General features: G+C 41.1%; 4 protein-coding genes and 1 pseudogene across 12 annotated transcripts; 1 reads left to right on the forward strand and 4 right to left on the reverse strand.

Moving 5' to 3' along the window:
* Nucleotides 1–555: 555 nt before the first annotated feature.
* card9 (caspase recruitment domain family, member 9) lies at nucleotides 556–8,531 on the reverse strand. The gene is made up of 13 exons (XM_085474668.1): nucleotides 8,301–8,531; nucleotides 8,116–8,185; nucleotides 7,107–7,244; nucleotides 6,901–7,019; nucleotides 6,594–6,800; nucleotides 6,434–6,514; nucleotides 5,531–5,758; nucleotides 4,526–4,651; nucleotides 4,260–4,448; nucleotides 4,118–4,175; nucleotides 3,921–4,042; nucleotides 3,781–3,836; nucleotides 556–3,695 (listed from the first exon to the last, which is right to left on the reverse strand). The coding sequence occupies exons 1-13, from the start codon at nucleotides 8,412–8,414 to the stop codon at nucleotides 3,608–3,610; spliced, it is 1,596 nt and encodes a 531-aa protein (XP_085330794.1). The 5' UTR covers nucleotides 8,415–8,531; the 3' UTR covers nucleotides 556–3,607.
* Nucleotides 8,532–10,635: 2,104 nt separating this feature from the next.
* Nucleotides 10,636–25,946, reverse strand: snapc4 (small nuclear RNA activating complex, polypeptide 4). Of its 3 annotated transcripts, none has more exons than XR_014923265.1 (23): nucleotides 25,673–25,945; nucleotides 25,085–25,198; nucleotides 24,960–25,003; nucleotides 24,775–24,871; nucleotides 24,524–24,549; nucleotides 24,322–24,444; nucleotides 23,956–24,096; nucleotides 23,784–23,868; nucleotides 22,813–22,894; nucleotides 22,593–22,694; nucleotides 22,108–22,180; nucleotides 21,853–22,017; nucleotides 21,618–21,768; nucleotides 21,406–21,512; nucleotides 21,091–21,185; nucleotides 20,915–21,009; nucleotides 19,108–19,199; nucleotides 15,589–17,106; nucleotides 14,226–14,825; nucleotides 13,057–13,942; nucleotides 12,588–12,913; nucleotides 11,078–11,265; nucleotides 10,636–10,972 (listed from the first exon to the last, which is right to left on the reverse strand). XR_014923265.1 is itself a non-coding variant. In XM_085474671.1 (23 exons), the coding sequence occupies exons 2-22, from the start codon at nucleotides 25,194–25,196 to the stop codon at nucleotides 12,626–12,628; spliced, it is 4,770 nt and encodes a 1,589-aa protein (XP_085330797.1). In that variant the 5' UTR covers nucleotides 25,197–25,198; nucleotides 25,673–25,946; the 3' UTR covers nucleotides 11,202–11,265; nucleotides 12,588–12,625. The 3 variants fall into 3 exon arrangements, 2 of the variants coding, with proteins under 2 accessions (XP_085330796.1, XP_085330797.1); XM_085474671.1 differs by lacking the exon at nucleotides 10,636–10,972 and having other exon boundaries at nucleotides 11,202–11,265; nucleotides 12,588–12,712; nucleotides 12,825–12,913; nucleotides 25,673–25,946; XM_085474670.1 differs by having other exon boundaries at nucleotides 10,636–11,265.
* A 118-nt stretch (nucleotides 25,947–26,064) lies between these two features.
* Nucleotides 26,065–44,710, reverse strand: pomt1 (protein-O-mannosyltransferase 1). 4 transcript variants are annotated; one of them, XM_085474673.1, is made up of 22 exons: nucleotides 44,389–44,705; nucleotides 43,519–43,613; nucleotides 43,213–43,429; nucleotides 42,001–42,132; nucleotides 41,784–41,890; nucleotides 41,641–41,691; nucleotides 41,309–41,455; nucleotides 41,043–41,151; nucleotides 38,788–38,847; nucleotides 38,607–38,700; nucleotides 37,883–38,038; nucleotides 37,222–37,352; nucleotides 37,028–37,123; nucleotides 36,860–36,952; nucleotides 36,483–36,579; nucleotides 30,684–30,776; nucleotides 30,472–30,592; nucleotides 30,255–30,352; nucleotides 30,037–30,150; nucleotides 29,830–29,956; nucleotides 29,431–29,608; nucleotides 26,065–26,718 (listed from the first exon to the last, which is right to left on the reverse strand). In XM_085474673.1, the coding sequence occupies exons 4-22, from the start codon at nucleotides 42,111–42,113 to the stop codon at nucleotides 26,544–26,546; spliced, it is 2,160 nt and encodes a 719-aa protein (XP_085330799.1). In that variant the 5' UTR covers nucleotides 42,114–42,132; nucleotides 43,213–43,429; nucleotides 43,519–43,613; nucleotides 44,389–44,705; the 3' UTR covers nucleotides 26,065–26,543. The 4 variants fall into 4 exon arrangements, with proteins under 4 accessions (XP_085330799.1, XP_085330801.1, XP_085330798.1 ...); XM_085474675.1 differs by lacking the exon at nucleotides 43,519–43,613; XM_085474672.1 differs by lacking the exons at nucleotides 43,213–43,429; nucleotides 43,519–43,613.
* Nucleotides 31,292–32,975, forward strand: LOC146696545 (uncharacterized; annotated as a pseudogene).
* Nucleotides 44,711–45,179: 469 nt separating the features above from the next.
* tncb (tenascin Cb) lies at nucleotides 45,180–110,311 on the reverse strand. 4 transcript variants are annotated; one of them, XM_085474678.1, is made up of 23 exons: nucleotides 110,240–110,311; nucleotides 105,082–105,267; nucleotides 90,122–90,670; nucleotides 86,926–88,332; nucleotides 80,363–80,626; nucleotides 80,165–80,280; nucleotides 79,525–79,678; nucleotides 77,079–77,348; nucleotides 74,950–75,135; nucleotides 71,057–71,146; nucleotides 69,792–70,055; nucleotides 64,170–64,445; nucleotides 58,733–58,855; nucleotides 57,301–57,444; nucleotides 56,047–56,166; nucleotides 55,401–55,544; nucleotides 55,013–55,143; nucleotides 54,781–54,913; nucleotides 52,878–53,029; nucleotides 48,815–48,911; nucleotides 47,598–47,759; nucleotides 47,005–47,168; nucleotides 45,180–46,644 (listed from the first exon to the last, which is right to left on the reverse strand). In XM_085474678.1, the coding sequence occupies exons 3-23, from the start codon at nucleotides 90,606–90,608 to the stop codon at nucleotides 46,534–46,536; spliced, it is 4,995 nt and encodes a 1,664-aa protein (XP_085330804.1). In that variant the 5' UTR covers nucleotides 90,609–90,670; nucleotides 105,082–105,267; nucleotides 110,240–110,311; the 3' UTR covers nucleotides 45,180–46,533. The 4 variants fall into 4 exon arrangements, with proteins under 4 accessions (XP_085330804.1, XP_085330806.1, XP_085330803.1 ...); XM_085474680.1 differs by lacking the exon at nucleotides 110,240–110,311 and adding an exon at nucleotides 60,264–60,536 and having other exon boundaries at nucleotides 105,082–105,418; XM_085474677.1 differs by lacking the exon at nucleotides 110,240–110,311 and having other exon boundaries at nucleotides 105,082–105,417.
* Between the last annotated feature and the right edge of the window lie 33,868 nt (nucleotides 110,312–144,179).

Genomic DNA, 144,179 nt, shown 5'->3' on the forward strand with positions numbered 1-144,179 from the left:
CTGGAGAGTAAACTTTGCTGGTCTCCAAAACCAGAGAGTGAAAAACAAAAGATCCTCTGACCCTCCACACCACCTCTCCATGGAATTGTGAAGAAAACACCTCCGATGACCTCTTGAGGCTGGCTCCAGAAGCGAGTCATACAGACTCCTGTTAAAATTAGGAGCTGTAAAGCGGAGCAGGAGCCTTACTGTCAGATATCCTGAGGTGGAGGAGATTCACTCTATCAGGAGAGATCAGGAGCTCTGAAGAAAATATTGGATCACCTGTCAAAATCTGAAAATTCATCAGCAATAGAAGAAAACTGAAAAATCAGTGCAAGAGCTGATCATATCCTCTCCCTCAGTGATTAACTGTGCTTTATTGAACATTTGCTGCTAATTAAATAGAAAAATTAATCTTCTTGATTGATTAAATACTGAAAAAAGACAAAAATACAATATGTTCTTCTGGGCAAAACAAAACAAAAGTTATATCCTGATTCTAATAATTTAACATCCACAACACTTCATACAAAAATCAAACTTTTAAGAAATTAAATAGGAATAACAAGAAACTGAGAGTTTTGAAAAATGTTTTATGACATCAAGCTCAATTTATAAATTCTTTAAATCCCACAGTAAAATGAATTTTAACAAAGTTCTTAAATCAAACTTCACAAAAATGAAATCAGATTATTTTGGTTGCCTGTTCTGCTCATGCTTGGCTCTATGTTTTTATTCTGGGTTTCCACTACAAGATCACCTTTTTTTTTTGTTTAATTTTATTTAAGTTCTTCCTTCTCAAAAAGACTGAGCCTCCCTGTTTCAACGGCTTCTGGAGGCCTTCTGAAGAGCAGCGCCTGTGCTGATGATCTGTACTGTCTGTAGTTTGTAGGCATTCTGTACCTGCTGCAGGTTACTATATAAATAAATTTGTGACAAGCTGACATCAGTTTGTGATGGAAGCCAAAAAAAGAAAAAGAAAAAAGGAAGCTGAAAACATAATCCAGAACTTTGGCTCGCAGGCATTACTTCTACACATCACTGTCATTATTTGAAACTTTTATCATGTTCATAATAAAGACAAGCCACACTGTAAATTACATATAGACAGAAGTAAAGAAGAAAAATCAGATTATGTACACTGCAACAAAAGTCATCAATAAAAAAATATGGGTTATTGGGGTGTTTGAATGCCATGGAAAGTGACATTCAGACAAAAAAAAAGAAAAATAAACATTGTTAATAAATAATACCTATTTAATTTACCTTCAGTACCTAATTATTCAAAGTTAATTGTAATTTTTAATTAAGAATTTTTAAAAGCCATTAGTAAAGTTTTAATTGGTTTTATAATGTCAATAATTTGTGTTTAAAATAATGGTAATGATATCAATTATAATTTTATAGCATTTATGTTGCATTATGTATTCAATCATAGCAGATAAGACACGCTAACTGCATTCTGCAGACATAATGATTTTGGTGTCCAGCAACATTCATCAAAATAGTAAAGTGAGACCAGTTTCAATTTCAAATCATATTTTAAACCAGGATCTCTCCCTAAAGCTAGTGAAAGAAACAAGAACAAAAACAACAACCTCCAGGTTCACAGCCGCTGATGTCAAGCCTACTTATACAAAGTAAATACTGTATACTAAGCATCGCTTCATTATTTATAATAACAATTCAATTAATATGTAGCAAAGTCTAAATGAAGTATCAGAGTCTGGAATCTGAGATTTTCTCCGGCTTCCAGGTAGCACTTTTTGTATTGAACAAAACAAATCATTTCGACAAACACTGCAAGTTTCCTGATTTCAGAGCATGAAATGTTACAGTGAAAAAATTAACTTCTAGGTGAAGAAAAAGCCAACTTCAGATTCAATTGGAAACTGAAAGCTCTGTCAATTTTTAGAAATCTGAGCAGATTTGGATCCACTGTTTGGTCATGGTCTGGTCTTTCTGTGCTTTTCCTGAGTTGAAATCTTATTTAGCAGGCGGAGAGTTCTTTTTGTCTTTGGGATCGTATCTCAGAGAGCAATGGCATGTAAAGTTAAAGCTTTCATGCTTTAACTTGGAAAGATTATTTAAAATAACTAGAAACCATAGGATGTACAACTTTACATCTCTGCATCAACCCAACATACCGCATCTTCTCATCGCTCTTCTCACTGATCACATAACTACATACATCATAGACACTAGTTTAACTAGTGTGCTACCAGAAACAGTGCCAGTGCAGAGCCAATTCTGACTTGGTGAAAATCATGGCAGACCGAATCTGTAAGCTGCATTTGCCCTTCCCATAGTCACCAGTAGCAGTGGTTTCAACTTTGGACACAACAATTTTGTTAGGAACAAAGTTTTTAGCATCAGTAAGAGTCATTTCTTGTGGAATTGTCAACTATGGGAAAAGCAATAAATGTGTCCATTCCATAGACTGTATGTTAAAGTTGGACAAATCTTCATGAAAGTGCCTGAATTATTTCTAATGGCCAGGAGGGGGCGACTTCTCTGGTTGCAAAAAGACTTCCAGTTGTGTAAAAATCAATAAGAAAATCACAAGTTGTCAGCCAATGAGCACGTGGCATTTGTTTTTGTGGGGTTTTTTTCATCAAAATGCTCAGTTGAAGGCTTCACCAACCTAGAAGTGATGTCTCATTGGGTGCATCCATCTTCTACACCAGGTGAAAGCACCTTCTGTTTTGATACGCCTTAACTGTGGAATATCCCACCTCGTTATATCATAATTATGATCTCTGTCAATGATTTTAAAGGAAAATTTCCCGCGTTTAATGTGAAATATTAATACATATATTATAGTTATAAGGGGAATCCAGAAAAGTGTCTAGAAGTGACATGACCACCAGGGATAATAGAAAGTCAATGAAATTAAGTTATGTCAAGATGAAATAACCTTTGGCGATGCGCAGTGGGCGGGTCTGAGTTAAACTTTTCTCAACTTCAAGCTGAGCGTTTTAAATGACTGCCGGTGAATCCAAAGATGCTGCTAATTCACAAATGAAAGGGTGGTAAATACCTCAGCGACGTACCTAAGCAGCTTGAAGCTGGAACGTCTACTCGTGACCAATCGTCTGCTACAAAATTTCTACATACTGCTTCCTCTGTCAACTCCCCTTAGGGCCAGATTTTCTAACGGTCTGCAGCAGCACAAAACCCTCATCAGGTTCATCAGTTCGGCTCCTTTTGACTCAATAGGTTGTGCTGCTCTTGGTTCATTTCTCATTACTGAAATAAACTGGCTGGATCTAGTTTTTAAATGAGCGACGTTAACAAGTGAGATGCAGAATTTCCTCTCCCATCTCTGCACTTTTTCAAATGCAGCATCACACAATCTTGCATCCTTCAGTAAATCTGGCCTTCAGTTTTTAGGTTGACAGTTGTGATGTATTGTTGCTATTAAGTTTACATTTCTTTTCTTTAAGTCCTATTAGGAATTCTTGTGTTAAAAATAAACAGCTATATGTTGTCTTAATTTGTCTGAAGTAAAACTTAAATGCTGCTTCTTAGAGTTGTTTTGGTGTTGCCATATGGAGCACTTTGAGCTGCAGGTTGGTAAAAAATATGCCATGCATTTAACGTTAAATACATTCATGGCGTCACATCAGTCAGAGTCGGTGATGTCGCTGCTGTCGTCGAGGTTACAGGCTATATAGTCTGTACTGTTGAGCTTTGACCTGAGGGCTCGCTTCCTGTTGGAAATAAGAACACAGTCATACTCACACTGTATGCATGTACAGATGTATAGAAATAAAGTTTTAAAAAGCCAGTACTAACCTGCGGTAAACAAAGTTTGAACGACCTCTAAAACAGACTTCTGCTTGCTCCTCCTCCTGTAGACGAACAGACAGGCTTTGAAGTCTCTTCCAAACACCATGAGTTAAATTAGCAGTGTGAATAAGGCACGTAGAAATTACCCATGATACAGTATTACTGGATTTGAAGCCAGGCTCGACGATTTCTCCTGAAGAGTCATTCTGCTGCCGCTGAGCCTCGTCGTTCTCCCCCGAAGTCCCGCTGCGAACCTCCTCACTGCTGCCTGTTCACACAAAACCACTGCACATGACATCACCTCACATTACCCCGTGTCATCTCATCACATGACATGACTGACCTTTAGCAGTGCTCTTTGGAGGCTCCTCCTCTTCCTCGCTGCTCACACTCCTTTCACACTGAGGACAGAAGCCGGTGTTATTACCTCAATACTTCACCTTCATAAAATCCCTCCTCCTCCAGCTCCTCCAGCTGCTCCTCACCTGATGAGAGTTGGAAGTGATTCTGCGGAGGCGTGTCCTCAGCTGTAGCTCCTCCCCCTGTGACCTCAGCAGCAGAAGCTCCAGCCTGTCTATTTGCTCAGTCAGCTTTCTGACCTGCTCCCTGTACTGGTCTTTCTCCTGCAGGAGTACCCGTGCCTCCTCATGCTTCTCTGACTGCGATGACAGCGCCTGAAGAACCGACCAGAGTTAACACCCACCAACATTCTGCCCCACCTCCCGTTCTTATCCCTTCTCAGGCTCCTCACCTTTTCTCTCTCCCTGATCACCTCTTCCAGCTGTCTCAGGGTTTGCTTGTTTTGTTGACGGTAGATCTTGGCATCTCCTTTCAGCTGAGCACAGCGCAGTTCCAGTTCCTCTTTCTCCTCCAAAGTCTGAAAACAAACGCATTCAGGCTTGCAAAACCAAGAATGAGATTCATACACACACACATACAGCCTCCAGCAGTTGCACTTGATAGCTGACACATGACACACTCGAGGGATTGACATCAAATAGAAGCATGCATGTGGATTTCCTGCTACTCTTTGCTCCAATAAAACATCCTTTTACTGTGGCATGAGCAATGCTGCTGCTCAGAAACACCATGGTGCACATTCACTACTAACTAAACTCAACCTAAAACCACATATCGCTGAAAATATGACAAAAGTAATGATTCATCACAAGGAACATCTCAGAGATTACACTTATCTTGAAACTTATCCTCCAGTTTATCCGGGGGAACACCAAGGCATTCCCAGGCCAGCTGAGAGATATAATCTCGACAGCATGTCCTGGGTCTGCCCTGGGGCCTCCTCCCAGTGGGACATGCTCGGAAAACCTCGCACAGGAGGCGCCCAGGGGGCATCCTTGTCAAATGCCCGAACCACCTCAACTGGCTCATTTTGATGTGGAGGAGCAGCAAGTCTACTCTGAGCCCATCCCGAATGGCCGAACTTCTCATCCTCTCTAAGGGAGAGGCCAGCCACCCTTCAGAGGAAGCCCATTTCCGCCACTTGTATTCGCGATCTCGTTCTTTCGGTCACTACCCACAGCTCATGACCACACTCCACCCTCTAATCCAAATATGGTCACTTAAGGGTCCCAAAAAACTAAATGGAATCAGCCAAAATGCTAATATTACATGTGATACATTCTACAATTTAAATTTCCCTGAATGCATTATATTTATTTGCTTAAAGGGAGCGGCTTTGCATTCTGTTAGCCATGTGCTTTTTTGTGTCTTGTTTGAAACTACCGGTGCTCCTCACCTTGGCTCTCTGCTCCTCTGTTTTGTGGAGTTCTCTCCTCAGTCTGAACACAGTGGAGAGGAGGTTCATCATAGGAGCTTTGCTCTCCTGCTTCTCCTGCTGCTGCTGCTGCTGCTTTGGTGCCTCCTCCTTCTTCTCCTGCTTTTTCTCCTCCTGTTTCTCCTCTTTCAGCTCCTCCACTTTATCCGGGTGGAAAAAGGTCTCAGTGGGCAAAGCTAGACTCTTGCTCTGAAATACACAAGTTAACACGTTAATCTAAGTGGTGTTTTTTAACCTTTAAACAGTTTTTAAGCTCTGCAAAAAGAACCGAAGTGTAGTCTGGGATAAGAGGTGTGCGAAATACTTTTCACTACTAATCAGTTCATGTGGGATAACACATGAAAGGTGTTTGAATTGTTTGTTAAAGTGTAGCTGTGAAAACTGCCTTTAAAACCAAGTCCAGTGCAACAAAATTGTAGTGAAAAGCAGATTCTAGGCAAAGCAGCAGAAACAGTCATGTGAAAGTTTTGGTCTTCACCAAACATTGCTCAGTGTGCTACGGCCGAACATCTCCACTTTGGTTGTTTCTATCCACAGGATGTGGTTGTGGTTTCTTCACATGCAACCTTGGAAACCTAAGCTGTGCTGCCATGCTTTCTCGTGGCAACCCTTCCAAACAAGCATTCATATTCAGTCTTTTTTTCTCATTGTATAGTCATGAATTTTGATATTTTCTTAGCTTTTCACAGGACTGCAAAGCCATGTGAAATCTTCCTCTTTCATGTGGCTGTAGTTATGTAATGTAACCTGCAGGTATGAGCTCAAACTAAAAACACTCAACAGTCGAAGCTGAATAATTCATACATAGCTGTAGTGAGGGTCAGATAAAAGGTAAAAGGGTGTGTGTTAGATATCCAGTACCACCTGGAGTGGTCTCAGTGTTCGTCGCCTCAGCAGTCGAGTCTGGTTTTCTGCTCGCATCACTGTGTGTTTCAGGCGCTCTACCTACACACATAGAGGTCAGAGGTCAGGCTCTATCTCTGTACGGGTCAGCAGCATGTCAGATGGACACACGTTAGCTGACCTCTATCTGCAGATCTCTGTTGGCCAGCAGGGCGTTGCTCTTCTCCTGGTTCAGACTGTTGATGTCAGCCATCAGACTGTAGTTGTGATCTCTGAGCTGCTTGACCTCCTCACTCAGCCGCTCCCGTTCATCTCGCACCTTCTGCACGCGCTCAGTCAGCTTTTTCAGCTCACGGTCTTTCAGCTGCTGCTGGCGAGACCACACCTCCTGAAGACAAGCGCAAGAGAGAACACAGCGATTGAACATTACGTTTTTTGTGTAATTTCCATCTCGCTCTGTTCCTCAGTAACCGTGTGGCTGAACCAACCTGATCCTTGGCAGCAGAGCAGGCCTGCTGGCGGCGCCTCCGCTCATCCTGCAGTGCCCTCTGCAGGCGGCTGAGCTCCGACATCAAGAACTGAGTGAGACCCGATTCTCCTGCAGTGTCTGAACACGCAATACACAGCTGATCAGAATCAATTTATAATCAGTACATGAAAATATCTGAACAGGCAAACAGTCAGGAAGACAGACCAATCAGGATGCTGAAGGTCTTGTTGGGTTCCTTCCCAGTGATCCGGCTATACAGTTGAGGATAATCCAGTTCCAGACTCTCCAGGAAAGCTGTGTAACCTTTGACTCCCGTTCGCTGCAAAATGTCCAGTAGGGCCCCTACAGATTAAAGGTTACAACAAAGGTCAGCGGATGCAAGACTCATTACGCTGATATATAATGGTGCTATCTATATAGGGACACCAAGGGTCAGTGCGACCGTTTTGGCCACGTTGACATGTATAAGAACAACAACGGCAACCAAACACTTCTTTAAACATGAACAGGGCATAATCTAAGTGAGTATGGTCTGACTTCTGTGACTCAGATGTCACCATGAATATCTATATTTGGTGAGGTTATGCGCACTCTGTTGTTTTCTTTTTGGTTGTTTTTTTCTAATTCATTTTTGTTCATGATGACCTAACCGATTAAGTAAATGCTTACAGTTTCTTTTAACAGAAAAACTCTGGAAGTGGGTTTGCCAACTAACGTCAACAACACCCTGCCAAGGTGTAGAGGAACCACACTGTTACAACTTCCTAGTATTTTAGACCATTCTGACCACACGCAGCAGCCACTGAGTGAGAACTCTCTTTGTCTTGTTTCTAAGACATTTCTGATCTTGTCTCATACAGCTTTACTGATAGAAGTAAGCTAGGCTGATGGGAAGTCACTGAATTAGACCTCTCCGCCAGGAGACGTTTGTAATTTATGAATGTGTTTTAAAGACTCATCTTACTCATAGACAGTATAAAGGATGAACAGTGAAGATGTGTGCTTTCAGCTAAATTTTTCAAGTATTTACTTCTCCCCAGCAGTTACATGAACCCAGATTTCAGATGAATTAATTAAACATTGCTGTGTTTTTTTGTGTTTTTTTCCTCCTTGTGGATCAGGAGGTTCACGTGGAGGCCTTTCTGGACTAACTGAAAGGTTTGTACTGGCTTCAATCTGGTATGTTTAAAAAAAACAAAAAAACCCAACGTACCAACTTTACGCCTCCTGATGACGAGCGCCGGGTCATTGAAGAGCTGCTCTTCATCCTCAGCACTGATTACCTGATAAGGTAGACCACACATGAACCTATCACCACCTGAAAGGAAGGAAGAGGAGCAACAACCACAGGAGCAGAGAGGAGAGTAGCAAGAACAAGAGGCAGGAGCAAGAGCATACCTGACACTGGCGGAGGTAGGGGGTGATTCTTGAAGGATCAATAGTTTTGATGAGCAGCATCCTGAAGTCATCCAGCTGGAGCCAACAGAGGTCATCCTCACTCACTCCATCCATCGTGCCGTTACACACTACACAACACACCACTGTGCACACTGAGGACTACACTGAGTACGCTGGTTACACTGGTCCCACACACCCGCTTCTCTCTATCTGCCTCTGATTTTCTGAACACATCGTTGAGGTCACTTCTTGTTTTACTGTCAGTCTCCGCCTCATTTAACTGACTCTGAGCTGACTGATTCCAGCTCATCTGAATACACCAATCAGGTCACAGCTGTTTAGCACTGAGCTTTCTGATCAAGCTGACTGTCCACATTCTGCTTGGGTAATACTTTATAACATCAGTAATGCTCACAATGCTTTCCAACTTTAACATCATCTCATGGTCACTGTGTCTACTTTTATTCTATAATTTAAGACACTTTTTTATTATATTATTCTATTTAAGTTTATAAAACCATTTCATTAGATTAAAAAAACAATACTTTTACTTAGTAAGCTCCATTAAATTTACTTTTTAAAAAACAAAAACAAAAACTGAGCTCTTTTCTTTTGAGTGACTTTTCTCTTATGGAGTTACACTCTATCAACCTTTTAAAATTTATTGACTTACTTTACCTGTCATGAGTGGTTAAAGTAGGATTTGGCTGATAAGGTTACCACAAGAGTGGATGTGTAAGTGCAATGTGGAGAAGTAAAGTAAAGCTTCCTGCATGCGTGCAAATGACCTGTTTTGCCTCACTTCGACATGAATGGATTTGATTAGACAATTATTCAGCACTTTACCACTGTTTGACTAAATGGATCCAAATTCTTATAATGTGGGAGGAAGCTGAGAGAGGAAGCAATGTGCACGCAGGTACACGGAGAAAGGGCCAAGATCTTCAGAGCTTCTTGTTGTGAAGTGACAGTGCACACTATCTGACCACCATGCAAGATAATGAGCATTGATCTTTTTTAATTAATCCCAAATTTCCCAACTTTTTAAATATAGTAATGTATCTTATCAAAATATCTTAATTGCTATTTGTTTAAAAAATAAAATAAAAAATGCTGTTTAAAATCATTACTTTTGTTATATACACACCACCGGTCAAAAGTTTTAGAAAATCCCAATTTTTCCAGTTTGTTATTAAAAATTATGCTGTTTAATGTCTCATTGCACTCTGAAATGAAAGCATAATACAAATATGCAATTAGAGTGAAAAAAGAAATCATGGAATTAATTTATAGGCCAAAATGTATTCTAAACTTTTGACTCAAATTGGCCACCTGTGGCATACACTTTCTTTGCAAGTTTTCTGTAGGACAGACCTACATTTTTAGACGTGTTATGATGGTCTGTCTCGGTCTCTCTTCCATTGTTAATTCTTAAAAGTACATTTTTTTGGGGTAACCTTACTTTTTTTTTTAACCTCTGGCAGTTCACCTCTTACATTTGTACATAGCGGACTTGTTTCTGCACTCTTTTAAACAAATAGTCTATAAGTAGGTTAGCAGTTCATTTTCTGGCAGCTCCAATCTGTATGCCAAAGTATCCTTGGGCTGAACCCCGAGTTAGCCCTGATGTGTTGATCAGAGTGTGAATGTTAGATAGCAACAAGTGCTTTTTTCAATAAAGTCAGTGAACATTAATAATCATTTTTTAATTTGCCTTTTCCCCCCTCCTTGTAATAATTTAGTTTTCTGTTGTGAAAACCCGAGTCTTGACATCTACCACCCACCCAAACATTGCTGCAGACCAATCACTATTCTCTATGATAATGTGGCCCCCCTCAACATCTGCGGTCTCCCAAAGCCCCCCCCCCCCCCCAAACTGAGCAGAGGCTGGAGGAACACACTATTGAGCCCTTCTCTGGGCATGGGTCAAAGCTCTTTTGGAGACATGGGGGGGACCTATATGATATTAAATGGGTGGTTTTAATGTTAGCTTACGAGTGTGCATATAAAATTGTGTGTCCAAATCCTAAACCACATGACAAAAAAAGATTACAGATGGACAGAAGCTTTAGTTCTCTATAGTGTTAAATATGCAAAAGAGGAAGAAGTGAAGGATTAGAGAAGTCTGAAGGGGAATCACTCCCAGCCAACAGGAAGCATCATCTGACTGAAACAGGAAGTTGTGCCACAGCAGCAGTCTCAGTCTTGAAATTTTACCAACACAAGGACATGTAAAAGAAGTAATGAAAGTCTAAGAGTCACAGCAGATTTCACAAACAGGAGGCAAAAAGACATGTCCTCACTGTCTCCAATAACAGGCACGCACACACACAGATGCTTTTTCATTCCAAACAAACCTTTTTATTCGAAAATAAAACAACATTTGTGTACAGAAGCTGAAAAATTTCAGCAGCAGCAGCAGCAGCAAAAAAACAAAACCAAAAAAAACATTTTTTAGTGCAATTTAGTGAGTTTTGAACTCATTCTTAAGTTGCTACACATATTCAACACTAACACTCAGTTCCTTTTACTCCCTGCCGACCACAGTCCTTTATAAAGACATCAGTCTCACTTCAGTCTGTAAGAACTAAGCTTCCCATTCTTAGAAAACCAACTCCTCCAAACATCATCACTGCACTCAAAAGTTGCATTTTGAGGGTCCCTGAATGCACCTAATAAAACAGAACATTGTATCTGTTTGTGAAGTCGCCCAGGAAAGTGTTTTCATAGATATAAAAACAGATGTATAAACGATTACATACTAAAGTCATTTTCACCTGAGGAACTGAACATGTGACCTGAATGTATAGATGAACACATTTTCCCCAGAAAGTGCCTTTTCTGTTTTCTTTAGTTTCTGCTCGTCTGGTCAGGTCTGGTCCGACGTGGGTCTGGTGACATCTGTGATCCCTGAAAAGTGACTGGCTGAAGCTCCAGAGCTGTCACACAGCAGCTGCAGTGATTTCTGTGGACAAAAACAAAAATTTCTCAGTATGTTTGTGCCTCTGTTCTGATTACTGAACCACAGGATTTTGATGTGATCAGACTTCACGACTGCGTGAGTCACTGCAGGGTTACCCACATTGAATTATTTTTGCTCAGCTGTTGTATTTTCAGTGTTTTCTACAGAAATCCAGAGTTAATGAACAGCAGAATTACAACTATGTGACTCCTAAAATAACCATTACTGCTATTAATTACATTTTTTGGTTCATTTTGTTAGTACTATATAGTCACAGATTTGTTTTTATCATGGTCCTATTTTAAATACACTTGAGCTATCGCAGCCTGGATTACGTGGCCAGCATGACATTCACTTTCTTATTTCACCTCTCTGTCTCAGACACGCAAGGAAAAATATACTCAAATGTGAGTCACACTAACTTCCCTCTATTCTGTGAGGCACAGAGGGCACTTTCTCACTCAGTGATCATTTTACATGCAAATACAGCCAAAATGACAGCATCACTGCTGCTTTAGCTTGTGTCCTTTCATCAACTTCCACACTGAAACTAATGAGGTTCTTTTTCCATCCTTTTCTTTGTTTTTCCCCTTTAGATCAGGGATGTTGGGAGGAGTTTTACAGCTTTTCCTATTGATAAAGCGGGGGGCGCTGGAGCCTATCCCAGCTGTCATAGGGCGAGAGGCGGGGTACTCCCTGGACAGGTCGCCAGTCTGTCGCAGGGCTAACACACAGGGACAGACAACCATTCACACTCACATTCACTCGCACATTCACACCTAGTGGCAATTTGGATTATCCAATTAACCTATCCCCACAAGCTGCATGTCTTTGGACGGTGGGAGGAAGCCGGAGTACCCGGAGAGAACCCACGCAAACACGGGGAGAACATGCAAACTCCACACAGAAAGACCCCGGCCTGATGGTGGAATTGAACTCAGGACCTTCTTGCTGTGAGGCAACAGTGCTAACCACTGTGCCACCGTGCTGCCCAATTATTATCCACACAATACCAAATTAGTTTCACTGGTCCGGCCCACCTAAAAGCAAAGTGGGCTATATATGGCCCACTATGTAAAATTTGTTTGAAATCCCTGCTTTAGATTTAGACAGATTTCTACATAAAGAAACTGGCTATTTCTGCTATCATGTGATAAAAGTATAGAAACCTTACAGAGAAGAACTTGAATTTGTGGCATTTGGGGCTAACAATTTGTTTCCCAAATGACCGTATATGTGCCCACAGTAAGTTGAATGCTGCCAGAGTCAGTGTTACTGTGATATAAACAGAAGTTGAAACTACCTGAATAACCTACGCAACTCACCTCAGCTCTCCTCAGTTTTGCCATTTCTTTGAGTTTCCTTAGCTCCACTTCTTCTTCTCCTTCCTCCTCCACCTCCTCTTCCTTCTCCTCTTCCTGATTGGTCTGGCAGGCTTCAACCTTTGGGACTGGTGGCATGGTAGCCAGGAGTGCGGGGAGAGTAAAACAAGACAGAAAGCGTGCCTTCAGCAACTGGTAGGCAGGATTATTTGAGAAACGCTCAGCTACCAGCTGACGCACTGCTGCCACCAGCTCCTCCTCCTCTTCCTCCTCATTCTTCTCCTGCTGCTCCAGGTGGTCAGAGCTGACAGGGGTGGCTGCGGGGGAAGCTGCAGGGAGACACAAACAAACAGAACAACCTGAAGTCTCTGGAGGAAACTGCCAATTATTAAACATCCAGCACTTAATATTTTATCAACAGAATTTAGAGCGTAGGAGACACCACCTGCTGTCGGGTCATATGGTGTGTTACCTGGGTGTTTCTCGGCGGGTGTGATGTCTGAGGTGGAGTCCGGCAGGTCTGGTGGAGGTTGAGGCGGAGGGTCATTGGAGCCGTTCTTTGTGCTGCTGTCAGGCTTGGAATTGGTCTGGGGCCATCTGGATTTGTTGCCCTCACGCACCAGCTGCAGGGACGACCTGGTTAGGGACTTCTTGGCACAAAGCAATCTACTGAGCATGCTCAGATTGCTGACAAAGGGTGGAAGGTAGGGCAGGGACAAGCTCAATCCTGGTACTACCACCCCTCCTGACCCACTTAACCAGTCATTTATGGCTGCTGGGGATTCCACGAATATAAGAGAGGGGTCGATCTCCAGCACCTCCTTCCTCAGTGGCCTGGACTGTGGGGCATCCACTCTGACTGTGCCCAACGGTGAGAAGTTAGTGGAAGACCGCGGGGGACAAAAAGGGAGGGAGTAGAGACCATGGTCTAGGTCAGATGGCTGCACTGAGGGTGGGGCGAGAGGCCTTGGGTTACAAACGGGTGGCTCAGGAAGTGGGTGAGGTTGATTTGGAAGGGTTATCGGTACAGGCCCAGAGGACAGTTTAGGTGCAATTGGCCGCAGGCCTCTGGTGGCGAGCTGGACAGGTGATGTGGCTGTGTGTTGGTTTAAACTACTCCCTGGGGAAGGAGGGACAGTGTTTATTGCCGCCATCTCCAGGCCCTGGGACGGGGCTTGCGAAAGCTGGACCAGGCCTGTAGGAGTCATGAACCACATCGACTGACCCGGACATAAATGCAACCTGGGCACCGGAGCAGCAACTGGAGTCTGTGTGCTCGCTTTCTCTTTAGAGCAAGCACCGCGAGAACGCTTCTGCCGAGGAGATGAGGTAGAAGATTTTTTCTTCTTGGCTTCAGCCTGCAAACACAGACCACAGAGGAGACAGGCTGAAGAGGTGACAGATACCAGCTAATAAAAACTACCAGCTAATGACCTGCAGCATCGGTCTCCTGCTTTCGTCAACTTCAAATCTTTTGCAGCTGTTTGGATGGCAGCTGTTTGGTATTTTGATTTTTAAGGAGACCTAAGAAACTCTCGTTTAAAGTCAACTAGGTGATTACACTACCTGTACATGCTTTGCTATTGTTGTTGTAATTATGTGACTAAATGAGGAATGAAGAACAGAATCTAGTAATCTTACCTTGGCCTGAGCATCTTCCTGCAGAGCTTTGGCTTTATGAGTCGGCTTTCGAATTCGCTTTCCGTCCACACCTGTACTTGTCCTGCCTACACACTGGTCGTCCTCGTTTCTCATCACTTCCTGCTTTTCTGCTGCTTGCCTCTGTCTTTTCTTTCCTCTGGCCTGGCCATCTGGAACATTGTTGTCTGGCTGCTTTGGGACAGGACAAGGCTGACTCAAGTCAGACCCATGCTCAGTGGGGCTAGGTGTTAAAAATGTGTAGTTGTGGTCGCTGGAGTTTGGGCATGAAGTGGAGGAAACAGCATGTTGGCTGGTCACACTGGAGGGGAGTGGGACTAAACTAAAGTTTAGAGTTGAAGACATGGCTCCGTCAGAGTGGGAAGGCGTGGCAGACTGGCGTGATGGGAAGGACAGGTTATCAGAAGTTGAAGAGTCATTCGGTGTGAGACGAAGGGATGTGACTAATGAAGAAGGGATAACATCAACTGGATGAGCTGTAGGAGGTGTGGTTTGGGAGGAGTGAACAGTCTGAGGTAGCAGCTCGATGGGAGGACTGGCCATCTTTAATGGAGCAGACTTTGCCGTCTTTTTTACTTTAGCCTAAACAAAACAAAACAAAACAAAGACAGAGATGAGCCAGCAAGATCTATATGGCATTCTGATGAGAATGGAAATCGTGAGACCATGACGTGTCCCGAGTGGGTATGCTGTGTGCTAAACTTCTGGCAACAAAGAAGAAAATGGTGAAGAATTTCAGCAGAAACTCAAGAATTATGCCAGGGGAAAATAAGCTGTATGTAGAAGTTGCTGAAGAGCTGACTTGAATTTCGCTGCCTTGTACCTGTGACATGTGCAATGACAATAAAGTTGAATTCCATTCTATTCTATACAAATAACATTGAACTGAACGAGTCGTTTCATATTTTGGAAACATATGCATGACAATGACTGAAATTATATTAAACGATAATTTCTAGGTAATTCTGGGATTTTTTTCAGAATACTGAAAAGTTCAAACAATAGCAGGCAGTGCAATGGTATACTTAATAGTGTGGGAAAGTTTGCATGGTTATGGTGGACTCGTAAAGGCTAGATGATTAGATTACATAAGTTTAAAAAAAATCCACTGGGCTCAATAAAGGCCTTTTCCCCCCTGCAGCACACTTTTCTCACTCGATAATGGTTTCTAAGTCTCTTTGCAAGTAGAACAAATCGAGCATGAGTGAAAGCAGCATTTTAATTGTTATACTCCCAGTCTAAAAGATAAATAATACAATATTTTTTGTAATAAAAGCAACTAGAAAACAAGCAAAAATAGTGACTTCTGTATAATCATTTATTGCGAGAAATCTGAAAATGTTACCTTTGCTTTAGTGACTTGGCGTGGAGCTCTGGCCTTCTGACTGAGATTCGTCTTCTTTCTGTCCTTGCTCATACTAACTTCTCCCTCCACACCTGCATGTACAACCCCATTCTGACTCTCGTGATTCTCTGTTTGCTTTTTTCTGGGTAGATTTAGGGTGGAGGGGGAAAGGCAAAGTTGGCGGGAACAGGCAGGAGGGGAGAGGACAGCAGTTTGTGAGGGGCTAATAGGCTGATTAAGGAATGGGGGCAATGAGGCTGTGAGGCTTTGGGTCAAAGGTACAGCCTGTTGGTTACAGCTAGAGGAGACATTCTGGAGCGTTGAGACCACAAAAACTGGAGTGGTAGTCTGCCTCTGACAAGCAGCAGGAAGAGCAAATGGAGAAATAGTGACCTCTGCATGCCGAGATGTGTGTTGAGCTCGAGAGAAAGCAGCATTCAGCTGTGAGTCAGAATGAGGAATTGAGGCAGGCTGGGGAAATGACAAAGGAGCAACTTGAGTCCGGATGTTAGGAGGCACCTGAGTAACAATTGATGGGTGCAGCTGAGGAGGAGGAGTTTGTCTGCACCACCTGTCTGCCGGAGATGGCTCCTGCATGCCCAAATGCATTCGCTGAAGTATTCCTGCCACAGTATTTGGATTTTTAAATTTGCCAGGAGGAGGATTGGAAGGTGGAGTTATTAACGTCACCCCGCTTTGCCTCCGCTCTATCATCTCCTTACAACCCATGACATCCACATTCATGACTTTGAGGAACAACGTGAAGACAGATGTTGAAGAAAGCTCTTTCTTCTCTGCTCGCTCCCTCAGGACATCTTCTGCCATTCTTTTGGTGCTGGCTGGGATCAGCAGGTTGCCAATCCATGGTGTCACTGCAGCCTGAAGCATGAGGTCTACCCCCTGGCCAGTCATTCCTTTCATAAAGAGTGGCCTGCTGGTTTGGGAAGTTTTTGTCTTACATTTACTACTGTAAAACCTCCGTGCTTGATTGTGCAAGTGGGCTCGGAGCTGGTCAGGTGACACCATCATCATGGCGCCGCTGTCGTGGCGTTCTTCCCATCGCAGCTCCCTGGGAGGTGGGCCGATGATTACAGAGCGTCCAGACTTCCCCAAAATGGTTGATCGCACTAACTTGTCATTGTGAGACTCGTTGGAGGAAGCCAACACCACTGGACGAAAGTTCAAGGAAGTAAATGGTTGGGCTCTTTCAACTGGAATCCATTCCTGCATGGGTGGGAACGTATATTCTTCCTCCAATTCCTCCTCCTTCTGCTCCTCTTGCACTTCCACTAGTTTCTCCACTTCTGGTACCTCTGTCTTTTTCATCTTTTTCTTCTCATCATCACTGTCCATATATTCTATCGCCATCTCTTCCTCCTCCTCCTCCTCCTCACTAATCACTTCTTCTTTTATTGCCTTGAGGCGTCTCCTGATGTTGTTGTTGGTTTTAGCAGCCTTCTTCTTCTTCTCCTCATCTCCCCCACGTTTCCTCTGTGGTTTTCTAGCACACCCTAATTTCTGTTTTCAGAGAGTTAAAAAGAGTCATTGTTTCAGTTTCCATGGTTCCTAAGTAGTTAAGCAGTTGTCACATTTTTTGTGAATATTGCTCATTTATGTAGCTGATATTGTAATTCTATCTTCTGCCAGTGATTAAGCTGGCATTAAATAAAGTAAATGAATAAATGAACATAAGGAGTGTAATGAAAGTACCATTTGGTATGTTTCCTAATATTATAACTATTCTTTGATTATTTTGGTTTCATCTCGTTTACAGACCAGATCCCAGAAGTCCGAATTTTTCCGAACCACCAGCTGAATTACAGACACAGGTACAGGGGTGCAAAAAAGTATTTAGTCAGCCACCGATTGTGCAAGTTCCCCCACTTAAAATGATGACAGAGGTCAGTAATTTGCACCAGAGGTACACTTTAACTGTGAGAGACAGAATGTGAAAAAAAAAAAATCCATGCATCCACATGGTAGGATTTGTAAAGAATTTATTCGTAAATTAGGGTGGAAAATAAGTATTTGGTCACCTCAAACAAGGAAAATCTCTGGCTCTCACAGACCTGTAACGTCTTCTGTAAGAAGCTTTTCTGTCCCCCACTCGTTACCTGTATGAATGGCACCTGTTTGAACTCATCATCTGTATAAAAGACACCTGTCCACAGCCTCAAACAGTCAAACTCCAAACTCCGCCATGGCCAAGACCAAAGAGCTTTCGAAGGACACCAGGAAAAGTATTGTAGACCTGCACCAGACTGGGAAGAGTGAATCTACAATAGGCAAGCAGCTTGGTGTGAAAAAATCAACTGTGGGAGCAATCATCAGAAAATGGAAGACATACAAGACCACTGATAATCTCCCTCGATCTGGGGCTCCACGCAAGATCTCATCCCGTGGGGTCAAAATGATCATGAGAACGGTGAGCAAAGATCCCAGAACCACACGGGGGGACCTGGTGAATGACCTGCAGAGAGCTGGGACCAAAGTAACAAAGGTCACCATCAGTAACACACTACAACGGCAGGGAATCAAATCCCGCAGTGCCAGACGTGTTCCGCTGCTGAAGCCAGTGCATGTCCAGGCCCGTCTGAAGTTTGCCAGAGAGCACATGGATGATACAGCAGAGGATTGGGAGAATGTCATGTGGTCAGATGAAACCAAAGTAGAACTTTTTGGTATAAACTCAACTCGTCGTGTTTGGAGGAAGAAGAATACTGAGTTGCATCCCAAGAACACCATACCTACTGTGAAGCATGGGGGTGGAAACATCATGCTATGGGGCTGTTTTTCTGCCAAGGGGACAGGACGACTGATCCGTGTTAAGGACAGAATGAATGGGGCCATGTATCGTGAGATTTTGAGCCAAAACCTCCTTCCATCAGTGAGAACTTTGAAGATGAAACGAGGCTGGGTCTTCCAACATGACAATGATCCAAAACACACCGCCCGGGCAACAAAGGAGTGGCTCCGTAAGAAGCATTTGAAAGTCCTGGAGTGGCCTAGCCAGTCTCCAGACCTCAACCCCATAGAAAATCTGTGGCGGGAGTTGAAAGTCCGTGTTGCTCGGCGACAGCCCCAAAACATCACTGCTCTCGAGAAGATCTGCATGGAGGAATGGGCCAAAATACCAGCTACTGTGTGTGCAAACCTGGTAAAGACCTATAGTAAACGTTTGACCTCTGTTATTGCCAACAAAGGTTATGTTACAAAGTATTGAGTTGTATTTTTGTTATTGACCAAATACTTATTTTCCACCCTAATTTACGTATAAATTCTTTACAAATCCTACCATGTGGATTCATGGATTTTTTTTTTTTTTTTCACATTCTGTCTCTCACAGTTGAAGTGTACCTCTGGTGCAAATTACTGACCTCTGTCATCATTTTAGGTGGGGGAACTTGCACAATCGGTGGCTGACTAAATACTTTTTTGCCCCACTGTAATCAGGTAATGCTATGTTAATCCTCTCACAACACCAACATTTCCCTCCCTCCAAGACAACAGGTCATGTACCTCATCTGCAGCTTTGGCCATTTGCCTCCATGTCCTCATACACTGAGCATCGATACGGTTGGGAATCTCAGCTGCGATCTTTGCCCAGTGACCTGAAAGAAAAAAAACAACAAAAAAAACACACACACACACACACACACACACACACACACACACACACACACACACACACACACACACACACACACACACACGAGTTCAAACACACAAACACTTGACAGCAGAGTGTGTCACTGCAGCTGCTTAAATGTTTAGTGCAGAGTTTTATTTTTCATTGGATATTAATAAAAAAAAAAAATGGCTGTGCAGATGAAGATTTAGCTAAAGATTCATGGTATCAGATCACACTAAAGTATATTAAATGTGGAGCTGCCAGGCAGGAGGAAAAGAGAAAGACCACAAAACATCCATGGATGTAGTGAAGAAGGATACGGAGTGGGTTGTTGTGACGGAGGAGGCTGCTGTATGCTGCAGCTAAAGAAAGAAGAACGCTGCTATGAAAGGGCCGTTCTTAAATAAGGGAAATGGGGAGAAAAGGCTGAGGTATGCCAAATTACACAAGAAGGGCACTGAAGAAAAAAAAGAAAAAAAAAAGAAAAACAAAGAGTGGAAACATATTTATTTATCACTGTGTGGAAGGTCAAGTGAGCGGTACAACAGTGAGTGTTTACAGTCATCTATGGGGGGGAAAACTCCCACTAGGTTTAAATCTGGGACTCCCCACCAATTGATCCTTAGAACTGAAGAAGCTTCTCGGATGAGAGGTGAAACGTCTTCAAGCAACTCAAAGAAGTCCAGACACTTTTCTTTCCAAGCTCCTTAGTCTACGATGACCTGGATGACTGAACCTTCACAGACATGTCATCTATAAACCACACTGGAGACTCCACCATGGTATTTCAGTCAGTGGTGTGGAACAGGGGCAGTCATGGATTAGCCTCCCTAGATTAACATTATTGAAGCAGTGTGGGATCATCTTCACAGAGAACCGAGCAAAGGGTAGAAATATAGAACAGCTCTGGATGTTCTTCAAAGAGCCTGGAGAACTACAGCTGAAGAACACTGAAAAAAGAGACTTTAGGCTGTGTTGAAGAATAAAGATGGTCAAAGGCCAATTACAAAGTGTACAAACTCTGTTTTGGCCTTGTATACTATATTTCCATTTATTGCTGTACTGACTTTCCATTTTCCTATTAAAATATAAGGGGTTGCTAACGACTTTTGCACAGTACTGTATAAGTTTATAGGGTGAGGAGTTCAGCCACCCAGGATGGGCTCAGAGTAGAGCTGCTGCTCCTCCACATCAAAAGGAGCTAGTTGAGGTGGTTCGGGCATCTGATAAGGATGCCTCCTGGGTGAGGTGTTCCACGCATGTCCCATTGAGGAGGCCCTGGGGCAGAACCAGGGCATGCTGGAAAGGTTATAACTCTTGGCTGGCCTTGGAACGCCTTGATGTTCCCCCAGACAAGCTGGAGGAGGTGGCCGGGGAGAGGGAGGCCTGGCCTTCTCTGCTTAGGCTGCTGCCGTGACCCGGCTCAGGATAAGCGGAAGAAGACGGACCGATGGATGGATGTATACGTTTATAAAATCTTTATAAAAATCTACTGTCAGTAATGTTTATATTCTGATGAAAATGATTTATGTTCTCATTCTGTTGTCAAAACTGTTCCTTGGTTAATAAGTCAAAACAGAAAAGATGCTGCAGGAAAGATTTTGGGCTTGTGATTTCAGATTTTTTGTGTTTTTGTGAAAGCTGCTGCAGCAACATGCTTTTAATATGCTGCTCTGTGGCATGTTTGTGACCCACCGACTCCATGTTTCTCCACCAGCTCCACTAGCAGCTCTCTCTCCTTCCTGTCGAATGGGCCTCTTTTTGTCCCCGCCTTCAGACAGTCATAATACCTGCAAGCAACCCCACACACATCTTAACTAGGACCCAGATTATCAGACAAACTCAGTTCTGTTCTTCCAGTCAAGTGTTACCTGTCTCTGCAGCCTCCATCAGTGCGTCCGGGAACCTCCAACCTGATCTTCCACCAGTTCTTCTCTCCGTGACGAGCCACAGCTTGTAGCAGAAGCTGACAGACAAAGACCGGTCAGTAACTAGATGTTATCATATGTATCAAATATATATATGCAAATATAAAAAACACTCATAGTAGGTTCCAAACTGGGACCTTATGCAGCAGAATCTCATCACAGGAACACAAACAAGTACTTCCTCTCTGAACTATTTACACTACTGATTGTACACTGATGTGGCTCTGCTATGGTGTATCCACTTAGTCCTCTGTGTACCTTATCCTCCTGCTTGGTCCATGGCCCTCTCTTCAGGCTCGGGTCTAAAACTTGGTTCCACCTGTAGATCAACTGTGCAGGGTCACGACCCTCCATGAAGTAACTCACTGGGAACAGAAGAGGTTTCAGAGTGTTGGCATGTAAAACAAGCACATGCACCTCATTAATGACAGAGAGACAGGCGGACTGATGTAACAGTGTGATGTGATTACTCTGTGTGTATGGGATGAAGTTCCCGATCCTCATCTTGTCCACCAGCTCTCTCAGCAAATCATCTTCAGCTGGAGTCCAGCTGCCACGTTTTAATGATCCCGAGACAAAACGCTGGAACATCTGAAGACACATGAAAGCTGTTCTTCCAGTCTGGGAGGGAGGGGAGGGGAGAGAGAGAGAGATCAAAAATAGACACACATTTCAGACAAAAAGACAGTGCTCCCTCCTGCTCACCCCCAGCTCTTGAGCGATGATCTCCCAGTGTCTCTCTTCGTGTTTCCTGCTGATCTCCTTCAGTTGCTGCACCTCCTCCTGGCTCCACCGAGTCTTATTAATGGACGGGTGGAGGAAGTTCTGCCAGAAACAGCGGATGTCCCCTGCATCCCTCGTCTCTTCAAACTGGGGACGATGGTAAAAGAAGTGATCACCTCAACACTCCGTCACTTTTGCATTCGTCATCGGATTCACTAATTACTTTTCAAAACTTACATCAATGTTGGATATTTTCTGCCAGTCATATTCTTCAAATCGATCACCAATCAGCTCCTCTTCCTTCTTCTGTCTGACCATTCAGAACAGAGAATGAGATACACGTTAGATTTTAAACTGCTGAACATACTAGACTGTTACAATAAAAAGCTATTGATAGCAATATTTGTAGCAGTGGCTAATAGAAAAGTTAACTGCCTAGCATTATTCTAAATACTTGTTTCTTACCATACTAAACTAAACCTGAACCAAGCTAAAACATTCTGGTAAATCACTGGCTTCAGCTCAGAGCTGAAGAAGCTTCTCAGATGATCTTTAAGTTAAGGGTATTTGTCAGCTGTGCCAACATAGACCGTAAACTGTTTGTTGGACTTCTAGAGCTCTCCGATGTTACCTGATAATGTGACAATTCCCATTTCTGGTATAAATATGGACACATCTGGCCCTGCAAGAACACTGAAGTCCAAAATTGATATCCAGCTAACCTGAGCAAGTTGATTTCTCTCTCCAAACTGTCTATCTGCTCTCTGATTAGCTGCCTGTCTGCCTCCTCTACGGAGAGCAACTTCTGACTCAGGTAGTCCACCCTGAAAGAGAAACACACAAACACAGACACAAAAACAAGGCAGACAAAATGTAAAGTAAAAAAAATATATATATATATCAATAATAATTAAAAACAAAGATGAGAGCACGTGATGTTACTTTGAGAGTTTGGGCTGGATGAGTCTCCTCAGACTCTCCCTAGACACTGCATGGATCAAGAGAGTCTTCTGCCAGCTCTCCCCTAAGACACAGATATCAGAGATGTTGAAGGGACAAACACCACTTGGTGATAAAATGGTAAATGGTCTGAACTTATACAGGACCTATTATGCTCATATCCCTTCAATGTTGTTTTTGGGCTCTAATTTTCTTGACTGACAGTTGAAAATAATCCTTATTTATTTATTTATTTATTATCAGTGCAGCAACTTCAGTGGGACTTCAGTTCATTAGAATAAAACAAGCAGTTTTAACTCTAGTCCCATTAAGATACCTTTCTTTTGACTGCCTCTAGGATAGAAAAGTTTCTATGTTCACAGGTTACAGCTCTCTCTTTTAAAAAAAAAAAAAAAAAGCTACCTTGAAGTGGAGCAGTCTGCCTGCGCTTTCTGGCTCATAAGGATTACAGACCTTGTTGAAACTTTGGCCATGTTTAATATGAGTATCCACTACTGTAACCACCAATTTTAACAAAACAAATAGTCCAAAATACAGCATATTAACAAAGCATATTACATTTGCATGCCCATGTCCCAACTTTTAATAATTTGTTTAAAATGTTTTTGCGTGTTTGAGCACTTGAGATGCTCTTTGTATTCATTTCAAATTTAATGTATGGTTTAAATCACTCGCAAATCATTATGGATTCTGTTTAATTTATATTTGTGCTGCAAAAACATCACTGAAATCAGGTTGATTACATAAATTATGCACCTGCTAAACATCAGCATTTTAGTCTTAGTTACATGAGCATGAGTAGATGCTAGTGCTAGTATTTAGGCCTAAACAGTGTCACAATGCACCTATCATGTTCATTTATTTATATACATTTATTTGGTTTGTTTCACTTTGGGTAAAAAAAAAAAAAAAAAAAAAAAAGGGGGGGGGGGGGGGAGTTTGTACTGTCTTACATCGTTTTATTTTCAGCTTCTTGTCATCGAGATATCCTGCAATCCTGCTCGCCTTTTCCTTCGCCTCCTGATTGGCTGGAGGACCCTGAAGACATACAGACAAACACAGCCCCTAATTGGTCAGCTGCAGTAACAGTAACCCTGTGTCAGTTGTTGGGCATGTTTGTCTTACCAGTCCCGTCAGTTTATCCTTGAAGTATGGTTTTAGGAAGCGACCTAGATACATCTTCATTGGCTGCTGGTAGGAGGAGTTGGTGGGCTGCTGTTTGGAAGGCTCTTTGATCTGTCCAGACAGCTGAGTTTCCAGCTCCTTCTGCATTAGAAAAACAACAAGCAAACAAACAAACAAACAAAAACATTTAATATGAGCACTGACCTACTGTCTGTAGTCATGTGTTAGTACTGACATGCTGTCTGAGATTGTCTGTTAACACTCCTAATGTCTCTGGTTGTGTGTTAATACTCTTCTAATGTCTGTATTTTGACCTGTTGTGTGCATTAATACTGACTGAGTATTTGTGTGTGTGTTAGTAGTGACCTGCTCCTTCTGGTTTTGTGTTAGTAGTTTCTCCAGCTGGTCCAGAGTCTCTTGGACCACCTGCTGGTACACGAGGTTCATCTGAAGACATGAGTCCACTGACGGTGACAGGCCAAGGTCACTCTGTAATCAGTGTAATTATACAAAGTTATTTCACAGTTACTGACAGAGGTACTGACAGCTTAAGGACATGGACGCTTACCTCCTCACTGATGCTGCAATCATCATCTGCCAGACAGAAAGCAGGAGACATTTATTTGCCTTTTTAAATTCTCTAACAAGTACCAGAGTTCCCAGTGTGGTTCCTTTAAGGTTCCTTCCTCATTTTTGATGTAAATTATATTTTAGCAGATAAAATGCATGGTGACTTTTTCATTAGTTTCTGATTATGTGAAAATAAATAAATAAATTCAGGCTCCACAGACATGCTGCAGGACAGCCAGAGAGAGGTACCTGAAACAATGATGGGACTGTGTGGTCCCAGCACTTCCTCCAGGTTCTGGATCTCTTTCTGGATTTTCTCTCTCTCAGCCAACAGACCTGCTGCAGACTGAATGCAAGAAAACACACACACAGAGATTTTGTGTCTTTGTCGGAACTCTCATTCAATTCATGCACAGTTTTACTGTGAGATCTACCTGTCCCGCTGGGGTATCCACATCTTCACGATCACAGTCATCATCTAGTCAGAGATATAGCAGGTTATTTAGAGACAAGCAAACAGAGAGCGCGATAAAGACAGACAGAGAGAGAAGATGGGTACCTGTCCCGCTGCTTAGGAGCTCCAGTTCAGCATTGGTTACAGACAGACTCCGTTCCAGTTCCTCCACCTCTCTCTGGATCTTGTCCCTCTTTGCTGCCAGAGAGGCGGACATGTCTGTGGACAGACACAGAGAAGGTTGCATTATTATGTCACGACAAACATCATGATGAGCCTTTAACCTGGTGATTTGGTTCAAACCGAAATATTTATTAATAAGCGTCTTTCTTTTGACCGACTTGTGGTCAGGGCAACCACTTCGATAGAAAACAACGCGCGCGGACGCACACACACAAACAAATATAAATATTTTTATTAACTTCCTGGTTGGGAACATTTATAAATATATGTATTAAAGACAAAACAATGTAAACGAGTCTTGTTCATTTTCTTTGTATAAAGCTTAAACTGAGTTTAACCTGAAGCAAACACTTTCAGATTCAGCAGTTGTAGCACTACTTGTAACAGCACTACAATACACACTGAGTAGTATTACTAACACACTGCACGAGCGTCTAAGACCTCAGCATCTCGTGCAACATCGTTTACCTATGTGTCTTTACCGAGTCTTATTACGTTTCTACTTTTTACCTCCACACGCGGGGACCTCCAATCAACGCGTTTCCGACGTTAACATATTACCCAGCAGGCTCTGCGGCGGGGAAAACTGTGCTTGGACGTTCCGTTGTTCACACTTAAGTTCCGGTTCAGAAAGTCCACAAAAACCATGCATGGCAATTTATTATTCCGTTTGTCACTGCGATGCTTCAAGCTACACGCAAGAAAGGACAAAAAACCAAAAACCCGCAGCCCAAAACCTGCAATGCCACCGATCCGTTGTTTGGTTCCTTCCCCCGATGTCACTTCCGGTTGTTGCGTATTTTCATTCAGCATAGAAGTCAGTTTTCTTCAGATATTTTTGTTTTTAGGCCAAATGCCCACAGTCCATGATGAGCCCTAAAATTATTTAAGTAACGCTTTTATTTTTTTTCCATTAAAAAAAACCCCCTAGTTTATAAACACACAACTTGACTTCATATTTTACCACATTTTCTTTATTTTTTTTCTTTACTCTGATGTAAACTAAGCTTCAACTTGTTTACATGAAAAATCCTATTGTGCAACACTTTCTTTAGTCTCATTGTTAATCTATTTTTTTTCTAAATTATTTTTTAAGTCCTAAAAAATATAGTTTCTTTGAAGAAAAAGTAAAATCCAGTTCATAGCCACCGATTCCACTTTTCCAGTGTAAACACAAAAAGAATGAGGGCACATCATTGTTTTGTTCATCTTTCATTTTGTGCTCAGCCTTCGGTCAACGTCAGTCATCACTAGTTTATCATCAGGGGTTGGTGCGTCAGAGGTCTGAGAACTGAAGCTCCTCCTCTGATGACCTCAAGCCGAATATATGTTCATCTTCTGTTCAACTCATAAACTCCTCTCCATGTGGGTCATAATCCTTCTACCGACGTCGGTACAGGATGTCCCAGGTGTCCCTCCACTTCAGTCCTTGCAGCTGGTGGGCTGACAGTTCAGGGCTTCCATAGGTTAGGGGACAGAAGGTGCGGTAGGTCAGGAAGATTGACAGCAACACAGCCAATGCACCCACACACAATGCACGCTGATGTGTCACGCTGCTGCAGATGCAAACAGAAACAAATATGAACAAAAGTTTTTAGATAAAAACATAAAACATGTCACATTTTCATGAAAATTCAACAGTGAGATCTAAAGCCTGACAAAGTGTGCTTCTATGTCTAACTGGCCCTTTCACACAACATAAAGCAGGTACAAGTTCAGACTGTTTGCAGTTCCATCCATATATTTCTGAACACACCTCTGACGCGGTGTATAGAAAATAGTGCAAAGAGTGTGTTGAATGCCCTAGTGCTGTGCTAGCCCAAAATCAAATCCAGTTTGGGATATTGTTTAAATGATGGTGCTTGGATGTGCACATTTTAGCTGTTGTTTGTTTCGAAGGCCACGTAAACACAGTGCAAAGTTACTATTCAACTACACCGCTTAAAAAGAAAAAAAAAAAAAATACAGAAAACGAATCAGCTCTCAATGGAGGGAAAAAAAAATAAATTAAAAAAAAAAAAAAAAAAAAAAAAAAAATCACACTGGATAATTACAGTGGTCCCTCGATTATTGCAGGTGTTACGTTCCAAAAATTACCACGATCGGTGAAATCTGCAAATTAGCCAACTTTATTTTTTACAATTATTATAGCTGTAAAACCCCTCACTACACTTTTCTTAGACAGGCATGAACATTTTTACACGTTTCTCTCTTGTTCAAACCGTCGTAGAAAAATAAGTCCAGCATTATAGAATGAAACCAAAGGCACCCGTGGATGCCTTTGACAGTGTAAAACGTTTCGTCGACATTGTTATGTTTGTTGGGGAGAAAACTTACAAACATACAATAGAGCACTTCAGAGTCACACTGCTAGTGATCAAAGATTTATGTAAATTTGACACGCTGAACACATTCTGTACTGGACAGGAGACATGGCACGAGATTGATTGACAGTGGTCTAGAGCCAATCAGGACGCAGAAGACAATGTGCTGTAAACAAACAAACAACATGGAAAATCACACCAAAAAAAAATCTGCGAAACAGCAAGGCCGCGAAAGGTGAACCAGGTTATAGCGAGGGACCACTGCATACTGATACTAGACCAGGTTTGTGTTGGATGCCACATCAATTGATAGATATGAAAATTATCAATCTACAAAGGGCTAAATTCAAAGACATCTTGAAAATCAAAGTGAAAAAAATAATGCTGTTGGATAAGTCATTTTGCTGAAATTTCACTGCAGTAACATAAAATGGTACTAGGCAGTTTGTATGGCTCCACATGCATGATGATGTAAAACCCCTCACTACACACTTTATACACTTTTCTCAGACAGGCATGAACATTTTCACACTTTTCTCTCTTGTTTAAATACTCTCAAAGTTCAAACCTTTGTAGAAAAATAAGCCCAGTATTATAGAATGAAACCAAAGGCACCCGCTTTTTTGACGGTGCAAAACGTTTCGTCGACATTGTTGTATTTGTTGGGGAGAAAACTTACAAACATACAGATTTATGGTAGTATCAGTCTTAACCCTTGTGTGGTGTTCGTATTTTTGTTACTCAGCCAGTGTTCATGGGTCTGGTGGACCCGCTAGAGTTTTGGCTTTCCAAATTAACACTATCAAACAATTTTATGTTAAATTACTCAACAGATGTTTACTTCATCCCAATTACAAGACATATGAACAGCAAACATGGTTAATTTTTTCCCTTTACCTTTGTTAGATCACATTTATGAATTAATGTGCTTCTCGTTTTTCTTTTATATAAAATGTTATAAATAAATCAGTTATAATCAAGTGGAGTGAGTGGAAAGACACAACACATTTACACATGAAAAAATAATTAATTGTTTAATTTTTCTTTTGAAAAAAACTGAACACGGATCTCACAGGCCCGAACACCATACAAGGGTTAAAAGGCCTGTCTCTGTTTCTGTCTAGTCAGAGACATTCACACCAGGGGCATGCTGGAAGTCATTTTGTAGCTCTACCACTGCTCATCTTATTTCTCCCTGCACAAAGCAGCAGATACCAGTGCTAATGATGGCTGTCCCGTTCTTCTTATCCTCTATTCCAGTAGTACTTACTTGGATTTGGTTTTTAGGGTTTTCCATTACCAGGTACTTAGCTTGGGTTCCAAGCAATTTCAGTCAAGATGAAAATGTGATGTCAGCAAGCTGCAGGCCACTGATTGGCCAGGGAGTGATGTCATTGAATGAGTTATGATAGTGACTTCTTCACAAGAATCGAAACCACCTTTTTTGAAAGCTGGCAAAAAGGGATATGGTTGCACATAAAATTTTGAGGTTTTCACAAGAATCTCATACAAATATTTCACACTAGAGCCTTGTTAGGAAATTTAAAATAGTGGAAGTGGATCGTCCTACTAAAATACAACCAACTTCTACTCAAGACAAAGCCACTAACTTTCAGCAGCTGTGGTAGAAAATGTCAGTCATCATAAGATAAAACAGGCAGTGGTTCTGTAGATGAATGAATGAATGAATGAATGAGAAAATGGCAATATTAATCCCAGTTTAGTTAAAACCCCATTTACAAAGTCCTAAAAACCACTCGCCGACTCTACTGGCAACTTCTAAGCAACCACTAAATAACAAAAATTTTAATATCCATTTTCTGGGTTGCATTAGGTCACCTTACCCAATGACTGGTAGTTGCCAGTGACTGACACGATTAAGGTGAAAATTTTAATTTAAATCAGGAAAAAGAAGAGTAGCTCACAAGAGGCTGATGAGCGTACCTGAGCAGGTGAGTGTGTGCATGCTCCAACAGAGCTGGACTTAGTAGGTACAAGTAGCAGAGTGCTGGCAGGTAGTGATACAGGAAAAGAGTTTTGTCCATAAGCAGGAAGGGAACAAAGTTCACCAACCAGCCGCCAACGCACACACATCCCAGACACACAAACTGGTCCCACACACCTGAAAAAAACCCAAAAAACCCCAAAAACCACACATTTAGTTAGAAATGGTACCATAACCCGAACAGACAGCTGAGGTTAGACTTAGTCTCTGATGCAAATATGTCAGTGCGGACCATCTTTCTGCAGACCCATCTGGCCTTCCAGATGGGTCTGCAGAAACTGTATTTGTGCTCTGATTCTTCCTGTTTTACTGTCAGAACTCAGTGTGTCCCTACGTACCATCAGGTACATCTTTCAAGCCTCGCCTCCTCCTCAACAAGTAGACAACTGCCAGCAGCTGATAGGCCAGCAGGCTGAGATTGGCCACACCCCATGACACCGGGTTACCAATTAGATGGATCTGAGCCTGAAACAGAAAAAGTGGATTACAGGGCTAAACAGGACAAAGCGTGTGTGTTACTCTGCGTGTGTGTGTCGTGTTTTTACATTGGTGGAGGAGTGCAGCCAGTATGCAATGTTGGTCTCCATGGTGATCCACTCTAATGGGGAGGAACTGTATTTGTGCTCCGACTCTTCCTGTTTTACTGTCAGCATCTTCCACTGCCAAGATATCAGATTTGTTTTATTTTACTCCTTTCTGTTTCTTTGCTAGTGTCACAGGAATAAATCTGATTGGACAGTGAGTTTTGAATTCAGGTTCATACTTGCAGTTCAACAAATTTTGCCCAGAAAGAAATTTTTCTATCAACGTCGATATGAGTTGGAGAGTGAAGCTCTGCCTCCCGTTCCTTCTGCTCCTGACCTGGACAAGATTGACAGTGTGCGTTGTGACCTCACTAAAGTAACATTGCAAAGCTACTGAGTGATAATAGTGAAGAAAGAAGAAGGTCAAGAGGAGGAGGAGGAGTTTAGTGGCCATACTGGTTCCATAGCGGTGCTCCTCCACTGTCCATTCCAAACTGCTGCTGTGAGCTTTGAACAGTTTGTCTGCTACAACCTCCAACTGACGGAAACCCCAGTCTGGAAGGGACACACCACTCAGCTGCATTCGCAAACACACACAGACACACACAAACAGGCTGTAATAACTTCATATTGTACAGGCATTCAGCTGAGACATATTCTGTCTGCACCTTGAGGACAGCTGAAGTGTTGACATGAATGAGTCGGACTTCAGATAGGATGGTCTTCCACACCTCTGACTCTGCCTCCCTGTTTGAAATGTCCTGACCACACAAACACACCAACAAACAGCAGGCTCAGTAAAAAGCATTTCAGCCACTGATTAGTATAAAGGTAAGAGGGGTTTCCATATTTGAGCAGCTCCTGTAGGTGTAATGTAAACATGGCCCTGTACTCTTGTGCATATCCTATCTACAAAACACTCTCATGAGTAGATAATTTCGGCTAATTAATCCATCCTTTAGTTGACAATCTTCCAATCTCACCATTTTCAAATTGTTTTACCAGCTAAAGTTACTAATTAAGAATTAATGTAACATAGCTAAGTTACAGCAAGCTACCTAATCTAAACTGTAATATTTTACTAACTTATAGTAATGTTTTGGCTTATGCTAGCTGGCTCACAGAGTCTGAGCTTGTGCATGTACTGCATACAAATACGAGCAAAAGAATGCTAAATGCAGTTCAATTAATGGCCGTGGGAGTCACTGACAACAATCTTTTTCTGGAAGTTCTTTTTCTAACTTCGCTCAGTGCTTCACTATAGACTCGCCTCGGCATGACCAACTACGGAAGCTCCAATGACACCACGTCTGTCTATGACAGACCTGTCGAGCCGTGCTTAGGGCTCCGCCCCCTCATTCTAACACGGCCGACCAGCCCCTCCTAACTCATTCTCGCTTTCTTCCCGTGAGAAACTACTTTGAGCTCCCTCAGCGTATCCAGTTCTCAGGCGTCCCGTGTAGGAGTACGTTGCCGAAGTTTTTCCAGTTCCAGTTTGGATCGTGCTGAGTAAGTCCTTCGAAAGAAGTGTACTTAGAGTTACACTGTGGAACAGCAATCACGTCAGGTGAGCTGTCCCAGCGGTTCCTGGTCTTAGTTAGCGAGGTAGCCGACATTGTGTAACTCGGGCTAACGCGTTACGGTGAGCTGTTCGTTCAGTGTCCGGCTAGCATTAACTTGTTAGCAGGCCACGAACCACATTAGCGTCTTACTAGCATTAGCTTGTTAGTCGACCTAGGGTTCAGTAAGCATTAAGTTGCTAACAATATTGGCTAGCGGAGTGCAGCTAACATGTCACAATGAGCTGACTCCAGCGGCGACTAGCTCGGATTTAACTCCCGCTGCTAGTCCTAGCTACGTACGAAGGCCAAAGAGGATGCACCCCGCCCGTGCCCCGCATCATGCGGTGCCACCATCTCGGGCAGGGACCCTCATCCAATGTGCATCATCTGTATGGGTGCCAAGCATGCTCAGGCTTCACTGGCGGACCCTCAGGGATGCCCACACTGTGTGTTGATGCCAGAGAAAGTCCTGGAAAGGAGGCTGAATGTAGCAGTAACGAACAGTCAGGTCCCCTGCCTGTCCACCGCTACTGCTACGAGTGATATCAGTCATTCGCGAGACTCCACAAGCTGGGCTGACATGATGGAAGAAGATTCACCGCTCCAGCCCCCATCGTTCAAGGTCCTCCTCAATCAAAACGTGAGCGAGCCAGGTGGCGAGGACACAGAGGGCGATGCCAAATCCGACCTCCTTGACCTAGAGGACAGGATGAGGAAGAGGAGGATGACTCTACCTTTCCTCCCCAGCAGTCCAGACACCGGTGGACAGCAATTTGTACAAGGTCTGCAAACGGGCTGCCAAGCTACGCATCCCATGGCCAGCCGCCCAGGATGCCGAAGGGGCAGAATGTCACCTGTATGACGGAAAGAGGCTCCCACCAGCCTTGCCACCATCGAAGCAGCTTTTGCCAGCAGTCCCGGCTTGCATGAAAGAAATTAGTTGCTATTGGTCAAGCTCTTTAAAAAGCAAGCTTCCGACCAAGGGCTGCTCTAAGCTTGAGATCCACAGGATGGGTGAACTGTGGCTGACCGAACCCCCAGCAGTGGAGCCTTCAGTGGCGTATCATCTTCACCGTAACTGCAGGGCAATCTCAGTCTCTTCTAGCATTTCTTTGCCTAACAATATGGATTGCCTCACGGCATCTATTTATCAAAGGATGTACAAATATGCTGCACAGTCAGTATGCTCGCTTAATGCAGTCACACTGCTATAAGCATATCAGGCAGAAATTCTGGAAGACATGGGCCGTCAGCTTGACTCGGGTTCCCCAAACCCAGCCCTCTGGGATGAAATCTACATGGTTAATGATCTCATTCTTCGCTCCTCCAGGGGAGCAGTCCAGGGGTGTGGCTATGTTATGGGCCTTGCAGTCTCGGGTGAAAGAGCCTTGTGGCTAAACCCGTCGGGCCTAGGGGATGCTCAGAAGGCTGAGGTCATGGATGCAGCCTATGACCCAACCAAGGGTCTCTTTGGCCCAGCCCTGGAGAGAATGAGAGAGACAAGCACCCACAGAAAGCAGGAGGGAGAAGCATTAAACCTCTGCTTACCCAGAAAACCTAACTCTCAGCCCCAGCAGGTGCCAAGGGCTGGTTTTGCTGCAGCAGCAGCTGTGAGAGGGAGACAGAGTGGGGTCAAAATGCAGAGAGGAGCAGGAGGCCTGCAGTCACCCACCAGGCAAAAGTAGAGAACCAAAGACCTTGGGGCAAGCATTCCTTTGCAGCAGCTGCTGCAAAGAACAAGCCGTCACACCCCGGAGAGGGGGAAAAGAAGCGGTCAGCCTAGCACACATGCAACGTTCTGTGTCACCCCTCTCTTCTCCCCCAAAGAGAAGGAAGATGTTAGAAGGGGTAACCAAATCACTCCAAGGTTCAGAATCTCCGCAAGTTTCCAGTTCACCAGGAGCACCCTCTCAGTCTTCTCCTCCAGTTCAGGGAGGACAGACTTGTGGACAAATGGCGCAGTGTCACCAAGCACTCCTAAGCACTCTGTCTGTGTCACCAAGCACTGCCCAGAGTCACCAGGCACTTCACTGTGTTTTGGGGGAAACAAAAGAAATAAAACGTAAATTCCTGCAGCCAGGCAGTTCGCCAAGGGCAGAATGTCCCCCCCAGTTTCAAAATAAAAACAAAAGAAAATCACTGCCATTTGTCTTTGTCACCAGCGGGGGGAGCTCACGCTCTACCCGAGGGGGACAGCTCCAAATCCTTCCGGGAGACAGGGGTGACGTCACACTACCGCGTCTTCAGGGGCCCGCTCTGAAGCGGTGGAGCGGTGGCGCGCATGTGCAGTTCATCCCTGAGCATCCCGGGCAGGCGATCAAAGACCACTGTGAGGTGGTAGTCAATCACCTCACGGAGCTCGGTTTCACAATCAACCTGGAAAAGAGCCACTTGGAACCTGTACAGTATACAAAGTATCTGGGGCTCAGAATAGACTCCATCTCTTATCGCATCGCACTTTCAGAGCGGAGGATCGCATCCTTCACTCACCGTCTTTCCTGCTTTCAGCTGGGGAAAGTCGTGCTGCGGGGGTACCTCTCGGGGCAGTATCATCCAGGGTGACACTGACCACAGATGCATCCCTGTCAGGTTGGGGTGTAACTATGATGGGCAGAGCAGTGAATGGCGTTTGGTCACAGAGACTTTCGCTGAATCACGTAAATGTGCTGCAGCTCCGCGCGGTGCTCCTAGCCTTACGGCATTTCCTGCCGTATCTCCGGGGACAACATGTTTTAGTGAAAACAGACAACTCCACTGTGTCTTTGTACAGGTATGGCAAATGGACACACTGTGGACTGGAGGACCTATTGTTAGAATTATTATTATTATTATTATTATATTGGCTGCCCTGGTGCTTATATCAACCACCAGGGCAGCACCCGTTCCCGGCAGCTACACAGGTTAGCCAGGGAAATAATTGCGTAGAGCAGCACATGGCTCCTCTCCCTTCGAGCAACTCACGTGCCAGGAATTATGAACAGGGGGGCGGACCTCCTGTCCAGAGGGAATCCACTGTTCGGAGAATGGAGGCTTCATCTACAGGTGGTGGAGCAGATTTGGCAGAGATACGGTTGGACTGCCGTAGATCCCTTCGCCTTACGAGAAAACACACATTGCCCTTTGTTTTTCTCCCTCTCTGTCAGACGCAGATGCGCTACTGGGCGTGGATGCGTGGGCCCATCCATGGCCAAAAACACTGCTGTATGCGTTCTCTCCCCTCAGCCTGATCTCCCCAACACTGAGCAGAGTGAGAGATCAGGGGCTGTCACTGATTTTAATAGCTCCACAGTGGCCATCCAAACACTGGATAGCAGGAATCATCCAGCTTCTGGTGGACGAGCCATGGCCACTCCCCATCCGCAGGGACCTTCTGTCTCAGGCGCGTGGGGAGATATAACATCCCCATCCAGACCAGGTTGCTCTATGGACCTGGCCCGTGAAAGGTGGAATTTGAAGGCGGCAGGCATGCCTCCGAAGGTTATTGAAACCATTCAAAATGCTAGAGCCTCCTCCACTCATTCCATTTACAGCAGTAAATGGCGTGTTTTTGAATAGTGGTGCTATGAAAAGCAGATAATCCCTTTTCAGTGTTCAATGGTGGAGCTGTTGTGTTTTCTTCAGGACTTGCTGGACAAAAGGAGAGCTTTTTCTATCATAAAGGCCTATTTGGCAGCTATTTCAGCCTGTCACATGGGGTTTGGTGATAAACCTGCCGGTCAGCACCCCCTTTGTATGTCGCTTCATGAGGGGGGTGTGTCGAACGCTCCCAGTCTCTAGACCACTGGTCCTTTATGGGATCTGTCAGTCGTTTAAGACGCACTCTCCCACCACCCCTTTGAGCCTATCGGGGCAGTAGGGTTGAAGTTTCTCTCTCTTAAAACCGCTCTGCTGTTGGCTCTAACCACAGCCAAGCGAGTTAGTGAATTACAGGCTTTGTCTATTCATCCTTAACACAGCATTTGTCTCTAAAGTGTTGGAAACATCATACAGGTGCTCTACAGTAGAGCTCCTGGCTTTTCACCCTCCTCCATTCTCCTCAGAGACAGAGCAGAGGCTGAACACTTTGTGCCCTGTGCAGGCCTTGGGGACTTATGTTGGCAGAACAGCCGGATTCAGGAAGTCGGATCAGCTGTTTGTTTCCTGGGCCTCCCCTCACAAGGGCAGGCCCTTATCACGCCAGAGGCTAGCTCATTGGATTGTAGAGGCCATAGCTCTGGCTTACACCTGTAAGGGCTTGCAGTCCCCCCCCGGGACTCCGAGCTTACTCCACTAGGGAATGTGGCCACATCCTGGGCTTTGTTCAGAGGTGTATCAGTCCAGGATATTTGTGCGGCAGCAAGCTGGGATGTTGCACAGTCATCCCTGGCTCAGGCAGTGCTGGATTCTGGTGCCTCAGGTTCGACCAGAGATCCTGGAGTAGTACTGGAGCGTAGCTTCGGGAGCTGACCCAATCCGGAAGTGGACCATATCTCCCATAGTGAAACAACGAGCAAAGTTAGAAAAAGAACGTTGGGTTACTTAACGTAATCCCTGGTTCTCTGATGACAGAGTGAGGCGTTTCACCAACACTTCCCTCCTTGCTTAGGCACGGACAGAGTGCTTAGGAGAAAGAAATCTGCTTGGAATAAGTTAGGAGGGGCTGGTTGGCCGTATTAGAATGAGGGGGCAGAGCCCTAAGCACGGCTCGACAGGTCTGTCATCGACAGACGTGGTGTCATTGGAGCTTCCGTAGTTGGTCACACCGAGGCGATTTCCATAGTGAAACACCTCACTGTGTTATCAAAGAACCAGGGATTACATTAAGTAAGCCAACATTATCCCATACTCTTTTAATTAAATGTGTGGGTGCACTCCTGTTAATTTAGACAGAGATCAGAAATCACATGCAGCACAAACTGTACTCACCACCCTCCACAGGTTCTGTGCCGGCATAGACACATTGAAGTCTATGTATCCAGAGACTTCCTGAGTGTGAGGGCTCATTGGAGCTGCTACGTCATGACTGAAACACAACCATTGTAACACTGAAATAAACCAGCTGATGGTAAACAGGCAGGGACACACAGAGCTGATGGAGAGGGGTCGACTACAACCCACAGAGGGCTATTTATTCAGTACAGAACTTCAAAGTACTTTTTTGACCTAACCATTTATTTCCAAAGAAACTTGAGATTAGTAACTTTTCTATTTACTCATTGCCTCTAAATGTTTCAAGTTTTGAGCTCCAGAGTTACTGAGACAACAGAGCCCTCAAAAATCAGGACATATCCTGAGTTGTTTACCTGTTAAGAAAACGTGACGTCATCCCATGAACCAGCTGGATGACATCACCGTGACGGACAGGTCGAGGAGGAGTGTCGACCACCAGCTGCTGCCTGACAGAGATATAGACAGTAGTTACACATGGGCCACGTCTCCATGTATAGCACTTGAAGAGAAATGTGATCTACCTGCCCGGATCTTTGATGATCCACCAGTTGTTGACATCTTTGAAGGGATAACAGGTGACCTGCTGCTGGTGAGAGCTGCCCCGCCCATTGTCATACCTGAATAAAAACAGGAAACATCATTAAATAAATCATGAAGTTGAACTGTAACTGGGATGCTTTTTGAAGCAGGTGCTTAGCTGCTGTGTTGGAAGCACCTGATTGGATAGTTGACTTTGTGAGAATGGAGCCAGCAGGGGATTGGCTGGGAGACAGAGCTTCTCAAAGTCACCTGACTCCCATAAGCCACTTCTAGAGGCTGACCCCGAGTGATCCTGGAGAGACCGCCCTACAACACAAAAATCAATCTATCAATCCGCTCCAGAATGTGATATTCCACTCTTTATACACCCCTTTGCATTTAATCATTAGTTATTATTAATCTCTGGCTCTCTTCTGCAGTGTTCCTTTCGTTTTGTTTCCCTTTCCCCACCCCCAACCCATCACAGGAGATATGAGCCTCTCCCTCAGCTTAATTCTGCTGGAGATTTCTTCCTGCTAAAAGGGACTTTAAACAGTTTTTATAAACTCTGAATCACAAACCATTTGAATTAAAATGTCAAAGGCAGCAGTGAGATCAGGAAGGACAAAGACTGAAACTTTATGTTAATTAATGCTGATCTTCAGGTTACTGATAACCTTAGTAAGACCTGCTTCTGTGCTGTGATTGGTTCTGAAAACTGCGGGGTATTTATCATAAATACAGTGAGATCAAAGATTTAGATTCACTTGTCGGTAAACAAACATTTCAAAACTTTCTAATCTGTTTTCTCTCAGGAAACAGGTCTATAATTACTAAGTGTAGCTGACAGTATTTACCTGCAGGCTGGCCTGGAAAGCAGAACTCATCAGCTGGTCATGTGGTCCGCTGCGGTTCAGGAAACTCAGGTGAACGTAGAACCAGAACACATAGAGCAGGACTGGAACCACCACCAGACACAGAACTCTATGTACACTTTGCACACACACATTCATCTGCACAAAGACATGCATGCAGGATCATTATGTTCTTAGAATCACATTTTTTCATATCATAAATATAAACTGTATGGAAACACTATAACACCCAAAAAAATACATAAATAAATGAAACACTCAGGCAATGCTTTTATTTTTTTTACATAGTGCTAAACTGCTATTATTAAAACATTGCAGACAAATACTTTTATGCACGTAATGTACTTAAATCCTGCCTCACTAGAAATACTATCTAATTCCTAAGGAAAACACTGCACCAGTTTGGAAAGTGTCCTTTTTGAAGCCTTTACATTTACAGAGAAGACCCTGCTCTATGTTAACTGTATTGGGAACACCGTTTTACAAAACCATGACTTTTTGGTACTAAAGATGACATGAAACTGGCAAATTAGTCCATAAAACACAACAAAAACAGTTCCTGAGAATGGATTTTGTGGAGCTGGGAACCATTTTTCAAAAGACACATGACATGGAGTATTCTTGAAAGTAGCAGCAGTCATAGCTGCAAAAGTAGCGTTTGCCAGCTAAATGCTGGATATGATACAATCAGGAAGTCTAGACTCACATGACTGATAGTTTTGTCTCCAATAAGCTTCCAGGTGTGCAGAGAAGCCACGACCAGCAGCAGCAGATATGAGAACAGACCCATGTACTTCACCCTACACCAATCACATTTTCACATTAACATTTGCATTTTAAACAACAGCACACGCTAGAGAGCAACAGGCCTTAAATCACTTTCTCACCCTACAGCCGCACCGCAGGAGACACCAGAGAGAATCAGCCAACTGTATCTGGACCAGGAGCTGAGGAGGAGAGAGTAACCATATGACGTCAGAGCAGAGAAAGGGTCTGTTTAAAACGGAAACAAACTGTTCAACTCAGTTTAGTTGTATTAACGTCGCACTAATTTAAAATAACATTTGCTTCAAGTTACATTAGACTGCAAGGTACAAACCCCACAGTATTAATGAGAGAATCCCGAGTAATCACATGATCCCCTATTAGCTAGCACTTGGCGAGAGTAGGGATTAAGAACTTCCTTTTAAGATAAAGAAACCTCCAGCAGCTACTTGTCTATGTTTGAGAGTGGGCCATAGAGTGAACACACTATACCACACAGCTCTCCTTAATAACAGCAACAGCTGAACATGTGAAAATACAAGTTTCAAAAAGATATTTTAAAAAATGGAAATTTTAACCACCAATTGCTAGTCTTGGTAGCCAGGGATCAGCCCGCCAGAGCCTCTGCAATTCCTGTGGGTTGTGGGCCTACAGGAGGATGGGCCCATGTCCTTTTTTCAGCTATGCCCAGCCAGGCCCCATGAACTAAAGCGTTGCCACCAGATGTTTGGCCTTAGGCACCCCCCGGGCCTGGCTCCAGGGTGGGGCCCCAGTAACCCTATCCCAGGCAGAGATAGTGCAAACTGTTCTCTTGATTGTATACTTATAGGGTTCTTTTGAGTCGGTCTTTGTCTGGTCCTCACCCAGGACCAATTTGCCATGGGCAACCCTGGGCAACCCTGCCAGGGGGCAAAAGCCCCCTGATAACATTGCCCTGATTTTGGGAAGGCTCTTAATGTTGTAGGGCTGTCTTGGTTGAAGTGCCTCTACAATGTTGCGTGGAGATCAGGGGCAGTACCTCCGGATTAGCAGACCAGGGTGGTGGTTTCCATTTTTAAGAAAGAGGACCGGAGGGTGTGTTCCAACTCTAGGGGAAAATCACACTCCTCAGCCTCCCTAGGAAAGTCTACGCCAGGGTGTTGGAAAGGAGAGTCCATCCGTTAGTTGAACCTCGGATACAGGAGGAACAATGCGGTTTTTGTCCTGGTCGTGGAACACTGGACCAGCTCTTTTACCCTCTCAAAGATACTTGAGGGTGGTTGGGAGTTTGCCCAACCAGTCTACATGTGTTTTATGCACTTGGAGAAGGCATTCGACCATGTCCCTTGGAGGGTTCTGTGGGGGGTACTCTGGGAGTATGGGGTGTCTGGCCCATTGCTACGAGCATTTGATTCCTTGCAAGAAGCTCGGTCCGCACAGCCGTCAATAAGTCAGATTAGTTTCCAGTGGGTGATGGACTCTGCCTGGGCTGCCCTTTGTCAACAATTCTTTTCGTTAATTTCATTAACAGAATTGTCCCACTGGGAGGAGGCAGACCCAGGGCACGCTGGAGAGATTATATCTCTCGGCTGGCCTGGGAACGCCTTGTGTTCCCCCAGACAAGCTGGTGGTGGCTAGGGAGAGGGAGGTCTGGGTTTCTCTGCTTAGGCTGCTGCCCCTGAGTCTAAGCCGCAGATAAGTGGAAGAAGAAGGATGGATGGAAATTTTAAGTAGGATTAGTCAAGACTAAAGCTGGTTTATGTGTATGTCCTACAGAAATGTAGGAGTAATTCAATATAACATGGCTAACTGTTGGATTTATTCTGCTAACAGCTTATCTGTGAAGTTTGTATTCCCGTTTTGATGAGTGAAATTGTAGTATTTTATTTGCACTAATTAGCAGACATGTGTATGTGTGTGATACATTCATTTCTACTGCATCTAAAACTACACAAAGTATAATTAATCCTTTGGTTTGAGAAAATCTGTTTTTAAGTTTCATTTTGGCTTTTGTGCCATTTTTGAAGCCAGAAATGACAACCTTTGACAACTAGAGAAGAGAGTTATCACCTACAAATGTTTTTTCTACAAGGCTGTTGATGTAATTTTTAATGCAGTTAAGTCAAACACTATAAAAACGAAGTCTGATTTTTGAACCACATGAGGAACTGCAGTTTTTGGCGCTTCCACATGGTTTAAAGTCCCTGAGTTAACCAAACTTGCTAGCATTAGCTGATAATTTAGCGCTCCACTTATTAATAAAAATAAGAAGGTGGCCACCATAAAACTATAACTGAGGGCTTCAAAACAAACCAGTGGGCAATATCACAGTGGCTACAGCCATCTTTAATTTACAGTCTACACTTTCTACACATGAGAAGAGAAATCTGAGACTAACCTGCTGGGTGCATTGTGGAAGCGCAGGTATGAGAAGAAAGCCAGGAGCACGAAGAAGATGAGGACAGACTCAAGTAACATGAAACGTGATTGGACAATCAGAGAGTTCTCTGGAACAGCAAAGATCCAAAGTCAGACTTGACTGAAAAGAGCAACCCGTCTGCATATTCACCGGGAAAGTATCACTTCACTGGTTTATAAAAAGCAGCAGCTAAAAGGCTTTTCAGCAGGAAGACGTTAACTCTTACTCAGCATGGACGCACTCACCCAGCAGCAACAGCACTGCAGCTCCCAGAGCAGACAGGTGGGAGAACTTCAACTCTAAAGTCAACAAGTAGACCAGAGGAACACAGAGAGCTCCACAAAGGGCCGGCAGAAGCCTCAGACTCCACACATTCACCGTGCTAGGATACTCTGCAAAACAAAACAAACACACACTAATTTTAAACAGACCAAAACCAAGTTAGACGGGAGGAAATATAGAAACTGGTTTCCAAAAAAAAAAAAAAAAAAAAAGAAGGCACACGCTGGTTTATATAGATTAACAAATTTTCTGGTTTAACCTCTAACTGGATGAAATCATTTTTGGGGATTTGTACCTGCTCCAATTCTGTTCCACACAAAGTTCCCATCAAAACCTCCCAGGTACGCTAAAACAGCAAAAGCAGAAGCACATGTTGGAGCAAAGTATAAATAAAGCTGTACACTCACAAAGGGCTGTGTTGGTATTTTAATAACCCACCTCCAAAGGCCAGGATCATATGACCGAGAGGTGGTCCGCTGTCATCAATGAAGAAAACCCTCTTCATGTAGAGAGACACAAACTGACCATAATACACCTCATCAAACCTGCACAACGGTCAAGGTATAAAAATCAGTTAATAACAGAATGAAGCTTGGTACGTAAGTTTGTATGTGGGTGTACATGATGTTCAGGTGTGTGAAACAGATCCACTCACACCACAGCATTGGGATAATTAAGATGGCTCAGCCTGGTCCAGAAGGCCAGCAAGGAGACCAGCACCAGAAGCAGGTCTACCTGGGCTGTCACCACCAGGGGGAGCTGTAGCATCTCTGACACACAGCTGTGACTGTAAAATAGGAACATATAACCTCTGATTAATAGTAATTAATTTATAACTAAAACAAAAAAAACCCCACCTCTTTACATCATTGAAATTGACTTCTCTATCATTCTTGCGCTATCTGCCCTTTCTGGAGGAAGATACAACACCCTGTCTGAGGTAAGAACAGGAAGTTTTAGTAAGTGACATTACAGGACTATTAATCCGTTACTTAAAACAGATGCGTCTGCTGTATCCGTACAGTTTATGGAGGGAGCCCTTGCTATCTAGAGCTACTACAGAGAGACAGACAACCAGTTTCACTCACACTTACGGCCAACTGCCAACACAGCAAACTCCACAACCTACTAGTGGAGCAGCACGTCTGAGGCAATAGTACTACCCACCACACCCTGGAGCCAGGCCCGGGAAAGGTGCCTAAGGGCAAACTTATTTTGCCATGATTCTCAAAACTGAGCTCAGCTGCATCCTGCTTCCACGGATCATCTGTTAGTTACTAAAACTGGATTGGGATCAACCTGTGGTAAATTCAGATGATTGGACTTGATTGGAAAGACACATGCCAGAGCACAATCCAAGCCATAAAGTCCAAGGAATTGTCTGTAGATCTCTGAAACAGGATTGCATCGCGGTACAGATCTGTAAAAAAAACTCTGCAGCATTGAAGGTCCCAACGAGCACAGTGACCTCCATTAACCTTAAACGAAGAACTTTAGAACCACCAGGACTCTTCCTAGAGCTTGCTGCCCAGTCATTCTGAACATTTAGAGTAGAAGGGCCTTAGTAAAGGAAGTGACCAAGACTGTGATAGTCACTCTCATAGAGCTCCAACATTGCCCTGTGGAGAGAGGAACCTTCTAAAAGAGAAATCATTTTTGCAGTATGAAAACAAAGTTCTCTGGTCTGATGAAACAAAGATTGAATTCTTTGGCCTAAATGCCAAGCATCACCTGGCCAATACCATCCTACAGTGAAGCATAGTGGTGGCAGCATCATGCTGTAGGGATGTTTGTCAACAGTAGGAACAGGGAGATGGGTCAGGGTTGGGGAAATGCATCAATATGCAGAGACATCCTTGATGATTACCTGCTCCAGAGTGCTCTGGACCTCTGACCTCTGGACCTTCTAACAGGATGACGACTCTAAGCACAGCCAAGATAACAAAGGAGTGGCTTTGGGACCACTTTGTCTTTGAGTGGCACAGCCAGTGCCCAGACTTGATCCCGAATGAACATCTCTGGAGAGATCTGAAAATGGATGTGCACCGACATTCCCCATCTAACCCGATGGAGCTTGAGAGGTTCTGCATAGAAAAGAGTTTCTATTATGGAGTACTGTTGTGTATAATTTTGAGGGGGGAAATGAATTTACCCCATTTTGGAACAAGACTACCTTTAAAAAATGTGGAAAAATGTGGAGACTTCCTGGATGCATTGTAGCCTTGTGATTGACAGGTGATATGTTCGGGGTGTATGCTCCCTCTTTCCCTATAGCACATGGGACAGGCTTAAATTCCTGGTCACAGGTCCAACTACTAGACTACCTAGTGTCAGTGGATAACTTAACACTCCACCCTCTTGTCCTAATTACGTTTTTTTTTTTTTTTTTTTTTTTTTTTTTTGTGAATGGCTACAAAAACCCAAACATGGCAGCAAGCAAATCACAATTGGCAAGTGAACAACAAATGGGTGACACCACAGTGGCTAAATCCATATTTTATATCAAGTTCGTAGCTTTAACACACACATTAGTGTGAGGTCAGTGTGGCAGTGTTCTAGTTTTTGCCCCTGTACACCCCCAGCACGAAGGTCTTTCAAGGAGTACAGCAATTGCAATTTTGTTAAAAACAATTAAAGGTTATATATAATCTGCACTTCAATCACAGCTTCTTTGCTTCAATCGTCCTGAAGCCTCAGTTCATAACACATTTCCTGGATGTCCCCTTCTCTAAAAAAAAAAAAAAAAAATCGCACACAGTATCCCTCAGCGTCCTGCCCCTGCTGCTGTTGCTCTGATCCGAAACAGCCTGACCTCACAGTGATGTGTTCACGTGTCTCTGAGTACGGGTCGGGATGTTGCAGCCCTCAGCTGCCTCTTTGTCACATTCTTTAATAAATATGTGCAGCTTCGCTTTAACGCCACGTTAGACGTTCTTCTACACATAAGAGCAATTAGCATTAGCATACTAGTCTCTAGCTAAGAGGCGCTAAAGCAGCAGCTGCCTTCCTCACTCCTCGTTTTCCTCCACACCGTGTATGTTACCTGTGGCCCAACAGGTTAAGCTCATCTGTTGCCGTCCGCTTCTTGCCGTTTCTCCCGGTGTATGCTTTGAACTCAAGAGGCGTATAAACGAAGTTTTATAGCAGCGGCCGTTCGAAGCTTCCGGTGATTGATTATACTGCACTACCATCGGTTCGCTCGGAGCTCCACTACATGGCCTGTGGCTGGCCGCTGAAGGAGCATTACAACGGCGTGTTTAGAAAACTAAAAGTTTTAGGAACGGGTCTTACATTTAATACTACTTTTAATATTAATAATTAATTAATACTAATAATTTCATCTGAAAATTAGCCCAGTCGAAAAATGTATAAACCACATGAAAGGGAGCAGTTTCAAATGTTCATCGCAGTCCACCTTGGACTGACTGTCACTCCCAGGGTGAAGGTTGGCACATAATTGCGATCTCATTTATAGACACAGACAGACGATTTTTAATGACTCGTCGCAATTAATTACCATATTATCACAACCCCATCTTCTTACTTTATTGCCATCATGATGTACCAAAGTCACTTTGAAGACACCAACTGACCGTGAGCGGCTGCAGACCTAGTCCTGTCTTTCAAAGGCAATGAGATTTCAAGTTCATTGCAAATAACTGAAATAACTTTGGTCATGCTCTGGTCTCCAGCTACTGTTTTCCCCAGTGTGATTGTAACTAATCTAAATGACCTCGATTTGCGCAGCATTGTAAAATCGTAATCACCAAAGATCCATTTTGACAAAGCTAGTAGACCCCAGGATAGTCAAAATAAAACTTGTGAAACTTGTCGTTTTAAACAAACTGTTTTATTGTAATACAGTTTACAGAGAAACACCTGCTGTTCACCCAGTTTTAAACAAACAAAACAATCAAAACAACCTTAATTTACACAGGCATTCTTTAGAAGGTCAGTGGTTTAGTATCCTGCAATAGCAGGAAAGGGTGGGGGGCGGGGTTTGGGGGAGGTGAAAGGGGTAAAAACAGTAACTAGTTCTCTAGTTTTGGCCTGTCCAAACACTATTTTCATTAACACAATCATAGAGACCTTACTATGACAACTGGAATTCAATTGAAAATTGGCCTTTTTTAAAGTTTCGAGCATCACATAAACATTCTCATGTTCCACATATATGTACCGTATTCACATTTTTCAAAAACAAAGAACAAACAAAATGTTATCACCAAAGTCATTTTATACTGAATAACAGGTCCCGCCTCAGATTCATCAGAGAAACAAAACACGTTTTCTTTTCTTCTCTGTTCTTTTTTTGCTAACACAATACTGTGGCCACAGCATGATGCCTTCAAAGACTCAACGGAAACACCGCCGTCCACAACGACATGGGATGTAGAGAGTAAAATGTGTTTCCGTAGGTTTTTCTTTTCCTTTTTTACATTTTTTTATTGGGGGGATGGGAGTGAAGGGAGGCTGGGGATTATAAAGTGACACTGAGATGTGTTTAGTTGCACATGGACAAACAAATGACAAGTTAGATGGAGATATGTGACATCTGAAGAATCCGTTTTCAGACGTTCATATCAGATGGAGACATGTACAGAGCTGTACAAGGAGTAGACTTTCTCTGATAATCCTGCTGCATTAACACTTTTCGCAAAGAGGCCCTGATCCTAAACAAGATTGCATCGTACTAAACAGTCAGAATTTTTTGTCAAATGCCAGACATGGCATGGATATGAAATAGGAAATTGTATTAATGACTATTCACAACATAATGTCCAAGCTGCGCTCACGCTTTCCCACAAATGCTGCAACACAAGAGATCGGGGTCAGAATTGAGTGAGAGGGAGAGACTCTCTTTGGTGAACCTCGTGGGGTTTGATGCAAGTCCAGTTTGTAACGTCAGTTTCTGCACTGGCAGCATTTTTGCGTAGCCGTATCAGAGGGGGGAAAGGCTGGGATGGGTCATATGGCAGATTTAGGCAGATTTGTGAGGGAACAGAAAACATCGAGGAGCATTTGTTTCATGTGAGAACAGCAGGGCTCTTGGCAGTGGCTTTGGTTGCTGCAGGGTGGGAGGGTTTGGGAGTCCAGGTGGTTCATGCGGAGTCCAGAGTAGTAGTTGTTGTTTTGTTGTTGGTGGTGGTGAAGGTGGTATTGGTGGCGGCGGAGCTTTTCATATCATTTATGATCGTTTCCTCCTTCCCTCCAGGTTTCTGAAGTTGGATGGCCGGATCTTCATCTCAGCAAACTCAATTGAGTGCTCATGGCCTTTCCAGTGGAACCAGTTCACGCCCTGGAGAGGCGGCAGGCAAGATGTGCAAGTCAAAAACAGAGTGAAACAGAAGGGCAGTTTCTACCAGACTCATATTATGCACACTACCAATGAAAAGTTAGTCATTGACAACTGTTCCTTCTAAATTTAGATTTAGAAGTACATTTATTTTTATCAAAATAACACGAAAATAATCAAGATAATGAAAAACGATTAGTGGAGTCATTAATCATAAATCAGATTCATGATTTCTAATGTCTACTGTAAAATGCCTGGAGCACATATTCAGGCAGTTATTTTTGACCCAGTCAGAACCTTTGGTGACCCATTAAATGTGCAACAACTGTACTGTAGGTTGTGCTGCAATGAACTATTCATTACCTTGCTGTGACTGTTGTCTCCATATCGTCCCATCAGATTAACCCGGTGGCAGTTTTTATACCAGAAGGCTCCCTTATAGGACAGAGCGCAGTTGGTGACGGCAATGTCGTTGTCATGGTCATAGGTGGAGAACGGCCGGCCGTGGTGGTAGGTCATGGAGTCGCCTACAGAGGCCAAACAAGAGAGTCATTACATTTTTGCTGTGATTAAGTTTCCTGATTCAGAGAGACACAGCATTGTCTACACTCACTACAGATGAACACAGCCAGAGTTGTTTCTCCTAAGTCGCCACCATAACTAGGATTATGCATTTGAATTAAGAAGGGTAAGAAAACTGCAATCTGCAATCTACTGACATCCAGTGGTGAGATTTTACACATTGTACCGACGAGTCCCGACCTGACTCGTGTATCGCAAAACAGAGTGACACAAAAGCACACCAAGGCAGCATATAAACAAGGCAAATGAAGCCCATCTACCACACACAGGCTCCTGCATTGCCGCTGCAAGGCCAGTACTGGTGTCAAAGACAAAGTATCAAGAGACATTTAAATCACTATGCATAAACTGTAGAGCACAGATACTAGCTTTACCTGCTGTACCGCTGTATCCTCCTACGTGGACTTTGTAGCGGGTCCGGGGTTCACCGACTGAGAACTTGTCATACTGAGCATAGGCTGTATCTCCCTTATCTCTCAGGTCTACTCGCAGTTCGTACTGACCGCTGGCTGTGATCTTATGCAGGTTGGACAGACCTGAGTGAAAAAGGAGACAGCTGAACAATGGCTTACAAAAGATCCTATTATCAAACTAAAAGTATCATTCTACACATTACAAATGTTTAGCATTTAAATGACTACTATCTATGGAGCTCTTAGATGAAATTTATGCCTATGTCCATCCCTTATGCAGTAGCCTACTCTGTAATCCAAGCTCATTTTATGTTAAGGGCTGGACAACTCAAACTCCCCTTTCTGTAACTGTAAAGATGTTTAACTACACATAAATGTTTATTATAAAGTAAAAAAACAGCAACTTTTCTGTCATGTAACTTGTTCATTTATTATCGAATTACTTTGGTTTACTATGTGGCAGAGATCTTTACCAGAAGAAAAAAGATGTAAAACCTATGAACGTACAATCAAAAATTACATAATTTCTGCCAGAGCGGGCCAGATTAGAGTCTTTGCCAGGCCAGTTCTGATCATTGGGCCTTATGTTTGACAACTAACTAACCAAGTAGTGTTTTGGCCCACCACATACAAGTATGCCATCAACAAGGTTGGCGACATGCAGAAATTTCATTGTAGGCTCTACATAGTTTTAACAAAAATTAGTTTTAAAACTATTTAGTTAAAACTATAACTTGTTAATTAACGTTTGCTCATTTCCTATTTTACTTTGAATGCTAGTTTTCCCTTTTTTACTTTCTGCCCTTTCCAGCCTTTGTGATTGCCTCCTCCTCCCTGATTATTTTTACTTTCTTTTAATTGCTTCCTCATGTGTTCCATCCTCACCTGTTTCCTTTTTGCCAGCTTTCCTTCTGTGTATTTAGAACCGTTTATCTACCTTTGTCAGATCTTGCTGTTGGGACCTGAGTTACTTTCTTAGTGTGGTCCTATTACTCTGTGCTGTGGAAATTTCTGGAAATGGAAGACTTTCTGGAAGTTTAACTTTTTGGATTTTTGTATGTTTGAACCGCATTTTTGTAAATTATGTTTAACTTATGTGTGTAGCTATTTTGGACCCTGATATATGACCACGTCCTGTGTATTATGGAAAACTCTGTGGTTCTTTGTTAAAAAATTACCCAGCCAAAATTCATCATTCATGTCTCCAAAGCCGCCTGTGTAATTCTTCCAGTTGCGGAAGAACTCTAGTTTGCCACTTTGACGTCGGAGGAAAACCTGCAAAGAGAGAGAAAAACAAAGAATAGATTTAATAAAAATCTTGTTAAGGAAAGCAAATGGACAGTATAAAACTTGAAAGCAGTTCTCGAGCTGGAGTGCAGTGTTGGACCTGCTTTCTATTTGAAGGCAACCAGATGACCATAGCTGTGGTTGCAAAAAGATGTCTTAATATATGAAAGTCTAGAGGTAAACGGTTTTCCCTCATGACTGCTATAACACGTCACATTGAACTAAAAAAAGTCTGTTTTGTAAGGTGAGCTGCCATTTGTTTTTGTACCCATTTTCTCCTGGTTTTATTAGTCCATTGAGATAAGCACTTTTTGTATTTCAAATTCAAATCAAATTCAAATTTTATTTGTCACGTACACAGTCATACACAGTACGATATGTAGTGAAATGCTTGGACAACTGCTCGTGACCTAAAGAAAACAAAAAAGGAAAAGGCTATGAATAAGATAGGAAATAAATATGAAAAATTAAAAAGGGTAAATTTAACTAAGAAGGAATAAAATATAAATTAAGGTTAAAAATGAAATAACTGTACAACACAAATTAGAATGAAGGGTAAATTTAACTGGGAAGGAATAAGATAAAATATATAAATTAAAGTTGAAAATAAAATAACTGTACAACAAAATACACAATATAGAACTATATAAGAATGTATGAAGAAATCTAAATATAAATAAATATATACACAATAACAGCAGCTGTACAAGTATTAACCGGAAATGAAGAATATAGTGACCAGTGTTGTGCAAAAAAACAATGTGTGCAAAAACAATGTCCAGAAAGTCCAGTGTGTGTGTAAGAACCATATGTGTGGGTCAGTACTGTGTGGTGGTGTGATTGAGAGACCGTATCGCCTGCGGGAAGAAGCTCCTCCTCAGTCTCTCTGTGTTGGTCTTCAGGGAGCGGAATCGCTTTCCTGACCTCAGCAGAGAGAACAGTCTGTTGTTGGGATGGCTGAGGTCCTTCACGATCTTCCTGGCCTTGGTCCGGCACCGCCTGCTGTAGATTGAGTGCAGGTCAGGGAGCTCGGAGCGGATGGTGCGCTCAGCTGACCGCACAACCCTCTGTAGAGCTCGTCTGTCCTGCATGGTGCTGTTCCCGAACCAGGTTAAGATGTTTCCCGCCAGGATGCTCTCTATGGTGCACGAGTAAAAGTTCCTGAGCACCTTGGAGGGCAGTTGGAAGTCTCTCAAGCGTCTGAGGTGGTAGAGACGCTGTCGGGCCTTTTTCACCACGGTGTTGATGTGACAGGACCATGACAGGTCCTGCGTGATGTGAACTCCGAGGTATTTGAAGCTGTCCACTCTCTCCACTGGGCACTCGTTGATGACGGGGGTCTGGTAGTTCCTCTCCTGCTTAGTGCTGAAGTCCACTATCAGCTCCTTTGTCTTACTGACGTTTAGAAGGAGGTTGTTCCTCTGGCACCAGTTCTCCAGATTCCTAATCTCCTTCAGGTAGGCCGTCTCGTTGTTATCAGAGATCAGGCCCACCACGACGGTGTCGTCAGCAAACTTGATGATGGTGGTGGAGCTGGTAGTGGCCACACAGTCATATGTGTACAAAGAGTACAGCAGGGGGCTCAGAACACACCCCTGGGGGGCTCCAGTGCTGAGAGTGGTGGAGGCTGAGACATGTCCGCCCATCCTTACTGCCTGTGGTCTGCCAGTTAGGAAGTTGGAGATCCACTGACACATAGATGAGCTGAGTCCCAGATGCTCCAGCTTGGTGGTGAGTGTGGAGGGAATTATGGTGTTAAATGCAGAGCTGTAGTCTATGAAGAGCATTTTAACATAATTCCCCCTTCTAGTGTCCAAGTGAGTGAGTGATGTGTGGAGGAGATGAGAGATGGCATCGTCTGTGGAACGATTTGGACGGTAAGCGAACTGTAGTGGGTCCAGTGTGTCTGGTAGTGAAGAAATGATGAAGTCTCTGACCAGGCGTTCAAAGCACTTCATCACTACTGAGGTGAGGGCTACAGGGCGATAGTCATTGAGAGAAGCAGGGTGGGGTTTCTTCGGGACAGGAACAATGATGGACTCTTTGAAGCATGTGGGGATCACCGACTGAGATAAAGAGATGTTGAATATCTCAGTGAACACAGGAGCTAGCTGGTATGCGCAGTCTCTTAGGATACGACCTGGGATGCCGTCTGGTCCTGCTGCTTTCCTGGTGTTCACTCTTTTGAAGGCTCTCCTTACTTCATGCTCGGAGATGACGAGCACGTTTCCGGTGCTGGCAGTATCTTCCTGTCTGCAGCCGTTAGCGCCGCCAACACTAGCATTGTTGGAGACCTTAGCTGCAGCCTCGAAGCGAGCATAGAAAGTGTTCAGCTCGTCTGCCAGAGTCACGGCCGCGTTCGTCATACCGGTTGTTGGTGCTTTATAGTCCGTTATTGTCCTTAGTCCCCGCCACAGGCTCCTAGAGTCACTCTGTTGGAGTTGTGACTCTAGTTTCCTCCCGTAGCGCTGCTTCGCCTCTTTCACCGCCCTCCGCACGTTATATGACGCGGCTTTGTACGGGTCCATGTCCCCCGTTGTGAGTCCCATGTTGTAGGCAGCGGTGCGGGATCTCAGAGCGTTGCGGATGGTTTTATCCACCCACGGCTTCTGGTTGGGAAACGTTGTGATAGTCTTTGTCTCCACGGTATCATCCGCTAGTTTCCTGATGAATCCCACAACCGCTTCCGTAAACACGTTGATGTCATCGTCGGAGCTGTTTCTGAACATGCCCCAGTCTGCGTCATCGAGTGCGTCCTGTAACGCGGCCACCGATTGATCCGTCCAGCGCGCGACCTTCCTCTGAACCGGAACTTCCTGTTTCAGCCTTTGTTTATATTTTGGCATGAGGAAGATGGCGGCGTGATCAGATTTGCCAAACGGAGGGCGGGATTGTGCCTTGTAGCCGTCCTTGACCGTAGTGTAGCAGTGGTCCAGTGTCCTTTCACCCCTGGTGGGGCAGGTGATGTGTTGATAAAAGTTCGGCGCTGCGCGTTTGAGGTTGGCGCTATTAAAGTCCCCCGTCACAATAAGTGCAGCGTCCCGGTGTTGTGTCTGGTGCTGTGTGAGTGCCTCATGCAGCTCGCATAAGGCGGTGACCGTGTCCGCTTGTGGTGGAATATAAACGGCACTTACAATGACCGATGTAAATTCCCGAGGTAGATAAAAAGGTAGATAATTTTGGTGTGCTTCTCTTGGGCAGGTCATCTGAGCTTGTTTTGTGGATAGTTCTGTTTGTTTATGTGCTTGGTCTTAGCTCACCTTCATGATATTTTTATACTCAGACATAACAGTTTTTTGTCAGCCAAAGAAAGAGGTCTGCACTTAGTTGTTTTCTGTGGTCTTTCGGGTCTTTTAGTGCTGCTGAGCTGGCCGGTGCAGTACTTCTTTTAAAAATGTAACACATTTTTGATTTGGCCATTCCTACATTCTGCTGTCTCTCAGATAGGTTTATTTTGTTTTTTCAGCATAGCGCTGGCCTTGTTCACTTGCACTGACACTTGTCAGTCTTTGAGCATTCCAGTGAACAGCTACCAAATGCAAGTTCAGCACTTGGAATAAACTCCGGGTCTATTATCTGCTAATCTGTCATGGAATATTGAGGGAGCAGGTCTCAGTTGGCCATGAAACTGTTTTTCCAACCTCTATGGAGGTTTTCTCCTGTTAAAACCAAGTTTTTCCTTCCCACTTTTGCCAAATGCTTGCTCATAGGGAGTCATCTGACTGTTGGGATTTTCTCTGTAACATTGTAGGGACTTTACCTTATAATATAAAACACATCAAGATGACTGTTGTTGTGATTTGGCACAATACCAATAAAATGGAATTGATTTGAACTGAAAATTTCTGAATACAAAGTATGGAATGATGATTAATGATGATCAAATATGTGCCAGATCTTGAAAACGAAAGAGTGGTTGCACATTATCAACAAGTATGTCAGCCCGTGACTTACGATCCATCCGCCTCCATCAGTGCTCATGTCACAGTAGACTTGCAGGGGTTGGTTCTCATCTCCACCCAGGTAGATGGTGTGCATGCCTGATGAGGTGTCTCCATTCAGTAGGGCCTGGGAGCAATCCCTGGGGTGTCGGTACAACACGCCAGCTACACAGACACACACACAAAATAATGATTAAGGGGAAAAGATGCTATATAAATAAATAGGATTTTTCCATTCCAGAATTTCCTGTTTGCAAAGCCAGGATGCTGCAGAGAGGTTCTTTATACTCTTGTGTTTTCTTGAATTTAACATTTTCAGCCAGCAGCCTCAGTTCAGCAAGTAGTCTTGCTTCACAGTTCATCTAGTTTCAACCTCATTTAAAAACTACACTGTAAAAAAAAAGTAATATAAAAGTATTTTACTGTGTATTTTACAGTTTTGTACTGTTTTTCTGGAATATCATTAAATTTACATAAATAGACTGTGATTTTTAATTTAAAATGTAAATTAACATAAAATCTGTCAGTCTGCCCCAGGGCAGCTGTGGCTACAACTGTAGCTTGCCTCCACCAGTGCGTGAATGTGAGAGTGACTGAATAGTAGAATTGTAAAGCGCTTTGAGGGTCTCAAAAAGCGCTATATAAATGCAATCCATTATTATTATTTAAACCAACTGTTAACTGTATATTTCTGTACATCCATCCATCCATCCATTCGCTTCCGCTTATCCTTTTCAGGGTCGCGGGGGGCGCTGGAGCCTATCCCAGCTGTCATAGGGCGAGAGGCGGGGTACACCCTGGACAGGTCGCCAGTCTGTCGCAGGGCTAACACACAGGGACAGACAACCATTCACACTCACATTCACTCGCACATTCACACCTAGTGACAATTTAGATTAATCAATTAACCTATCCCCACAAGCTGCATGTCTTTGGACGGTGGGAGGAAGCCGGAGTACCCGGAGAGAACCCACGCAAACACGGGGAGAACATGCAAACTCCACACAGAAAGACCCCGGCCTGATGGAGGAATTGAACTCAGGACCTTCTTGCTGTGCGGCAACAGTGCTAACCACCGTGCCACCGTGCTGCCCTTATTTCTGTACATATAAGTATTATTATTCATATTACCGCATTCATTGATCTTGTTTATAGGTAATTTCATTGTTTAATCACTTTAAAATGTTCCTAATTTAATGTTTAAAAGCACTTGAAAAAGGCAAAATCCCATGTAAAATTAGGGTAACAAACTGTATTGTCATTAATGAAAATAACCGTATTTTTATGAGAAAGTTATTTTCTGTTATTTTCTGGTATTATTTTGGCGCCCCAGCTGCCAGAATATTACTGGGGTTTTTTTGGAATTTTTTTTTACAGTGTAACACTAACCATCTTATTTTTTTATTGTTTCCTGAATAATGTGTGGAAATCATACAAATTGTGAAAACATTCACATTTAATCAACCATCAGATTACAGAACTGAAAAATTGCGTTTGGGTTTTCACACTGAGCCAGTCGATGTCATTACAAACACTGCTGCTGTAACTTCAGACAGGTTAGCATTGCTCAATGGCTTATATTTAAACCATGTGACCACACGGTTTAAATAATCTGTCAGTAGGAAATCCGTAAAACTGATGAAGATGATGACCTCTGGCTGTGTGAAATGAAGAGTTCAGAAACAGATTGTAATTCCTTTAAGTCATCCTTTGGACCATGTTTGACCCTTTCCTGGAATTTATTTTTAAACACAGGCCATATAATTGACAGCCCTGATTTAGCAGCTTAATTCAGTATCTCTAAAACTGAATGTAAAAAGGCTATATATTCTATTTGTCCTTGCATTACTGATAACACTATAAATAGACATCACAGTGACTTGAAACCTTTCTAGTGTGTGCAGGAGTCTACTCACTGGTGGTGAAGATAGTAGTGATCACTCTGCTTCTCTTTGGTCCAGCGAGGGCCTGCAGGCTGACTGTATATTCGGTGGATGCTTTGAGCTGAGCCATGTTGTATGACACCGCAGTCGGACTCAGCACCACCTCCTGAAGGATGAAACAAACATTCCTGAACATGTTCCACATACTCAACATACAGTTGGATCGGCATTGGCCTTCGGAGAGCAGTATAAGTTGTGTACTGACCCGGATGGTGCGGTCTGCAGATTCAAAGCTGAGCATGTAGCCGGTGATGTCAGCACGAGGAGGCTTCCACGTCAGCATGGCGTTCTCTGTCTGGATGTTACTGGCTGCCAAGTCCTGGGGGGCATCCACATCTGAAGGAATCCAAACTTTGTTTACATTTGTTTACAGATTTCTACATAACTTCACAACAGTCATGAAGCCTTATTTGTAGTGCCTGCAAGCTAGAGCACAGCAGCACTAGTCGGTTCTTATGATGTTGCTCTCTCAGATTTTGACATACATACAGTTACAGTTATAATGAAGAAATCTGACAGACTGCTTGATTTCTACTAGCTTTTCCCATTTGTATTAGTTTAACTAATCATTTAAAACACCAGGGAAACAACACCTGTGATAAACTCTGTTGTAGTGGCTGCACTCTTGGCCAAGTCCCGCACAGCATAGACCTTCACAGTGTAGTGTGTGGCTGGTGCCAGAGAGTTCATCTCAAACTCCACCACGTTTCCTGACACACGTTCCATGACTGGAGCCACTGAGAAACACAAAGTACAGAAACCAAATCAAACTTGAAGGACAAACACCAGCAGAGGAAGTATTCAGCCTTTATCTGTCAACTTGAACATTAACATCATGATGAATAAATACTCCACTGAATTCACTTTAGTTCACTTAAAGTTGTTATGTACACTCTTTAAATGTACTTTAATGATATCTGTCTGAACCAAGACACAAGAACCAAACCTTCACAGTAAATCTCAAAATATTCATGCTTATAATTATGAGCGTTACAGAAATAGAATACTTGCATACAACATCTTTAAACTGGTTTCTTTTTATAAAGTCATTACTACTAGAAATAATAATAAGGCAGCAAACTTTCTTATGACTTATGTGTCACATGTTACTTTTTTAATATGCCAACTCAGTATTGGTACATTGATCATGTTGCTTTAGTATGAAAATTTGAACTGTCTTTTGTTTGAACATTTCTTTTGTTCTTGTCTGTGCTAAGTTGTACACACATAAGTACTTACCTAAATCTGCACTATAGGTGATGACATAGCCGTCCACTGTAGCGATGGCGGGCTGCCAGAGCAGCAGAGCCTCACTGTCCGTGATGTTGACTGCGTTCAGACCACGTGGTTTATCCAGAGCTGTAACACACAGTCACACACATACCATCTAAATTAAGAGTGTGAGCTGACTAAATTGGCAAACAAAACCAGTTAGAGAAAACTACACTAACATATATTATTAGTTATTTATTCACCTTTCAGTCACTTTAATTTTAAAACTGTGTAATTTTAAAACTGTATATACTGTATATTCTGTGTATTTATTATTTCACTCTTATTGCCTGTTCTTATTGTCCTTATCTTCAATGTTATGCTGCTCTGTTGTTTGTTTGTTAATTGCCCCTTGGGGATAAATAAAGTCTTCTGATTCTGATATATCTACAATCTATATAGATATATGTTAGATATATACATTAGTGTAATAGTAGCCAAAAGCAACTCATTTGTTAACTAAGTTTGTTAGTATTCTAGTTCATCATGATACAAAGTCCTAATTAGAGGACTTTGTATCCTGTTAATTACATTCTCTCTCCATTATATTTTAAGTGTTTTATGAAACAGAAAAAATATATATATTTTGGATGAGTCTGACCAACTGAACAGATTAATTATAGGAAACTTGTACTCGCTCTTAGCAAAATGAGAGTAAAACTCCAGGAGACAGCTTTTGTCACTGCATGTGTTGAGATGTTTCTGGATGTGTGCTCCTATTTAATAGCTTTTAATAGCACTATAGGTAATGACATACATGTATCTGATCACATAATGTGCTCTTAATAGCTTGCCAGTTGTTGTGGTACTACACTAGCATTAGTGGTATTACACAAAGGTACAGTTACACCTAAGTTATTTTTTACTTGCTATCGCTTCAACACAATACATGGTTTAGACATAGGATCATCACAATTGTTTCTTCACATTCCATTTAATGCTTTGGATAATTTCAGAAGGCTTGAACCTTTTACACACAAGAATCTACATATAGTTTCTTTAAAGCAAACAGTGGCTTAATTAGCGTAGCTTTGGCTTAGGCTAAAATTAACCTTAACTAGCCAGAGTTTTTAACTGTCTCTCTTTGTCTTAACACTGCAAATTTGTAAGGTACAAAGCCACACTACAACATCATATCATAGTTATAATATAGTGTCTAATACTGTTGTGGCCAACAAATCTGTTCTTCGCATTACGAATGTGTGTGTGTGTGTATTTTACCTGTGGTGACGCTGTCAGATCCAGGTTCACTCTCCCTCTGCCCCTTGATAGCAATCACAGTGACCTTGTAAGTGACTCCGGGTGTCAGGTTAGGCAGCACAATCTGAGATGAAGAACCATCCACTGACAGTGTCTTGGCGTTACCTGGGAATTTTGATAACTTACATCATTTTCAATGAATGAACAAACACTTAGCTGAAGTAGTGAAGTACTTGTTTTTCATCGGAGAAGAATCTTCATTCATCCCTTCTTGTTCTTAGTCATGCGGATTTCCCCACTGATGAATGATTTAACCACTTCTGTCATACCCATAATCCATACACATGCAGTTGGCCATCAGTTAACGTGTTACTTTTCCAAGTCATTTAGCAGCTCTGTCTCTATATTGCATTTCACCATCACTTCAAGTCTAACAAGTAAACATTTGCCAGATAACACTCTTATTAGTTTGCAGATAATTTTCTTTCTTTTCATTGCTGGACTTTCCACCTGTCTGGGCTGTACACTTCCTCTTCCACAGCATGTCTGTTATCCTGTCTCCCTTCTCTCTCCAACCAGTCGCAGCAGATGGCCTCGCCCCTCCCTGAGCCTGGTTCTGCTGGAGGTTTCTTCCTTTTAAAAGGGAGTTTTTCCTTCCCACTGTCGCCAAAGTGCTTGCTCATGGGGGGTGGGGGTGGGGGGGGGGAGGGGGGGTCATGTGATTATTGGGTTTTTCTCTGTATGTAATATTGTAGGGTCTATCTTACAATATAAAGTGCCTTGTGATTTGGTGCTGTATAAATAAAACTGAATTGAACTGACATTAAGTTAAGCAGATAAAATACTAGTAGGTGGATGGATTTTATATTTGATTTTATTTTTATTAAACCTTGCCTATATGTCTATATGTCTTTGTATTTTCCTACTATTTATTCTACCTTGTTAAAGTTAGTGATGAACAAAAGCCCTTTTTTACAGATACAGTTTTTTGTGGGAATTTTTCTAGGTGCTGAAAATATTTGAGTCTTGATCACTTATTCAGTTTTGAATTGTACATGCATCGTGATGTAACTAATTTGTTAATAATTTATTCTTTGTCACAAAATATACAGGACTCTATTGTGATAGGATGGTCAATTTTCTTGATTTTCAGTAGACACACTTATCAGTAGCCAACAGAGGGCAGCATCTGTCTATGTCTGGACAAAAGAGTTACAACATAAACTGATGAATGGACGAGCAATTTAAAAGCAGTGAGAATGTCCATGCTGGTTATAGTCATCCAAATCTAGGCTTGTTTCATACTGCTGTGCCAGATATTAAAATCTGTTTTTCCTAATGCAATCATGGATGCAGTTGATGGTTAGAGATCTCCTGTGTGCGACTTTTGGAGGATCTTAAGAACAGCATGTCTAAATGTTCCCTGTCCCACCGCACTCATAAAAATACTGACCTCCATAGACAGGTACGTAAGTGACCCGGTAGCTGTCCACTCGAGCTCTTGGGGTCACCCAGTGAACAGTTGCAGACGTGTCAGTGACATCGGAGAAGCGAATGCCCTTGGGTGAACCCAGGTCTGGCAAAGGGAAGACAGAAACAGCAGATGGGGACAAAGACAAAAACAGAAGCATCAGTCAGTATGTGTACTGCCTTTTTTAGAATTCTAAGAAAGCACTGTATAGAAGCAAATATCAATCAGTGAACAGTTTTGACATGTTCTAGTGAGGATTTCCTCCAACAGAGTGAAGAAACAGACACGAAAAAACACACAGACACTGTAGCAGGGCAGATCCACCACTGAAAGGCACTCATTTTAGAGCAGAGCGAAAGCAGGAAAGCATAAAAGAGAGTGAAGTCCAGAGACAAAGGGGGCCTGCGGAGGCCCGGGCTCACACAGACAGAACTGTTCCCAGTTAAAAGTGAGCTGCGGTATCTTGCGTGACAGACCTGAAGAGATTAACTTGCTCGCATTTCATGGTAACACAAAAGTGAAGCATGCGCCACGCAACCCAAGACTAAATCCTTTACCTCAGGGGGGATGATGGAGGACACAGGCAGCAGTTTTATATGACATGGACAACCACCACCTTCTTTACATAGAGACAACGGCACATGAGGTCAAGATATCAAAGACAACCTTTGGCAGGGGCATTCAGACAAGAATTAATAAAAGACCACATCAACACAACGAAAAAAGAGTAAAGCGCTAAGTACGTGTCCTGAGTGCGGCTCGACTGAAAATATGCAGTTTGAATGGCCTTCTCTGATACTTCAGATTGATGTACTTATGTGCACACATGCACACTTCTTTATACCGGATCATTTACTAACAGGCCTTAATACCACTTTGGGAATAGTGAAATCTCCTTTACCCTCTTAACATTCAGAGTAGGGTTAGGATTAGGTTCAAATCTACACCTCTACACGAATGTCTCATCTATATGGCATATACAAGTGATTTTGGATTTTTGACTTGCTTTTTAAGCTTGTGACTCAAATGTGAAGCAAATCTAACCCTATCCTTAGTGGTTAACTGGTGTACTGGTGGATGCCATGAGGTTAAAACTACAATAATACTATAATTTAATGCATCCTAAGTGTTACTGCTTCATCTCAACCATACCAAGTACTTTTAATATTGGGCTGATCTCAGTAAAACCCACGTGAAAGTCAGATTCTTATCCAGCATCAGCCTTGAAAACAGCACTGCCTAATCTACCTGGTTGTTCATCTGCATCTCAGGAGTACTGTCAGACATAAAAGAACCCAAATGTCTGTTGGAAAAATACTGTAATGCTTTGGTACCAGGTTAGTAGACAAAAAGATGTACTTTATAAAGGACGAAAGTTAGAACACAGCTACTACTCATGCTGTTACCACCAAAGACAGGATATGACACCATTCCACATTGACTACGCGGACAAGACGTATCCAGAGTTCCAGTTCACAGCTTGGGCCTCTCGTTCCATCTTTTCACTGTGTACCTGTTTTTAACACCTCCAAGAGAGACTTGGAGCGTCTTCCCAAAATGAGGCCAAAGATTTCAGCTTTGTACTCGGTATCCTCATTGAGATCTGTCATCACCGCACTTCTCTCCTCACCACCTAGCACCAGCTCTCTTGGTTGGTCTAAGCCTTTGGCCTGGCTGACCATTATGACAAAGGTGTCAAAGGAGTCCTCTTCGGCCATCCAGGACAGCTGAAAGCTGTCTGTGGTGACGTCGGAGACTAGGAGAGACTGCACCTCCGGTTCGTACTCTGAGTGACAGGGGTGATAGTCAGTTTGGCTCTCTGTGGAGTACTTTAAGATTTGAAGAAGATGGCAAACAAAAAAGGCGTATAACATGTTGACTTTGCAGAGTGGAAAGAGAAGAGTTTTAGTACAACAACATGAAAGAAACAAAATTCAAAGTGGAGTCTTTAGGGCTTATGTGACTGATCTGTTACATTTAATGGCAGTATTAATAAAATCAAGAAAAAACTGAGTCAAAACTGTGATCAGGAATAATTTATCAAGTCTGAGAAAAGTATAGATTACATATAGCTTTTATGGCCTTTAAAATACTGCATTTCCTCAGATGCGGAATTGAGGCTAACTCCAAAATGAAGTAAATCTTAATCAGTGTAATTTTCATCATAGAGAGATGAGATCCAATCAGAACAAAATAAATTGTGTAGAAAGCCACGAATGATATAATCTGAAGTAATCTCCTTGTACAGTAATGTTCGATGTACCTCTATAATCCTTCTCTGCACACTGGTACAACTCTTCAATTTTTCTGGAAAGGGTACAAGTTCCTGTTCCTCATGAAAATGTGACAAAATATCAACACTTGGGAGGAACAGAAAATTAAACATAAGGGCACATTTTACATTTGATGTAAGGAAATCCTATGATATTTAGCTGACTAAAACTAAAAGAATTCAGATGGCGAAAACCAAATCAAAATTTGCCGTCAAAATTAAAAACGATCTCAATAAATGTTGAAAAGTCCAACTTTACAGCAAAAATAAAAATCTCTATAGCCTAGTAAAAGCAACAATTTTGGTCCCATTTCAGATTTATGTTTCCAATACTATGAATTTCGAAGCAAAGGAAATAACTCAAAATAGCAGTGAAATCCTGAAAGTAGATTGAGTTGCAGATGTGCATACAGATGGGGTTGTGTGAATGTGAACTTGTAAAAGCCAAGTCAAGCAGTCATTAGCAGCTTCTAATAATGACAGTGATAGGAAGAAAGGCTGAGACACAGCAGGAGTCTACAGCTGTGGGAGAAAAAGCTCTGTTTCTCCTGAGGATGTGTTCGCTGCTGCTAATTAGTCAGAGAAACTTCCGGTAGCCATGCAGATGGATACACGGACTGGACAGAGCTTTTAAAGCAGCCTGGATAGAAGTAGATATAAGTGGGCTCAAGAAAGGCTCAGTGAAGCCCAGCGCCACTGCTCATTAAAACACAACACCAAATGTGAGGGTCTCAGGGGTCATTGAACTAGCCTGAAACCCCCTTTTTTTAATGTGAGGGAAAAACCATGAGACATTTGTTGTGAGAAAAAGCGGTGGAAATGAGAAGCAGAGCACACAAATCCCAGGGAGCTGTCACTCTTCATTAGCCGCCAGCCGGCTTCAGCTGGTCAGCGGAAGAGAGAAGAGAGCTACATCCATCAGCTAACATGTGTTAGCTTGCTACTGATTTCCCCCTCTCACAACCGCCTCCACCTTCTCTACACTTCCACCCCCTCTCAAGACCTGAGGGAACAAAAAGGAGCCTGTTAGTGGATGAGGTACACACCGGCGCCAGCTAACCTGCTAAGGGGGTCTGCAAGCTGAACCCCAGGGCTGGTCCCAGTCTCGCCTGATAATAGCTTGTACGGATACGATTCTGAACTGAGCTTTCTCTGGGTGCTCTCAGTGGTTCCAGTCATTCATTGTATAAAACACCCTCTCTGTTAATCAAAGTTTCCTCACTCCATCCTCAGCGACAACTTTATTTTTCCTGCAGTGTCCTTCTTCAGCAGACCGACGACGGCCACCGTGCATAACATAATTAGTCAGCGCTTGTATTCACAAGTCGGAATGTTTTATGGATTAAGTGATGCTAATGAAAAATGTTAAGATGGTTTTGCCACACCATTAGCATGCAGACAATGGGCCGTGTTGAGCGCATGCCATATTCTGCGTGGCCCCAGAAGCCCCTGGCACCCCAGCACCAGAGCCCAGGGGCAACGGCAGCATGAGAATGAAGTGCAGTCCAGGCTTGAGGGAACTGGGGATGCATACAGAAGAGAGGCCTCACACAAAGTGACAAAAGAGCCTGAGGGTTTTTTCCTCTCTCCATCAGTCCTACCATCTTTCTTCCACATGAATGATCCTCATCAGTCAAATGCTGAATGATACTGTTGGATACTCAGCTACTTATTTTTTGACTTTTAAGCCTGCACAATATTTCATGTGTTTCACAAAATCTTTATAATGATCTGTGTTTCTGTTACCTGTTTACCTCAGTGTTTTTGAATATTGACAGTGCTGTCATTGTGCACTTACACTTGATCTTTCTTTCATTCCATCCCGTTTTATATTAGAGCACGGTTTTTACTTCCCGGCTTCCCCACCCTCATTAGTGTGTGAGTTCACCTGCTTGTGATTACTGCTCTCTCTCTCTCTCTCTCTCTCTCTCTCTCTCTCTCTCTCTAGCCTTTTTCCACAAATTTTCTTTTTAACTAGACTGGTCTTAATTTTTTTAATCTGAGAAAAATGAATACCAAAAGCACTGCTTTTTATAATCGTGAATTAGTATACTCTCAGAAAATAAAACATTTTTTTGACTGACTCTATCTACCGTTTATGCCCCAGAACAGAAGCGACTCCACACCATATCTCATTAGTACCACTGTTTTCAGTATCCTAGTCCTAATTCTACCATAGACCTGCTTAAGATAGTCACAGTCTAAAGGGTCTTTCAGATTCCAGTTGTTATGGTCCTGTAAAGAATTGTGTCATATTTTTTGTATCCCTTATTTAATGTAAAACTACATTCTCCAACATTCTTGGTAGTATATGCTTTCGATGTTTAAAGACCTCTTATTAGACATACTGGGATTTACAGCATGCTAATCACTGATAATGACTGGTGTTGGGGAAGGGGAAACCAGTGCACCTTGACCTTCTCATTTGACGTGTTTCTCCCTGTTCACATACCAGACCAGGTGCTGGTATCAGGTATCAGGCTGGACTCATACCAACAGGCAGACTGACAAGTGGATCAAACGCAGCTCCGCGGCTGGACTAATATAGATTGAATGAGTTTTGTGTGGGCGCTGTAGTGTTAGCCCATTTCACGATCCCTGCATCAAAGGCAGGGATACGCGTGTGATGGATGGCTGATGAAGGAGTGTTGCTTGGGGATTTGGATTGTTCACAGTGTCTGGAAGGCGCAGAGATTTTGTTTACCCTGCAAAGAGTAATCTCCACTGCAAGGGCTGATAAATTGCCTTTATGTATACTTTAAAAAAAAAAAAGTATTTCCAAACCTGAAGCTAACCAAGAAAATAAGACCCGACTTGTTGCTTTGCAGAAATCCCATGGGCATGAACAAAACAAGCTGTTTTCATACCTAAGTTAAAAGTTTCATTCTCAAAGATTTATAAAAATAAATTCTTTGCAATCTGATACATTTTTGAGCATATCAAGAAAGAGGTCCAAAGGTATAAAAAAAAATGCACAAGAACAAGTGTTTGTATAACACCTATTAGTGATTGCCACACTTCAAGGCAGTGCTGAACAGAGTAATTTAGAAAATTCACAGAGAGAAGGACAGATTACAGGACTGTGTCAATTAGAAAAAGAAGAAATCAGAGGAAAATGCTAGGCCCCAGAATTGACTGCATTGATACCTGTGATGGTTTCTGCAATGACAGGGTCTAATGGGGCTCCCCTGTACACCCCGTATACAATAGCTCTGTACCAGGTGGTGGGGTAGAGGCCGGTGATGGCGAGGCTGCGAGCATCAGCGGGCACAGTGTGATTTTGCCACTCAGCGTCCGTCTCTGCATCAGTTACCGTGATCAGAAAAGACTCAAAAGCCCCATCGTCGGCAAACCAGGACAAGAGGAAGCTGTCCCACGTTACATCGCTGATTGTAACGTTGGTCACCACGGGCTTCTCCTCCTCTGGGTGATGACAAACACATCAACAAAAGGTTAGACCAATTCATATGGCAAAGCCGATGGTCAACTCATTTGCACACTTCTAACTGCTTAATATCCACGAGGTCACCGGTGAACTCTTTAGGGGTAGGGTTAAGCTTGCTTTTCAAGGGCTAGATAATCCCATAAAGAATGATCACTGCCAACCTGGTGGATGTTAAGATGATAGAAAATACATCTGGCTTCATATATTGGTCAAACCTTAAAACACAAACATACAAGTGCTGATCAAAACATTCGAGGAATAGTGCTATGAAAATAAAGAACAGCTGTTTTTTTTAATCTCTCACTGGAAGTCACACAGTTTCTCTGTACTTACTGTATGACCATGCGATCTAACCTGGATTTCCTTCAGTCAGTGATATGCTACTAGGATGTACCAATATGCTGCTTGTAATTTCATTTATTAATGTTTCAAATACTTGTATTTAAAAAATATGTATGCAATTGAGAGCTAGTGCAAACTGGCCCCCAAAAATAATAATAATCAGAGCTGAGGTCATTTGAATTAATTAGACTATATTTTTTAATGAAGATTATTGAAGTGAAGATTATTTTTAGGAATGTATCTCCTTTCATGAATGTATCTGATTATGTGTATTATTTGTAATTCGTTGTCATTATGTATCTATATTGTATTTTAGTTTTATGTGGTTGAATATTAGAATATTTTATTTGTGTATGGTGGATGTGAAAAACCCAACAAGGGACACGAGTTGGAAATCAACCTCTTTGTGCAAATTACCAGTGTCACGCTTTGTACTCCTTAAGATGAATTATTCCTATCAAATAAATAGAGATCTGTAAATTTTTTTGTGGGTATGCCAATTTCTGGAAGTTTTTGATCACACGATGGACACACATTTTGAAATTTTTTTAGGTTCTTTTGGAACATTTTCTGTTGACAAAAACTCACAACAATGTAGATGTGAAACATATAACAACCAACAAAGAACTATATAATCACATGTAGGGGGAAAGACAATTCTCCAGCACTCAGTAATTTCATTTCACCGTCAGGAGAAAGGAGAAAAGGTCCAGAATGGAAATATTCTCATATTTCCACTACAAAAGACCAGAGAGAACAAATAGCCCCATTATCATTGTCTACCTATAGCCATCTACTCTATATTACCATATCAGTGGAAGACATAAAGATAGAGAGCAGTTGGCAGATATGCTGATGCAGCTTGTGCGCATTAATGGCTGTGAATGAGCCATTAACATTTGAAGGTGCAGCGGAGCCCGGCCAGTGCGGCAGAAGTACGCTGTCCACTTCAAACCTACGGGGAGGCCATGCAGAGCCATGAACAGCCTGTAATTGTAGTCCATTGTGTGTGCAAGCATTCACAGAGTAGATTAGAAAGAGATGGAGATAGATGGCTCAGGTAAACATCAAGGCTCCCATTATCCTCTTTCACTGTGCGGCACAACAGAGAGTAAATGGGATGGTAGACAATAGGAATGTAAGGTGGGGGGTTGGTTGGAATCAGCTGATCATTGATTACCGAAAGCTCAGACTGACAAGGAAAATGCATGACCATTTTCTGTGCCTACAGTATAAAGAGAGATTGAGTCTTTTGTTTTTTGGAAATACCCTAATCTTTTCTTTAATTTTCCTTATATAGCAATCATATGAATTACATCAAAGCATGTAATCGACATGCTGGTCCACCATGTCCATTTCACGCTTTGCCTCTCTAAAGCATGAAATGGACATATAAATATGTACATATTTTGTTGTGATACTGGATTGAGCAATGAAAAGCAGAGAGTGATTTAAGTGATTTCTAACATACATCTATAATTGTCAATCAATTTTCCTGTAGACTCCTGGTGAAGCATAGGGCCGCACATCTATAATTGTAAGTAGATATAATTTTGGAATTTGTCGACTCTGTTAAATAATAGATGATAAATATATAGAAAAACAAAACCATACACTGTAAATCAGTAAAACCCTTGGAAATATCCCTATGACCACATAAGCTTCGGTTGCATTGCGGTGCTATATAAACCATTACAGAAATGCTTGTGTATTGCTTTTGAATGTGAAAGCAGAGGAGTTAATGTAGGAAAACCAAGAAGTGAACATTAGCTTTTCACTTAGTCACAATTCATCTGAGGTTAAAAAGAAAGAAAAAAGCTTAACTGGCCCTCACCATGGACTTTATGTAAAAGATGGACATACCTTCAAGGTCTAATAATAAAATGCAAGGTACTAAAATCCAGCCCCCTACCTAACAATTATTAAATACAACATGATGCCTATTTTGTCAATTATGGTACAAACCAGAAGAAACTTGAAGGCAGGGTTTTCTTTAGGCCTCACCTGCCATGTAATTTTCTAGGTGTGCTGCATGCACTGTCCATGGAAAGTCCCAGTCAGATCTGTGCCTTGCTTGTGATGTCAGGTTTAAAAAAAAAGCTATGATGTCAAAGGCCAAAACTGTCAGGCCAAATCTTCAAAAACAAGACCTTACAAACCAACAGGTAACATCACTGTGGCTGCATCCATCTTTTATAAATTTCATGGCTGTCTTAATGTTAGTTAATGTGTTAAAATGTCATAGCAGTTAGTCGATTAGTTTAGCTGTGTCTGGCACATGGATTCCTTGGTGTTGATAAAAGGACCAAAAGTCTGTATTTAGATGGAGACACCATGGTTTCACAAAAGCTAACACCAGATACTCACCAAACACACGTTTAACTCTTCATAGGGCCCAAACCTTTAAATGCCAGGCAAGTAGCATATAAAGGTCCTGTTCAGTGATTCAGCCCAGGCTCACCGATATTTCTCTTCGCCCAGGCTCTAAAGTTGATCTCTAATCTTATTAGTTAGCCTAACTAACTATATATTTACTATAGTTAGCTAAAAATAAATTTCTTTTTAGCTAGCTTCTAAACTTAAACGTACGCTTTGTCTTTAACAGGGCAAAAAAATACTATTTAACTTAAAACAAACAGAAGGGGAAAAAAACTTTCCCATTAACTCAGTGAGATCTAGCCGCGATTTCAATATTTGGTTTAGCAAAGCGTGACTCTAAGATTTTAGTGTTTGTGCTGCTTTAAATTGAGATGAATGAAATTTCAATTTTCAACATATAAAACAAGCCTTTACAAAAATCTCTTTTAAGCTTGTTTGTCTTGTTTTGCATTTTATGTTTCTTCCCTACATAAGAATGTAGCAATGGCCACAGCAAGTCCTACAGAGATGCTGTTATAGCACTTCTACTCTATATGTATTAAATCTTAAAGGTCTAGTTAAAGTCTACTATAGAGGTGATGGGAATGTCTTTTTTTTCTCTTGAATTTGAGAGAACCCTTAAAATCTGCTCATGCGGTTGAAGATGTGTGCAATGACATTATCAAATGGTCCCCTAAGATATCACCTTCTTATATGGATATCTTCCATTTGATACTCATTCATCCTCAGTGTGTTAATTTAAAGAATGATAGTTGAACTTCTCCACCAGGCAGTGTCCAGACCTTACAGATCATGTCAATGCATGCAGGACATTGATCTTGCTTTATTCACAATGTTTTGCTTTCTCTTTCTGTTCTATTATGTTAGGTTGTTAATGCACCATGAATCAAATTTGATGGAAACAGTCACATATAAACTGACTTCTTGGCAGAATTTGCAGCAACTGCCAAAATCCAAATATGTCAACACTTTGTAAAAGGCTTTCAGGACAGCTGATTATAGGGTAACTCTGTGGGTTTAGTTTTCCTTTGTGCAAATATGCGCATATTCACGGAAGTCAGATATTGTGATCCAAACTCAGTCAGCTGATTAGTTTAAATTATGATAATCCTTGCCTGTGGCACCTGATTTCCCTATTTTTGTTTTTTTTTATTGCATAGTATCTAAATTTTATATCCTGCTTCTAAAATTATTTGGATTTTGAAAGGTGCATTTTGGTTTGCCACTATTTCCCTGCACACTTATCTGAAAGACTTGACATCAAATTCTTGATACTTTTTGATGACTGTAAGGTTCCCAGACTCCTCACTCCACCCCTCCTCTTTCCTTGAGCCCCTCCTGCAACAAGAGCATGATCTGTGTTTGCACTACGTGTTTGGATACGATAAAGGCTAAAGTATCAACCAGGCTGTGGATTAGAGGGCTGCTGATTTCAGAGACAATGTTTTAACAGAAGTCTCAGCATGTGGCCTTTTATCTGACAGACCCACAGTTCATCGTGGTCAAATCGCACAAACCCAGAGGGGAGCGGGGCTCACGCCAACAATTATCACATGAATGAACATTGTGCATGGCGCACACATATCCATACAACCACCCCCCAACCCCACCCCAAGCCTCATGAACCTACCAATACACAACGCACATACTCCGGGGTTCACTCATATGTACTATTCATGACCACACAAACAAGTGAACATAAAGAGCACGGTGCAGCAGCCAATAACATATCAAAAAATATTTATTCCAATGGCTCACCTTTTCCCTCAAAGGTTATCAATTTTTGCCTGTTACTATGCATTTAATGAGCACTTGTTACATAACCAGAAGGTTTAACAGTGAAATATTTGCCTTGGAGGCTCTCAGACCACAGCATGAAAAATTTGCCACCATCACCTTATTTGCCTTTTCATCCAAGGAAAACTTGGAAAATAGAAAAAATAAACCCACAGTCTATCAATGGGGGAATGAGGAGTTTAAAACACTGAACTGAGAAGCAAACAATGGGTTCAATTCATTGCGTCAGTGTGGCTGCTGTAACGAATAATGAAATGTAAATAAACCTCTGGTCAATAAGAACTTCAGTGAGTCTGTCACGCATCGCCAGCTGAAACCAGGCAATAGAATTATGCAGACCAAGTCTCAGCTTAAGCTAAGAGCTGACTTAGTTCTAGTGGTATGCAGGTTCATTTTGTTTTTACCTGCTCAGATTTTAAGCTATTTTTGTGCGGTATTACATTATAAGCAATGTTGTGGAAGTGCTTTGGCCAAAACTAACCGCAGGGTTCACAAGTGCTAACAATTTGGAGACAGAGTATAATAAATGTGGAGTGGATGGTGGCAATGCTAATATAGGTTATATATCATTTCTTATCTGGGTATCTGAAAATGTTAAATGTTATCTCATTGGCAAAAATGCCAGCAGAAAAGCTATCAAGATTGCTCGGCTTCCTCTCTCGACGCTTTTTTCTTTTTTCTTTTTTCTTTTCTCTTTTCTTTCTACGTTTTTTTCTGCCAGACAATTCAGAAAACCTATAATGTCAAACAAACCACTCCTGCTTCACTAGAAACTTCTCTTTTCACATGTGTTCAGCCGTGCTGACCTGTGGGTGCTGAGATGGTGGCAGGTACGCTGCTTCTGCGGCCCCTCTCTGCACTGATGTTGATGGTATACAGCATACCGGGTGTCAGGCCCCTCAGGGTGTGAGTTTCAGAGCTGCCCGGGATCACTTCTTCAGCCCTGTGACCATCAGCGGAAATGTAAACCAGCCTGTAGGAGTCCAGTTTGGCAAAGGGACGCCTCCACTCCAGCATCATAGTAGTCTCGGTCATCTCTGTTACAGTCAGGTCTTTGGGAGCATCGAGGGCTGATGGTGTGTGAAAGAGGGGAGGTATTACACTGAAGGCCTTTTTTCAACAGTTGCATTTTCCTGTTTAGATTTGTTTTGCTGCCTTACTGATGCTTACTGACGTCCACTACTATACTAGTTAATAAAACATCATTTGATGGCATGCCAAAGCAATATGTTATCGTGGTTAGATCTGATTTGAAAGAACTGATCAGAGCAGTGAAACAAGAGGGCAGAATTATCGAGAGGTAATAGATTCTGAAGGAATAAAGCTTGGTGCACAATTATAGTCAAGAAACACTGATTATTTAGTCTCCAAACTATTGTTATACTATAGGATACCCATCAGAAAAGTTGTAAGACTATCTATCCATTATAACATTAACTGCTAACTGTCGCATTCAGAAAAAAAGAAATTTATAGATATTCCAGCATGAGGCCACAAAATTCTAGGAAGACAAATGATTTAACTTCTCGATTAGTGCTAATAAGATATATTAGTAAATGTAACAGCTATAGACCAACTTAGGCCCAGTGGGCCATCTGGCTTTAAAACCTGTTCTAATATTCTGTCTATAGGATCAAATAAATAGCAAATGAATGTCAATCAATTTGAAAAATCTGTTGAAAATTCAGCAATTCTAAAGACTTTAAAAATGGACGCACCTCCTGTCTACATTAGCATGCATAAGAAAAGGTGACTGTCTCATAACGATATGGCAGATTTTACAATAAAGCAGACGATTCAGCCGTGAGGGAATAAAGCCAAAAACATTCATATGAATATTGAGGAGTGGTGGGTGCCACCCTGACTTCTCTCACTACTGTAAACTTCGAACCAAAACTTGAGCCTTGTCCAAAAAATGAATGTTTCTTTTTAAATATCAATTTGTAGAATTAGCATATAAATTCTATCAGTGTAGCAGGAATCACAAAAGGATATCTTGTCTCTGAAAAAAAAAACCCGTTACATATAGAACATGATTATTAAAAACAGTGTGTCAGTGTCAGCATCTCACCGGTCACAGCATTGGCCGTCGTGGGCAGACTCTCCCTCTCATCTTTCACTGCCGTCACACCCATCCCATACTCCGTGCCGGGTCTCAGGCCTACAGAACAGGGTAACATTAAAAACACTGATACGGAAATAAAAAGCTATGTCATGTTTTGCGTGTTCACATCCACTGAGGTGTCAACAAATGAACGACGGGGAGCCTCTGTAGTCAAGTGGCCAGCTGTTTCAGCTAATGGCTCCAATGCCTATGGCAAATGCACAAAAAAACACTCTCTTGTGGCTTTATTGCACAATAGATTGCAGCCTAATTGCATTTCATGGTAAGCCTGCACTCGCTGCAGAACATCAGTGTTATATTTGCATTGATGGATCTATAGGGCCCTTGTTGCGGAGCAGAAACACTACTTGCTATGATATAGCAGGCTCCAGAGGCCCTTTAGTCTCTACAATTAAGCCCTCTCTGGGCCTGATCGCCTTTATTAACTCCCACAGAGGTCATCGCACACAGAGCCTTACAGCATGAAATTACACCTAATGCCCAGGAAACTCATTATCAATAAAATCACGAGCGTGAAGGCAATTACAGATAATAAGTGTGTGAAAGAAGTGCTGAGGTGTGTGTGGAGCAGAGGGGGGCGTCAGCTGAAAGGACACAGTGCTTTATTTTCATGAGCCGGGCCTCCCAAGGACAAAGAATGTGGCCAGACAAAGACACTACGAGCTTGTTTTGAGGGTCTTTTTTCTCATGGTTTCTAATCCTACCATGCTGAATGCACAGTGTAGAAACAAACAAACAAACAAACAATAAAAACAAAACTCATCTGCCTCAAAGCATAGCTTTTTAATGTCAGCAATGCAGAGAGATGAAAAACGTGCCTGCTATTCTTGTCTGAGCAAAGTCTCCCAGCGAAACAAGCGGCAATGTTTTCCAATTAATGTCTCAATGCCAAGCCCCTCCTGGGTGATTTTCTAATAAAGTGGGTCTTTTGTAGACAAGCAAACATTTCACAAAACAAAACAAAGAGAACCTGTCTTGGAAAATGAGCAGGCTGAAAATAACTCTAGCCATTTAACACAGAGTCCCACAAACGCTTGTCCCATGAATTTGGAAAATAAACACTTCACACTGTATCATTTAGTTTTCCACAGGGGCCTTTCAGCTGTGCCATTTGGATGCACAATACTAATGAGCCAAGATGATCACAAAGCAGCAAAACAAACCCTGAAAACAGCTGAGTGAAACAACTGGCAAGAAGTAACTACAAAATCCCTGATTAGACAAAACCTTTAGTACAGGTTAACAAAGATTTACTTATTCTCTTGATATAGCAGTTATATAAGATATTAAAGATATCATCTGGGTTAATGTGTTGTGGAAAAGTCCATGATGCCTTCTCCATAACTAAGGAACAATCACTGTAAGTCATGGCTTTGTTAATGGCTCGTTTTCCCTCTTTCAGCATGGTTTAGGAATAAGGATTAGGTTTTGTACTCCAAGTTATACATGTACTTTTAAGAAACTAGAATGAAACTTACAGTGATTTTGATACAGAGTTACAGATTTTGTATTTAACTGTCTTTTTTTTTTTTGGCTCTTTCAAATAGGTGAAATTTTTAGAAAAAGGGGTGGACATGAACTTAACCCAAACCCTACTGCTAACCCTAAATGGGTCACTTGTGACCTGGTGAGTATTAAACACTCACAGGTACACCTTGCTATACACAGCTGGCCTTCAGAAGTACCTCAATTCTTCATGGCACCGATTTAACAAAGCGCTGGAAAGATTCTTCAGAGATTTTGGAAAAATACTTTCATGACATCATCACCTAGTTGTTGGCTGCACATCTATGATAAGGAGTTCCCTTTCCGCCACATCCCAGCTCTATTGAAATGACATTTGGTGACAATGGAGCCCGTTTGAGTGAAGTGAACTTATTGTCATGTTCAAGAAACAAGTTTGAGAGGATTTGTGTTATCTTGCTGGCAGCAACCGTGAGAAAATGGGAACTCTATGGTCATAAATGAATAAATAGCTAAAGTCATACAACACTTTCTACTGTAAGACTTAGTCCCTCTGTCACACACACTTTCACAGTACTTTTGTCTTTATCTTTTATCTTTGCACACACTCTCATAGTCCGATGGATGCAAACAGAAGAATAAATGGATATTCAGCATGTTGACTGGAGTAGTTAGGTATCAATCCAATAATCTTCTAACCGATAGAAAACCTGCTCTGTAACGTAAGGCATAGCCACTATTGGTCAGCAACAACACGCAAGTATTTTATGGCTTAATTGGTACTAAGAGATCCAAATTGTGCTAAGAAACCACACATCACCACTAACTTGACCCAGTGATACAATGTGGTATGGATTTGTATTTTCATACTTAGAGGATGAGTGGTTTATTTGGGTAACTTTTGTCAGCTCAAAGCTGTGCGGGTCATTTTTCTCTGACCCCTGGCATCATCAAGGCATTTCCACCCAGAGGGGCTATGACTCAGTGGCCCACACACCTAAAGATCATTTTGTGGGAAAATCCCAGCAGATCAGCTGTTTCTGAAATACTCAGATCACCCCATCTAGCACCAACAATCATGTCACATTTAAAGTCTCTTCAGTCATCTTTCTTCCCCATTCAGATGCTCTGTTTCAACTACAGCAGCTAGTTGTGGGCATATGTACATGTGCAACTGCATGTTCCTGCTGAGGTGTATGGAAAAAAGTGCCCACTGAGTATATGATAGCACTAAGGTACTGAGAGCTTTACTATCAACTGAGGTTGATAGTTTCTGAGAAAAATAACCAATTTTAAGTCAAACAAAGGGTATCAAAACTTTGTTAATGGATAACAAAATGATCCTTTATTAAGTCATTTTCAGGACAGCTGTATAATCTATCCTTTCAGCTGTAATTAACTACTATATCAAATCTGCAATAATGACTAATAAATCACTATCACTGTGTTATATTATAAACCTTTTACTTTTCTGCAAATGTCATCTACTCAGCTGTCAGGACCTTTCCAAATTCCCTTGTGTTTTTTTTTAACTGATGCGTAGGAAGCTTGTCTTTGAATCATGCTTTAACTGAGCATATGACAGCACATTTCCCTGCTGGCCTCTCTTTAGTTGTGAATGTTAAAAAACAGACCTGATATGTTGGGCTTAGATATACACTTGTTGGGAGGCTTGTACTGCAGTTGCGTAATGTTCACATGTCTTTTCCACTCTGTGTGCATAAAGAGGTGTTACATGTAAAACACAGCAGAGAATCCCACACTAAGCTGAAATGAAACAAGTGCATATAAATTAGTTGAATAATATGGTGAACACCAGCTTTCTGCTGGCTTCCACCTCATGTAAGTAGAGTCATTGAGCTGCACCTGAATCACATCCTGTCCTTAATGCACTACCCTTACCGATGCAGTTTGCTAACCAAGCTTGCTAGCACTAGCTGCTAACTTACCACTCAACCTTCCCACCCATATATTGCTACCTTTGGTTCACAATGCCAACATGGTACGGGCAACAACGCTAAAGGCTTGAAAATCCAAGTTGACAAACCAGTGGTCATGCATAAACAGTTTATGGGCATAACGAAACAGGAAGAACAAGGTAGGTAGGCTTATATATAGCTAATCACTATAATTATTCTTTATCCATACCAATAAAATGGTTTATTAATAATTTCCTAACATTTTGCACATTAATTATAAGCAGATAAAAATTTACAGAAATTCCACAAAAATCTGTCATGCTACCATTTTCCAATTAACTGTTCTTTGTTAAGCCTTTATAAGCTACATAGACATCTAATATAATACATCTAATATAGATTTATTTTTGAACAGCAGTATGTTATTTGGATAGATGTTTGTTTGTGATACAGAACCAGTGATCTTGGCCTGAGTGGAGTCCTTAGGTCCTGGGGGAAACAGCAGCTCTTCGTGCTCTCCACCAGACAGAGGTCCATACTTGATGCGGTAGTTGTCGACCTGAGCACGGCTGTTCTTCCACTCAAGAGTGATGCTCTCGTCTGTCAGCTCTACTGTCTGCAGGTCTCTGGGGGCGTCCAGGTCTACAATGCAGAAATATACTTTAGATAAATGTAACCTTACCCTGACCTAAACGTAAATGGATTTCTCATTTATGAATAAAGGAAAAACAAGAAGTTCCCTTTACACCAAAACCTCAAGTGATTGTTGGGGCTTTCTCACTAATATTTAAAGGTAAAGTGCCTTGAAGACATTTTTGTTGAATTATAGCTTTATTGTATGTTTTTTTTTTTTTTTACAATAGTAGGCACATTATATAGATCCATTAGGCTAGTTGAGCAGAATTCTCTATTCCATGCATTAAGACAAATGATATGTTGTGCACCACATGTACTGTAAGACTTATTAGGAGTAGCAGTGCATTCCACATTCTTGGTCCTGGTTCTCTTGCATATATCGTTAATCTTTTTTGTACAATTTTAGGTTAATGTCAGTACTGGTAGAAGCCACACATATAATTATTTTATCATCATAGTATAAAATAGCAGTAATATATAATGGATAATAGCAGATTTCATGCATTAACTGAGGTCTAAATCATCATCAGCGATAACCCTAATGTGTCAGAATAACAATTTTATGTTCCTTTTTAACATTTATGCATTCCAAAAAAAAGAAAAAAAACTTGCATATCTAGCAGGTAGGGTCATCTTTAAACTTTGAAAGTCTGGACAGGGACCAACATACGATAGATACTGATCATTTTGAAATCAGCCTTTACTGTTTTACTGTTCCCTCAATTCTGCAATGAAATGATTCATCCATGGATGGATCGGCTACAAGAAAGAATCACATTGATATTAGAGTGTTGTATACTGTACAATTCTAATAGTGCAGTGGTAACTTTCATCGGGAACTCAATGGAATTGTGAAAGACAACATTGGAGACTAAGTCAGAGGCATTATTAAGTTTGGAATATCCAATGGTGATACACTGTCACCATTGCTGTTTTGCAAAGGCCTAAGCCTGCTAAGCTATCATATCACATAGCAGATACAGATATGGATTCAGGAGTAGAACGGCCATCCGCCACCTCCTGAGCATAGATGACGCAAGCACAAGCTCTAGGCACCAGATGCAGGCAGGAGTCTACCACAGCCAACACAGTCCAAGTTGCAGGCTGTACAAAAGTGCCCCAGAGACTTTCCAGCACATAGTAGCAAGACATAAGATACAAGCTGGGACAGTGTATACATATACTGAGAGGCACAACCAAGTGGCTGGGATAGTGTTCAGAAACATCTGTGTTACATATCGGTTAAAATTTCCCAAGTCCTGTTGTTCTCAGGCAACTGGGATAAGGTCCCATGGGACTTTAAATTCCAGAAAGACATAGTGGTGAGTTGACAAGGGGCAGGAGACTGCAGTTGTGATGAATGTGGGAATCCAAGCAGGGAGCAACATCAGGAAGAAGGAGGATGGAAAAATAAAGAAGTACCAGGGCCTGAGGAAGCAACTGGAGCAGATGTAGAAGGTAAAGTCCAAAGTGATCCCAGTGGTAATAGGAGCATCAGGATCTGTAACCACCAAAACTGGAAGAGTGGCTTCAGCAGCCTGCTGATCTCTTTGGTTATGATGTAAGGAAATGTTCTGGGCAGCACATGCAAATTTAAAAAAAATTAATGCATCATAAAAAACAAGGGATTTCACTTGGAAAAATTGTCAAATCTTTCAGGAGGTGATGTCAGAGAGTGGAAAACACAAAGGAAGTTTTTTTCTGGTAAAGCTGTTAATAATAATTGTTAATGCAATGGGCAGTTGTAATTCTTTAAAACTGTATGCCTACAACAATACGAAGCTCCCTCCATGTTATTTTTGGTAAACATTCTTTCTGACAAAATGAAGAACTGCTGTACTAATTCACGAACAAGAATTATTTTTGTGTTATAGGCGCACACAGAGTATTCAATACTGAAGTCTACCTGGAGGGGGAGGGGCATCAAACCAAATAATGACAGGTGTTACCTGTAAGGAAGGACTCGTAGATGGGAATGCTGGTCCCTTCTCCCCGCCGCGCTGTCAGAGACACCTCGTACTCTGTGTCAGGGGTGAGGTTTCCCAGATGGTACTGGGTGTCAGCAGAGGTCAGCTCCACCAAAGTGCGATCGGCGGAGTTCAAGCTAGGTCCGTAGGAGATGGTGACCCCATCCACCTCAGCCACGGGCTGGAACCAGGTCACCAGCGCAGTGGTGTCAGTCACATCACGAACATTCACCTGGCTTGGGCCATCGATCACTGAAGAAGAGGTAACGATGTCATTAGCAAAACTCAGTTGCTGTGTGCCACATATGAGGTATTAGGTGCCACATATGAGGTATAACAACTTGGACGATGTCCTAACTTGAATCACCTGACATTTTCCTGAGTTAAAATGTAAAAACAGCATTTGTGTTCAGCAAGAATTTGTATATGAGCAGAAAAAGAAATTTTTCATGCCGGTCATATCTTGCCTATTCATAAGTTGCTGACCACAGACCTTGAAAAGAGGGATATCATCATTTCAGTAATGCAGGTGCTGAAAATGTGTCAGCCTGTTTGCATTAATAGTTTATTCAAACTATCAATTCCCAGCTCCATGAAGGGTGCCTTTTCACTGCTGCTCAAATTGATTTGTCACACGTAAGCAAGTTTAGGAAAGTCAAGCCGCTGTGTGGGGCTGATAAAATGAAAAATCTGCATTTGAGCTTAATACTGATTTGTCTTCTAAGGAGACTGTGAAAGTGTCGTTTGAGTGTCATGGTACTATTCTTCTGGGAGGCAGCTGCCCTCTGAGTCTGACTGCTTGACTGACTGGTGCCTCCTACACATGGTGGGTTAGGTAGGAAGGGGAAACAGAGAGGGGAGAGCTGAGCGATACACTTCATACAATTAGCCCTTCAGCATGCAAATCCCAGAGTATGGCCTGCAAGCTGGCATAATGGGAGACATTAAGAGAGCCTGAATGACAAGAAGAACACCAGACCTCATAATCCATGTGGTGTTTAACACATGTATGCTTAAGAAAATGTAAGACATATAAAACATGCATTACATTTTATATTGTATGTGTGTGTATGTGTGTGTGTGTGTCAAAAAGCTTTTTAAATATATCAGTTGAAAAAAATGTCATATGCAGAAATGTATTCATTCATTCATTTATTTACTTCACCAGTTATCCTGTTCAAGGTCCCAGGAGCCCATCTCAGCTCTGATAGGGTGAGGGGCTATACCTGCCCCCCCTTCAACAAGGTGTTTATACAGAAAATGTAAACACAGAGAAACAGCTACAGTATTTTACTCTCTTCTAAGGGTATAAAATGCCTATCTGGGCTTATATCTTAATGGTAGCACAAAATGAAGCACATAGGCTAACCCATAGGAGGCTCCACGTACGTACCTCAAAGAACAATACTGTTTTTGGAAGTTGGAAGATCTGACCTGATTTTCATACATTTGTACACTGTTATACAGAAAGTATTGATACACAATATTTAACATTTGATGTTTCTGTTGCCTTTTGTTTTTTGTTTTTTTGTTTTTTTTAAACTCGGTACTGTTAGATAACAGTGATAACAGTGAAATCTGCATTCTCTATTTACCCAGTGAAACCAGATACATCCAGGTCTGAAGTAAAATTCATTTGCAGCAGCTGAAGTTAAATAACGAGAAGTGCCAGTTTTAGGTGTTTTTTCCCTTCTTATGCACATAAAAATGTTCCCCATATTCCCCAGTCAGGACACCTTAAAACTCACTGTTGGTTGCTGCTGATGAAGTTACAGTTAAAACCCTGTTTCCTCATTTTACATGATCCTCAGGCCTGAACCCTTCAGAGTGGTAGAAGCCTTTTGGGCTTTTAGCTAGATAAAGTCAATAAAGCAGACATCTGAAAATCCATATCACATTTTACTGCCCGTACTAAACCACAGCAGTGTAATGCTATCGAATGAGCAAACCACTTGATGCTGACATGTCAGGGTATTTCCAGTATATTCTGACTACACGACAGATAACCCAGGAACAAATGAACGTATATTGAAAAGTAACAACTTGCATTTAACTATGACAACTATAAATGACAATTGTGATTCCTATTTCTGTATATGACACTGTCTGTGTTTTTTTAGGACTAAATGTTAAAAAAATTGCCCAGGCTTAAAATACAAAAAGTATTTAGAAATTAAAATACATAAACATATTTCAGCTGAGATAAATCTTTTTTATGCCAATTGGCTTCAGAAAATCCTGATATGATATGAATGACAAAAGTAATGTATGCTATATGTGCACATGTTTAAAAAGCAAGACCATAAATATAGAGGTTAGGGTCTGTTCAGTATGGTTAATGGTTAATGCTTTTCTTTTTTTTAAATACACAGAGGATGCTGTTATAAAATAAAAAAACAAATCAGCCAGTATAAATGTGGAGACTCACTTGTGACGACATTCTTGGAGGCTGGCGGTCCACGTTTGTTGTTCTTCACCACCTCCAGTTTGACCTCGTACTCCTGGCCTGGACCCAGGCCCGATTGCTCAAAGGTGGTCTCCGGTCGGCCCAGGGAGTTCAGAATCTCACCGTCTTCCTCTTTCTGCCAGCACCAACAAAAAAAAAAAAAACAACAAAAACCCCCACCAATCAGCACCCACTACAAAGACTTGTCCTGGCATCATGCGTAAAGCGAAAGAGGGGAAAATAAACCAGTCCGATCATACATAAAAGCATTCTGGGTGGCAACTGAATTTAAGAGTTGACAGGGAATTTGGTTTAATAGTATTGAACAAGTCCAAGTAGCCCTGTTTGGAAAGGTTTTATTTTCCTCTAAAAGGAAAATAAAGTGTTAAACAGAGACATTCACTCTGTGCTTTATGGTCACTGGAGCTGTCAGGACTTGCTCACAGTTTTAACTGCTGTGTTTTTGTCTTCTGGCGTGGCTATAGCATTTTTGAGGAAGATTCTAAACTCCATCCTCAAATATGCACATTAATGCACTTAATGATTGGTTTCCCCTGGTGGAAAGTATAAATAATTGCTTAACTACTACGTGGAACACATGAGGTCAGGTAGCAGAACTAACCGTGTTTCTGAAGATGAGGTTCCAGCCATCGAAAGCAATGTCCAATGGATCCCACTGCACCTCCACAGAAGTATCCCGCACTGACTTGAACTTGAGACCCTCAGGCTCAGGAAGATCTGTGAGGGGAAATATGATAACACTCTTACAATTTTTCATCTACATTTATACTAAAATATGCATTTAGAATCTTACACTTACATGTTGCCACCCTAGCAGTGACGGGAACACTCCTCTTATTGCTGAGCACAGCATAGACACTGATCAGGTATTCCACTCCAGGCTCAAGCTCCCTAATAGTGGCCTTCTTGTGGTCCCCAGGTACCCTCATGTCCAACTCTAAGCCTCCAGAGGCCGTGGGCACATAGGTGATTAGGTATTCTGTCACACGCATCTCATTTTCCCAGGATACGTCTACTGTCTCTGGGGTGACCTCCACCACTGTCAGGTCCTTAGGTGGCGACACTGCAGAGAAACATTGAAAATCACTGATCTGCATCAACGCTGAAAACATGCTGACCTCCAAAGTCTTTTTGTTATGTTACTCCTCACTGTCTGCCATGCTATTTGTGGGTGTGACAAACACAGTGTAAAGTGCTCTGTGGAACGAATAACTTTAACCTCTTTATATCCACGTGGATACTGGTGGCTCACAGCGGAGTGGCTGTAGCTCAGAGGTAGAAAAGGTCATCTACTAATTGGAAGGTGGTAGGATCCCTGGCTGCTCCAGTCTGCATGCCTATGTATCCCTGGGCAAGATACTCAATCCCAAGTTTCTCTCCAGTATGTTCATCAGAGGATAAATGTGGGTAAGTGTTAGATAGCAAGGTGTAGAAAAAGGTTGTATGAATTGGCAAATAAGGATGTTGTATAGAGTGCTTTGACTACTCCAGTAAGCTAAAAGGCGCTATATAAGAACCAGTCCATCTACCGTTTCACCTAGAGCTTAGTTTGGTTTGGGTAATGTATATATTACCACCATAATGTGACACTTCATTTGATACACCATGTTCTAGTTTTTTTTAAATGTACCTATGTAGCATTTGAAACAAAACCCAAACCTAGCGGGGATGCTGGGGATCAGAGAATTAGTTGGCTAGTCAGTTAAAAATATTCTGTAGTATAATATTATATAATAAGCTCAAGTTATTCATGCCTAGGTATTAGCTAATGAATACCTGTTATCTATTGCCTTCTTCTCCATAGTGTGTATGTAATCAAAGTAAATATCCATTATCTGCTACCCTTAATTATGTTCTACTGCACTACAAGTTATTAACGTAGTTTTAAAAAGAACAAAGAAAACAAAATGAATATATACAAAATACAATACTGTTCCATTATAAGTAAATAATGCCCAGAGAGTGAGCTTTACATTCTTGGAATGCTTCACCTTTGGATTTTGCAGAGTTTGTATTCTTGTTTTTATTTCCATGATTCCATTCTGAGGTTTTTCAGTTTTAGTTATGCCTATTTTGTAATCCACAAGAATTGTTATTATTTCTAAGTTATTTACTAAGTTTCAGTCATCCCGCCTCTCCTGTCTTCCCTGTGTCTTGTTGTTAAGTCTTTGTCATGGTGTTAGATGTTCCATAGTTTAGTTACTTCCTGTTTTATTTTGATATTCTCTTCACTCGTGTTTGTTGTATTTAGTCTTGATGTCCCTAATTACTTTCTGCTGTATACTCTGGTGTTTTCCATTTCTTTCCTTAACTCTGTGTGTATTTAAGTCATTTGTATGCCTTAGTCCTTTGTTGTGTTGTACTGTTTATCTGTCTGTGTTATCCCTGATTTGTTCCATTTTGGCTTTATGCATTTTGTTTTCCCCTGATTTTGGACTTTCAGTCTCACCTTAATAAAAGCTTGTTTTTTGTTACTTTTTAAAAAGTTTTATTCTAAACATGAAACTTAGGAAGTTTTTATTAAAGTATTTACTGCCTGGCCTAAACAGATGAACATAAGTAAAAGGTAACACCAGCATACAGTTGATACGTTTTCCTCATACCTCTCTTTCTCCTCTTTCTTTTTTACTTTTCACACAGGGTATTGTGTATTTCACTCTTACAGTTCTTGTACATTTTTCCTTTTTTGTTTCCCAAATCTGAAAAAATTCAAATACTAGCCCTCTATGTTTTGGAGACAGGCAAAAAGGACTGCTTTGGAGAAAAAAGAAATAGCTTTTGGTCCTTGTCAGAAAAACTTTTTTCCATCCAATGGTTAGGGTTATTATGGTATTTCATTATTTTAATTTATAGCATTATTGAATTCAAATATACAAGCTTGCTGCCTATTTTGCGATAATGTAAGTTGTGGTGTAACCAGAGCTCTTTAGAACTTTAAATACTGTCTCTGTGCAAATTCAAGCTTCACCACTAAAGAGCTGATTTTTAACCAGCAGCTTCCAAAACCGCATTTAAACATTTTTCCATGTGACTTTATATTAGCTTGGGAAAAGTTAGGTAAGTTGATTGTAATGAGAAATCATCATCCACAAATCGAAAATGACATACTTGCCAATGTAAAACAGTGATTAAAACATAACAAGGCTTTGTCCTAAGTAGGGATGGGTATCGAAACCCGGTTCTTGTTGAGAACCGGTTCCCACTGTTTCAATTCCTTGGAATTGTTTGCCATTTTTGCAAACGATTCCCTTAACGATTCCAGTCGCCCCGAATGACGTCACCACGTTGCGGAGCGTCATTTACCTGGCAGGTAAACCTGGCAGGCTTAAACACTCAAAAGTTTGGTTATACTTTACGAGAACGGATGACAACTTGCAATATTTGCAAAGTAGATAATTCATTTAAGGGGGGAAATACTACGAATATGCAAATGCATTTGCTCACAAAACATGCGATGACCTTAAATGAATGTCGTGTTTTTAATTCCGCTCCGGACTCGTGAATCTCAACCCAGCAGCAGCGGTAACGTTTGCACGTCCTCTCCCGTTAATGCGGCAGGTAAATAATCAACTAACAGTGCATATTATGTTAGCATGATCTACCTTATTACAAAACCTGCCATTACTGTGCGCTGCATTTAGGTGACCATGATGAGAGAGACAGACAGAGTCTGGCTGGCTCAGATGCTGGCAGTTCTCGCTGCAGTCTACCGGTAGCGTCTCCTTTCAGGCCAGGATAGACGAATGTCACCGAGCAGTGACTAAGTTTGTGGTAAAAGGCTTGCACCCATTTGCCACAGCAGATGCCCCCGATTTTCGGTAAGTGAATGTGTTTAATGTTGGCAGGGACATTACTGGATATTCTTGTGTAATTGCTACAGAATAATTTATGTTATACTTTGTTATTGCTACAGAAGAATATTTATTTTATTATTTTACATTTACAATTTTTTTTTCCTGGGGACCCTGTGACACCCCATTGAAGAGCCGTAGGCTGTGGATCTTTTAAGATCTCACTGTTGGGTTTGTAAGGCCATGTTGCTCCTAAATTTCTATCTTGTTCAAAGAGAAGATATAAAACAAAGTTCTAAGCTAATCGACCTTAGTGTTCTCCTTCTTTAAAAAGAATCGATAAGAGAATCGATAAAGAATCGAATCGTTAAACAGAATCGAAAATGGAATCAGAATCGTGAAAATCTTATCGATACCCATCCCTAGTCCTAAGGGCAAAAATTGCCTTAGAAACCTCAATTCAATTTTATTTATATAGCGCCAAATCGCAACAACAGTCGCCTCAAGGTGCTTTATATGGCACAGTAGATCGCACAATAATACATACGAAGAAAAACCCAACAATCATATGACCCCCTATGAACAAGCACTTTGGCGACAGTGGGAAGGAAAAACTCCCTTTTAACAGGAAGAAACCTCTGGCAGAACCAGGATCTATAACAAAGAATCTGGCATGTTACTCCCAGTCACAGTAAATTACTTTGGTACTGGTGATTGCTTTTACAAATAAACCAATTCAATCAAATGTCTAGAATTGTTTAGATACATGTGAATTTATACTGTCACAAGTCAAATGGCTAAAAGTTTAACATTTCACTTATTTGGCATATTTGGCTAAAAATAAATTCAGATAAGATAAATATTTACCTAGTGTCAGCTTCTTGCCTAGTCAGCACTACATAATCCAATCTAATAAAAAATTATAAATGTAGAAAATGCACATTTTAGGTCTTGCCCACACAAGAAATGAAACAAATTTACAACTCTTAAACTTTTTTTGTTGTAAAGGTTCCTCTCATTAATTAAAACAATTTAAGCCACCATAACTTAAAGCTGCTGTTTTAGCCAGTCTTCCTTCTCTCTCCTCAACCGGTCACGGCAGATGGCCCCACCTCTCCCTTGGCCTGGTTCTGCTGGAGGTTTCTTCCTGTTAAAAGGGAGTTTTTCCTTCCCACTGTCGCCAAAGTGTTTGCTCATAGGTAGAGCTGGGCGATATAAGATTTTTTCATATCACGATATGTTTTTTTCATTTCAGGCGATAACGATATCTATCACGATATAAGCCAAATAACTATATTTGTAAGATTTAAATGTGCCGTTGTTCACAAGTAAAATGTGAAATAATCAGCAGCTTGTTTTTATTTAAATATTTATTTCCCATAATAAGTTCATCCATTAAGCGGACGCGAATGGATGGATGAAGTTCAACAGGGTAGATGTACTTAAGGAACATGAGACTTTTTCAGATAAATAAAGGCAAATATTGCAAACTACACAAAAGGCAGCCGCTAAAGCGTTTAAGTTTCAAAATAGAACAAACGAAACAGACTACTAAATTGTCAATTCCACTTAGAAACAAAATATTAATTCTAAAAATAAATCTTAGTTTGTTTTACAGAAGAACAGACAAAATTGACTAACTTTTGTCAGTATCAAATAAACTGAGAACTAAAAGGAAATTCTCAATCTCTCCTTGTTGTATAGCTTAGCTTTTCAAACAGTTTTAACAGTTACTTTAGTCTGACAAAAGCCGAATGACGAATTAGCGCTTCCAGTCAGAGACTGAGGCTACGTCCACACGTACACGGGTATTTTTGAAAACGGAGATTTTCCGTTTTCGTTTTAAAAAATAATCCCGTCCACACATAAAGGCAGAAATGAAGGAAAACGTTGCTATGAACATGCCAAAGCAGCAGGTGGAGCTAGATTCCTAACCATGCAGAAATGTTGGCCAATCAGAAGTCTAGAAGCCTCGGTGGGAAAAAGTAAACAAAGCTGGGGCATAGAAGCAGAACCGAGTCGTATGTGTGGAGGGACAGTAACTGTGTGTATATGTGAGCATTTAAACACTGCAGAGAGTAGAATTAACAGTAACAGTATTGTAGAAATTCATTTCACCGAAACAATAACGTGGCGCACAGTGTGACGCATGCACCAGTTTATTGTATTTCCAGACTTGCTTTCGGCACAATTTACAGTGCACGCTACTCTGTTTTTTGTCAGACTTGAAATAGCCGAAATACCTTCACACTACGGAACTTCTATGGCTCTTCCGTTCGACAATCTCTCCGGCATTGGAACCATCATCTGTTTTCTCTTTGGTAACCTTCGGTCACGCTCGGTTGATTTTTCTAGTCGGCACACTCATTTCCTCCATTACCCGGGCGGTACGGTGGCTGGCTGCTTCACAAACAAATACACATGTGTGGCTTGGCACTTGTGCTGTACGTAACAAGTCACGCGACGTGACGCTGCGGCTGTGATTGGTTCGGCTCTGCGCTACTTAATTTGGATTGGCTGACCTTTTTTTTTTTTTTTTTAAAGAGGACAAGAGCGGCAAGGTCTATCGCGATAGTTTAATTTCTCTATCGAGTAAAAGTTATATCGCGATACATATCGTTATCGTTCTATCGCCCAGCTCTACTCATAGGGGGTCATATGATTGTTGGGTTTTTCTCTGTATGTATTATTGTAGCTTACAAGATAAAGTGCCTTGAGGCAACTGTTATAGTGATTTGGCGCTATATAAATAAAATTGAACTCTTGGCACACACTACCAACAGACTAAAAAACCTTATTTAAGTGTATTTTAATGCTAAAGTTTCTGTAATATTACATAAGGAGTCTTTATTTAAGTAAACTACCTATTGTCTAAGGAGCTTGGAAAGAAAAGTGTCTGGACTCCTTTAAGTTTCCTTGGAGACATTTCATCCAAGAAGCTTCTTCAGTTTTAAGGGCAATTGGTGGAGAGTCCCAGATTTTAAGCCCTATGGGAGTGTCCCCAAGTGGGTCATGGACCCCCTATTGATCCTCTACCTAATCACATGAACCAAGGTGTGAAAATGGGTGTAGGTCACAATCAGCCAAGGTTCTGGGTTAACCCACTGTAAAATCTAGCCCCACCCTATCATGTGATTTATTGAGGTTAATTGGCCCAGGATGTGAGTGGGCATTAAGGTGTCTGAGAAGGGATCTCAAAACTGGATTATAGATGGCAGACAGTTTGTGTCGTAAGCCCCGCCCTCTGTTCAAAGATGGTCGTTCACAGTGGACATAGATGGCTTCTTTGACTCCTCTTTCAAACTATCTGTCTTCTCTTTCCATAATGTGAACATTGACATCCTCAAAAGAGTGACCTTTGTCCATTAGGTGCAGATGGACTACTTGTTAATCGTTTGATCAAAACAAAATCCAACACCTACCCAAAGACTGTGTTGCCAATGATCTGGTGAATTTTAACAGATGAGAATGTAGCTAAAACATTTCCTAACCCTAAACATGGGTAAAGTTGCGTAGAAAGTTATTCGTGTAGGTAATGATTTTATTAGAAAGTATATATAAACTGTCTTACCCTCTGAGCAGTCCTCTCCAATGAATCCTTCATCACAGACACACACTCCATTCTCACAGCGCCCCTGGTTGTGGCAGTCTTCTGGGCAGGTTAATATGGAGCAGTCTGGACCAGTGAATCCCTCATAGCACACACAGCTGCCATCTACACAGTAGCCTCTATCTAGGCAGTTCTTGGGACATGTCTTCTCACCGCAGTCCTCACCAGTGAAACCCTTATGACAAACGCACTGTCCGTTCACACAGTGACCACGGTCCAGGCAGTTATTGGGGCAGGTCAACTCACCACAGTCTTTCCCTGTAAAGCCGGTGAAACACACACACTTGCCGTCCACACACTCTCCACGGCCCATGCAATCTTTAGGACAGGTCTTGATGCTGCAGTCCTCACCAGCATAACCTTTCTCGCATATGCACTGCCCATTCACACAGTGACCACGGTCCAGGCAGTTATTGGGGCAGGTCAACTCACCACAGTCTTTCCCTGTAAAGCCGGTGAAACACACACACTCACCGTCCACACACTCTCCATGTCCCATGCAGTCTTTAGGACAGGTCTTGATGCTACAGTCCTCACCAGCATAACCTTTCTCACAAACACACTGCCCATTCACACAGTGGCCACGGTCTTGACAATTGTTGGGGCAGGAGAGTTCACTACAGTCTTCACCTTGATATCCTAGGTCGCATACACATTCTCCATTAATGCACTGTCCCCTGTTGCTGCAGTTGTCAGGACATGAGAGGACTGAGCAATCTTCACCTTCAAATCCGGGATCACAGATGCACTTCCCGTTGAAGCAGTGACCTTTCTCGCTGCAGTCTTTGGGGCAGGTGAGCTTAGAGCAGTCCTCACCAGTGTAGCCAGTGTGACACACACATTGGCCATTCACACAGATCCCGTGGTCGTTACAGTTGCCCGGACAAGTGAGCTCACCGCAGTCCTCCCCAGTGTAGCCCTCTTCACAGTAGCAGGTACCATTAATGCAGCGTCCTCTATCATAACAGTCGTTTGGACAGATGAGTTCAGAACAGTCGAAACCCGCCCATGGATGGTCGCAGATGCACTCATCGTCCACACAGCGTCCACGGCCCAGGCAGTTGTTGAGACAGTTGGTCTGAGAACAGTCCTCACCGATAAAACCGTCTTCGCAGAGGCAGGACCCATCAACACAGTGACCGTAGTCGCCACAGTCCAGCAGGCAGAGCTCAATGCTGCAGTCATCTCCGCCAAAGCCCTCAAAGCATTCACATTTGCCATCTACACAGCGGCCCTGGTCCTGGCAGTCACTGGGGCACTCAGGTTCAGTGCAGTTGGGGCCCTTCCATCCAGGCTCACATACGCAACTACAGGTGTCAGTACTCCAGTTTCCGCGCTCGTTGCAGTAGGGCTTTGAGGACACTTCACCTGAGAAATGGCAAAAAAGAGAAGGATTTCCTTTTAAATTATTGCAAATGTGCACTACTCATCCTCCAGTTTGGCACTGCTTTACTTAGTCCTGTAATAATATTTTTTGTAAAAGTATGAAACAAACAGAAGCTACTGTGTTAAAAGTGAAGTCTAAGTAATTGGAGCCTCTGCCCAGCAAACATGGCAGAAACACTGACATCATCTTCTAAACAAGAAATATTAACATCATTTTAATTTAATGAAGAAATTAAATGCATATGCCCTTTGTTTAAAGTAACAATACCTGATGACTAACTTGGTTACTAAATGGTTATGAACAGATGGCCATACAATATAGAACCTGGAACCAAAATTGTAATTATGACTGACAAGTCAGTGCTGCTGTTGCCCCATATCACCAGCTCCTTCTTTAACCCCTCTACCACTCTAACATCCACCTGAAGTCTGGGAAATAATTACTCATCACTCCCCAAATAAAAATGTTATATTGGTAAGGAGATATAAGCTCAAAGCGCAGGCACCATACTTTATTTATATTTTTCTGCTCTAAATATTCAACTCAACCATAAGTTGTCTGGATGAAACTGAATTTGGACTGCACAATTATGTACTTCAATAACAGTTAGTTGTTTTATTTATTTATTTATTTTTGATAACCGGCTACTGTCTACAGATTAGTTGCCTGACAATTCTTTTTTTTGATGGGCAGTCTTGAGAGATGAAAAACATTTGTGCATGTCATACAAATCCTCCATCCATCTGCTTATCCTTTTTCAGAGTCAGGTACACCTTCAGGTTTCAGGTACACCTGCCTCTCGCCCTAAGACGTCAATCTGTTGTAAGGCTAACACATGGACAACCATTTCCACTCATATTCACTTACGCATTCACACCTATGGGAAAATTTGAGTTTCCAATTAACCTATCCCCACTAACTGCATGTCTTTGGACTGTGGGAGGAAGCCAGAGGAGAGAACGCACGCGAACACGGGGAGATCATGCAAACTCCACACAGAAAGACCCTGGCCTGATGGTGGAATTGAATTCAGGACCTTCTTGCTGTGAGGCAACAGTACTAACCACCGTGCTGCCCTATGTCGATGGCATAGGACTTTTATGTCATATAAGTCAGTATAGCTTATGTGCCATATAAGTCATACTCACTTCAAATATGCAATACCATAGTCTTTTAAAGAAATCTACCTTGGGCAGCTTTAACTTAACTCCCACCTAGTTTGACATCAGAAAAGGACATAAAGATGCATACTTGCATATTATTATAGATGTTGCAAGACAAATTCTTCTCTTTCCTAATCCACATATGGTTTCTCAAACTTCTCTTCCTGGAAAGTATTTTTTAAAACTGCTATTTTCAGCGACCAAAAATGCCTCTTTTATGTAAAAATTTTAATAATACATTTCAGTACGACAACTGGGATACAGCACCACCCCCCGCGACCCTGTGAAAACTGAATGGATGGATGGATGGATGGGACACTTCAGTAGATTGTAGATAGATATGTTGGGGAACATGGTGGCTTCCACAAACTGCTGCTCACTCATATTTATTTTTAATAGGTTAATTAAAAGAGAATTATTTTTTTTATCAAATAACCTCAAAGATTTATTGAGTGCACCTTTAAGGACAAAAGCTTTTTCTGTGCATTTTTGCCGATGTTTATTAAAATGCCTGTACACACGTGAGCCTATATGTACAGTAAACACACTGTCATTATAACACTTGTAATTACAGTGAGTGCATATACAGTAACAGATGTAGACTTACCTGTAACTTGAGCTCCACAGCAACCTGCTCCACTGGTACAGTGCTCCCTCAGACTAGACAGCTCTGACTCCAGCATCTCTAGCCTGCTCAGGATAGCCTTGATGTCTGGCAGCTGGTTTTCACAGCCACATGCCTGCTTGGGGATATTGATGCGATGGGTGAAAACGATCTGATTGTCACCATCCATCGTGTGTTCCATGTGCTCGGTGTTCTGCATCTCCATTGGGACGGTCTTGTGCTTGAGGTCAGTACCTCCTGGTGAGTCAAGGTCCACAGAGCAGAGCGACGTGGAGGGGACGTTGATGTTGTAGACATGGTTGAAAACTACCGGCTGGTCAGGATGGGGGAGTGTGAGGTTCTCCTGGGTTTTCTTCGGCATCAGAGCCTCTCTGCGATGGCGGATGACATTCCTGACAAGGCCAGCAGTGGCAAACTGGAGGATGAGGGCCACAGTTAAGAAGCCCAAAAAGAAACTTCTCATTCCCATGATGACACCCTGCCACTGCAGCTTATGAGTTTAGTAGCAAATAGGTATTCCCTTCCAGATTCCTATAGGAAAGAGTAAGTACAAACAAACAGAGGACCAATTTTGAGAAAGAAATTAGGTTTGTCTCATATCTTTATTACATTCACATGTAAAAAAAACAAACATGTATTTATACATGTTTTGCATTCTCTCTGCTGCCATTCTTGATAGAATAAACTAAAAAGTCACATGATTGCACACACATACATATGTACATTTTTGCTGGCTCCAATAGTTTGTATTTTAAAAATTCTGTTGTTCATTGTCTGACTATGCTGCTTTTTTTCTTTTTCTCTTTCTCAACATTCCGCAACTGTTCACAAGCGATAGCTACACCTCCCTTATCCAGGTTCTTCTGGAGGACTCATCCTCTTTGTCCCTACAGTCACTAAGTGCTTGGGGCTCCTTTTTGGTTGTTTGACAGAAATATGATAATGACACCTCCCCCTACCTGCCTCTAATAAATTCCCATCTCTATTCTTGTTGCTACCACTTACCCGTTTTTGCCCCTCTGCTCTCAATAGACGAGACATACACCCTGTTGTTTCCAGGGAAGGATCAAGGGCTGGCCTGTGACCTTATGGATCTAAGCGAAGCATTCATGAAGACGGGCTGTCATGACACAAACAATCACAATAACACCTGCATGGTGTAGAACCTCTTCTATTCCCCCCAGCCCAGAACACAAACCAAGCTGACAGATTAATACTGGTATATAGCTAAACCATCTGTGGTCTTTCTATAAAAGCACAGAGGGCCTGGATGAACTTCCTTTCCACTCCTGCAAACCAGCAGGTCAGCATTCCCAGAGCGCTCCCCCTTGAAAGCCAATTGGTTTTCTTTTAGTTCTGTAACTTGATTCTTAATGCTTCTGAAACATGATTCTTTAAAAAGGTCTGCTGGAAAATGTGCTGAGTTTGTGGGATTAAAACAAAAAAACAAAACAAAACAAACTGTTTATTGCTTTGATCTTATATTAAATTTGAATATACAGGTTTGTTATATGCATGCCTTTGTTATAGAGCTTTAAAAAGTGTACACAATAAGGTGTTGTCATCCCATTTCCAGACCCTAAAATCTATCAGGTCATCAGCAATATGTCTATGGTGAGGGATGGGTTTTGTTCTGGCCACATACAATGTACATTTTCAGAAACCAGAATATGCTGCACATCAAATCAAATCCGTTTTTGGCATTTGTTTTACTGTTAAATATTTTCATATTTGGGTGCTCAAAATCATTGAAAATTGTCTTAAAAGAGGTTGAACCCTTTGTCTAAATCTTTGCTAATTGGTGTTGGTGAACTTGGTAGATGTAAAGAATTTAAAGCATTTTGGTTCTTGTTTTTCTTTTACATGCAGAAATGTAAAGTAAAGTAAATTTCCTGGCCCTTTCAGCAATTGGAACCAAGAGGATAACAGAAAACCACAAATATAGATTCCATGCATCACCACAGACTCGTTACTTTTTGAGGAGCTTGGCTTAGGTTGAGTTTATATAATTGTGCTTTTTCTCCACCTTGTCAGAGATGCTGACACTGATCCTTTCCTACCTTTAATAAAAACCAGTGTTTGCCTTGGCTACTTTAAAGGTTAATGGCAGCAGTTAGAAGTCAACATGAAAATGTCTAGCTAAGCAGACACAAAAATGTGTGATTGCAGTGGAATATGTATGGAGGGGTTTAATTTGCTCTCCTCTCTCTAGACTTAGTTGCAATGATGTGGGATTCAAGATCATCTTAACTGGCCATTTTCACATCCACAGGGTGACAGTCAGCAGGTAACATTCCACTTGTTCTCTTCATCTCAGCCTGACGCATGATTAGGCAAGCTGACAGATGAGCTCAGCTTGGAAGGATCCCACAGCTTCACCCCCTACTCAGCCACAACATTACCAGTCCCATGATTAGACAGACAGGGATGAACGCCTCCATGATGGGTAGACTGTAAAAGTTCTAATATGGGAGTGCTGAAGATCTGGGCCCTCAGGGGTGTGAAAGCTCCCCCCACCATCCTCCTGTCTCCACACACACAAGACACTAATACAGTCACACTGCTGTGCCCAAGCATCACAAACTAGGGATTAAATCAACAAAATAGCCAGAAAATTGCTTTGAGTTGCTGCTAAGGTTTTAGTTCTGGGCGGATGGTTGGCTTTCTCACTTTGAAGGCTGGCTGCTCTCCACATGGACCTTTAAGAGAAACCAACCCCCAGAGACCAAAGTGGGCTTTGTACGAGCTCTGTGGCTCTGGCAGAAGTTGCCTTTACTTAGAAATAGATGAAGAGAAGAAACTTCCACTGAGCCCTTGAAATATTTTGATTTGATCTTTCTCTTCTTAGTTGCCATAAAGTCGTTTTTAATATGAAGCAGAACAATCAGAATGAGGGAATCTTAGTGTGACTCTGAGAAACACAGAGCTGATCCGTCTGTTTGGACTTCCTTCATGGGCACCCTGTGGTCCTGGCACTATGCTAATGCAGCTGGTTGTTGGCACTGTAGACATGGACTTGATACAATCTGACTGCTGCTGCTTTGTTATTCCCTCACTTAGTTTTGCTGTATAGTTAGCTTCTCAAACAGTAACAAAGCTTGTTGCTTGCCTTGTAGTTGAATGAGAGGAGAATTTCACCCAGGGAAACCTGCTGGCGCACAAGCGTTTGGTGCAACTGATCTAAATCGCCCCATTGTGAATGAGCGCTACAGAGACACTTGACGTTTTATACCTCACACAGAGGAAAACTCTAAACACTTTAGTTTGGGGTTTTGGTCAGTGATGGTAGTGATTAGCTGTCAAAAAGCTAACAAATTTACAATATTTTATTTTCATTCAAAAATAATCCCTTGGCACAATTTTTCATTCAGTATCATCCAAAATGAATTTGATCACAACCTAGTGAGAGCAAGTGCTTTTACTTTGCTGCTAAAAAGACTCACCTTTACAATCTAGCAGGCTGGAAAACACAATAGCTGGTGACAGCAACAACAAAAATCATGTGATAATGAGACAAATGTTTACTTCAGGCTGCTCTTTGCTTTTTGATTTTGTATATTGTCTGATTTAGACACCAAAACAACTTGGTCCATGTTGGGCATAATTCATGGCTTGGATTAAAATACACTGTTTCTAGCAGGGATTGTCGATTTTTGTACATACTGTGAAGAGAGAGTTCTATACCTGAAGAACTGGGTACACAAGTTTGAATTTATATCGAATTTTCTCTTATCCACACATGGTCAAACGTACACATATAACCCACACTTCTATTTGGTTAAACATCCTTAGCAAGTTGCAACTTGACCGTACACTTTGATAGCCATCGATGAGCTTTTGACATCGCTCTGGCTGGATATTTTACAACTCTTCTTGAAAGAATAGGTAGAGTTAATTTAAACTGGTTGGTTTCCCTGCATGGACGTGACTTAAACATAGTTAACTTGATTGAGGTTGGGGCTTTAGGAAAGCCATTCAAGAAGCTTAATATTTGCCTGCTTCATCTTCATGTGTTCTTAAATTTTAAAGTCTCGTCTTCACTTGTCCAAAAATACCTCTTGTCATTGCACCCATTGTCTCATCTGACCCTGAATTCTGTCCACATGGGCAGCTGCAAATTTTCGGCAAACTTGCAGGTGTCTATTTTGGAGCAGAAGTTTTTTTAATGTCATGGTCTGTCATGGTCTCAAGCTACAGTAATGTAAAACATGCTTCACTGTGAACTGTAAACTGCTGGTGTTCCACCAGGTTACAGTTCACAGAGGAGACTTGAGCCTTCGTGAACCATCGAGACTCACAAATATCTGTCACCAATTTCCTCTCATCTGAGTGTGACTGTTTTGGGTGTTCTTCCAGACCTTGGTGAAGTGGTGACAAATCTGAATATTTTGTACTTATATAGAGTTGTTTGAAGTGATGATTTTAGAATCTGTCATTGTTTGCAAATTTCTCCAAGAGTCCTTCCCAAACTGTGTAAATCTACAGTTCTCCATTATAGATCCTGACTGCTGATCAATCCAAATCAGTGCTGTCAAACAAATCCTTTTTATGCTGCAGACAGAAACTAGTATTTGAAGATAATTATGATCACTAAAAAACAGAGTTAACAAAAAGTTGGCCTTGCCAAGTAAGGATATTGGAGAACTTCCAGCACTACTTATTGGAAGATTTAAATGAGTGTATGTATATATATTTTAGTTTATAGGTATACTTTTGACCTTGTGTGTATCAGAAAAAAATACAAAATAAATTCAAACTTCTTTTCAAATTATTTTTAAAGTAATAATTAATGGTGTATATTGTATAATCATTCCACCATTGAAAAGAACAGTTTAAAGAAACAGAATCATGAATCATTTAAACTTCTGACTACAACTGTAAAATGACTTTTTATTGCATCTTCTCTGTACAGCACTCCAAGCATTTTATACAACATGTCTCATCCATCCATTCACACATATATTCACACTGTGTATTGTGTCACAATGCATTCGGAGCGACCCAGGATTCATTATCATGCCCAACGATACTTTGCATCCAGGAATCAAACCACAAATCTTCCACATGCTCCAACTTCTGAGTCGTAGCTACCCGCTATATCGAAATCATATAATTTGTGAAGTCTGTACAGTTTCCTCTGAAACAGAATTTGCAGCAAGTTTGGAGTGGCCTTTCACTTTAATATGCAAAGCATGTGGTGACCTGCTGACTTTAACTAACTGCTAGAATCTGAATTTTGGCAAAAGCTGGAGCAAGACTTTTCAAAAGAGCAGACAGAGTGGAGCTCCATCTCTTTTGCCGTGATATCATTGGCTGGCTCGATCATTGCCACATTTGAACCACATCCTGCACTCATCATCTCACCTGTTCATTCACCCCTTATCCCACCTTACACAAGGAAACAAGCCAAAACTGATGGCTTCTGGGCCTGTCTACTAACAGTGCATCTCCCCAGCCATTCTTCACTCTGCCATCAGGCTTTTACGCAGTTCAGCAAAACAGCCTCATCGACCATAAAAAGAAGGCAGAAAGAGAAATATAGTGTGTGTCCTCCAAAGCACGAGGTGATAAAATTCTAAAACCTTTTCTGAGAAGAAGCAACAACCGTATCATTGATCAGTCATTGAGCAGCCGACTCAAGCTAGGCCTCCTCCTGGAAAATCATTTCTGTGTTTGATGATTATAACTCATAGCTGTAGTGCTGTCCTCAGCAATTTGGTATCTCTCTCTGGTTGTGACCTTGATGGAAAAACAAGAGTCGAATCAATATAAGACAGCGATGCTGTATGTTGGGGATTTATCCCACCTTGAAGGCAGGTTGATTTTGATAAATATGTTCATTTATTTGTCAGCAGGGTTTAGCTCTTTAGTTTGATTTGTGGCTCCTTGGGATGTGACATTACCCTTTAAATATAGGTAGGATAAAGAGAAAAAAAACACATTTTCCGTATCCGTGACTGAGGCCCATTTCCTGGTCATTTTCCCTTATTATAGTGTGACAGAATCTCAAGGTGAAAAGAACCCCAGACAATAAGGCTGCATTCAGTTCTTATAGCGACCCAGATCCGTATTCTGTACCAAAGAAGGCAAGCTGAGTTTTTGTCACCAGTGACCTACAAAACTAGGCAAGCTTGATAAATTCTTCAGAAATGAAAAGAAAGCAAGTGCATCCTATCAGACCTGTTTAACATGCAGTCCTGGGACTTGATTTGTAGTTGTAGTCATTGAATATGTACAACATTTACACATCAAGTGGGGCACACTGCTTCATTATTCAGTTTGTTTGTTGTCGAGTTATCAGATGGCTGCTGCGTCGTCTGTTGACGCTGCTCCTGTTATCCACCAGTAGTGACTGTGGCTCTGTGTTATTCTGCTATACATTTATGCTTGCCTTAGTAGAGTAACAGCTTCATGGCCTGATTTATTTTGGACCTGCCATATGGTAGATGTCTCAACTAAGGTGGACTCCAGTGACAATTAAATGTGTCATCACTGGGCCCTGAGTTTAAAAGTTCTGGTTTCTACGTTTGCAGTCTGCAGGAAGAGAACAAAGCCAGCGCGCCAATCTTTCAACCCAAACTTCCGTCTAAAAGAGAAGGAAGTACACATTTGGAGAAAAGGAGAAAACTGGTAATATCATTAACCAACAAGGAAACAGCGCTGGCCACATGGAAACAAGATTGACCGAGAAAATACAACAACCTTGTGATGTGTCAGGTTTGGGTTTTGAGTTGTTCCAGGGCAGTTTGTGCTAACTTCACTGTCCTGGTTACACTTTCATCTTGATCCTGTTGGTCACCCTTTGTGCAAGATAAATAATATTGCCATGCACAAAGCTGATGCCTCTAGACCTGGCAGTAAGAAAAAGAATCTTAAACTTACCACCTAGCAGCTCACTTTGGTGGTTAGGATTAAAGTTGGGTTTGGTGTAAGCAAAATGCTCCAAGAGCAAATCCATCTTCTTAGACTGCCATGTTAAATATATGGGACAGAATTCACATGTTTACAGCCTGGTGTTGTCCTGAAGCTTAAAATAAGGTCTGTTCCTGCTTTGATTGACAAGTATGGCTGCTAGCTGCTGTCTGCTAGTCCTCAAAAGGCTAATTTAAGCCACTGAGCTAGATAGTCTTGATTATATTTGTGCTGTTAAAGGCATTTTGGGCTACAGTAGCCATACTGTATAGTCACTTCAGAAAAGTCAAGAAAGCTACGGTCATAAAACTATAAAGCACAAAACCAGGAGCTTACAAAAACAAGAGCTTGCAAAACAACATGTTTTTGTCCATTTTTGTGATCTAAGGCTAAATGACTACATACAACCTACATACTTAACACAGTCCTTGAAATCTTACATAATATGTCCATGCATAGTCAATTATCTAAATAAGATCAATGAGACTTTGCTTTCAGTAATAACATTAGCTAGATCAGTGTGTAAAACTATTGTATTTCATACAATCATAGTCTTTTGAGCTGAACTCTTTTTATGATACCATACCATACCACCTTTATTTATAAAGCACTTTAACATAAAACCAGAGTTCACAAAGTGCTGTACATGCTAATAGCATAAGTAAAGAAAATTAAAATAAGATAAGATAAAATAAATAACTAAAAAAACTAAAATAAATTGAAACATGTTAAAACAAATTGAGTCAACCCCTCTAATCAATGCCAAAGGCTTCAGCGAATAAATATGTTTTAAGAAGACTTTTAAATTCAGAGAGAGAAGAGGCCTGCAAGGGTAGATCATTCCACAACTTGGGAGCAACTACAGCAAAGGCACGATCACGATCAGTAATGTGTAGCCACACAGGGACAGCAGTCTGCTTCAGTTTACAGAGGGTCTTAGTGTCACGGTCCGGGGCAGCGGCCGTGTGGAGAGTGGAAAGGAGGACTCAAAACGCAGCACTTATTCAGGTGTGAGGGTGATTTATTGATAATATCCTATATAAAGTGGGGATGGTAAAACAGAACTAAGGATGAACTAACTGGGAGAAACTACACAAAGAAATAGCAAACCTGAGCATGAAGGGAGAACAGCAGGGAGAGCACGCAGGGGATTACACCAGGTATGAACACAGACGACGCGACGAGGAGCAGAGGAAATCACACACTATAAGTACACAAAGAGACACTGGGAAATCACACACAGGTGGGGGAAACAGCTGGACCTGATTAACCTGACGAGACAGGGGAACACTAACACCAGGGACCAACAGAGGGAGCACAAACCCAGAACCCAGTGTCTAAAATCCCAAACACAAACCATCCCAAAACAGCCATGAATAATAATGAAAGTAATAACAATAAAGAACATAAACATAAAGTCACTGAGTCATGGTCGCAGGACCATGACACTTAGCATCTTTGTGCACTTTGATTTGATCAACTGTCAGACTCCCACTGGCATTAATGCTAATGATGCTGCATGTCTAGCAGGTATCTTTGCTAACACATTTATTGCTAAATTCATTAGCTGACAAAATCATAAATAGCATGTGAAAAAAACCCAACAATTCATTATCAGTTGTTTTAAACAGTATTTCTTGCACAAATGTTAAAAGCTGTCTTTGTTTTCATGATAGTAAAATTAATATCTTCCAGTTCTGGACTGTTAATTGGACTAAAAAAGGTTTGGATTTACTAGTATTTTTCTTTAAAAATAGCCATCTGTATTTTTGTTCCAAAAGCTGATATTGGAATACAAATACCATTAAAAGTTTTTCCGCTTTTTTTAAAATTACAATTATTTGCAAATGGTTTATTCTCTACTCACGTTAACAATAAAGGAAAACAAGATTATTTTAGTCCTGATCTGGGGTCCAGGTGGCAGCCTTCGCCCAGTTCTTTCCATTTGAAGATTGAGAGAAACAACTGATTTCATGTCAGTGCCTTTAGCCTGATTTAAATACATTATGATTTTCACCAAAACTCTCTGTGTCTGTTATTTGCTTATTGCTTTTCTTATGGAAAATAAAAACAATACCTTGACTTTCTAAAGAATAATGAAGTGAAGTAGTCTGTTTTTCATAGATGAAAAGAAGACTGGTTTCATCAAACTGAGACAGCGCTCGCTCGCCCTCCACTGTGACCCCATTGGATCCGATGACACAGATAGCGGGGGAGTTAGTGGAGGTTAGTGTGTTTGCGGCTGATAAGGTGGACATGGGAGGCTGTATCTGAGATGCCGGCAGAAACACTTATCTCGATACCAGAGAGAGTGCTCTGCCAATGCTGTGCCCTGTCTCACAAAAAGTGATTTGAAGCCTCAGCAGACGTGTCAAACTGAAACTGCCCCCAGAAAGTCTATTTCTTCAACCAAAACCAATTTCCCACTTTGACACAAAGATATGGAGAAAATGAATGTTGACAAACGAGACTGAGTCAGTAGTACAGCAGACATTCAAATCTTGGCGGAGTTTTTACAGCATTGTGATCTGAGTCATGGCTTACTGTGATGCCCATTAATATTCTTTATGACTCCTCCCCTGCGGTGCCTCGGTCTTGCACTGCTGTTCTCACTGGGTCCAGATGGAGAGGTTGGATGCTACTCATTGTTCATGAGCTTTTTAACATGCTGGCTGCTGGTGACCGACTGTTTATTAGTGTGACCCCTGTGTGGTGTGGAGGCTTGGCAGCTTCATATGAGTAGCCTTTAGAGCACGTCCACCTGCTATTTTCTCCAGACGCTTGTGTACTCATGGCCCTCCATTCTACCTAGTTCCTCTCCTCACTGTGTACTCTGCACTACAGTTACTATAGAAATCTGACTTTATCTAGTGCTGCTTGTATTGTAATGCTATACAGAGGTATTGATGTCAACTGAAGGCACTTGTCTAAACTTACCATGTAACAAACACCTGGCTTTATCAGCTGCAAGGTGGGTGTAATATCTCCTTGCAATCTGTCTAATTTTACATGACTGACATTTTATACTTTTGAGTATGCAGTGGGTCACACGCAAAGGTCAGGAATTAGTTTCTTTTAATTTACATCAGATACAGTCAACAACTTTCATCTGTTTTCTAGCAATGTACCAATATATTAGCTGAATATTGGTATTGGATGATACTGTTGCTGTTGACTGATATCAGCATGTTGCAGATAAGATTACATCACTGTCAGTTCCCATTAAGTATTCGCGGTTATCACTTCTGTCATTTTTGGATCAACTGGATAATGACAAACTTTAAAACAGGTCACTTTTTTATAAAGAACAAAAGAAAAAGAAATACTGGCAATGGCTGTTGGATAAAGATTTTTAGGGCATCCCCAATCACGATCATTTCTTTTAATTCATTCAAGAACAAAACCTTTACCACTGATGGTTCTTCTCATATACTGATGTTTGTCTTTATAAAACTATGACAGACAATAGTTAGAAGTATAAGATTTTTCTTTGAAAACAGGAGCTATTTATTTATATTTTCTCTCAGTATGTGTGAGTAAGAACAGTGTACGTTTTTATGTAATCAAGAGTTTCAGCTAACAACAGGGTCATGTGTTTTTCCACATGGTCGGAATTGGGCCACAGGCCACTATTTGCTTAGAAATGAGGTGCCAGCTATTAGTCATGAACCTCAGGAATGGGAAAATTCCGACAGCAAGTCACTACTGACAAATTTATTTGTTAACCCACATCTGTTCATGTGCAGATGAAAACAATATGAACTCAGGGAACAGGCCTTGTCCCATGTCAACTATCGTACATGTCTGAGTTCCAGAGTAACCGGAATGGTAAATGTAGGCATTTCTGGGCAAACATGCCAAAGAGTTTTCATGCCCATTCAAAGACTGCATATTTTAGCACTTTACACGGCTTTACACTGGAGGTTTATTTGCTATTTCTATTCAAACTGGATGGAAAAGATTTTTCCCCCCTCTTCAGTAGCAATGGAAGCAAGCATGTTGGCTGTGATACACGGACATCTGTTTGTCCTTGTCTGCAATGAAAGCCTGAAGCGTGTTGCATGTCCAAATTGGGAGTGCCTTCCATTCAGACACTTGTATGAGCCTAATGACCCCGGTGCCCGGGGTCGGCTCTTCATTGGCTTCCCTGTTTTTTTTTTACCATTTTCTCAAATTTAAATTGTCTGCCCCTCTCGAAAGGGCCCCCATCACGTTTCAAAAACATTATGGCTAATACATTCCAATGTGTGAGGTCACTGGTGGTGGCAAAGTGTCAGAGCAAAGTGTCTACCACAAATGTTCATCTATTGGTTGCCTTCAGTGAAGGGCCAGGCAATACAAAGGCATCCCGGATCCAACAGCTCCAAGACTTCCACTTCTTTCCCGTTACCCATTAGCATTAGAGGAACAACCATCTGGGATGGTTAAAACACTGGATTTCTTTGACGGGGTGCCTTTGTTTTTGGTGATGACTAATCTGAGTAAGCTTTAGTGGGAAAGGGGCAACGCTGTAATTAACTTTCTGAAGAACCGGTGTAAATTCCAAGGCTGACAAATACTTAAAAAAAAGAGAGAACAGGAAAGCAAAGCCCTTATAAATGGACACATCATCGTCTTGTAATTAATAAAACTGGATGCCTGCTGAATGATTTCCCTATGATGATGCCTTTCAATTCAGGAGTGAAGTATACAACATGATCAGATATGAACTGAAGTGAGACTTTGACAAATTTCATATAATTTCTACTGGACTACCATTTAATAAGCATAGATGCTAAAAAATGCCACAACACCTACAATATGTAGTTGTATCTGTAATGTAAAAACAAGTTCTTTTTAACTTGCTAGCTAGATCATCAATCCCAATATCTTCCTTCCAATGGCGAGAAATTGTTTGCTGGTTTTTGCATTTCTTTCATATAGCTGAGATATTGACCACTAGACTACGCTTGAACTTTGAACTTGCACACTCTGTTTATTTATACATCTACACATATAGTAGTGTCTTAGATCTGGGGAATTATTTTGGTAGATATTTCCTTAAGAGGATAAATAAAAAAAATATGTTCTGCTATTGTCCTACGTGAAAATTAGGGGATCACCAAAGGCAGTCTGACTTATTCTTTGTAAACCCTGAATCTGTTATCAGAGTCCAGATTAAATGATCTTGCACTGTAAATAATAAATTATGTCAAATTTGGCTTAACTTTATAATTTAAGCGAGACATTTCATCAAAAACCAGCAACAATGTCAATGAGGAAAGACAAAGAGAGGAGCAGCAGAAGAGACAGTAAAGGTTGTCCAGACCAGACTAAATTAAACATGAGGTTCATTTAGTCAAACCAGAGCATTTCTCCTGAGTCCTGTCTAACGTGGGTCATCGTGAATATCCACGTTATTGTTCATTCTCAATCACCAGTGGAGGAGCAAAGTGGGGTTAAAGACAGTCGCCCTCTAATAAAGCTTTGTAGGGCACGGAGCATTCGGAGCCAACAGCTGTCCAAACAAAGGCCTGTTTCCCACTCATCGTTACGCCAAGTGTCACTGTCAGTGGCTACTTATATGCATAGCCAAACCATCATAAAACATTAATATGCCGAGCCTGCGCTGCCAGTGATGGTCACATGGCACTCCTGTTACACCGACATTACGCAGACCCATGTTGGACATGGAAATAGGTTAAAATTACTTGTAAATCTTCTGAGAGATATTTGAGGAAGATATGAAAGGTCTGCAGTGGACCTGAAGGCTTAGACGGCTGTTGAAACACAGCCAGGCTCCTTCCCCGTGTGTGCATCTTCTCATCATACACAATTACCATCCAGCACATGCTCCCCTGGTATCCCGTGGGTCTCCTGTGGGTCTCATCACTTCTCGCCTTCTGCACCAACTTACCCATTCACATTCTCCCTAAGATGTAGATAAAGGTTTTGATATCAGCCACCATGAGGATGTGATTTTCTTCAAACAGCTTCGAGGTGTAAAGTTTAAATGAATAAATCCCGTCTCTGCCTGCCTTGAAGAACAGCTGACACACCTTAAAGGATTTCACCAGCTTTTGGTGGAAAACCTATAGTGGCCCAAAATAAAGTTTTCGAGACTGAAAACTTTTAAGAGATATGTATTTCTGAATTATTATTATTTTTTAGCAAAAATGCCTTTTATTCTCTTACAAATTGAAAAAAGGACTAGTAACTGTCTTTGCCTCATACTGTAGGTGTGACTGATACTGCTGCTGCTTCAGTTACCAATGACAGCTCTATAATTCTGCTAATGTTACTGTGTTTTACCAACACACTTTTAGGGAGTTGTGACCACAAAGGCAACATTTTTGACAGAAATGGCAGAAGACTAACATTAAGTGTTTTATCTTCTGTCCAACAAAAGAAGAAAAAAACCCCCACAATTGGCAGAAACCCTAAAAATCCCATATTTACTGTCAGCATACTAGTCTATCAAACACCCTCAGGTTGATGGTTTCTCTCTCTACAAACTCCTGTTGGAAACAAAAGCATGAAGCTGAACTCATGATAAGAGGTTGGGAAGCACATGGAGATGTGTGTTCAACCCATAAGCACCACATGTAATCTAATATTTTATACTTTTAGAAACACGTTTCTTTGTTCCTCCTACACACCCCATTATTTGTATTTCCTTGAATGTGATTTTTATCCAGCTAATTTCACACATTTTAATTTCTGTGCATATAGCCATGCCACTGACATGTCTATGTGTGACCACAGTTCAAGTCCTCCAAGGGACTCCCTTTTTTTTTTTTTTTAAACTCAATCAATAAAAGTAGGGTTAGGTTTGTGATATTAAAACTACCTAGCTAGGGTTAGCCAAGTACTTGGTTTCTTAGAAAAATTTCTTGGTTGCCAGGGTGATGCAGAGCTGCTGACAATCTCATCCATAGATGTGATCATATGCATGCAGAAACAAAGCACGTTTCCTGTTGTATTTGTTTCAAACTCGTGCTGAGCTTAAAGAAATAAAACTATTTGTGTCTGTGTACACGATCAAAGAGCTTATTTCTAAAGACATTTTTTGCCATCTGACCAGGCTGGTGTGTTTGTTTCAGTAAGGCTGCCGCTTTACAACAGGCACTGTGTATGTTGGAGATCTGGGACAGGAACCAACCGGCAGCATCTAATGCAGAGCAGCTGTCTGTCTCCTGGGTTACAGAAGCCTACTGTCTGCTGGCAGCCATAAAGTGTACAGCTGGACCTACTTCAGCAAGTAGTCCAAACACACATGCATGCTCACACTCACATACGTTGGACAAGCGCATAGTAACACTAACCATCTTGGCACTGCTGTGCCATCAGACAATAACTCAGCATCAGCCCTAATGCAGGTAGAATAATTCAGCAGATTATGACACTGTTCTATCTACAAACATCACTCTTTTTTACCGGCTCTCTGGTAATAATAGGGAAACAGCCGACAAGAGGAAAAACTTTTCCCAGTAAAACATAATTGGCAGCCAGGTGCATGCAGTAAAAAGCACAATTAAGACAACCTGAATGCTCGAATTACAAAACATAGAATGAATTACAGTAACTGCTTTGCAGAGCAAGCAATGGTTTTGCTAACATCATCCACACATTCTCCATGTGAGATCGATGTATAGATTTCAACATGGTCACTATCACTGCCATGAAAACCTGTCAAAGCACCTCAGAAATCAAAGCAAAAATCTGAAATGTTGGTCGGCTTACGCTAGTTACACCAAATTTTCATTTTTGCGGGGCAAACAATCCAGTGAATAATCAAAAGATTTTTTCTAATGCCAATAACCATTGCACTATCTATGCATTTCATAAAATTGGCCAAAACAGGATAGAAATCTTTGGAAAAAGTTTGAATATACACTAATATGGAAGAACAGAGCTGAGACAGTTTGTTTAAAGTTGTCATTCACTGCCATTTCCTTTTCAAAATGGATCTTAATTAGGTAAGTGAAGCAGCCCATTCATTCTGCTCTTATTCAAACACTGGCTCAGTGCAGGTAAAGGAGGTAACTTACCTTGAAGAGAATGCTTGCAGCCTCTCCACCGATGAGCAATCTAAGAAGCCTTGAGGAGAGCCTTATCAGCCAGCCCTGACAAATGTTCTCACCGGTCTGTATCTCTCAGAGCACTGACAGCTCTGTCATCTTCCCTCTTCTCTCTGTTCTCTTTGAGTGTTTACTCGAGTCTACCTAGAGAGCCAGCTGATGTTGAGCAGCCAGTGAGGAGAGAAAGAGAGCGAGAGAGAACGAGAGGCTGAGAGAGGGAAAGAGTGAGTGAAAGAGAGAATTCCCTTTCTCTTAAACACTAGACCCTCTGCGGTCAGACTCCACTCCCACCTACTGCTCTCTTAAATGCCCACCCCACCACCTCCACCTCTCCCATTCACCCTCTCCACAGCATTGTGAGTGAAAGCGAAGGAGCTGAAACAGGACGCCTCAAGGCTGGAAGAAGAGAGTGAGCCAGAGAGAGAGAGTAGGAGAGTGAAAATGGGGAAAGGGAGGTGGGTAGAAGGGGTGGAATGGGATGGGGTGGTGGTTGGACCATTAGCAGCAAATTGCAGCGGGCAAGCCAATCGAAAGCAAGATATGAGTGAATGCAGGGCCTGCATTAACATAGCATTAAAGGACTTGAAAGCAGGGAGTGAAAAAGGGCCGCCAAAGGCTCCGTTTGTGAGATTGATGAGCCTGGGTAACAATGAATATGCACTCAAATGATGTACTGGACCCATGTTGAACATATCATATTAAAACAAAAGTTTTAACTAGCTACTGTTGCTAGTTTCTGATTGCTTATACAAAAAAGGGCAAAAAAACCCCACCTTACAACACCAAAGAATGGCACCAGATAAGTCTCTACAATCCATCTGGGAATTCAAGACTAGAAATAGCGATCCATCTATTTAAATGCTCTTTATAGATTTTTACACTTTCTGACCTAAAGTTCAGAAACATACCAATGTCAGAGGAATTACTTTTGAACATGGAAAATGACGCCAACTGAAAGTCACATAAATTCTATGACGTTTGCAGTTTATACAACCGTCAGTGTCAAAACTGTCAACAAACCATAACACTTTTGTGAAATGTTTGTGATCAGTGTTCTCCAGTTTCAGTGGAATGCCAACTCATGCTTGACTAAGTCTTTTTAGATGCAAGTCGTGAAACTTGGCAGCCTTCCTTGCAACTGGGAAGTTACTTTAATGCATCTATCGATCGATTGATCTATGTAAATGAACAGTGGTTGCAGAGAAAAAAACTATATGTAAAATAAGCAGTGAAATATTTACATAAGGCTTCACCAATTTTGCAAAAAAAAAAAAAAGTTTAGGAAAAAGTTTTGTTCTCCTTTCAGTTACACATCAAATACACATCCACCCAGTTTCACAACAATATGGTTCAATCCAGGTGTCTTGTTCTTTTGATGTTGGCACATCCATCTCAACGGTAATCTGCTCCTTGTCAACCACCACTCTGTCTTGTTGTTTGGCCAGTAGCTGCTTGTCTGTCTGGAACTTGAAGTCCCACAGCCCTGCCATTCTCAAACACCTTTGGCAACGTCACCCATCAGTACTTGGGGACTTCTAGTCCATATGCAGCTCAGCTTTTTCCCGCACTCTATTCCAGTGACTTGGCTATGCTTTTACATTCTGCTGCTATTTACCGTACAGAGGTACCTTTGCACAGCCTGCAACTTGGGTACTGTTGGCTGTGGTGCTGGGGGCTTGCTCTTATGTTTTTTTTCTTTGTTTTCTGGCTTTATTTGATAGGTACAGTGAAGAATTGCAAGTAAAGGAGAGGTGGAGAAAGAGTCAAAAGGGCCATAGGTCGGACTCAAACCGGCATCCGCCATTCTCAGTCATATGGCATCTGGTTACCTGCACTGAGCTAAACCAACGCCCGGGCACAGCCTTTTCTAGCCACTGATAGGATTTGTCTTAGCCTCTTCCTCGGTAATTGGTACAACCCATGCAGGGACTTGATTATCCATGATAGTTCCTCTTCCTGTTCCTCATCACGGTCTGTCTTCAGCTGCCTGAAGCACTCTTGGAGCATCTCATCTCAGGATGCAAGCTTTATGATGTGTTTATGGATACTTTAGCCTGGATTGTGGCTTGACTGCCGCTGATCCTAGTTGTCCTTTCCGTTGCAGTACAGCCTCAGGGTACAAGCCTTCACGGTCCCATTGAGTTCCTGATTAAGGTTACCAGTACAGTATTGTAGCCTTGTATAGTGCCAAGCACTCCAGTGCCCACATGTAGGCCACTGAGTCAGAGACTTTCTTGTATTCAGACAATATACGGCATATAATAGCATTATTACTTTATTATTCGAATGATTACTTTAGTATCTTTGAATTTCAGATTTCGGTTACATACTGCAGATTATGGTACAGACCATAGTTAGTTCCTGAAGTCCAACAAAAAAAGATGGGATTTGGATGATTATATTGATAGAATAATGGGGGTTTCATTGATTTATCCATTTAGTGACTAAGGCTGTGACTGCCAAGTTAAAACCTGACACGCTTGATCAAACAGTCGTGTCAGTAACAATGTCTATAGTTTTCTTTGGATACCAATTGTATGGTGGATGCAATTCTGCGCTAAATAATTTATGTAAACAGGGAGAGCCGCCATAAGTAAATACAGGAACAAAGAGTTTAGGAGGATCCTGCTTTACTCAGTTCAGATTACACTGGACCTGTGACTTTAAAATAGAGAGAAAAGCTCTTTCATGAGAATGAGTGTGGAGGAGGGTGTGACATTCATTAAGTCAAAATATCACTCCTAAGACTGATTGTAAAAGCCTTTACTGGTGGTACTGGGTTGGGTTCTGCTCAGTGCTTAACCTCTTTATCAGGCTACCAGCAATCTAGCTAGGTGTTGAGTTGGGGTTGGGTTTGTCAACAGACATTTGGCATTACAGTTTTTTCTGTTAAAAAAACAATCCCCATTTGGACGTTTCAAAGATGTGAACATTCTATAAAAAATTTGGGAATGTGAATTTAAACAAATCCTAATCCTAACCCAGGTGACAGTAACCTCATGGATGCTAAAATGGTAAAACTGCAATTTCTCGAGCAACACGACTGTACATTTCCATCTTTTTTGAAGCACCTTTTGGGAAATATGCATTCTCTAATCTCAAACGTATGAAACACTGATAAAGATTGCTGGTATGTGAGCGACAATCTATTCTAAACATCAGTGGGGTGTACGTGCCGAGGTTTACATCAAGACTGAGCAGAGCTTTTCTCTTCAGGGGAAATGATCCTCGTCTTGCTGCTGAGAGCCTGTGGCCAGTCAGGCAGAAAACATCTTCTCTAATCCCATATAAAGCACAATGACACACATGCAGCACAGCTATAGGGTGATAAAAAGCAAAATTCAATGACTTGAGGGGCCCCTAAATTTTGGTTCTCATCCCTGCTCCCCAGAGAGAAGAGGGAAATGTACACAGTCTGGGGGATAAAGATTTTTTTAATGACTTCTTGCTGTAATGATATCATTTAGATGAGAGAACTGGTTGAAGGCTTGGCTATGTATAGCACCTGTTTTAAATGACTGTAAATGTAGAATCCCTGCGTCTCTCCATCTGTTCCTGTTCTCACCTTCCTGTTGCACTCTCTCTTTCCTTCTCCCTCCTTCACAGCCCCGACAGGCTTCGCAGAGAATTGCTGTGGGAGTTCTCCACCTCCCTGTTTGCAAAGGCGTACCTGTTCGCCAACTTTCGGAACAAGTGAACTGAGCGGGTTTGATTTCCCAGATGACACCCGGTACGTGAATCCTCGCCTGTCATCCAATTTCAAACCAGACGTCTGCTTGAGGGAGCCTATTTTATTTCCATTAGAGCAAAACAAGGTTTGGTTTTATCGGCTGTCTTAACATATACACAGAAGGAAAAGTGGTACAATAACTGAGCATAAAGAGAGAACCGCTACCTGAGTGGAGTGTTACTATATAGGGCAAGAAACATCACAAGGGACGGGCTATTTTCAAGAACTGGTTCTTGCAAAATAATCAATATAAAATTCAATTTTTGAGCTGGAAAGCGCAATCAAATCAGTTATGAAACAATACACAATAATGAGATTTTGGTGGTCTTTGCAATCCTCACTGCAGGAAAATTTCATCTAAAAGGAAAAGTGAGGCAAAGGTTGCCTAGAGCACGTATAATAAGGTCTTCTTGCCACCATATAATTGGTGGTGTCTAACTTGAAGGAAGGAAGGAAAAGGGACTCTGTGGGAAGTGAGACACATTCTGTCAATGACAGTGAGACCTAATTATACGATTGCAGCCCCTGCAGCCATGGTGCATGTCAAAGCGGGCAGCAATAAGGCTGTCGATGGGAAGACACACCACCTGCAGTTGGTGTGTGTGAGCTTTCAGGTGACCTGGAAAGACCTGTTTACCTCATTAAAAATGAATCACAAGGTAATAAGGGCTCCGCTCTCCATTCCTCCCTCCCAATGTCTGTCCTTCATCCATTATGCAACAGTGAGGTGGGGTGGTGTGGGTTAAGTCCTCAGGGAGGGTCACTTGGATGGACACCCAGTCTGCCCCCTCCTCCACAAGCTACTGAAACCCCCTCTATGATTCAATAATGAGAGAATAACACAGCAATGGGGAGTATAATGTTGGTGACGAGCAATGCGGCAGGGAGTCCAGGTAGCAGCAGCCATCAGCTGTTTTTTAGAGGGCTATCTGCATCAGAGTGTATTTGTAATAATAACCAGTTTAATCTAAGAGGGACTGTAATTTCAATAAACAAAGTAATAGACTCTGCTTTCAAGAGCTCTGTGCGATGGAAAAAAACAAGATGTGTGTAAGGTGGGGGGAGTAGCTGACAAGGATATTCCAATTTAATTGAGTTCAATTTAATTCAAAGCAGGTGCTTTAGATTGTAAGGTAAAGACCCTACAATAAGAGAAAACCCCAACAATCAGACCTGACCCGCTATGAGCAAGCAGTTTAAAGCTCACTCATTAATAGATCTCTTATACAGGAACCACAGACGGTCTACAAGATGGACATAGCCACCGGTCTCTTACAACTTCATTGTTAGCATTTTAGCGTTTGCATTTCAAATTTGGATAGCAAGCTGCAAGGGTGCAATGAACAGTTAGTCATATTAGTTCATTATTAGCTAACATAATACTCTAGTTTCACTCACCAAAACTGAAGCACAAACTGTGCCACACGCCGAGTCTGAATATGAGCTGAGAATCCTTTAAAAATTCTCCATGAAGAGAAAACAACAGGAACAGAATAGAGAGGTCCACTGGAGGGTGAGGCTGAGATATCAGCTCCCGCTGTCTGTCTTGGCACCTGTATAAAGACACAGACATGCTCCTAACTCCAGCATTAAAACATTTATGTGTGTGGTGAGTGAGTGGGGAGTAGACTATAACTATAAATATGCTTTTTAATGCTGTGAGGTTAGACATTTAAATGTGAGAAACAATGGGAAGTTTTGCATTCACCCTCGCGCGGCACCTCAAGGAACTGCAGTTTTCGTCACTTCCAGGTTGGCGCTAGCTAGACCGTATAACATTTTTGGCCAACAATGAATTAATAGAGCTCATCAAAGTGTAAATTGTTTCACTAGCTCACGTGTTATAAAACCAAATACTAGACAAAGATAACCTGAGTAAATACAAAATGCATTTTTTTCTAGGTGAGAAGCTTAGCATTGCAAACTGAGCATTGCACCAGAAAAGACCACACACAGACACAACTGCTGCATTCATCTGTACAAATGGCCGGTAAACGACCTTAGTACAGAGTCAGGGCTTGTATCTGTGCTCTGGCCCTTGACCTCAGACCCTATAATCCTTCTCACATAACTTTTGTGTTGCTACAGTTGGCGCTCTGTATCTCCGTGCTTGCCAACTGCTTCAGAAAAGTTGACAGTGCAGATTCAACACTTGAGCTCTCAGGATCTGCGTAATATACATAAGATCTAAAATGTTCAAAGATGGCACAGAATGTTAACAACCTTTTCTGCACTGCACTAAAAAACAAATAGAACATGTCAAAGACAGTAAACCATTTCCTCCTGACTGGCTGCCCACAAAAAACTCAGGGCTTAGAGTGAATAAGAATTTTACCACAAGGGAGCCAGCTAAGCTACAGTAAAGGATCACAAGGTTAAATGCTAAGCTTCCTCCATGTACTTTGGTTCCGAGGAGAAACGATGATCTGTGCCGACAGGAATTAATAACCAGTGGTTTGGAAAGTGAAACTGGCAGCTAGTATAGCTGAGTGAACACAGTTGTCCGGTCCATTTCCAGACACAGGAGTGTCTAGTATGAAGTGGGTGACCCTCCTGGGTGAACTGACCTCTCTGAGACCTGACCTTACTCAGTGGTAATGGGGGAGAAAGCAATGCCAAAAAGACACCCAAGAGAGTTGAGGTTACAAGACTAACCATCTTTCAACTCATTCTTTCCAACATCGGGTTAGAAAAACAAAAGGTGGGAAAATTGGGCTGTACTACCACTACAAGCCTTGACAGACAATAAACAGATGTTGCTCCAAAATTATAGGGCCATAAAGGCGACTGGCAAGCTAAGAATTAGCGTCCAAATTAAGGCACATTAGAAGTATAATAATAGGAAATTATTTCTATGTACAATTGTATGTATGTATGTATGTATGTATGTATATATATGTATATATTGTACTATTCTTAGTTAGCGTATTGTCTGTCTTGTCTTAATGTTGGTTTAAAATGGAGCACTGTAACAAAAAATAATTTCCCCCAGGGATCAATAAAGTATTCTGATTCTGATTCTGAATTAAAAGAAATGAAAAAACAAAACTCTAATTAAATGAAAGACAAATACAAAATTGATAAAAGGAAAAAAGACCATTTAAACATGAAACCTTGAAATAAATGATTAAATAAGTACATAGTAAAATATAAGTAAATAATAACCCCAAAATAAATAACTCACCTGAGAGCTGGTAAAACCTTTAATCACACATATAGCTATATATCCATTTGATTGTTTAACAAAATATCCACCAAACAACTCCACAAGATATATAACCATAATCCTTTAAGGCTGTCATCCGTCACAACTAGTCCTAACCTTAAATTTAGGAGACAAATTGCAATAGATTCTGATCCATGTCAGATAGAATGATTATAGGCGAACAGTAGCTTTGGGTGTTAAAGACCTTTCCTCATCTTTCTCACCAACAAGATGGTTTCTTTCCTTTTTCTGCATATGGCAACTATTGAAGATGAGAAATGTACACTGTCATCTTTGCACACAAGTTGTCTTTTGGCATCAGTGCTTTCACACCCTCACTGCTGTAATATTGGATATTGCGAACCTGCTTTTTACCGTTTTACTGAGTGACAAAATCCTCATAATGGGTCTCAGGGAGACTAGTTGTTTATTAGTTACATTGTACTTCCACTTTTATTTACTGGTTAGATTGAGACACTATAAACTCCTTGGTTAGACTGAGGGTTTGAGATCATATGTACTCCTTTATAACAGTAACTGTTCACACTGAAAACTGATGAGTTGACGAGTTGACCAAGCTCACTAAAGTCATAGCATGGTGCAGCAAGCTCCACCACCCAAGGACACCTTGTCTACAACTGAGAAATGCCAACAAGCACACCATCTTGTTACTTTTACGACACTACATGTACTGTACTCAAAATAGTGAGTGCAAGTACAGAAGTACTTAATTTGAGACCCAGCGCTTGTTATGTACCTCTGCAATCCCTGGGCCTGAGATGACGGTGCAAGAGAATTTGGCAGGTGAATAAGCTTCAGATCATCAGTCATTTTTAAATTAAACAAAGAGAACTCAAGTAAATACAGTTTTTCAATGATTGTTTCATTTATTAATGATAACAATTATCCAAACCTACCTCACCCATTGTGGAGAAGTATTTGGCAGTAGGTATTTCACATTGACATGGAGGACTTTGGGTGAATTTTAAAAATTCAGCAGCACTAGAGGGTTTTTGAGTATGAAGAGATGGATTTAGGCCCAGTCTTTGACTAGGTTTATTTGTACTGTGTTTTAGATCATTGGGCTTCTGTGTAACCCAAGTATACTTAAGCGTCAGGGCACAAAGTGATGACCAAACATTCTCCTTCAGGATTAATGGACTGATTCTACTACTCTCCCAGAGTACTCAAAGCGCTCTATACAACATGCCACTTTCATGCAATTACACAAGCACTTTCTTCTAAGCTTTTTTTAGTGCTTCCTAGCTAACATTCATATTCATACTCTCCATCAGAGAGCAACTTGGGGTTCGTATATTGCCCATGGATACAGGAGGAACCAGGGATCGAACCACTAACCTTCCAATCAGTAGATGACTTGCTGTACCTCCTGAGCTACAGCCACCCACTGGATTGTTATGGCAGGTCACCCAGATCCTGAAGCAGGAGAGCTTCACACTACTCTCACCATGTTTCATTGCTGTTGTGGTGTTCTTTGTATGAAATGCTGTGTTAGCTTTACACCAGATGTAATAAGATGAAAACCTTTCAAGTCTTTAAGTCAGTCCCCAGAATATTTTCCCAAAAGTCATCAAAATGTTTTCTGGCAAATGCGCGATGAGCTTTTGTGTTCTTTTTGGTCAGCAATAGCTTTTGCTCTGTAACTCTCTCCTGCATGCCATTTTTTCCAGTCTCTTGCTTTTTGCTGAATCATAAACACTGACCTCAACTGAGGGAAGTGAGGTCTACAGTTGTCAGTTCTCTTGTGCGGCCTTAATGTAATGTTGCACCCACAGGCTGGATCGTAACAAGAATGAAGGCTTGATCTGATTTTAGACCTCAGAGTTTTCCAGTTAGCTTTCTTGGAAACAAAGATATACATGACTTTTTGCAGCCTATTTCTGTAATATGATGTCCTTTACATTTACTTTTCTAAATGCTGCACTGAGAAATCTTTTAATGGTTGTGTTTTGGTCTGTTTGATCAAGCTAAGCTGTGCTAATTGCTCAGAGCTAAAGAACACAAGAAAAAGGTTATTATAGAAGCAAAGATTGATGTGCTTGTAAGTAAGCTAAATGAAGTAAAACAAATAATAGAAAAATATATGACCACTCAAATCCAAAGAAAGTGCACACAAAATAAATAAAAAATAAAATTGTATTATGCATTTAAGGAGGCTCAAGATGTGTTAAATTTGTAGCCTGTTCTCACTATACTGTGGACAAAGTGCTTGTCTGATTGCCACACAGCCTCTGAAACCCCTCCCCCACACATCCTTCTGATGTCAGAAGCCTGGGGGGCTGCAACGCACAATTTTTGCCACATTCTGAAATTGACAATCTGACAGGTTCTCACCTCACACAGTGATATGCCAGCTGTGCGGAGGTGAGACTACTTTCAAGCATGCTAGGCCTTTAGCAGTAGGCAGGTCTGCATTCAGCACCTTGATGAGGCAGTATCGCTTGGATCAAGCGAGACGATGAAAATGTCCTGAAATATCGCGTCACATTTAGTGTTCAGTCAGTCAGTTGGGGGAGAAAAAAAATCCATCTCCCTGAGATAATTGTAATAAAGTGTGAAGATTATTTTGCTGGTTCAAGTATAGCATCTCTCTGAAATAATTGTGGATGGTGAAGTGATATTTGAAGGAATCCAGCATATTGCACAGAAATATAGTCAGAAACTGCTGGAAAAATCAGGTTTGAAGGAAAATGAACCATATTTAATGCATGATGCATTTACGTTACTAGGGTATTATATCAGTTATGAGTTTCTGTAAGCAAATGTTCAGCCTGCACTGGTGTTTTACTTGAAACGCACGGTGGATTTTCTTTCTTTCTGAAAATGTAGTGTTTTAACATGTGGCCAAAAAACAAATCTCTAATTCCAACACTGTACAGCTTGCCAGTGCCTGGAGGCTGTCAAGAGGTAACTAAGATAGTGGAGAACACAGTTATTTATTCATTTATTTATTGCTTTATCTATGTAGTAGTAGTATGTGTAACAGCATGGATGCTTGCAAAGACGGATCTCTTCTATTTTAAGCCTTACAGAGGAGTCCCTATAGAATAGTATGGCAGATCCCACTCTGTGTCTCCTCGCTGAACCCGAGCTTGTATTTGACATCACACAGGTGGAGACAGATACGCAGTTAGTGTATATGTCAGCCTGCATTGCTTTGTAGATTAATGTGTCTGCAAGTTCAGAGAATTTCTGCAAGACTGTAAAACCTAAGCTACAGTAATATAGCTTATGGCTTGAATATGATGTGATTTGTGCCACAAACCATAACAGAAGCATAAGCTGCTGGATTCAATCTGACAACGAGGCAATAAGGTTGATATTTTACTATCAGGGGCGCACTGCACCATCGTTAGAGGAGTTTAAGTTTTTGTATCTCTCTTCCCCAGCACTCTTACTGCAGAGCTGATGTGCAACCTGGGACACATTTAAAGAACAACACCTTCAGGAACTTCAGTAGGAAGATAAAGGTATAGCATGCCAAGAACAAATAGTTGAATATGACCAACATGACTAAACAGAGAACAGGCATTACTTTTAATCATTGAATAAAAAGTAACATCTTATGACATTTTTTCTCTGTGAATAAAAATAAATAATACATAGAACTGGGAACAGGAAACATTGATTTATTTACTGGCTTCAGTCATATTGTAGGTGTTGTGGTAAACTTTTTGATTTACTATCATTCAGTTATTAGCTATGGTCTTAATCTTTGGATATTCACCAAATGACTGAGTGGTTGAAATTTTTTTTTTTTATATATATGTTGCGAGCTCTAAGCCAATCCACTGGGAGTTTATGAGCATGTCAGACAGGTAGGAGGCTCCAGAGGAGACCCAGAACACACCAGTGAGACTGTATTTCATCTACCTTTGGAAAACTTCAATGACCCAAAAGAGGACCTTCAATCTTTTTGCTGGGTATGGGGACATGCCCAGCCTTCCGTGCGTGCTTCTGCTGGCTCCATTTAGATGAAGCCCGATATTGTGATTGCAATCAGTTTGACTGCATTAAGCCTTAGGTTGTTTGACATTTCCACCTGAAACAAACACCCAAAAACTCAGTAACAGCTTTACAAACTGTGAGCCAAAATAAACAACATTGGGTTTTACAGATAAGAAACACTTGGGGGAATTCTGAAACACAATAAATCTTCTTATTCTTACTGCATGTACAGAGGGAGATTTGGAAATCTGCAAAAAGCACTCTTGTAAAAATAAATGAATAGATGATGCTGGTGTTATTTTATTCTTTTTAAAAACAGCTCAGCTACGTAATCCAATTTGATATAACTAAATCAAAGCAGAAAAATGTTACCTCCATATCAGTTTTATTAGTAGTAGGTGGCCAATTCAGTGAATGTACCATGCTAAGCAACCTTCGAAAAATGGGTCAGGTTCAAATTTTTATTAAATGAAGTCTGGTAGTGGAGCCTCCAGGGTGAGAGCTTTTAAAAGAAAAACCCACAACTCCATATGAAGGTTTCAGTCAGAATAAAGAGGCATGATTCAAATTTCATAAACTGATCCATATAAATTGAAATTTGAATGAAAACGTGAACCCTGTAAAATGTTTTGACATCATCTGTGCTCTGTGGATATGTCCCCCCTGCACTGCCAAGCCTTGGTTCAAATGTTGTCACTGACTGCAAAAATCAGGCTCTATAGAAATCTATGAGGGAGTGTCCTATAGGCCTAGTAAACACTTTCCTGGTGTGTTTATATCTGTTGTTAGTTTAAAATCTAAGTGAATATGAATTGTAAATATGGCCCCTACTGTACTAAAAATGGATGAGGTATGCTTAAGGATGGACACCTCCTGTTATTGACAAGATCCTACTACAAGTGTTCCTCTGTTTCAGAGTAAGCTCCAAACCTCACATATGATATCTGATTTACAGCAGGTCATCTATTAAAACAACCATGGTTGGTGGTTTGATCTCTGGCTCCTTCTGTTTGCGTGCCAAAGTATCCTTGGGCAAGATCCTGAACCCCACATTGCTCTCTGATGCATTCATTGGAGTGCAAATGCACTTAGGCATAGACTATGTGTGAATGAGGCAAGTTGTAGAAAGTGCTTTGAGTGCTTGAGTAGAAAAACATTATATAAGAAGCAGGTCCATTTACCAATTTCACATAACAGTTGGTAACATATGCTTATATGCAGTCTATGATGTATCCACTTCCCTGTTTGACAGCTGCTTTTATTTCAACAATTGTGTATATTCAACTTAGGTTTCTGGATGTACTTTCAACATTTGAAATGCAAGTAAAAATCTGGCTGTGCCGCATATGTGTTGTCAAATTGCCAAAGATGTTGTCTTCATTTCAGGACATGTTCACACAATAACTGAGACTTCTGTTGATGTGGGCAAGGGAGGGCATCTTCACAGACAGCTTCTAGTTGAAGCTAGAGAGCTCCCCAGCCATTCACGCCCAGCATCTCTTTATGGTTGCTTTACCACAGTCTGTCTGGGCAAAAGGGTTTAAGCCTATGTCTTTTCCTCTTTTGTCTGCTCTCCTGGGGGACATGAATGGGAGGTTGGGGTCTGAACAAAAGGCAGATCATGGGTCTACTGGGGGGGACAAATGAGCTTAGTTTGGGTAATGGCAGCCAAAAGGAAAGGGAGGTCTGAAGAAGTATTGTGGCTCACCTAGGACCGGAACGGGAGGGGAGATGAGTTCTCCAGGATGAACAGCTGAGATTCTCCTTCCCACACTGCATATACTTAGTCACTATCTGACGACGACAACAACAGGGCCCGTACTGTTTACAGGGCAGAGGAAGGGAGCGAGTCAGTGAAAAGCAGTGAAAAGAAAGACCAGCTGATTGCATGTTTCTCCATGGCAACTCTTAGTCCCGATCAGAGATGTAGTCCTCATAAAAAGGAGGCTGAACTCTGACCCATAGCTGGTGATCATCATGACACACTTAAAACACCCGTATATCATTACGCTCAATTCAAAACAATGACCTTATACACAAGAGTTTGTATTACCGCAACACACGAGAATGTAGGAATACTAATTTCGGATGTGTTTAAGGATTTAAAGCATTTGAATCCATGTGTACACTTCTGCATTTCAGTCTCATATGCTGCTGTATTTTCCTTCACCAGTGCAACCTGTGAGGTGACAGACCCCCCTTTTTCCTGGGATCAAGACCTTTTTGTTCAAAGGAGATGGAGCTGAGATTTTTCTAAATGTCACCTTATCACAAATGCCATTTAAATTCCATCCTTCTTTCCACCTTTGCTGCTTCTCACTTTCTTTTTTGTTGAAAAAAAACCCCATTCCTTCTTCCCCCCACATGCACACTCCACACCATCCCTATGTCATTTTCCCCATCTCCCTTGTGGGTTTCCTTGTCTGCTGCTGTTGTTGCTTGCTTAAAAGCTTTTCTCTTTTCTCTGTTGCACATCCTGCAGACAGCAAGTCAGAGAAGAAGTTACACTTGCTTAGAGCAATCCAAGAAGAACCAGGCTGTCCTCTCTTCCAGGGCGTCCTAAAATTGCAGTTATCTCATGAGATGTTTTTCACCCATGAATAATTGCTGGAGAAACAGGTTGCGATAGGAAATTATGGGTTTCAGATGCACCAACACTACTGAAAATACTGCACAGTTTAGCTGAGTGAGCTGCTTCATTAGAGGATACAGGACCAAGAACTCTTAGTAAACCCCTCAGGCAGCTAGCTACATCCAAATATCAATAGTATCAATACCAATGCTGGTATTGATATCTGATTTATACTGGCGCGATAGGCTCAATACTCTTTTTTTATCCTCAGTTTTTAGTCTGGTGAATTGTGTTAAATAATTCATTTTTTTGAAAATGAAAAAAATATACATCAAACATGCACTATGAAAACAGTCTGAACCTTTTTGTGTTGACTGTCACGTCTGTTCTATTTATAGTACATTTAAATAACAGAAGTTAACCCCAAGTACTTTAGAGACGGGTACATTTACATTCCAGCTCTCCAAAGGACCAATTATCAAAGTACATGCAAAACGGAAAGGTGTATTTTGTTATATTAACCAATTATTGTGGAAAATGAAAAATAGAGTGATTTAGTGGTAATTAAAATGTTTTCAGAATTACAATTTAATGATTTATCTCATAAATCATGACAGAATGCTCTCCCATTCATAAGTTGCCTTTATTTGTTAAAAGTATCAGTATCGGTACTGGCATTAATTAATTAATTAATGGCTCTGTATTTACTTGGTATCAGATTGATAATTTGCAGTACTGCACAGAACTACTGGTTAGGCTTGTGTTGATGGATGATGATCTTAGGGGTTGATAATAATCAGAGTGATCAGCAGTGTAATTCCAGTGTAATTCTTCCTCAATTTAAGTCTACTTTCTGTTTGTTCATGTTGGAAATAAGGAAAAAAATTATCTTTCTCTGTCACTCTCATCAGTATCAGTAACGCTGTTGAGTTTGGGCAATGTGCATTGTAGTGGATGGATAGTGTTGCCTCATATTTATCGTAGGTGGTAACCCTGAGCCTACATTTTGAAGAAAGTCAAAATGAACTTTTTGGGGGAAAAAGAGAAACATTTTTTATGGATGTACTGTAGAATAATTACAGTGGGGTCTCTCTGAGTGCCTTGTGCTCCTGAATGACATCTAATAGCACCTAAACATATAAAAACACAGTTTAAAGTCGGCTATAAGGCTGTGATTTGGATGTCTATGATGTGACTGATCGCTGATGGCGACCTTTGGGTGCAAAGCTGGGTTGGCAGGCTGACAGGTGATGTGTGAAGTGACATAAGATGAGCTACTGAATAATGGGCCCTTGTCAAAGCCTTTTCCTTTGCTTTAGAAGAGCTAACACACAAGCCAGAGCGGTCCAGGCTCCCATGATTGATGCCCACCTCAGGATTGGGCTCTGATAGGCTGTTGGTGGTCCCTGAATGTGAATTAAATGTAGCTCTTGTTTCAGTCATGTCACAGTGCCACAGCCATTCACAATATCTTCATCTGCTATAGTGGTGGAGACATTAAAAAATGGCATGCTTTGTAAATCTATTTAAGCTCTGTGAGGATATCTGTTAGAGAAACTGTGGTGCAATGAATTTTAATGAGGACCATTCTCTTAGAAATACTTTGTAAGAGGTGTTTCTAATGGGAACTGAGACAGGGGGATGTTAACTTTTATAGCTTATCTCCACAGTTTATATTACCCAACAGTAGAGCTGGAAGCATAAACACTCTAAGGAAGGCTTAGTGCATCTCCTTTCATTTCCCTTTTTTATAAATGCATAAAAATCTTCTCCCTCTTTGCTTTTGTGTAAACAGTGAAGAAGAAGCTTCATAATCTAGACTTTATGAGATTTTAAAGATGACCAGAATAAATCATTTTCTTTATTTAGTAAAGTCATTAGTGATTTTCCAGTGTAAATTTACTAGCGTGAATAAATCAGCTGTGAGCCAAAGAGCACAGCCTGTGGCTCTTGAGGAAACAGCTGTCCATCATAAGAGTGCAGCAGCTGGGAAGGATAAAGGTGAGAGGTGAGGGTAGGAAGGTCAGCACTGAGGAGAAGGTCTGTGGGACAATAGGTTGAAGTGTGGCCTTAAGATGAAGCAGCTGTGAATAGACTCAAATGCCAATTCCCTCTATACATCCATTACCTTTTCTCAATCACTTTCAACAAGGAGCCATTAGAAGGCTATTCATTGTATCAACATTGTTCCAGTGTGGAAAAGGGCCGAGGTGACCACGGTCTCTTAATGATGTAGAATATTCAATATTCTCTAGTCTTTGTCTTTGGACCACTGAAATATCTTTATTGTCAAATCGGAATCTAAGGATTTTCTATCTATCTATCTATCTATCTATCTATCTATCTATACAGTGGGGCAAAAAAGTATTTAGTCAGCCACCGATTGTGCAAGTTCCCCCACTTAAAATGATGACAGAGGTCAGTAATTTGCACCAGAGGTACACTTCAACTGTGAGAGACAGAATGTGAAAAAAAAATCCATGAATCCACATGGTAGGATTTGTAAAGAATTTATTCGTAAATTAGGGTGGAAAATAAGTATTTGGTCACCTCAAACAAGGAAAATCTCTGGCTCTCACAGACCTGTAACGTCTTCTGTAAGAAGCTTTTCTGTCCCCCACTCGTTACCTGTATGAATGGCACCTGTTTGAACTCATCATCTGTATAAAAGACACCTGTCCACAGCCTCAAACAGTCAGACTCCAAACTCCGCCATGGCCAAGACCAAAGAGCTTTCGAAGGACACCAGGAAAAGTATTGTAGACCTGCACCAGACTGGGAAGAGTGAATCTACAATAGGCAAGCAGCTTGGTGTGAAAAAATCAACTGTGGGAGCAATCATCAGAAAATGGAAGACATACAAGACCACTGATAATCTCCCTCGATCTGAGGCTCCACGCAAGATCTCATCCCGTGGGGTCAAAATGATCATGAGAACGGTGAGCAAAGATCCCAGAACCACACGGGGGGACCTGGTGAATGACCTGCAGAGAGCTGGGACCAAAGTAACAAAGGTCACCATCAGTAACACACTACAACGGCAGGGAATCAAATCCCACAGTGCCAGACGTGTTCCGCTGCTGAAGCCAGTGCATGTCCAGGCCCGTCTGAAGTTTGCCAGAGAGCACATGGATGATACAGCAGAGGATTGGGAGAATGTCATGTGGTCAGATGAAACCAAAGTAGAACTTTTTGGTATAAACTCAGCTCGTCGTGTTTGGAGGAAGAAGAATACTGAGTTGCATCCCAAGAACACCATACCTACTGTGAAGCATGGGGGTGGAAACATCATGCTATGGGGCTGTTTTTCTGCCAAGGGGACAGGACGACTGATCCGTGTTAAGGACAGAATGAATGGGGCCATGTATCGTGAGATTTTGAGCCAAAACCTCCTTCCATCAGTGAGAACTTTGAAGATGAAACGAGGCTGGGTCTTCCAACATGACAATGATCCAAAACACACCGCCCGGGCAACAAAGGAGTGGCTCCGTAAGAAGCATTTGAAAGTCCTGGAGTGGCCTAGCCAGTCTCCAGACCTCAACCCCATAGAAAATCTGTGGCGGGAGTTGAAAGTCCGTGTTGCTCGGCGACAGCCCCAAAACATCACTGCTCTCGAGAAGATCTGCATGGAGGAATGGGCCAAAATACCAGCTACTGTGTGTGCAAACCTGGTAAAGACCTATAGTAAACGTTTGACCTCTGTTATTGCCAACAAAGGTTATGTTACAAAGTATTGAGTTGTATTTTTGTTATTGACCAAATACTTATTTTCCACCCTGATTTACGAATAAATTCTTTACAAATCCTACCATGTGGATTCATGGATTTTTTTTTTTCACATTCTGTCTCTCACAGTTGAAGTGTACCTCTGGTGCAAATTACTGACCTCTGTCATCATTTTAGGTGGGGGAACTTGCACAATCGGTGGGTGACTAAATACTTTTTTGCCCCACTGTGTATATATATATATATATATACACACACCAGTGGGTGGTGTCAAATATCAGTTCAAAGGACAAACGACAGTTCAAAAGACAGATATCCTCAGCTGGTAACCATACACGCCCATTATTTGGGCATGTAAGACTATTAAAATAAGACCAAAATGCTTGGGTCATAGCGTGTTAAAAGCCAGGGCATAAAAATATGTCTATAGTAGCGATTGAAATTGATCAAGTGTTTGTGCAGATCTAATATTTAATGGAAGATTATTCCAAAGTCTGAGGATTCCCTCATAATTACACATATTTTTGTATTTTTTGTGATGTTAATGTTTGGTTAGGCAAGTTGAGATGAGGTGAGATGAGATGAGATGAGGTGAGATTAGATGAACCTTTATTAGTCCCACACGTGCGAACTGTTTTGGTCACGGCAGAAAGTAAAAGTTTAAGAGCAGTAAAAGTTAAGAAAAACAATAGAATAGGATAAGATAAAATAGAATAACACACTATACAATAAGAATAAAATACTATATACAGAAGAATAAAGTACTTTACAAAATAGAATAAAACAGAATAAAATAGGAAAAGTTTGAGGCTTAGGATTAAACAGACTCATTAATGTTAGCTTCTTGTCTGAGTGATTCCACTTGGTTGCAATCCTTGCTTGCGAGAGATAAGTGAAACTGCTCTGGATATGAGAGAAGTTATCTCAGCATGCTAGCAGCTGTTTTGTGGCACAGAGTCAAGTCGAAGTCATTTTTGTTCAGATAATGTGCATTAACAGACTGCCTCCTGAAACAACTGTGTAACTGAAAGGCCTTTGCTGCAGTATGCACAGCAGCCCATCAAGTGCCAACATGTCCCTGAACAGGGCCATTAAACATACCTGATAGACAGAATCACAGATGAGGAATTCTGTTTAAAGTTCAAATTTTTCTTACTCTAATGAGAGGAAAGTTTGGAGCCCTAAATTGTGAGAGTTGTACCTTTGAACAAGCAAATCCAGGCAACAATACATCTTGACAGTTAAATCCAGGCTTTGGCTTTAACTGAAACCCCTAGCAAAACCAGGCTCAGGGAGAGACACCATCTGCTGTGACCGGTTGGGGGTAAGAGGAACCTACATGGAAAATTTAAGAAAAACTGTAATATCAAAATGTATAAGACTTTATTTGAAATGGTATGACAAGTTTAACTACACGCCCTTGGTACGCTTCCCTCCTTGGCGGTCAAAAACATGGCCTTCCTACACAACCCTCATGCATTATTTGAAAAGTAGCATCTTCTAGTTTCTGAGAAACTGCCTATTTATCATGTGGCTAAAACAGAAACAACCCGCATTGAACCCTTTGACAGATTGCTGGTGACCTTGTCGATGTTAAGCATGAAATCTCACAATACATTCCTTGTAAGCATCCTTTAAAATGCACAGTAAGTTTGGTTTGGGTTAAAATGCAGTTTTTCATGAACTCTAGCACTTTAATGCAGCAACTGTTATAAAATGTTATGTCTAGAGAAACAGATGTAGAGAGCATGGTAGATTTTGATCTTGAGTTTGAGTTCAAGTACTACTTTATTACCATTATTGAAGCTTTGTTTAAATTGGTTGCAATAATTATGACATGGTTTTGGAAGGCTCATCATTAAGCCATCGCAGATGAAGGGACTACAATTATGTAACTGAAAGACAATCAACAAAACAGTACTTGTGGGTAGTCAGTTTAAAAGGATATTGGCCTGGTTTGGTTAGAAGTGGATAGTTTGTAACCTGCTTAATTTAAAATTCTCATAAGAACATTCGTTTAAATCTCAGTATAACCCAAATATTTCTGATGAGAGTTAAAGGAGGATTTACCATTTTAAGGCACCAACTGACTCACCTGATTTGTCATTTTTCCTGAAAATAGCTGCTTGCTGCTAATGATGAGAGCCGTGGAATCAAAACATTGAAAGTGCTGACCATAAAATCCAAACTATGCGCTAGATGAAACACTATTGACCTGAGGGGAAATACAGAAACATGAAACCATTATAAAAATATCTGTTGGTACAGAATGTTGCTTTTATTATTCCACAAGTGACTGTTAGTGTAAATATAAAGATTTTATAGTCAAACAGAAAACCAACAGCACACGCTGTATAGATTCTATATAAAAGACAGGCTGTAGCCATCATGACATCAGTTTTTTCTACCACACTGTCACATACTGAATGCAAAAACTGATTTTCTGTTTTTCAACCTCTTGGTGTTTTGAAACATGACGTGGCACATCACAAGGTAGGCCCACCGTTAAAAATACTGCACTTTATCCTTTATCATTCTTACTCGTAAAGACTATCATTTACAAAATAATCACGCTAAATTGAATAAGAAACTGGAGTAGCAAGTGAGAGCATACACTGTAAAAAAAATTGTATAAATGTAATATAAAAGTATTTCACTGTGTATTTTACAGTTTTGTACTGTTCTTCTAGAACATCATTAAATTTACATAAATAGACTGTGATTTTACATTTCAAATGTAAATTAACGTGAAATCACTGTAAATGTAATAAAACATAATTGTCTTGTTTTTTAAATGTATTTGTCTGTACATACGCATATTTAGATTGTTAAAATGCATTCACAAATGTATCATAATTTCACAAATATTTGTCCGTTATTTGAAAGATTGAACTGTTGAATTCAAATGTAATGCTATGGAAAAATATATAAAATGATTCTCATAAACTTTTTTTACATCAAATAATAATAATAATTATTATTATTGTTGTTATTTAGGGCGATCGTGGCTCAAGAGTTGGCAGTTCGCCTTGTAGGTTGCCGGTTCAAGCCCCGGCTCGGACACTCTCGGTTGTTGTGTCCTTGGGCATGACGCTTCACCTACCACCTACTGGTGATGGCCAGAGGGGAATTATAAAGTGGAATTGTAAAGCGCTTTGAGGGTCTCAAAAAGTGCTATATGAATGCAACCCATTATTATTTAAACCAACTGTTAACTGTATATTTCTGTACATTTAATTCAATTCAATTCAATTCTTTATTTATTTGTCACATGTAGTTATAACTAGTACAACACACAGTGAAATGTTTTTTCCGGCTAAAAAGTACTCCCCCCCCGACTGTGCATCTTACTAAACTTATAATAAAAAATATCTATATAAGAGTATAAAAATGTATAATATCGTGCAAAATATTACGCTGTAATAGTTAAGAGCTATAGTGTACGTATTTACATAAATACAGATGTATATGATAAAATACAAATAAAAATAAGGATAAAACTCAAAGGAAAATTATATACTGTGTATGGAATTGTCCATCATGTTGTCCGATTTGTGTTTTGGTTGAGGAGTCTCACTGTTTGTGGGTAAAAACTCCTCCTGAACCTTTCAGTTCTTGTTTTCAGGCTACAGAGGCGTTTCCCTGACCTCAGTGGCCTGAACAGTTTGTAAGCGGGATGGCTGGAGTCGTTAGAGATCCTGATGGCCCGGGATCTGCACCTTTCAGCGTAGATGTCCTGCAGTGTTGGTAAAGATGTTCCCATAGTGCGTTCAGCTGTGCGCACGACCCTCTGCAGGGCTTTCTGTTGCTGTACTGTGCAGTTCCCGTACCACACCGTGATGTTATTACACAGGATGCTCTCAATGACCCCGGTGTAGAATCTCCTCTGGATGTTCTTGGAGATCTTAAACCTCTTTAAACGCCTCAGATGATAGAGGCGCTGTCTGCCTTTGCTGATGAGGAAGTCCGTATGTGTGTTCCAAATAAGGTCCTCGTTGATATAAACACAGAGGTATTTAAAATTAGAGACTTTCTCCACAGGGTTTCCATTGATCTGAATTGGGGTGTGAGTTTTCTCGCCTCTCTGTCTCCTAAAATCAATCACCATCTCCCTTGTTTTGCTGATATTCATGGAGAGGTGGTTTGCCACACACCACTTTGCTAATCCGTCCACCTCGCTTCGGTAGGCCCTCTCGTCATTCCCGGAGATGAGTCCTACCACCACTGTGTCGTCAGCGAACTTCACAATGGAGTTAGTGGGGTATCTGGCCGTGCAGTCCGCGGTGTAGAGGGAATAAAGAAGAGGGCTAAGCACACATCCCTGGGGGGCCCCTATGTTCAGTGAAAGGGTATGAGAGTACACATCCCCTATTCTCACCGACTGTGGTCTCGCAGTCAAAAAGCTGTGAATCCACCTGCACAAGGATGTGCTGAATCCCAGATCCCGGAGCTTATCCGTAAGGATGTGGGGCACTATGGTGTTGAACGCTGAGCTGTAGTCTATAAACAGCATTCTCACATAGTTCCCACGTCCCTCATCTAGATGGCTCAGTGTGGTGTGCAGGACCTGTGCTACAGCATCTCCAGTGGATCTATTTGTCCGGTATGCAAACTGCAATGAGTCCAAGTCAGGAGGGAGGAAAGAACTAATAAAGGGTTTCATGAGCCTCTCAAAACATTTCATCACTACAGATGTTAGGGCCACTGGGCGATAATCATTTAGGCTGGCTGGGCGGGTGTTCTTAGGGATCGGAACAATCACTGATGTTTTAAAGCAGGTGGGGACTACCTGCTGGGCCAGGGAGGCATTGAAGATGTTAGTGAAAACTGTAGTTAGCTGATCTGCACATACTCTTAGCACACGTATGCTATCTGGTCCCGCTGCCTTCCTGCAGTTGGTTGCCCTCAGAGCTCTCCTCACGTCATGCTCAGAGAGTATCAGTGGTGCTGGTTCAGCAGCGGGGGCGGGTGCAGGGCTCTGAGATTGAAACTGAGGCGCCTCAAAACGCGCAAAAAAAGCATTGAGTTCGTCAGCTAATTCCGGTTTCGTACATCTCACAGTGCTGGGTTTATAATCTGTGATTGTTCGTAGCCCGTCCCATATACGTCGGGAGTCGCCATAATGGAAATGCGACTCCACCTTGTCCTTGTAACGCCTTTTAGCCGCTTCACAGTCTTCCTTAAACCATAAGAAGCTGCTTTATAGTTGGTCATATCGCCCGATGTGAGCCCCATATTGTAGGCCGTGGTCCGTGCTTTGAGAGCTCTCCTGACAGTAGAGTCAACCCAAGGTTTTTGATTGGGAAAGGTCCGAATTGTAGTCGAGGGGATGATGGTATCCACTAACATTCCAATGAAGCTAATCGCTGTGTCCGCAAACTCGTCAATGTTTGCGGAAGTATCCTGGAATACGTCCCAGTCTACATCACCGAGTACGTCCTGCAGCGTCGCCTCTGATTGGACAGTCCAACGTTTGACCTCTCGCGTCACCGGAGCTTCCTGATGAAGCCTTTGTTTATATTCCGGGGCGAGTAAAATGGCGGCGTGGTCCGATTTCCCAAAAGCCGGTAGGGAGATGGCTTTGTAGCCGCCTTTAAATGGACTGTAGCAGTGGTCCAGTGTGTTGTTTCCCCTGGTGGGACAGGTAACATGCTGGTGAAAATTAGGCATGACCTGTTTTAATTTAGCCCTATTAAAATCCCCCGCCACTATGAGGGCGGCATCTGGATGTTTAGCCTGGTGGCCGCTCAGCACATCATGGAGGTCCAATAGCGCCTTGTTGTTATCCGCTTGTGGCGGGATGTAAATCGCAGAGATAATCACAGCCATGAACTCCCGAGGGAGGTAAAATGGCCGACATAGGATGGTGAGTATTTAAGTATTATTAATCATATTGCCGCATTCATTGATCTTGTTTATAGGTAATTTCATTGTTTAATCACATTAAAATGTTCCTAATTTAATGTTTAAAAGCACTTGAAAAAGGCAAAATCCCATGTAAAATTAGGGCAACAAACTGTATTGTCATTACTGAAAATAACCGTATTTTAATGAGAAAGTTATTTTCTGTTATTTTCTGGTATTATTTTGGCGCCCCAGCTGCCGGAATATTACTGTTTTTTTAGGATTTTTTTTTATGGTGTAGAGTCACTGGGAAGGTTCTTTCTGATGTCACAATGTCACGTTCCTAGGTCATTGTACCTATTACTTATTACTATTACTTATTACTTATTACTTATTGTACCTATTACTAACAGACTTAAAAACTCCTTTGTCCCACACGCCATCAGACTGTTTAACTCCTCTCTGGAGGGGAGAGGGAGGGGAAACAGGAGGACAAAGGAGGGAACAACTAAGCTGTAGTGCCTCTTCACCTCACTGTACAATACCTTGTGCAATACTTTTTGTAAATAGTCAACGGTGCAATAGACTCAATACTTGAAATGTGCAATTCACTTGTATTTTTATTTTTATTCCTATTTATTCTATTTATCCCCTTCGTATATTTTATTTATATTGTCTCTGTATTTATATATATGTGTGTGTGTATAACTCTGTAACTTCTGTCGGTGCTGTGCTTTTTTGGAAATCGAATTTCCCAGAGGAACCCACCCGAGGGATTAATAAAGTTCTATCTTATCTTATCTTATCTTACTTGGGCTTTTCTAAAAGAGCTCATTTTTTCTTCCAACAAAAATAAAACTGAACACATTAAACAAAGTCTCCATAGTAAAGGTTACTCTCTGAGGTCTAAGCCATTATCAGTGAAGATGCTAACGGTAGCTGTAGCCCTTAATCCTGTGTTACTAGAACGTGTTCTTTTTATAAACTGTTCTCCAAGGTTTTTGTCAAGGGACAAAAGATTCTAACCTACACACACCAAAAACTACTTATATCCCCCATTAGCTGTTTTTCTAGCTTACCAGCAGAAAAACGGCTTGTAGTAAAAAGCAGCTTGTAGTGACCAACAGCGACATGCTTTAACTTAAATTGGCTTTAATAGTATCCCATCTTTTTCATTTTTTAAAGTTTTAATATGCTGTTTAATATTTATGTTGCCTTTTCTGCCTAATGTTTATAATCCACATGTAAAACACTTTTAATTGCTTTTGCACATAAAATGTCTTCTACAAATCACTTAAATGATCTGTTAAGATGTGCAAGTTTTGCTGATTACTATCCTTCCAAATGTTCCATTGCCCTTGCGATATACTGCATAATTTTATAATGCGCTCTTTTAATTTGCAGCTTGTAGGCAAGTTCATCTGTAAAGAAAAAAACACATTTTTAATGATTCATCAGGAATGGGTGATGGAGATACAGAAGCAAAGAGGGAAGGATGGAGGGAAATGGGACTACTAAGTGTTTATTAATGATAAACTAGCTACAGAGACTCTGGAGGGTTCAAGTGATCTCTGGAGGTGTCTGCTCTATTTATTATCTCAACCTGTCAGCCATTTGAAAGAAAGAGAAAATATATCTGGAGCCCTGCTGTGCTCACTTATGGAGGTTTGCAAATGTCTCCCTTACATGAATTACATACAGATTTACCCCAGAGCCTTTCTTTAATGACGGTAGGTCAGTGTGAATTCTAATGGATTCAAATTATGGATGGAAACATAAAAAAAAATGATGGTGAATGACTATAATAGTGGGGTTATTGGTAGGAGAATTAGACTGTGTTCTTGGGGAAACAGAAATTGTGGTTTCAGTAACATAACAAAATCGTTAAAATGGTCTCTGTAGATTCTGCACAGCAGTGTTCTGTTGAAACCAAAATAGTGTTTTATTCCCAGAAACTAAAGTATTGCTGATTTTTCTGTGATACCAGGTCTGATTACATGGATACAAAAGAAATGGCAGAATGAATCCCAGGAACCATGACTGACATTAATGATCTTGAAAAATGACAATGACCTGTTAAGAAATAATGACAATGCGTCTTTGTGTTTTTATATGTATTTCACCTCATTTGACCATAGAAATAATTGCCTATGAGCAGTAACGTATCAAAAGCAGATGAATTGCAGCTTTTAACTATCGTCATAGTTACAAAGCAGAGGTAAATGGACTTTTTCAACCACTTGAGACTTAATGGAACAAGCATAAAATGGTTACATGTTTCTAACAGATTTACTTGTAAAGAACTGTATGTATGTTTCTTTGGAGCTGTGCTTCTACACACATTCGAGGTGTGATCAAAAAGTTTTGTTATGGCCCTCTAAAAAGCCCAAACCTTTAGAGGATGCTATTTTTAGATCACTAAGCAGAAGACCTGTCATGTCTTCTTGATGCTTTGCCTCTTGATCTCTGGATCTCTTCAACTGTGTCAAATTAGTGATCCTTGAAAATGATTTTCATTATTTAGGAGAAATTGAAGTCACAGGCTGACAAATCTCTGGCAAATAGAGCAAACTGTGAGACAAGTTTGTGTTGGTGTGGAGAGAAATCTCCTTATTTGACAGGCTGTCTTCAGGTTTAGAAACTGTGCATTCTTCAATTGAAAACTAATGTTTGAGGACCATGGTGAAGTATCAGTGCACAGTGCCAATGCCATGGTATCCAGGGTCTGTGACCCAGCATTTTGAGTTTTGTGTGAATTCATCATTTGTCTTCAGTTTAGTTCTTGCTAGGGTCTCTGAGTTTATCTGTAATTCTACTTCATGGTGCCTTGTTTGATATTAGCTTCCATTCATGTCTTTGTCCCTATGTTTTGTCCTGAGTGTCTGTTGTGGATGTCAGTCTTGTTGTCATGTCGTGTCTGTCATAGGCGTCATCTCTTTCTTTTCCGTTCCCTTAGTCTCCCCAGCAAGTCTTGTCTCTCCCTCTCCCTCTCTATGTGTCCCTCGCTCTCCCTCTTTGTGTCTTTGTATTTCATTATTTGTCTCCTGAGTCTGTGATGTGCTTCCATGTCTGTTTATGCACTGTCCTAATGTCAAGTTTACCCATCCTGTTCTGGGTTTCAGTGTGCGGGTCACTTCCTGTTTTATTTTGTGAGTCCCTCTTCTCATGTGCATTGTATTCAGTTTTGCTTCCCCTGCCTCACTATGCCTGATTTATCCCTCCTATGTTCCAATGTGTCTCCATTTTGGTGTGAGTTGCCATTTATTCCTTCCTGGAACATCAGTTCATCTCTCTCCTTGTTTCAGGTTCTACATTCTATGTTCTTATTGTTAGTTTTGCCCAGTTTAGTTTTCCTGTTAGTAAAAGTCTAGTCTCCATTTGCCTTTCATTTTGTATTTTTGTGAAGCCTTCATAAACAGCTTGCTTTTTCTTAAATCCAGAGCTGCCTCCTAGTGTTTGCTTTTGGGTCCTCTCTGCAAAAAACACGATCTGTGTCCTGCAGATCATGACAGTGTGTTTTGGCCATCGTGGACCCAGCAGACATAGAATTCAGCAACTCTGTGGAGTTTCTTGCCCAGATATGGACTCTGGTTTATCTTCTGGAGAAGCTGGTTGTACTAATCAATGTATGTCTGTCTACATATGCATGGGGAGATGATCTTGAACTGAAGATTGGTTAATTTTATATTGTTTTTTATTTCCATGGGTATATTGTTGGAACCTTTTTTCACAGTTCATGTTCTATTACTTTGGGTCTAACCCATCCTAAGTATCAAGTGCAGTGAGCACTGTGCCCAGGGACAACTCTAGCTGTAAACCCATGATAGCAGAAACTAGAGCTCCCAGAGGAAATCCACACAAGCACACAGGGAATATCCAAACTCTGGGTCAAACCCATGACTGTAGCCATAGCTATTAGATGGCGGTAAATTGTATGAAGACGTTACATCCTGGCACACTTCACTAATGGAATTATATAAAAAATATGGAAAATGGTTCATATTGCTTAGGACTCCAAGTCCAAATATGTTAGGATGCCTGGGTCGTTGACCCAGAGTTTTGAGTTTATTATATTATTTATCATTTCTAGTTTTTTGGTTTCTTTGTCAGAGTTGTGTCTTCTGGTTTCTGTTCTGTTCCATAGTTGCTGTCTCCCCGTGTCCAGTCAGAGTCTGTGTCTGTAGTTCAGTCTGTGTTATGTTTCCTGTTTTACATGTCTTATGTTAAGGTATCTGGTTTTGCTTCCCCTGTTTCGTTAGGCCTGATTTGCTGTGTTTCCCTCCTGTTGCCCATTCCCTGATTGCTCCCTCTATGTATTTAAGCCCTGTGTTTCAGTTTATCGGTGTTGTGATCTACCCTTATCTAGCTGTGTGGCCTGCCTGCCTGCCTGCCTGCCACAATTATCCAATTATTTTCTATTTGGAACATCCAACATGAGGATATGACAGTTTATTTAAGGCCAACATTGTCAAATTTTCAAAAAATTCTGTTGTTAATTGTGGTCAGTGTGGCTAGAACAAAACCCAACCCTGACTTGACTCTATACTCTGTATCAGAAGGAGCCTTAATCCTGTGTGATCTAAGTTATTGTCTGCAATAGCTTCAACCCTAGCCCGGATCTCTAAGCCAAAAGTAGTCTGCAGGTTTTGGAAAAAATGTAACAGGTTTTTGATCTGTGTTTTTGATTACAAAGTCAAGAGAGAACAAGTTTTAACAAGAAGAAAAAAAATACATACTCCGAGCATGTGGCTAGTGTTAATGTTTTTTACTACATTTACAATGTTTTTAAAGATGTGTAAATGTGTATGGATGGATGCATATTGGTAATCTAACAATTCAAAGGACTTTTGAGTTGATTCAGTTAGCAAACCACAATGCAACTGCCAACACAAAAGACTCTCTCCACCCAGTTTTCCCATCACATTATTGTTGCTTTGCATTATGTACTAGTGTTGGTACTTGTTTACCCTCCCGTATATATTGGAAAAATTGGGCTGTTTTTCCTCTCACAGGTAACCCTCTGTCTGACCTGCAGCTATGCTGCACATCTGTCTGCCACTAACACTCCTTGCCTGGAGTGAGGTGAATGCAGTCTGGAACAGAGAGAATTGCTGAAAGATTTGGTGCTGCTTGTTCAGGGTAATCATCACACACTGCTGAGATGCAGCCTTTGAACAATACAGGCAGAATGTAATGGTTTCCATGTGCATATTTAACATGTGATTCTACTAAAGCTGCCTCTGCTGCTGCTCCTGACATACTGAGAACTCATGTGTCTCAGACATGTCTTGCTCTCCTTCATATTCAGCTAATATACCTAAACCAAAAATGCATCTTGATTAGGAGCACTTAGACGTGTGTGTGTGTGTGTGTGTGTGTGTGTGTGTGTGTGTGTGTGTGTGTGTGTGTGTGTGTTCGTATGTTCTACACATTCCTCGCCTCTGTGTGAACATTTATGGGTGTATATATGTTGCTTGCAAAAGTCTGGTTTGCTACAGTCTCAGTACCAGCAGCCTATAATTACAGAGGCAGCTTTAGTGTGAGAGCAGAGTGCCTGCTGGGTAATTGCCACTAAGAGCACCAGAGGAAATATGGCTCCTTTACATCTAGCACTTATTTCAATGGACCAAATTGAGCTATTCCAGAAATCAAGCATGGCCAAAACAAAAAAAGGGAAAGAAAACAACAAAAGAAAAATGTGATTATATGTGATCACAACATGTTTATCAATGAACATATTAAACTATCACCATTGCCATGAAACATCACTGGTTGATGGAGAATGTACAAAGACTATATATTTAATGTACTGTATTAAATTGATCATTTGCATACTATACCTGTACAGTGTATATAGTACATAGGTATAGTCCTCTAATGGTACTACTAATATTTTTTTCATGTGACTAATTTTGAAAAATTACTACTTTAAATCCTAAATGTGAATGAATTTAGGATTTAAATAAATCCTAAATAAATAAGTATAAGTTGAGTTTTTGCTGGTGCAATAAAACACCAGCAATCTCTATATTTTTAACCTAGTTTTTAGCTTTATTTCATGCATTATTATTATTATTTTTTTACCTTTGTGAAAATTTATACGTTCAGAGCCAGCATACAGGAGCCGTTCTATTATGTACCAATCCCATCATACAGAAACTGTATGATAAACAGTTCCACCTGAGGTGCAGCAGAAAGTGCTTTAAGTTTGTGTTTAATGAACTGGACTTTGTTAAACAAAATTTGTATTGATACCTGTTTCTCGACATAAAACAAAGGCATAAAATAAAACACAGCCAATTCAGATTCTTAAAATATGTGTTTTACAGGTTTTAGAGTTAAGCCAACTCTGCTCTGAAAATGTGAACATTCCAATAATACATGCTGACTGGCCTGTTACTGATTTACAACATGAATTCCTCCCTTAAGGGGCAACCGTTTACAAATGATAACTAGAGGTCAGGTGCGTAATAAAGCTAAAAGGGAAACTTCCATGTATCTCTAAGAAACAGCTGGCTGTGGTGGTTGATGTTATCAGGAAGCTGCTGCTAGAAATTTTCTATTGCTCTTCACTTCATATCTGTAATTAAAATGGCACATGCTTTACGGTGATGGTGCCTTGATATCCCTAACAACCCTGAAAAGTTTGTTACTGAACTTGAAACTTGCAAAAAAACAACAACATAAAAATATATCTTTAGTCACAAAAAATGATGAAAAAACAGTACCTTATGAAATTTACTACTTTTTTCCCCCTACAGACCTGAAAATCCAGTTCTTTGCTACAGCCAATTGAAGCGGACGTTACTAAAGGGTTAAACAATTGATTTGATACTTTCTGAATATGTTCATTAGAATCCCTTGCTATGCTAATACTTTGAAACGCTGGCTACAGATAAATATCAATTTTAACAAACATAAATTCTGGTTTGCTTAAGAGGACCAACATCTAACACAGGTTAACCTACAGGTTTATCTTTTGCTCTGCTCTACAGTACCTTGGGTAGAGTCTTAGCTTACTGTTGAGATTAATATGGAAGTGAAAAACAAATGAAGACTTATTAAAAGTGATTCTCTATATTGCTTGACTTCCTTCTGCATAAGAGACATCCAGAATGAGCAACACAAGTCAGTCTGTTTTATGTCTTTGGTGCAGTCTCTTCAAAGGAGGCTGGGCTGGTAATTACAGAAAGAGGCGATAAAAGCAAACACAGAAACACAAGTCTTGGCAAGCCAGTAGAATCTTACACATCCCTTAGGATCCCAGTAGTTTTCAGCAGACTGCAGCTTTACTGGTTGATTGTAGGTGAAATGTTTTTTTGAGCATACAACCAGCTCACTGCAACAAATGTGAGGTTCTCTGAGAACAAAGCTAGTCACATAACAATACTACAACCATCTACATGGGTCTCAAGTGGGGGTTTATTCAAGAAGATGTCATCTCTTCAGCTGATGTGAAGCATCCAGCTCAAATAGGTCATGTTTGCTGAGCTTCATCTGATATTCTCTCATATTTTCCTGTAGATGCATCAAATTAGTAGATTAGAGGACCAAAAGAGCTGAAACCAAAAATGTAAAAAGAAAAAAAATTAGTGACTTAATGTAAATGTAAATAATGTACGTGACCCACAAATTTGTGGTGCAGAACTTGAACACCCAGATTTGATTTGTGAAACTTAAGAACCATTAAAATAACCTGTAAATACACAATTTCAGTTGCAGAAGTAAGCAGGGCTGTAACTATGGTTACAGACAGTGTTGGTCAAGTTACTTGAAAAAAGTAATTAGTTCCTAATTACTGATTACTTCTCCAAGAAAGTAATCCCGTTACTCTACTGATTACTTATTTTCAAAAGTAAAAAAAGTTACTTTATTACTTAGTTACGTTTTAAAACCATGGTACACAACCTACATAATAAAGCAATCGATCTTTCAGCCCAATTCTATTTTTCTGCATAATCCATCATATAAAATTGAATCAAATGAAAAAGTCTCTTTTATTAGTTTTAATATTTTAACTTTAGCACATTGCATCAACCAAAAATTAAATTATATGAAACATTCTCTGACTTTTGCTTAACATTTAAACCTATTTTCTGCATATTCCTGCATATAAAATAATTTCTTGTGTTTACACTCAGTCTTTCAAAAAGATGCAAGTAAAACACAAAAAAATCAAAGACTCAGCAGCACCGAGTCCTGTTGCTCTTAAATTTTCACCTGTTTAGCAGGAGTGGGGCCGGTGGAGGTTTGCCCAGTGCAGCAGTGGACATGTCAGTGGTGGGATCCGGGGGTTTCTCTGTGAATTTCACATTCCCGTGGTAGCGTGCTCGGTGCTTGCTCAGATTTGAAGTTTCATTTTTCACTATAGAAAATTTTCTTGCCATGCAGAGTGTACAGCGGTGTACAGTTTTTACAGAATCAAACTCAAAGTACGGTCAGTACTTCCAAGCTTTAAATGCTGCATAGTCGTCCTCTCTTCCGCACTCCATGTTATCCGTCATTGATCTACACACATCTGTTGCTGCCATGGATGTCGCACACTCATACATCATTGTCATGACCAGTGATGGAAATAACGGCATTACAAGTAACAGTGTTACTAACGGCGTTACTTTTTTCAGTAACGAGTAATCTAACTAATTACTATTTCTATCGTTACAACGCCGTTACCATTACTAACAAGAAAATGCGGTGCGGTCGCGTTACTATTTTTCAACAAACAGATGGTTGAAGCTGACATCAGCTTACCGCACCTTATATCAGTTCCACGGAAGTAGCTGTCTACGTAAGTAGTCTGGGCACTACAGCTTTAAAGCAGCTGAGCGTGGTCCTGCAGACGGCAATCACTTTCTGCCCGACAATCACTTTTTTGCACAACACCTGGAACTAAGGGAGCAAAACAATCGCATGAGTGCTGCTGTTTGACTGAGGAAGAATAAAGTAGTCGTGGTAAGCCATGACCACTTCAAGATGACAAAGCAAGAAGGTGATATATACCAGTTTTTAAATTGTATTGATAGGCCACGTAAAACCAGAGTCATGATAAACAATATATACGCAGTGTTTTTTCCTCAATAGTTTCGTCACGTTTACTGTCTAAGGACAGCACAGCAAGCACTCTCTGCTTATGACCACAAAAACAAAAAACAGCCCGTTTGTGTTGGTGGAAAAATGTACCATGTCGACCAATCAAAAAGTGATATGGCAACATGACATTTGGTTGTTTAGGAAGAGGGGGAAGTTTAGGCGAGAGAGAGAGAGAGAGAGAGTTCAGAGATGTGAGAGATTTGTGACGTTTAGCGTGTTTGGAATGTGTAGTTAATGTGTTGTCTTGTGTAGTTAGTGTGTAGTGTTGTGGATGGTTTGGTGTTGTGTGTGAGAACAATGAGGTGACTGCTGTCTCCAGGTAGAAAAGAGGATGAGTGATACACCTGCTGCTGTCAGACCTGCAGGTATCAGGCTGTGATGTTCTACTTTATAGTGGACAGAAATTATTTTTTTGGAGTGGCACAAATAATTTGTGTGGCATCTTATTGAATGCAGAACACCTGATTTGTTATGTAAATAGTTTGAAATTGTTATTTTAAAAAGGGATAAAAGGTAAACGGCTGCAAATAACTTTATTGTTTGTAAAACTTGTGCATAAGATTTTAAAATTGACAATTTATATTTGCATTTAAAGTTAGGAAATATGATTCATTAAACATGTTTGTGGTTGTTACAGTAAAAAATATAACTTTTTTCTACTCTGATTTTGTGTTGTTGTTTTTTTTGTTTGTTTGTTTTGTCTGATTTTAGATCAGTTGTGTTAATACAGTATGTCAAAATGAAAATATAACTGTAAATTCAGACACGCGAGGTTGTGCTGAAACGGATGATACCAAACAAGGCAAAGTCAATAGTTTTTAAAGGTGAAATGTAGAGCGAACATCAAAAGTAGTTTTAAATGGCCAATTATACCCTTGACCCCAGAGGGTTAAACTTTTTTTTTTTTTTAAAGTAATGCAATAGTTACTTTTCAAGTAATTGCTTTTAGAATCTTGTACTTCTTGTTCACAGATGATGTTTTAGTTTACATATTAAAACCTCCTGAATCATTTATGGAGCTTATGTTAGTGTTAAAGGAGTATGGGTCCTACTCGAGATATAAACTGAATGTACAAAAAACACAAGTTCTCAGTAGCTTCTATAGCCCCCGCCCAAACTTTGTGCAGCAAATACAAACTAGGCTGGGACAAAAAACTATCAAATATTTGGGCATTAACTTATCAATGGATATAACCAGTTTGGAAGAAATCAAATACTCCCCACTTAAAAAAAATATCATGGTAGATATTAGCAGATGGTCATTAACTCCTTATCTAAGCATCTCTTTTAGAGTGGACACCATAAAAATGAATATGCTCCCAAGGATATTGTACTTGTTCCAGTCTGTTTCTATAGAAAGCCCTGATAGATACTTTGCAGAATGGGATAGGATCCTCTCTAGATTTACTTCAGCTTCCCAAGGATAGAGGACTAGGCTCCCTTGCCTACATGACTATTATAGGGCAACCCAAATGAGAACTCTGGTGGGCTGGTGTAAACCTGGATATTGTTCAAGATGGAAGGAAGTGGAAATTTCCTTGGGAGGTAACTTCCCTGTCGGGCACTGATAGGAGATCCCTCAGCGTTGCGTCTCCTGGGAGACCCGGGCCACCCTTGGATAGTAAGCTCAATAAAGACATGGAAAAGAGTGCTTAAAAAGTATCAATTAAAGCAGAGGGCTGGATTCCTTAGGTGGTTTGCATATGACCCGGAATTTTTGCCTAGTAAGACCGACTCAACATTTAAAACATGGGCTAATAAAGGTCTCACCACATACAGTACCTTTTTGAAAGATGGAAAAGTGATGCGTTTCCAGGACCTTAAGAATAAGTTTGGGTTGCAAAATCAAGACTTTTTTAGATATTTGCAACTGAGGGACTTCTTGAATAAAAAGCTAAAACATCCCCAGTTATCGATTGGAATGAAGAAATTATTTACATATTCGAGAATGCATATAGAGGTGCATTCTATCAAAAAATTATTTCCAAATTATATCGTTCACTGACCAACCTAAGGGGTCATGATACAAGATATGTTAAAGCAAGATGGGAAACAGAGGGTAATCTATCCCATGACATGCAGCAGCAAATCATTTCCACATTTTTGGGGAATGTCCTCATGTGGCTCCATTTTTGAAGGACATACATAATGTCCTGGAAACAATCTTCCAAAAGAAAATACAATTTCATTTTGCAGTATTGTACCCAGGTAACTTAGAGAGTCTTAATTTATGTAAACGGGATAAATATTTGTTCAGTGTGGTGTTGGTAGCTTCCAAAAAGGCCATAACCTGCCTTTGACTTAATGAGGATACTACAAATAAGTGGATTGATGTGATATATACTATTTTTGTTATGGAAAGAATAACTTTTAGGCTAAAGTTACAGGCGGACTCATTTGACGAACACTGGTCGAAATGGTTGAACTATGTACAATGGGAAGCCCGATTTTGTATAATCTCGTTGTATTTGCTGGTTTGTTTGTTTTTGTTTTTGTTTTGTTTGTTTGTTTTCTTTTCTTTTCTCCACCCCCCACTGTGATTAAGTTGTATTGTTGTACATGTTGTATAAATAAGAAAACCAATAAAACATAAAGGGAAAAAAAAAGAATCTTGTACTTCAGTTACTAACTCAGTTACATTTTTGAAGAAGTAACTAGTAACTAACTTGCCCAACACTGGTCATGACACACTCTCACAAACAAAATCAAAGTTTAGTTTAATTTAGTAAAGTTTAATCCCTAACTTTACTGGTTACTTGAAAAAGTAATCGTATTACTGCCCATCTCTGGTAAGGGAGATTAGTAAGGTAAATTTTTTTTTATGTGTCGTATTTAAAATGCTTTAATAACCTTTAGAAAAGGCTACATACAAAAGACCAGGGCATAGAGTTCCAATAATAATCGGTCATTTTTAAAAGTGTGAAGAACTTTTTTAATTAGCTTCATTCTGTAGCAGGAGCAACTGTGCATATAGGTAATTATATAGAAATACAAGTGCTGTGTGTATACACAAATAAAGAACTACTGTGGACATCTAAGAAGAAGTCTGTGCATCAACTTTGAGGGAAATGACAGTATTTAATAATATATCCATCCTCTTGTCCAAATATGGTCAGTTGTTGCTCGATGAAGACAACCGAAGTGACAACACTTCATAACGTGGAATCCAGAAATTAGTGGGTGACATCACGGTGGTTATATCCATCTTTAATATACTGCGTGTGGTGTATGACTGCTTTAGATTCAGATAAACATCAGAAATACACAACAATTACTATTAAAACATTAATAGAGAAAGTCTTAAGAAGCTGAAAATACCAAATCCGCTGACAAAGTACAGTATATGTGTACATCTGATGTATGGTCTGTATTGCTGTATGCAGTGTTTATAAAAACTGTGTATAGTAGGGGTGCAACGATACTCGTATCGATATTGAACCGTTCGATACAGTGCTTTCGGTTCGGTACGCATATGTATCGAACAATACAAAATTTTTAATTTATTTTATCAACTTTTCTTCTGACAATGCTGTCTGTGTTGAGAGCTCAGTGGATCTGCGTTCGACTACTCCGCCTAGGCTGCACTGTCGAGTGCAGATCCACTGAGCTCAGCGCAAGCTAGCGAGACAGAAGCTAAGCTCGTTGCAACATGGCAAATTGAACCTCCCCCACCCTCATTCAGATGTGGCGTTTGGAACTATTTTAGTCTTCATGCCAAGTATGACCCTGAAGGTAAGCGCGTCATGGACAAAAGTAAAACAGTATGTTGGATGTGCCACGCAATGCTCAATTACATGGGTGGGTACTACTGCGTTAGCGCAGTTTGCTCGATAACGTGTTGACGCCGCCCAGCCCCACGCACAGGGCGATCCGCGGTAGCTCGTTAACGGAGATTTGCCGTGTTGTGCCGTTAACGTCATTTCAGATTAACGCTGACAGCACTAGTGGGAACACAATGAATATGACTGCACATTTACGCCGACATCATGCTAGTGTAAAGACAAGTGAAAGCAGACAAAAACAACAAGCACGCATGCTACAAACGTTACAGAGTCATTTAGACAGCCGTTAGCACATGATTCTCCTTATGGGGACCTGATATGTTTAATATGCTGCTGAGAATATAGCCCAGAAGAAGCGTATAGTATAGCTTTTATTTTGGAAAGAGCCATTTCTCTGTAATAAACTCTCTTTTCCAAAGATGAGTGATTCCTCAATCAGATATATATATTTTTTTTTTTATCCCTTTGTTGTTTCAGCAACATTAAATTTAAAAACTGTACTTTTAAGTTAAAATATATATTTATAATTTTAATAAATGATAAATTAAAAAAGCATGAACATTTTTTGTATCGAAAAAATATCGAACCGTGACACCAAAGTATCGAACCGAACCAAACCGTGAATTTTGTGTATCGTTGCACACCTAGTGTATAGAGTATGTTAAATAAAAATAAAGAACATATGGACACACAACTGAAGAAAACCCCTCCTGGGTGCTTATTTGCACTATGCTGGCTTCGTCTTGAATTTTCCTTTTAACTTTTCTTGACAGCCAGTGAGCTGTGTATGCAATCTGACCCTGGACCATTTCACTAACCCAGCTCAAAACTGGTATACCTCAAAATCCTCAGACTGTGCAGAAGTAAATCATATTCTACTGCCATGCTGGGAAAAGGCTGAGAGGGCAGTGAAATGAAGATCTGCACAGGTTTGGTCAAGGTCTGTGTGAGAATGAAGGAGATTCAGTTCAGCACTTGTACGTGGGATTTATGAGGCACACTGATGTGAATGTAAAACACTGAGGGCAGCCCCACAGCTTGTCTCGGCTTTCACTAGCACTCGTGTTTATTCAGAGCCAAAGCCCAGCTGCAGACACAGCTCCTTGACCCTCCTGACTCTTCTCACTTGCTATATCCAGAGGGTCCACATGGATCCACTACTGTATACATGAGGATAACTTGTGAGCCAAAACTCTCATAAAGTCACTTGTATTTCTACATGCATTTCTGACCTTTGCTAACTCTTTTGGATTAATGTGAAAACAAATACCTTCTTTGGATTTCTTCCGAAATGCTCCCCCTGAAATGTTCTGTATCAATCTGTCAATCACTATGACTACACCTTGCAGTAAAACTGTGGACATGGCTTGGAGACCAGAGATCTACAGCAGAGCTGTGTTTTCTATGAAAACAGTGGGGATTTGTTCAGTCCAACATATTTTTCAGAAGTTCAGTTTAGTAAACACTTCGATAGGCTTTGGAGACTTGCAGCATCATCTCACTGCACTGGGCCACAGTAACAGGAGAAAACCCTAACTTGAGCAAACTTCTTAACATCCATCAGGTCTCTGGTGACCCAAGCAGTCGGGTTTTAGTTAAATAAACCAACTTTTATAGATTTTTTACCTATTTGAATCAGAATCAGAATACTTTATTGATCCCTGGGGGAAATTATTTTTTGTTACAGTGCTCCATTTTAAAACAACATTAAGACAAGACAGACAATACGCTAACTAAGAATAGTACAATATATACATATATATACATACATACATACATAAGTCACTTATAAATAAATAAATTTGGAGCACCCAAATGGAAAAACTCTGGAAAGTTAACTTTTTCTGTTTTTATTTGGAATATGGCCAAAGCAACAGTTTGTCAGACCTGCTGGATGGTGAGTGAGGATAACAACACAGGGTTGAGATGTCAGTATGAATATAAGGCAAGAGCAGAGACTTAAACCTTTACACATTACAAGATGACCTGAAAAAATATTTTGTTGTAAGTGTTGGTTCTTTCTCGTTGTTCTCAGCAGTGCTTCATTGACAAACAGTGCATATGTCCAAATCTGTGCATTATCCACTAATACAAACGCTCTAAGTACAAATCTGAGATTTAAACAATTAAAAACATCTTTAAAAACATATATAGCAGTAATAATAAAGATTATTATTATCAATAAGCAGTAGCATCATACAAAGTGTTTTCAGTAATGGAAACACTTTAGAAACTTGTTTTGTTTGTTTCAGTTTACTCAGTTAGACTTTCTCCTGCTTTTTAGTTTGCTTTCTTTTGCTTTCTTTTGTTTTTGTTTTAGTCGTGTAGGCTTTCGTCTTACAATATGTCACCACTTTCTCCATTTCCACCTCAAAGTAAACTTGTTTTTATATATAAAGGCGATTCAATGCTGTGATTATTAGAACACGTAAACCTAACATTAGCTGTTATATTAGCTTATAACCAGCTTTTATTGTTGTTTAGCCAGCCTTTTGTCAACTGTCATGGAGAACCAGGGGCCTGTTCTTCGTACCTCGCTAAGTAAGTTAGCTGGATTAGATTGTTGACGATTTTGCGTGATCCTGGATCGTTCGGTTCCCCGAAGCTCATCCGGGACTTGCTGTCATAGCAACAGAGCCGTAAGCGTAAACCTGCTCGGGAGCAGGTTTACTTTATGTAAACAGGATTAGATCGCGGCCACGCAGGTATGTCCGCTTCATTTATACGAAAGCAACAGTGATATTCCACCACTGTTTCACCATAAATAAATAACATCAATGTAACTAAAGATAATGCAGCACTTGATCCTTTTATTGATGTCACACAGATACATACAGGTCATTTCCTAAAAAAGGGAAATGTACTATTAACATTCTATTACATGTATGTGATTATTACAGATGTAATTCATATTTCAGAGTAGTAATTGTAAATTACTTCGTGTAATCAAGATGAGAGACCACGGCTATAAAAGCGAAGGTGGATTTGGGAAGCCTGTCGCAGCCATGTCCTGTCCGTATACGCGACCAACCCATTGCGGAAGGTGCAAGATTGATAAGGAGAGTCCTCAGAATTCAGCGTATATTGCAGGATAGACAGGATCCTTTAGCTCAGCGCGACAGTGTGCTCATTGAGAGATATCGATATTCC

The sequence above is a fragment of the Copadichromis virginalis genome, linkage group LG12 (assembly GCF_057382275.1).
Source record: "Copadichromis virginalis isolate Kocher_CV1m ecotype Utaka linkage group LG12, C_Virginalis_male_GT1.1, whole genome shotgun sequence".
Taxonomy (NCBI): Eukaryota; Metazoa; Chordata; class Actinopteri; order Cichliformes; family Cichlidae; genus Copadichromis; species Copadichromis virginalis.

What these genes read in the sequence shown, in the direction of transcription:
- pomt1 (XM_085474672.1), bottom strand. Translation starts at nt 42,113, where the DNA reads ATGCTACAGCTCCCCCTGGTGGTGACAGCCCAGGTAGACCTGCTTCTG. An exon ending in TGCAGTGCTGTTGCTGCTGG is followed by an intron (nt 41,152 to 41,308) that starts GTGAGTGCGTCC and finishes TTGCTGTTCCAG; the next exon opens with AGAACTCTCTGATTGTCCAA. An exon ending in TTCCACAATGCACCCAGCAG is followed by an intron (nt 38,848 to 41,042) that starts GTTAGTCTCAGA and finishes TCTCCTCCTCAG; the next exon opens with CTCCTGGTCCAGATACAGTT.
- snapc4 (XM_085474670.1), bottom strand. Translation starts at nt 25,196, where the DNA reads ATGTCCGCCTCTCTGGCAGCAAAGAGGGACAAGATCCAGAGAGAGGTG. An exon ending in CTTCATCCCATACACACAGA is followed by an intron (nt 21,513 to 21,617) that starts GTAATCACATCA and finishes TTCTGTTCCCAG; the next exon opens with TGAGTTACTTCATGGAGGGT. An exon ending in TGGCCAAAGCTGCAGATGAG is followed by an intron (nt 17,107 to 19,107) that starts GTACATGACCTG and finishes CTCTGAAAACAG; the next exon opens with AAATTAGGGTGTGCTAGAAA.
- tncb (XM_085474680.1), bottom strand. Translation starts at nt 90,608, where the DNA reads ATGGGAATGAGAAGTTTCTTTTTGGGCTTCTTAACTGTGGCCCTCATC. An exon ending in TGGAGAGGACTGCTCAGAGG is followed by an intron (nt 80,627 to 86,925) that starts GTAAGACAGTTT and finishes GTTTCTCTGCAG; the next exon opens with TGTCGCCACCTAAGGACCTG. An exon ending in CTGCAGACCGCACCATCCGG is followed by an intron (nt 54,914 to 55,012) that starts GTCAGTACACAA and finishes TTCATCCTTCAG; the next exon opens with GAGGTGGTGCTGAGTCCGAC.
- card9 (XM_085474668.1), bottom strand. Translation starts at nt 8,414, where the DNA reads ATGGATGGAGTGAGTGAGGATGACCTCTGTTGGCTCCAGCTGGATGAC. An exon ending in CATCAGGAGGCGTAAAGTTG is followed by an intron (nt 7,245 to 8,115) that starts GTACGTTGGGTT and finishes TTTAATCTGTAG; the next exon opens with GGGCCCTACTGGACATTTTG. An exon ending in GCTCTGCTGCCAAGGATCAG is followed by an intron (nt 6,801 to 6,900) that starts GTTGGTTCAGCC and finishes GCTTGTCTTCAG; the next exon opens with GAGGTGTGGTCTCGCCAGCA.